Source organism: Sander vitreus, chromosome 5, assembly GCF_031162955.1.
Source record: "Sander vitreus isolate 19-12246 chromosome 5, sanVit1, whole genome shotgun sequence".
Classification (NCBI taxonomy): Eukaryota; Metazoa; Chordata; class Actinopteri; order Perciformes; family Percidae; genus Sander; species Sander vitreus.
In genome coordinates this window covers 5640873-5750201 of record NC_135859.1, presented here as the reverse complement: position 1 = coordinate 5750201, position 109329 = coordinate 5640873, and the positions used below count along the sequence as shown (strand labels likewise).

At 41.5% G+C, this 109329-nt stretch overlaps 2 protein-coding genes across 5 annotated transcripts; one reads left to right on the top strand and one right to left on the bottom strand.

Moving 5' to 3' along the window:
* The first annotated feature begins 47129 nt into the window (after window positions 1-47129).
* On the top strand, window positions 47130-86280 carry rimbp2b (RIMS binding protein 2b). 3 transcript variants are annotated; one of them, XM_078250176.1, is made up of 22 exons: window positions 47130-47234; window positions 51100-51150; window positions 51716-51736; window positions 54042-54246; window positions 55467-55615; window positions 56334-56413; window positions 57537-57646; window positions 57727-58599; window positions 61321-61493; window positions 62011-62676; window positions 63094-63243; window positions 63871-64032; window positions 69802-69910; window positions 70423-70548; window positions 71925-72106; window positions 72399-72567; window positions 72731-72793; window positions 73107-73210; window positions 77910-77936; window positions 78448-78519; window positions 81263-81406; window positions 84028-86280. In XM_078250176.1, exons 1-22 carry the CDS (start codon window positions 47133-47135, stop codon window positions 84220-84222), a joined length of 3933 nt encoding a protein of 1310 aa, XP_078106302.1. In that variant the 5' UTR covers window positions 47130-47132; the 3' UTR covers window positions 84223-86280. The 3 variants fall into 3 exon arrangements, with proteins under 3 accessions (XP_078106302.1, XP_078106303.1, XP_078106304.1); XM_078250177.1 differs by lacking the exons at window positions 77910-77936; window positions 84028-86280 and adding an exon at window positions 67909-68688 and having other exon boundaries at window positions 55467-55627; window positions 57727-58603; window positions 61295-61493; window positions 81263-81569; XM_078250178.1 differs by lacking the exons at window positions 51716-51736; window positions 70423-70548; window positions 72731-72793; window positions 77910-77936; window positions 84028-86280 and adding an exon at window positions 82311-83832 and having other exon boundaries at window positions 47133-47234; window positions 61342-61493; window positions 62011-62173; window positions 62320-62327; window positions 62398-62676.
* An 816-nt stretch (window positions 86281-87096) lies between these two features.
* piwil1 (piwi-like RNA-mediated gene silencing 1) lies at window positions 87097-108483 on the bottom strand. 2 transcript variants are annotated; one of them, XM_078249661.1, is made up of 21 exons: window positions 108402-108483; window positions 106326-106336; window positions 101528-101615; window positions 100971-101099; window positions 100653-100867; window positions 100020-100141; window positions 99686-99766; window positions 96983-97180; window positions 96749-96857; window positions 96387-96516; window positions 95983-96100; window positions 94950-95064; window positions 94670-94857; window positions 94023-94095; window positions 92123-92323; window positions 90596-90699; window positions 90359-90429; window positions 90096-90249; window positions 89728-89853; window positions 89485-89632; window positions 87097-87213 (listed from the first exon to the last, which is right to left on the bottom strand). In XM_078249661.1, the coding sequence occupies exons 1-21, from the start codon at window positions 108481-108483 to the stop codon at window positions 87097-87099; spliced, it is 2580 nt and encodes an 859-aa protein (XP_078105787.1). The 2 variants fall into 2 exon arrangements, with proteins under 2 accessions (XP_078105787.1, XP_078105786.1); XM_078249660.1 differs by lacking the exon at window positions 106326-106336 and adding an exon at window positions 106376-106399 and having other exon boundaries at window positions 108406-108483.
* Between the last annotated feature and the right edge of the window lie 846 nt (window positions 108484-109329).

Sequence of the window (109329 nt, the reverse complement as noted above, 5' to 3'; positions counted from 1 at the left end):
GTATTCCCCCCCTCCCCCCCCCCCACCACAGCTGAGAAATGAAGTTTTGCCCCTCCAGCTCCCAGGTGTGCAGCGTTTGGACAGCTTTCGTCTTCTAAAGGACAACAGTGGAGCTCTAAGACTCAACCCTGAGACGCAGAGCCACCAAAGGCAAAAGCAGAAGTTACTGGTGAGTTCTCTGTGTGAAAGAAGAGATAAAGGCTTGTTGATGCTGGACTGGGCATGGTCCATTAGGTGCAGTTGAAGACTGCTGTGGAGGCATTTGCTTTGAGCAATTGTCTGGCTTTCATGTTCCTCTCTCTGCTTTGGATAGTGAACTTGTGAACCATGAGTTATTTATCCGCCAGTTGTCTCCAGTTTAATTTTGAAATGAGCTGTGCTCGCTTCTGCCTATGTTCATTTAGAGTCATCATTGGGATTAATTGGGGTCAAAGTGTGTCTGTATTTCATGACCGCTGACCACGTCAGGTAAAAGTCAGGAGACAGTGCCTCTTAACTTAAAGGCCTGTGTATGAGGTGACATCCCTGTCTGAGGAGGAGACCAAGCCTACAGGAAGTGTCGGCAGACTGGCCCATTGGCTAACTTAGCATCATTTTAAGTTCCAAAAATGTAGACATGAAATCATCCATATTTTCCTCATGAATAATTAGCCTAAGAGGTCATTTTATTTTTCGCAGGAGTTGCTCATGGAGCCTCAGAGATACTTTTGTTGTGTACTGAACTTAAAGGGTAACTACCGTTTTTTTTGTTCAACCTGGACCCCATTTCCCCATACATTTGTGTCTAATAGACTGACGTGACCAAAAATCTTTGAAATTGGTCCAGTGTTGAGCGAGATCGCAGTGACTCCGAAACAACTGACTCTCAGAACGCCTTTTTCTCGACTCGTGTTCCACTCTCCACACCGCTGTCTTCAGACAAGAAGTCACCTCATGAGCTCGATAATGTCGTCAGACACTTTTAGTAACAATCTGAGCCTGTCAGTAGCAACAAAAAAAATCACTTTTAGTGGACAAAAATTGAGGCTGCACAATTGCCCCATTAGGTTACATTGCAGCTCGGTTTGCGCCGGCTCGTCACTGTGATCTTGCTCAACACTGGACCAATTTCAAAGATTTTTGGTCACATCAGTCTATTAGACACAAATGCATGGGGAAATGGGGTCCAGGTTGAAAAAAAAAACGGTAGTTACCCTTTAACGACACACACAGCCCAAATGACCAGACAATTAGCCTACTGCATCGAGTGGCAGCGTTAAAATATTTTTTCTAAAAGTAGATAGCAAAATAGCACATTTTACACCGCTAAGAGTATATCAGTTCAAGCTGTTAAATAGGCTACCTAGCTGTGTATGGCTTATGGGGGCTGCATATGTGTGTGTGTGTCCTTGCTGCTATAGAGATGGAGAGTGATGACGCATTAATGGCCCATCAGCGCAAACAAAAGGATATAGACTTGGCGTTGGGTTTGGCCGTAATAGTACCCCTAAAGTGTGAATCTGTCCCTGCTGCTCATCTGAATCAGTTCTGAGTTAATAATGTATTGTTTTTCAGAAATATATTCAAATGAAGGATTGTCCTTTTTGTTTTGAATGATGAATGATCGGTCAACACAGTGTATGTTGATGCTACTACAGAGCACTGAAGAAACCCATCTACTGGGGTCAACTGCTAAGATCATGTCTAAAGGGGCGCTATGCAGTTTTGGCAATTTCTTCGCTGTTTTCTCGCTTTTTGCTCGCAGGTTTCTCTATAGAGCTCCCCCTACAGTTTCGGAATAGTGCCTAAAGCAATTCGTTACATCGCGAGACCCGATATCACGCGATACTTCCTGACGCTGAGGCTAAGGCCCCTTTAAATGTCCAAAATATGGCGTATTGTTCTTTAACAATCTGGTTTAAGTACTTGTACCTGTTCAGTGTCATTTCCTGTGAAGCGAGGAAACCCAGTAGCCATGTTGTTGAAAATGCCGTGGACAGTAAACGGCAGGTTTCCAGGCTTCCGCCAGGCTGCGATCTCACAGCGGAGGCTGCTTGTAATTCCCCCGGCTTCCCCTGACGTCTGTGGTTCAGTATGAATGAGCTGCATCGATTAGACCTCAGTGTGGTGCCTGTGTAAAGGGGATGAGTCGTGTGTGCGTGTATGTGTGTTTGTGTGTATGTGTATGTGTGTGTGTGTGTGTGTGTGTGTGTGTGTGTGTGTGTGTGTGTGGGGCTGCTGGCTGTCTCTCCTGTGTCTTCTCAGCACTTACCAGACTGTTGTTTTCACAGAGGGCGACGTTATGGGGGACATCTTTTGGCTGAACCATAAACTGAAGCTTTGTTTTTAGCAGCTTTTTCTTGTGTGTGTTAATGAGAGAGAGATACATTCTATTGGCAGTAATGGTGGTATAAGAAAATAACAAAGGTGTTGGCTGTGTCATCTTTCTCTTTTTATGTTCCCTGGTCTTGGTTTGGATACGTTTGGATGCAGACTTACAGGAACACAGGATATTCTCACACGCCTTTCACGGCCCTCAAACCTTCTTGTCTCACACAGAGAGCATGGCCTTCTTGTTACTGTAAAGTCCGCCAGCTGGAGTCTATAGGGGTGCGAGGTTAGCACTACTGGCTGTGATTGTTTACATAATGTCAAGTTCAGTCAAGCGCAGCAGCATTTTCAAAGTAAAGTCAAAGTAAAAAAGTAAAACGTAAAAACATGTATTCATCCGTCAAACTCTCCGAATTCGGTGTAAAGCACATTTTGCCTGCCTTTTGACAATTAACAGACAGAGGGTTTAATGTGAATTATGGAGTTTATGGTATTGCTTGGCAGTTGTTGCCTTCATTCAGTCCTAAATCTTCTGCTAATTATAACATCCTTGAGCAAGGTCTGGTCACACAAAGGCTCTTCCCTCCTACCTGTGGCAGTTGCTGGGAAACGAGTGCTTTTGAAGTCAACTTGCATCCTATAGTGTCATTAAGCTGGTGTTTTTGCACCGCTCAGTCAACAGAGAAATGGACTGGGAGGAACGAGGGTACTGGTGAGGGGGTAGGTGGGTTGGAGGTGGTGTTGCTAGTTCCCTGAAGTGGAAAAACAGCCAATAATGGATTCTGAAAGATTGGCGTAGCATCAGTAATTATCAATACCGAATGGTCCTACGTAAGACTGAGTGAAGTGGTAATGAAAAACTGACAGAGCATGAGGCACTTCTTCAGCAAGCTCCATTAGCCTGCAGCTCTGTTATCTTAGGATGGAGATGCAATCAACAAACTGCAGATGCACTCTGGTAAAGGTGTCTTCCTCATGTACACAGCTGTCTGCAGCCGTTATATCTTCCCGTCTTATGCCGTCTTCCTGCCCCCTCTGTCTTCAGTGACTTTCCTGCCTATAAATTATGCACCTACAGTTTGGAAAAATGATGTCACAGGAATATAAAATGTTTCAGTCACATTCAGAGATAACACACAGTGCCTAATATTTTAAGTATTATCCTGCTAATGTTGTGCTGATCTGGATCTGTTGCCAAATCAGTGCATACAAATCAACAGAACAGAAATCTTCAACCAATCAACTAGCTAGTTTTGTACGCTTTTGTAGAAAGTGAGAAGATGTAGGATTTTTCTTGCAGCTCTTCTCCAGAATGCAAAAACATCAAAACATAAACACAGCCCAGTTTCACCTCCCAATTATTTTCCTCCAAAGCCACTTGATTTAAAAAAAAAAAAGCAATAGTATGTAACTTTGGCTGTACAGTGGCAATTGAGGCCAAAAGTGACACTTGTCTAATAAAGGCAAACTTTGTAGAGAAGAGTAGAAAGACTAGAACACACACAGAGAAGAGTCATTACGTGAGTGAAATGACCTAGCATCGTCTGTCAATACAGCAGTATCGTCAAAACCTGTGAGTGGAATGACTTGAGCAAAGGTGCCTTTTATTGCTCATGAATTCAACTTTTCATTTGCAAGAAGAACTGTTCATTCTCCTTACGCTCTCCTTACAAACTGCATGCCAGCTGCAGCACCCAATGGTTGGCACTGTGGCCTCACAGCAAGAAGGTTCTGGGTTCAAATCCAGGTCGTTCCGGGCCTTTCTGTGTGGAGGTTTTATGTTTGCGTGGGTTTCCTCCGGGCACTCCGGTTCCCCCCACCATCAAAAAACATGTACTAGGTTCTCCAGTCAGTGCCCTTGATCAAGGCACAAAACAGACTGCAAGTGATGCAAAATAATGTTATCCGCTACCTGTTAAATGCACCCCCGGACTCATATTGGTAGAGAGGCTTTTAAAAGGGAATGGTTGCTGCCAGTACATGTTAGAGTGGAGCAGTTAAAGTTGAATCATATGTATAAATGGCTCTGCTCCCAAATATCTACATTCCCATATAAAAATGGTTCATACACAGCATAATCACAATACTAGGGCCAGTGTCCGTTCTTGTAAAGTGCCCAGAGTCAACAGTGCAGCTAGATGTTCTTTTTTTTATACAGGTATAACATTGTGGAATAATCTGCCACTTTCCCTCAAAAGTGTAAATAACAGGTTAAGGCTTTTTTATGGAATAGAGTAGCCAATATCTTTTAATTAGAGTAGACTGATTATTTAATATGATTTATGATTCTCTGATTTTAGAATGTTATTGTCTTTTACCTGAAATAGGTCTTCGTTATGTGTTGCATGTTTTAACACCAAGGACCATGTTGGAAATAAGTGTTTACACTTTAACATGCTATCCTTTGGATCATGTTGTTTGTCAAATCCAAAAAATAAATCAAATCAAATCAAATCAGATCTGGAGTTGGTCCCTGGGCGCTGTAAATGGCTGCCCACTGCTCCCTTGAGGGATGGGTTAAATGCAGAGAATGAATTCCACTACATGTATGTGTATGTGACAATAAAGTACCTTTACCTTACCTTTACAAAGTTACATACTATTGCTTTATGAAAAACAGGAATTGCAGTGGATGTGGGATGTTTCTCTACCTGATAAGTCTGTCCTGCATGTTTTCATCCTGCTCTGCTGCAGGGGTAAACTTGTGAGGTAAATTGGCAAGCTCTCCAGGGTGTCAAAAAATGAAAGAGGCACATCTGTCAAAGACTGGTTAAAGCAAATTTTTCAGCATTGAGCATATGATAGATGTGAGTTGCATGAACAAATGTGCTGTTTAAAGTGGAGAAGATTTACTGATTTACTGCCCGGTGAAGTAATTAGATGTGTGATATTTTGGCAAAGAGTTAGGCAATGCGATTCTCTTAGTACCTTTGCAAAAGACTACTTCTGTCTTCATAACTATCGGTTCTCTTCCTGCGCTCTGATTGGCCCACCTGCATGTTGGAATGCTGAGGATGTGACCCCAATGAGATTCTCATTGTCACAGCTGACTTATTAGGGATGTGAACAGTTTCTCCTTGGTTAACTCCTGCCCTCATAACTATTCATCACCGGAAGAAGGCCTACAGTCAAGCCTACAGCTTCACTTGGGCTGCGCTCAGTTTGATGGTCAAGTGAATCATCAGGCCAAAGCACATTCATAAATATGCATCATGCAGATTGGAAAAATCACTTCGCAGTATGGATATCATAGATTGTGGGTAGCCATCATGTTCTTCTAAACAAACAACAAAAAATATTCCCTGGTGTCCACTTGATGTGTCATGTTCTCTCGCCTACACAGCCATCAATGCCAGATTTATTATTTATTCATATTTTTTTCATATTCAGAAAACATAACCAGCACACAGAAAGGGCCGATCTCCTTCCTGCTTTGAGACGACAGCGCAAACTGCTTTTGTGCCACCTAATGCGGATTTCTTCGTCACAACTCTCACGAACACAAAGGCTGAAATGTGTACACGGTTGGACAGGATGTTACATGAGACGAGCAGGTGTAGATTTGTGGTTTTGTAATTCATTTTTTTTGTGAGCATTTTGTGGATGTATTGATGTGGCTGAGGGCCAACCTCATGTTTACATCACTTGTAATGAAATTAGAGCTGTGTGGCGCCCACACTACAGGCCTCCACTGATCCTCTAATTCAATTACCCCCCTTATTAACGCTCAGATGCTGCTGGCTGACCCAGGACCGCACACTGCTTTTGCTACATATCATTCACTCAGCAGCCCTTCCTGCTCCTCCAGTGGACTGACTAGTTATCAGTCATTGTCTTACTGATGCTCAGAGAGCACCAAGGTTTTTCCTTGATACCAATGTGTTTCTTTATCACGACTGTAGTAGCAGCCCCAGCTCTGCCAAATACTGCTCAAGAGGGAATGGTTTACACACCTAACATTGTGCAGCATGTGTGATAATCTACAGTAAGATTGGTGTATGTGTGGTTTTTCCACTTTGCCATGTTTCTGTCACATATATTCTTGCTAGATCTGCAGTGATTTTTCATAAAAACACTGAGGTGTAGATAGTTTTAAGTTCAATATTCAGACATTCAGCAAAATGTATTTTCAGTACTCGTAGTAGTACCAATACTACCATAAATACTAGTCTTCACCAGATGTGTTGGGCAGTGTAAGACAAAACTTGACTGATGTTGCACAGGTGCCATTTTCTTTACTTACTAACTATAGAAGTAGAATGAGAGTAGAATGGACAGATCAGAGCGGCGGCCATTATTATGTGTTTTATTGCAAAGAACTGTGACCCTAGCAGGCTAACTTCTGCATAAACGTTCCTATAAAAACCGCGTTGCGGAAAGTCGCGTACTCCCTTAAGTGAGATTTTGTGACAAATGAGCAGTGGCGTAGGACAAAGCATGTAGAGGCGTCTTTTCTGCACTATGTCCATGCCTTGCTGCTGGAACGGAATTGGGGACTGCTGGATTTATTTGCTTTATACTTCTATTGTTAAGTCATCAAGAAAACGGAATTCTCAAACTGGTGAGGGTGACACACAATACGGCCCCGCTGACGTGTGTTGTCAACATAACAACTAACAACAGTTGCCACTTTTTCTTGAACTAATCAAATGACCATGCAAACAGTTCAATGTTTGTTTTACTCTCATTCTAATTTCTGTGCTTCAAACTAACTTTATTTCCATCTGGACCTCGTCTCATTGCCTGCACAATTTTCTTTTCTTTTTTTTTTTAATTATGCAATACGTTACGGGTTATTATGGCCTGTTTTCTTGTCAACACCTTAGAACAATTTAACATTCAATCAGGCCTCCTTCTCCATTACATACACAATCAAGCTGCAGTTGTTGAAGAAAGTGTATGCAATATGGCCCAGTGCAATTCTGATTTGTATTTTTGTGTGTTTCACTATTCTTTTCCTCCGGGACTATAAACAGTAACAAAGCTTTTATTCAGTTTAGACTAGACTAGGTTTCAAATATGAATTGTGCTTCATTATTTTTTGATTAATTTAGGTATATAAATGGTTAAATACTGTATGTTACATGAGAACAATTTAACACCAAAATGAAGTAATCTAAATGATTTCTAACTTTTGGTGTAGGCCCTGTCCACTTCCTTTATCAAAGTGAATACAGATAGGAATATAAACATTTTTGTGACATAAACAGATATTGATAATAACTTTGCATCCCACCCTAGAAGAAACCAATAACTACCCAACTTGTTAAACAGTGGATGTTTTTTTTTTTTTTACTTTACAAATGGCTTAAAAATAATTTAAAATTGTGATTAATGCATTTAATAATGTAATACCTGTACCAACACTAATCAGTGCACAGAGAAAATGTATTATCATTCATAAGCAAGTAAACATGGTTGTCACTCCTGTCCTATTTCCAAACTGTAAGACTGTGTTGCTATTGGAACAAGGCCCATTGCGTCTTTCCTGTAACAGGTCTGCAAGGAGCTGGAGGAGTGTATGGCATGATTGTACACACAGCGGTGTCTGCTGCCAGCATGCACACAGGGAGAAGGGCCAACACACACACACACACACACACACACACACACACACACACACACACACACACACACATATATATATATATATATATATATATATATATATATATACACACAGCACTGTATGTAGTTGATGGTTGGGCCTTTACCTTACCAGATAACAAGGTACACTTATCTCAGCCTTATCAGAGATAGCAGAAAGAGAGTCCTTTCCAGTCTTCTCCAGGGTCAGGTGTTTCCGAGCCTGCTGACACCAGCCACCTTCATATACAGTCTAGCTTGTCATTATGACCATGGGCTTTAACATCACACTGCTCTCTCTATATTCATTCAACACTGCTGTGCTACCATGTATCCCCATTGGTGAAAAACATGCAAGTTTGAGATAACATGCCGGTACAGTAATGTTAAATAAAACCTGTAACACATATACTGTATGTAGTCCTGATAGTATATCTTATTACGCTGAACTAAAAGGGACTACATTAAAAATAGCAATAGAAACATTGCTTCATATCACAGATTAAAATGCTGGGGAAGTGTCTGAAGTTAAGCCGGTTAATGGGTTTATCACAGGTTTGCAGCATCCCCTGTCTTTTGACTGCTTGAGTGCATGCACAATACAATGAGTCTAACTCATCTCATTCCCATATTGAGGATTTCAAAGCTAAATCTCTGCCAAGTTTCTCAATCTCTAGCCACTGCATTGAGCTTATTAAAATTTCAATCTGCTACAGGCTCTCTTTCTCGCAGGATGAATGTGCCCTTTTAATAATGTAACCGGTTTTAACAAGATCGTAAAATGTTCATCTAACTTTCATAAACCCTGTTAGCAAAGTGACAAATTCATGTGATGGCAGGAATCACTTTGGCAGTCCCTCAGTTTTAGAAATGAGAACACAGATTTTTTTCTTTTTTTTCCGCTGCAGCTCCATGGAGGCTGGCAAATTGTGCCTAAGTTTACAGCTGCCTGCAGGGAAGGCTGAGCTTGTTGCTGTGTCACCCCTGTGGCTCTGAAATAGAGTTAAGTCATGATGGGGGAGATTTAGATTGGCCTTCTGGTAACTGATAGTGCTCTACTGAACACTCCCCTTCTCCTCTGCCTCATCTATAATGTACATGAGTTACACAGGGCTAAACCTTGAGAAAGCAGCCTTTTCAGAGCCAGCTAGAGCATCTGCCATGTGATGGCATTTAAAATCCATTCATGGCTGCTGAGCTCTCTCTGTTTTTACACCCTTTAATGCAGTATGTGTTTCACTGACATTAGTTGAACTGGGGCAGGGTCAGGGTGGCGTCAATGCAAAAGCTGCTGGTTGATTTAGGTGTGTGTGTGTGTGTGTGTGTGTGTGTGTGTGTGCGTGTGCGTGCGTGTGTGCGTGCGTGCGTGCTTGCGTGCGCGTGCTTGCGTGCTTCGCCCTCTCAGGCGTTGTTGGAATAATGTGACCTTCATAGCCAGATTAAAATATGTAGCAGGCGTGCATTGATTTTGGGACTGGTCACTGGTATTTATGGACTCAGCCAGTGCATAAATATTGATACTCGCTCTCCTAAAGAAAGATCTGACTTTGTGCATCTATGCGTGTTTGTGCACTTGTATGTCAATTGAGATAAAAGATATATATATATATATATATATATATATATATATATATATATATATATATATATATATATATATATACTAACAGTACCTGCTCATGTGTTTTGGTAACCTAGATCTGCTTGTGACCCAGCAGCAGCTTAATAAGGTCATTCCTATTATGTGGTGGCTAATTACAATGCCTGTCATTGAAGTCCCCAAGCTGCACTGTCAAGTAAAAGAGCAGTTTAAAGGCACAGTTCATGCCTTAACTTTAACCCAGAATCATGTTTGTCTATTCATCTAGATTTATTTTGGCACTGAGCATTTTGGCAGACATTCCCATGAGTCTTAGCTGGACCCTAGTGCGTAGTAACGGATGTTAGCATGCTAACACGGGAACATTATAACTACTAAACATCAGCATCTTAGCACTGTCATTAATAGCATGTCAATGTTAGCATGACATTTTTAAGTACAGCCTCATATAGCCCCATTTGTGACTTCAGTGATCCGCGTGTTGCTCCGCGACTCGGTAACATAGACCTCTCACACATCTTAGTGGGAAAATACAAATAAAAACCTTTTTTTTTGCAACCTGTTATCTGGCAGTAATTTGCTTATTTAAAAGTAGGGATCTCACAGGTCTTTATTCTGACAACATCTTTGTCCAGGACGCTATACCAATGTTTAAATCCAGTATTTTCACAGAATGTGCTCAGCTTTTCGGCAACAGCACTAGACATGAGGCCCCACTGAGTCCCCTTTGACCCAAAGGGCCCTATCTTGCATCTTGCAGCGCAAAGCCCGACGCAATGTCTTTGCTAGTTTAAGACCGACGCAGTTGTCAGTTTCCCGTCCAGCGCCCGCGTCGTTTAAATAGCAAATGCACCTGCGCCCATCTTCGCACCCACGGGCGTGCTGGACCATCTTGAGGCAGCGGGAAGTGATCGCACCATTGACCAACAAAAACCTGGTCTAAAGTCAATAGCGCAGCATTTCATTGTTATTTTAACAGCAAATTAGTAAAATGCGCCTAGGCTTATGCACAGCGTGCACACTATGCTTGTTACACACACACACACACACACACACACACACAGACACACACACAGGGAAGCGCAGCAGCACACAAACATGCAAAAGATTACAAATGAAAATATTACGGTGCAAATGCGTAATATAATAATAGCAATGCGTCAAGGTACAAACGCGCCTGGCTTTTAAAGGGAATGGGAGATGACACTGAGTGGTTTATTTCATGTTACGCCCAAAACACACCTATGAATTAATGAAGACACTAAATACAACCCTTTTGAACCCGGCGCACGGACCCTTTTTTCTGCCGTCAAACTAGCGAAAGTGGACACGCCCTAAACGCACCTGCGCCATGCGCTTCACGCCGTGCGCTTAAATTGTTAAAATAGGGCCCAAAGTGTTTTTATTCATCTATTTCTTGCCTTTATAAGACAGTAACAATGCAAGCAAAAATCTTGGGGATAGAGAGAGAGAGAGAGAGAGGTATGATATACAACAAGAATCCCCAGCCAGAATCAAACCGGGAACGTTGTGTTTACACGCCCCTATCCATCCATTTATAGCTGCGGTAGGTAGTTTATTTTGGGGGTCATTGCCCAAAAAGTTAATGATAACCTTTCAGCATATTGTAATTCATGTGGTCTAAGAGAAAACTAGACTTCTGCACCTCCTCGGCTCTGTTTTCAGGCTTTAGATAATACAGCTGTGACGGGAGACTTTGGCCAATCACAGGTCATTTCAGAGAGAAAGCCTGTTGGCTGTTCTCCATCCGGTAAAAGATCTGCTGCAGCTAATGCAAGGCTAAACTATTAAATAAGAGACTTTATTGTCGTCCACCTATATATAGTACATAGAGGAACAAAATGGTGTAAAATAGTAGTCCAGTTTATTGTCCAGGGAGCGAACATTTGCTGTGAAAACAGTCAGGAGAGCTGGTCTGCTGGAGCCTTTAGCCTAGCATGATAACCGGCATCTCCTCGTTCTGATGGCAGCATTAGCCTGCAACAAGGACCAGAGGCCGAAGCCGCGGCACCTCCTACAGCTGCCATCCGAACGAGAGCACGCTGGAGGTGGTGTGTGAGGAAACGTAAACCAACCGGTAGTTTAGCCTTCTGCTAGTCTAGTCCTAGACGTTTCACTTCTGTGATTGCTCTGTTGCCGCCGGGAATTCCACTGGATGTCACTCTTTTCGGCCGGATGTCCGTTACCTTACGTTTTCTTTGTATTGTAATTTTAAACTCCAGTGGATTTCTGAGGACTATGGTTACCTGCTCCTCAGATCTCTGCAGGGTAAATCCAGACAGCTAGCTAGACTATCTGTCCAGTCTGAGTTTTCTGTCGCACGACTAAAACAACCTTTGAACATCAACAACACATGTTCCACCAAAACAAGCTCCTTCCCGGGGCTCTTTTGCAGAGGCACCGTGGCCCTGTCCGGCGCTTAGCCAATTGCCATTGGGATGAAATGAATGATTAGTACTCGTATAGGTTACTGTATGAAGCCGGTGCATGCATATGCCCGTGCTCGTCTGATGGGAGGGGCTGGACAGAGAGGGGAGAGGAAGAGAGCTCCAAGAGGAGGAGGTCTCACTCTACTAAAAATTCTGCCGTTTTTTTTTTTTTTTTTTTGCAAAATACGTACTGCAGCTTTAATTTTGGTGTAATATACTGAGCTTTAGGTTGTAACTTCATACAGTGCACTCAGTGGCAATTGTTTTGTGCTCAGTGCTCTTAATACTATTTGTCTTTTATTTCATAAATATTCACATTTGTAGAATACATTAACCGGCTTTATTTAGAAATCTTTGTGTATTTGTAAATCATCAGGAGGTGGGTGATTGTGCTCAGTCTAGTGCCCCTTAATTAGATTGGCGCCTGGGTGGAATTAAAGGCCAACGATGGCTGCCAGCGTTTCTCATACAGACAGAGGAGCTGACTGATAAACCGGCCACTCACAGTGTCAGAAGAGTCGCGATGAGCTGTGTCTGTGTCTGGAGTGTTGTTATTGTATCCCTCTATAACCCTCTCTTGCTTCCTTGAATTGCTCCTTTGTCTCAGTTGGGAATGCTTGTTCATCAGAGCGTTTTGTTCAGTTTGGTTTTTTCCCGTAAGCTTGTTGACTATTAGGTTCAGACTATGCCTCTTGCTGCATTTGAAATGCTGTCCTCTGTGAGATTTTGTTCTTAGTAGTTGCTTTGGGATGAGTGTGCGGGGCAAGCGGTCCTGACAGGCCGACTTGGGATGACTCACACTGCTGACATGACTTTTTGTCCAATGAGTTCACCAGAAAAAGGTTGTTTTCTGGGTCATTTGCTTCGATTGCATCGCTCTCCCTCTCCTTTTTTCAGTTGATGTCTTAGGTATCACACAGCTTACCAGTGAAACGAAAGCCAGCTTGAGAAAGTCCTGTACATAGGCAGATTATAGCAAAGAATCGTCAACCTTCAATATAAACATCCACTATATTTTGTATATTTCATCGGCATCCACAAAAGATCTTCCACTCCCAGAGCTGCATCTAAATGTACTCTACAAACTTAAAGTGTAGTCTGACAGAGATCTCATGGAGCAAAATATGGCACCAAGCCACTTACCAGGGACTGAATATTGAACTTGCCCTCCCTTAGAGGGTCAGAGAATGACCAGAAAACGGCTGCGAGTTGAAAAATACCTGTTTACATTGTCAAAAGAAGCATTTTGTTTTACCACTGCTGAATAAATAGGTTGTCCTTTACCACATGTAGCTGTTATGCTGGCCTTGAGTTCATATTCATTTACTGTGTCAAACACAGATTATTCGTTAGAGTCTGTGATGGTGTATTGTTGGGTGACTGGAGCTATTGCAGAATGCAGTAATTTGATCAGCAGGCTTGGATTACAGCATGGACTTCAGCTGAACTTCAGGATCAGGTTGCAGACTTCTGCTGCGGTTTGAGAATTCTGAGAAAGAGAGAGAGAGAGGTGCGTCTATTTCACCATCTCCGCTATGGTCCGGACTCCGGACAGACTTGTGAAGACTGGAGGAGACAGAAGAAACCTACCATTTGTTACCTGCTTGTCTGGATATGAGGGAACTAGTCTTTAAGGCTTGTACCGTCTCTGTGTGGGAGAAGGTAAGGCCAGGCCAGTGAGAGCGCTTTGGAAAAACTAACCTTTTTACAGTGTGGGTAAGAAAATTCAGAAGGGACGGGGAAAGTTCAGCCAAGTGGATTTAATTGTGTCTGTTTTGATGTTTTCACAATGGGACAAGTCGCCAGTCTCTGTCAGTGTCAGACACTTTTCTGTCGCTCTTTCATAAAAGGAACCGCTGGAATCCTAAAAATGTTGAGGAAAATGTTGACTTTAACAAGTCATTAGTCTCATATAGAAAATCAAATATCACAATATTTTGGACCAAATACCTCGATATCGATACCGCAACGATATTGTAGTGTTGACTATTGGTGCTTTCACAAAATATTTACACAATGAGATTTTTGATAAATAATCATCAGTAATGTGGATATAATGTCTAATTGGGTAAAGGCAAATAATAGAACAGTTACAACTGTCTGGTAAGTTCAGAGAATGACATCACTTTACTGAAATGCAGCCTTTAAAACCAGGAAAAGACGACACTTATGCCATATTACGATATTACGATATCCAAAATCTAAGACGATATCTAGTCTCATATCACGATATCGATATAATATCGATATATTGCCCACCTCTAGCTGCTACCATTTATTTTTATTATTGATTCATCTGATAATGTTTTTATTCATCGTTTATTCTTTTAGTCTTTAACGTCAGGCAGTTTAAAAATATCCATTACAAGTTCCTGTCTTAAAATGTCTTTTTTTTTTGTCTGACCAACAGTCCAATCTCCAAAAATATTCTGTTTATAATATAAAACCGAGAAAAACCAGCAAATCCTCTTATTGGAGCTGTTGGAATCGAGAATATTTGAAGTTTTTGCTCAATAATTGACTTAAGGGATAAAACGATTATCAAAATTCTTGCTGATTATTTTCTGTCGATCAACTAATCAATGCATCCACAGTTTCTGCTCTAAAGACAAATTCATTTGAATTTGTTCTGGAGACTATTTTACATTTACCCTACACTCTGTACTGCTTCATACCTTGTGAACTACCTTGTGGTGTGTGCAGGCCTGTCTTCATTACAGTAACATGACCATGATGGAAAGTCACTCATTATTCAAACATTAAGCTTAGGCTTTGGCCCAACCCAACAGTGTCTGATGCTCTGTACCTTCAACAAGCTAAAGTGGAGCTGCTGTGCTGACCTGTTGTTGCATAACACCAAGATAGCATTTTACATTTACCTGCTGGGAGTGCTTTACCTGCCGTTGTTTTTTTTAACCCTTTTTAAAGAGGCAGGGAGTTTGGTATTTCCTTGCTGCATTGCTGCCATAAGCACTGCCTTCGACTTAAAGAATGCCTCTCCCCTCTTTCTCTCTCTGCACTGATGATGACTCACACTCCAACACACCCTGCAGAAATCTCCTCTTATGCACCCAAGAGAGAGAGAGAGAGAGAGAGAGAGGGAAGTGTTCTTTTATATGGCTCTAACACACACAATACCTGTTCATGTGTCCTGATCGACCTGCTCTGTCTGTCTGCTTACAGAAATACCTGTACTCATCAGTATTCCCTTTGGTTCCCTGCAAGTTGGGAATGCAGCTGGTGTTTTTTGCACTGCTAGACCCTAAGTGCATTTTGCATTTATTCAGGCCAACCGATTCTCTTATGTGCAACCGAGGCGCTTCAGGAGTGCATTCATCAGATGCATTTAATGCCTACATAAAAGAGAAATCACAAAGAAAAGACCATGTTTAAGGTCATTATTTTAGCAGAGAGCATTAAGTGTCAAATCAAAGCGTTAGCAGACATTACATCCATAAAGAGTGAGGTGCAAAGGTGCCATTTATAGATTGTCCTCGTGATCCTCTCACTGTAGTCTGCCCTCCAGTGAACGAGCTAACATTGTGTGACATTTGCACTGATGCTCAAGTCCAGGCGGCACGTGCTGCACTGCCGTAGGTCCGCTGCCCTCAGGCTTCCGCTTCTCTGGAAATAGAAAAAGAGCAAAGAGACCGAGCGTGATTAATGGCCATATATGTGCAGCAGAAAACACAACAGGCCTGTCTTCCGCCATTTCCTAACACACGGCCCCACAGGCTGAGAATTGCATAACAGATCTGCAAACTTGCTCATGCTGATTCTTAATTGCTTTGGTTCGTTTATTGTGTGCGATTGTGGCTGCATGGCCTAGTGCGACGCACGCATGTCAGGTGTGATCACAGTCTCTGGGAGATGTGTGAGCTGTTTCGCATTCAAAGTGGTTCAAAACGGGTCGCTCTCCTCTTATTTACCATGCCCCCCTAGTTGAGCTCTAAGGACTGTCTTTGGAAGAAATGGTTTATCTCTCCCCTCTCGTGCCAGTCTGGCACTCTGTTTTTTTCTATTAAGAATGTGCTATTTTTAGTGTTTTGTGTCAAAACACGACTGTCTCATCCTGTGTATATATGGGCTCACTGAAATAACTTCCCTTCCCCAGAAGGCTTGAGTGGTCTCTTCAGCTACATGTGCTGAAGCCCTGTTTGCTGTGTTTCACACTGCATGCAGACCCATTATGCAACCCTGCCTGTGCATCAGCCGTGGGGCCACCGGGCCAGAATGGTAGCCAGCTACCAATCACTCTCCCTCTCATCTTCCCTTTCTCTCCTGTTTTCATCTCTTTCTCTGTCTGTCTGTTTTACCCTGAGTCCCCCCCGCCCCTTTCTTAGTTCATGGTTTTTAAGGTAAAAGAGAATGCATGGTGCACTGATTTGTTTGAATTCCAAATTACAGCCGTCTGTGTTTTTGGGAGTCGGTAAAAGCTCTGGATTGCCGCTGGCATGCAGCGCATGGTTCTCTCTCAGTGTACTGGAGTGTGAAGGCAGGTCAGTGAGGGCCAGCGGAAGAAGAGAGGATGATCTGTCCTTTGTTGTCAGCGGGCTTCCTGTGTGCTCTGCCTCATCTTAATGCAAAGTGGACGGCTGTATTTTCACGTATCTGACCTGTGAATGGACATAGCCTGAGATACTCGCATTGCTCTCGGGCAGGTTCAACAGAGCCTTGAATGTGCCTTGAATTCCTAATATGCCATCTACTGATAATGATACAGTGTAACATGCATCATAAAAAAAACATATTGAAGCTTGAATTTACTGTCACAGCGGCAGATTTCATTGTATGTCTGCGTGAGATGAGATGTGATGTGAACAGACGAGTTGTTTTTAAAAATCTGTGTATTCCCAGTAGCTCTCCAAGTTTCTATGATCATAAGGGTACTGGCAAGTTGGTGTAGATTATACTGTACGAATACCGCAAAAGCAAACACAGTATTTCGTATTTAAAGGGACAATGACAATGTAAATATACTCTATTACAAGTAAAAGTGCTCAGAAGTGAAAGTACAAAAGTGTTAAGGCTGATTTATGGTTGTATGTAGGTTCTACGCAGAGCCTACACCGTAGCCTACATAAGTTGCCTACGCCGTAGCCGACACAAGTTGCCTACGCTGCTGTGAGGATTTATACCCGTGTGCTGGGGGCTCTGTGTCTTCTAGCGTATCTTTTTAAGAGAACAGTAGAGCCGGTATATGTGTATGCATGGGGAGAGTGTGGTAGAGCAAGTGAGAGAGTGACGGGGATCAGCTTCAGAGCGAGTACCGACTCCGGCGGCAGGGACGGAGAAAAAAAGTGTCTCCCCTGTGCTTTCGGACCGCAATTCCGTCCTGTAGCAGGAAAAGTTAACCCTCTCCTTGATTTCATGTTGTTCACCGAGCAGGAAAACCCAGAAATGAGTAGGGGGAAATGCAACACTACCAAGCCCAGCCAAGCGAACCAATTGTTGCGGTCTGTGTCACCGCCGACGCAACATGGCATCATGACTTTGCGTAAACATACACGCCACTTTCCTAAAGCCAAATGGCGTGTTATCTGTACGCATTTTGAGCTATCCACGTTTATGTCTACACTGTATACAGTGGATGTAAACATACACACCACGTGGCGTCTCCACTACCGTGTTATCGCGGTAAGGTTGGGTTTAGGGAAAGAACATTGGGAAAGGCTTTAGTAACACTAAAAAAATACGACAAAAATACGACAAAAACACGACGGTGACCAACGTCACACACTTAGGGAAACAATAAACAGTTGGGTTTAGGAAAAGAACATTGGGGAAGGCATTATTAAAAAAAAACAAAAAAAAACGGTTGACAAACGCCACACGCGGGACGCGAACCATGCCCTCCTGGGTGAAAGTCCTGTGGACCCCAACCAACCTCACTTCACGGACCTCCGTCCTTTCATACTACTCGCTACGGTGATAATTCACATGTAATGTAGGTCAATGGAGGCCAAACGGCGTTGATTAACACGCTAAAAAACGATTATGCGTCTTTATAACATGCAAAAACGGCATACGAATTGGCGTGTCATACACACGCCACTTTGTGAGATCAGTCTGGCCGACGTGTAGTTACATTTCTGGGGAGTTGCACATCAGGCTATGGCATAGGGTGCGCCGTAGGGTCCGTATCTACACGTACATACGTACTTACCTACGGCGTAGATTCAACGCAGAACCATAAATCAAGCTTTAGCAGTAGAACATTGTGTCAACAGTACCTATTATGATGAATAGTCCACAAATTAGTTTTTTGTGGATACAAATTAGTATTTCGTGGCCACAATATACTAATACAAAAAAAGTAAACTATGTTCTGTGTAATTTTCTGCCGTTTTCAGCAACACACATCTTAATAACCATGGAATTCGAAGAGAGAAATTACTGGCAAATTATGTTCCACAAATTAAAAGCACATCATGTTCCATTCAAGTCCACTCAGTGTGTTGGGAGTATGTCTGCTTTGAAATCACACACTGTGGCTGAACCTCAGATATCAACATTTAGCTGAGACTCTATTAAGGTGGTAAATGAGCCTCAGACAGATATTTGAAGTAGTTCAGAGTTTTAATTGAATGAGCTGGGATATCAGAGAGGTAATGTCACGCTCTCTTTCTCTCTCACACACACACACACACACACACACACACACACACATACACACACACACACACACACACACACACACACACTGTTGCTTTATTTTCAGAGCATGAAAAACCCTTTGAAAAACATGGAGACATTCTGTATGTGCAGTGCTGTCTGTACCATTCACGACTGCAAAGAAACACCTTTGATGTAGCATTGTATTCTGTGTGGAGAAATGAGAATCTCAGCATAGTTAAGTTCTGCATCAACTTGTATGTAGATGTAAAACATTTTACAAAACAGCATCTCTTCAGTTTCAAATACAAACTTTTGCTTTGCCAGCACAGATGCCATGGTAACTGCTGAGAGCAGCGCAACATTTGCTTAAGCGATCTCAGTGGAAAGATAATCAGTGTATCCTGTGTTACACAAAGGGTCCAATATGGCTTATTTTGCAATGTATATTCACTGCTTGTACTGGACTGTGCTTTGATAAAAGCAACCATCTACATACATTGTTTTTTTTTGTTTTGGCTGTGGAAACTTGTACATGCTTGTTGTGTGTTCAGACTTTTAAAACATACTAGCTGTGTTACTGTGTGAGGTGCTTATTACAGTTATTAGTAGTGAGATCCAGTGAGCATAATGTGCTTAGATCAGTACTAATGGTGGCTCTGTTCCCTCCAAACCAGCATCACCCAGCCTCTGATGAGTGGAGGCAGCCGAAATTTATGGTGCTACAGTAGTTTCCTTTCTGAGAACCACACACACTGGTACACACACACACACACACACACACACACATATTTACAGTGCTTAGTCAGGTCCACTTTGTCAGAAGCATGGAATTATGTTGGCCATTCATACAGTTCTAAAATGACCTGAGAGATGTGTTTGGTCTTCTGCTGTTTGTTGAATACAGAAAGGAATCAGAACTTCTGTAATCAGCTTTACTGCTTGTAAAAATTCAGTGCAGTGAATTAGATCTGGAAAAAAAGTCTGTTGGGACTGTTGTTACAGCAGTAAGACATTAGTCTAGCCTCTCTCTGTCTCCCATACACTCGTCTGTTTTGGAGCCTTCTGAGTCAATTTTTCCAAAGAAAGAAGCGAAATTGGAGTTCTTTTTTGTCCTTCTGAATACTCAAATTAGAGTCCATAGTGATAAAAATGGAGAGTCTATTGATTGACAGGTTGAAGTGTTGTTTTTCTGCTGTTTATCCTCTCCCCTATGTGCAGGAATCAAAGTCCTGACAGCCCCTCTCTGATCCCTGGATGAGGACCAGCGAGCATATTGACAATCAAGCCTTGTGCAGCAGCAGCCGTTTACTCCAGGCTGTTGTTTATATGCTAATGCTGGACTCTGTCACTCCCACACGACCGACTCACTTTCTGTTATGCTGTTGGCGGTACACAGCAGGCTTCATATTATTCTTAACTCCAATTCAGTTTGACAAAAAAATCTCACCTGTCATGATCTTTTGTCTGGAGCATCTGTGATATAGTCAGTTATCACGATACCTGCTAAATTCAGTTTGCCAGTAAAGGTCTGCTGATTACAAGATGTACCTCACTGTGGCTTCTGGTGAGCCACAGGCTTAAACCAAATTAGTTTCAGATTTGCAGTCCTCATTTACCCTGGAGTTACAGGGTCTGCTGTAAAAATAAGTCATTTGTTTTAAATTGTGCCTCAGCAGGGACGCATCCTCATTTGTTGTAAGCTGCTATGTCTGTGTGACCACAGTGTCTGTGAGTGTACCTGAAAGTTAACGTGTACATTTTCTGATATACTATTTACTAAATTCCTGGACTGTTTTTGTTGCTGTAAAATATAAAATAACTTGAAATGTTATAGAGGGTACTTGATATTAAAATATATTTTTTTTGCGGTCATTGGTAAATGAATGGCAATGTTGATCTGTCAGTCAGTCCACCACTTTGGTCAAGACTGAAATATCTCAACAACTATTTGTATTTATATCTACATTTTTGTCATGATTCTTAGACAATGAATCGTAATGACTTCTCCTCTGACTTTTCCAACTTCTGGATGGTTTACCATGAAACTTGGTACAGACATTCATGTCCCCTCAAGATGAATTGAAACAACTTTGGTGATCCCATAACTTTCTTTTCTATCAAGAAATGGACGTACATTTTGGCTGTCGCCATCTTCTTTTTTTGCAGCCGGAACTGACCATATATGGACGAGAGGGTGGAGCTAAGTTATCAGCTAATGCTAGCTAACTAGCTAGCTAGCTTGGTTAGCAAGGTGCATCCCATAATTCACGTTAACTCTGATATCAATTGGGATGCTAATTTGGGGTAACTAAAAACAGGATTAAAACAAAATGTACTTCATGGGAAAAAATGAAAAGCCGACTCATTAGGAAACAAAAATCATATCCTATGTACTCTCTCAGTCTGTACAGGACATAGTGGATCCGTTCCAGTTTGCATACAGGCAACAGCGCAGCACGGAGGATGCTGTTGGCGCTCTCATGCATCTGGTCTCAAAACACCTGGACGCTCCGAAAATAAAGCCTTATGCCAGGGTACTGTTCATCGACTTCTCCTCTGCATTCAATACAATAAAACCGGACATATTGTTATCCAAAATGGCTCAAATGGGTACGAACCCATATCTCATTCACTGGTACTGTACCTTCCTTAATAACAGGCAACAGCTGGTCAGGGTCAATAACACCTATTACCCCATGGTCACAACCAGCTGTGGTGCCCCACAAGGATGTGTTAGCTCTCCTCTGCTCTTCACACTCTATACCAATGACTGTGTTACCTCTGCACCCAACCACCATATCATGAAATTTTCCGATGATACTGCACTGGTAGCTCTGATGAAGGAGGGGGAGGGGGCTGATCTCTATGTGGAAACAGTGAATAATCTGACAAAGTGGTGTGATTTAAATGCCCTCATCCTCAATACACAGAAAACTGAGGAGATTATCTTCGGCACCTCTCATGACTGCCACATTACACCAATAACCATTCACAATCAAACCATAAAACAAAATTCATCCTTCAAATACCTTGGAGTGCACGTGGACAGTGACCTTTCCTGGACCCATCATGTAGACTATATCTGCAGCAAAGTACAGCAGAGAATCTACTTTTTAAGGAGACTTAGGTCATTCGGAGCGAGCAGCGAAATCCTGTTTCTTTTCTTTGTGTCAACAATTCAAAGCATCCTGCAGTATGGAGGCGCAGTGCGGTTTGGGGGCCTCTCTGTTCATCTGAAGGCCAGGATTCTACCTCTCCTGAGGATTTGTTCCAAATTGGTGGAACGTTCAGTGGAGAACGCGTTCACTGAAAGCCACGTATTGCACACCGTCAGACTGGCTGACAAAATCTCCCAGGACTCTTCCCATGTGTTGCATGGGGAGTACCAACTACCCTCCGGGAAGCGCTATAGGGTCCCAGACTGCAGAAAGAACAAATATAAACACTCATTTGTTCCTCTGTCAATATCTCTGCTGAATCAACACAGGAGGGCAAAGAAGTGATAGTTCCCCCCTATTTTTACTTTTATCTATTTTTACTTTTATCTATATGTTTATGGCTATTTAAGACCACTCTTGCAGGGCAGGGCCCCCCTCATATTAATTAAGTATCTATGTATGTTTTATTGATGCCTCTATGTTTTTTAGCTCTTGTTTTTAGGTTGTTGTGTTGTGATTGTTGGAGCTGGTATTGCAAGACAAATTTCCGTGTACACGGACAATAAAATGCTATCTATCTATCTATCTATCTATTAGAGTGTCTTTTAGTACAACCAAACACTGAACAAGACAGTGGCGACCGAAATGTTATAATTAACTTTTAGGAACAGAAAACACATTGTAAGGGTCACAGTCCTAAGATGAAAGCACGAAAACAATGCTCAAAAACAAGTTTGCAGCAATTTGAATGTACACAGTGCCATAGATACAGATTGCTAAGCCTGTATCTGATGTATGTGATTGAGATCGCCATGGAAGCGACTAGTCAATCACAAGGTAGCCACCCCCTAAAGCATACCCTGCTTTATCGTCTATTTTAAACATGTTAAACATCATACCTGCTAAACATCCGCGTGTTGGCATTGTCATTGTTAGCATGTGGCTAGTGTTACAATTTAGCACAGCCTCACAGAACCACTAGCATGGGCGTACTCACAGTTGAACCGTGCCAGAGCACAATTATTGTCCCCCCCTCCCCGCTCCCCCGCTAGCCTGCTCTCACAATGCAATAAACCATTTAGGGCCAGAGCACGTTTACGTCATTACATTGCGGGACTCGCCGACTACAATTCCCGTTCATCTGTAAGGGAAGAACCATAATAATAGAACTGAATCGAAATGGTCTATCCATTGCTGACATTATTTAGTTTCTCCGTTTGACCACTTGTATGATTTGGCACTTGGACGCTGTAGGCAGCAAGTCCTTGCTAAGGTAATGACCAGTAATTGAGTGTCCTGTAAATTGGCAGTGATAGTCAGAGATTGTCCCCCAGATGGGAGGCAAAGGCGTCTGTTTCTGCGGCGATCGTGCCAGACTCCTGTGGGGTAAGAGCCTCACTCTTTATCTCCTCCTGGGCACCACCTGTCTCCCATTACTGGACACAGGATCTCTTCACCCACACCCCTAATGTGAAAATTCCTCACATCAGAGTCACTCTGGTTTTGCTGAGGCCAAAAGCCAAGTCTAACACCTCATAATGATCAATTCACGGACAGGCAGCCTTTCTAACTCGCACGTTTACAAGAAGGTGATCCTCTACACCAGATCGCGTACGACCTTCCTCTCCATTTTCCTTTTTCTCTGGCATTAAAGACCCATTAATGGACACTTCTGTAGGGCCAGGCTGACAACAGCTCTTGGCAAGGATTGAAGATTGGGCTAAGGGAGGAATGTTTAAGTCTGGTGCTGAGGTTCAGTTTCGAAAAAACAAGGATCTGCTCAGTCTCCGCCTGAATTAAATGGAAACAATCCAGGGGCAAAAAATGCCAGCTCTTGACTGTTTACAGCAGAACTGTGCAAACTGTATTCTGCCAACTTTAAGTTTGTTCCCCTTTGACAAAGGATATAAAAGTTAAGGTGCACTCATTATATTGGTTTTGCAATCTGGAGAGCAAACTAATTGGTCACCAGCTGTTGAAATGCAGTTAATGAATGTAAAAGGCAGTGGAGAGCTGTTCCAGTAGCATCCAGTACAGCTCCTCCCTGCAGGATGGAGCAACATATGTCTTTGGCTCTGGCTGAGGATCAAAGCGGGAGACGGGGCACCTCAGCTGGCGACAGACCCTTCACCTTCATCAGCCTGAGCTCTCACTGTGTGGGGCAGGAAGATGGCTAAATTAGCAGCGTCCAGTGTAGAATTAGCGTTTACTAAGAGCGTATCATTAAATTCAGTTAAATTAAGCTTAAAACTGAGGCAATGAAAAGGGATCTACCATCAGACCTCGTGCTGGTTAGTGCAGACTGTGTATCAAAGTCTGCTGCACTAATGCAATGAATCACAAAATAACAACAGCATCAACACAGAGGTGTTATTGCTGTCTGATACAGTAGAGCACAAGTGGTAATCCAGTTATTTGAAGAGGGTGTCCTGTCTGTGCTCCCGTGACTCCTCAATCATTTTAGAAATTACAGGTGTAGATGAAATTATTGGACATAATTCTCACGGCTAAAACAGCGCTAATTCGTGCCAAAGGCTGCACCCGTTTGAATTTGAAGGATCACTGTGTATACGTCATAATTATCCATCTTAGTTTACCTTGACATTTCATAGGTCAGTGATTTTGCATTACCAGAGACATCGGGATAACACTGGATCAGAACAAATAGGGCATCATGTAATATTTTGTGTTATAATCAGCTTATCTGGTTGGGGCCCAAGTGTGCAGACAAACGGCAGCCTGGTTCGATGTGAATTAATTTGATCATGGCAGGTTTGTGAGATTCTCTTTCTCTTTTGGCTTCTGACTGAGAGGGGCGCAGATGTGAGAGCACAACTCCCCGTAGACAAGGAGTGAGTGATTCTGGCAGTAGTAGACGGCATGAAGGGAAAGATGGCTGCTCCTTTTTAACCAATACATGGCTTTTTCTGATATGTCTGCTTGAGCTTGTAGTCCGTCTGTTTGTATCAAAACTGCCTATTAATTCAAACTGTTTAGGGCTGTTTAGTTTGTCCTACTCAAATGTCTTAACTTAACCTTTTGGATAATAACTGCAAAATCTAACCCGAACATATTGTAGAGCGATGTACTTTAGAAAGCTTTTAACATTGGAATTTATATTATTTTTGCACATATTTAAAATGTATATATAGTATATAGTAGTTGTTACCTCTAACAATAGTGTGTACCACACATACTAAAAGCTTATTTATTTCATAGACATTTTAATTGACAGCAAATCAAAATATTGTTTAGCATTACAGACAGTGGAAGGAAGGACATGGTTGTTTTCAGGCTCACAGTTACAGAAGAGTCCCTCCTGCCCAAGATCTAATTGAAAGTAATTTTGTCATTTAAATCAGCTAATTATATTGTGTTAATGGCAAGTTGTGCTCTCCGTGCCTGTATCTGTGGCCGACCGGCTGATAAAAAGAATAAACAGTGGCCTCTACTGCGCCCCACAAGTACCTTGATTTCCTGTGTGTACAGTTGCATCGTATTAGTGGCTCTTGATTCATGGTTCTTTCCTGTGTTTGCTCCCCTGCTCAGTTTCCAGTGTTGCCTCCTGAGGGTTGAACACTCTGTCTGGACCGCTCAGAGAACAGTCCATCATCTCAGTGGCTCATCTACCTGCATGGCTACTGGCCACTCTAAGCCAGCTGTGAAGCTCTGGTCTCAGTATTGTGTATTTATTTGCCTCAACTCTTCCAACCAAGTGATGATACAAATCTCTTGTAATGGCTTTCAGCATTATTTTAGTCATTTATTCAAGTCATTCTGTCATCTTTTGACAGTAAAATATTGCAGGAAACATGTTGACCTTCAATATGACAGTCTATACCAATGCTGAAAACAATGTGAATGCAAGCTGAGTCGAGTCCATGGTTACTACCTACGACATTTATTTCTGTAAAATGGGTTGTTTATATTTTGAAATATCAGCCCCAACAGGATATCACAGCGCTTATTGTGAATCTGGCCAAAAGTGATTGATTTTGCAGAGACTGTTCCGAAAAATTGGTGCACAGTTTGCTGCTTTTTTGTCTGAAACAAATTGCAAGGGGAAAAAAAATGTATGTTTTTAGTAGCACTTGTTTGGGAGTGATAATCAGTCTGGGAGTGAGCTCTGTCTGAGAAAGCACTTTGGGTTGAGCATTGGTTTTATTAATGTATTTGTTTTTTAGGAATAGACAGTAGTATACTAGTTGTATATGAGAAATGGCCATGATTGGGGGAAACAAATCTATTTTGGACAGAATTGTTAACCTGCAACTTCTTTCAAATATTCAGATGATTGGTTGAATTTGCCCCCTTGATCCCTTGATCAATAATTCCTAGAGAGACTGAAATATAGATGCTTGGATGCCCTCCTGGCATGTTTTGTTCCTGGTTTTAGAGTATTCAGCTCATGTGTGTATCTATGTGACTGAGCTAGCTGCAAACCCTTGACGCTCTATAGATCTCTGCATTAGTTTCAAGCACTGTGTTCTGCAATCTCTAATGAAAAGGAAGAACACAGGATTAACATCCCACCACCTCATCTTTGTGTTGTAGAGAGTCGATCCCCCAAGTTTACATTCAATATAGATCAAACAACTTCCTGCCCACCCCCCCCCCCCCTCACCCCCCCCACCACACACACACACACACACACACACACACACACACACACACACACACACACACACACACACATCTGTGTGGTTGATGTGTTGGTGAGATGGGTGTTCTCTAGACAGCACAGTCACAATAAAAGCCGCAGAGGTGATACATGTTTTACGAGAACTGTCTTTTGTTTTAAGGCGCTGCCAAGAGAAATGAAGGTTACCATGTGAATCGAATGGCAGTCTGCAGAAGCTTGGCCAGCAAATCCAGCTGGGGATGAGTAAGCCTCTGTGTCTGAGTGGGCAACAGCATTGCTTGGTTGCAGCAGTAATCATCAGATGTTCTCTGTGGACCTTTAGTCAGCGAAATGGTTTCAGCTGCCAAAACACGAAAATAAAACCTGTTTATTCTCTGATCATACATAGTTTCTCTCTATAATAGTGCATTATTGAATCCAGCCTTGTCATAGGGAAATGAATAGATATCGCAGCACTGCACAGCACCCTCCTTTATCTCTGTAGGAGTCTGTTGTGGCTGCATGAGTCATTGTTTAGTTTCCATTAAGGTAAAAGTCTCATCTGACATCTTTGTATTCAGGCAGTGGGATTATCAGATTTACAGTTCTCTCTCTGGAGCCTCTCACACACACTGAGCCTGCTCTTTCAAATTAGCCTCCTATTCCAACAACCACATTTACATTTTCTTATAGATCCCAGTTTATCCTTTTTGTTCCTCTCCTGTCACTCTCCTTTCACCCTTTTTCCTTTTTGTTATATAGGTCTGTGATAGTAGCAGATTAGCTCCCTTTGTTTTTCTGTCTATTGTTTTTCTTTTTTTCATTCATTATTATTCATTCTCTTCTCCCCTGTCATGACAACAGTATTCCTCTCTTTTCTCTCCTCCACACGTTTGTGCTCTTCAGTAGTAGTGTGTTGGACTCATAAGACATCAGCAGGCAGGTAGTGTAGCGTTCGGTGGCTCAGAGAGGTCAGCTTCATTTCTGATTCTGCAGCACGCCAATGCATGTGGAACCTGGTAGTGGGGAGATAGAGTGTGAAAGAAAAAAGAGAGAGAAAGTGGAATTCAGACTAGGCTACTCCTTTTGCCACTGCTGCATGATGTTTAATATGCCTGATAGAGGGCGCCTCGCCGAGGTCTATATACCCGGGACAAAATGCTGCAGAGCTGAGGAGCTTAGACGGTAAATCCTGCCTCCATCCCATTTTTCATTTCGCCCATTCTCCCCTCTTTTTCATTTGCATTCATATCCAGGCCTTGCTGCTTTTACATATCTCGCTCATGATCATATGTTCATTTACTATCACTCTTTTTTCCCCTCACTCTTTCTTCTTTCCTCTCTGCTCCATTGATCATTTATTTTGGTGTGTGTGTGTGTGTGTGTGTGTGTGTGTGTGTGTGGGAATGTACTTGACCTCAGGGATTTACAATAGTTTTTTTCTGTAAATGTGATTCAGCAGTCAGTCTGCATGTTGCTGTGTATGCACATGCATGCAAACACACACACACACACACACACACACACACACACACACACACACACACACACACACACATACACAGACACACACACACATACATACAGATACACAATTGCAGGCGAGTACAGTATTAGTGGAGTGCAAGCATCTGTGCCTGCACACACAGACTTAAGCTGTAGGGGTTATGTAACTTACTCTGCCATTTCAAATGATTTGATATCACAAGTGCTTGCTGTCCTGCACTAGATTACTGTGTGCCTGGGCCAGCAGTATGTGCAGTATAGTCATATACTCCATGTTGCTAAGTGGAACGGGTGCCTGTTGAGTAATAGAGGGGAATCCTCTTTTAATGACCCTGACAACACTAAACATTGGTATTCTTTCCCTCAGCCTCCTTAATGGCCTTTCATTTTGGCTGCAGCTTGGTTAGAGAAAAGTATAAAACACATAAAAACATGAACAAAGTGTCTCAGGACAATATATATATCTTGGGGAACACCACTGGCGTTTTGAGAGGCAACAAATTAGCTGTAAAGATTACAATATGTGCCACAGTTAGAGGTGATGTACTGTTTGTTTCTGAGCATAACTACTCCCGGTAAAAAGTCAAGTGCTTTATCTTTAGAGTGGCCATCATATATATTATAATGTAGCTCAGCTGAATTGTAGCACACTGTGTGCCTGCATATTTCTTAAGGATTAGCATTCAGTGCCATTATTAGATGTGAAGTTAACCAACAAGATTTTTCAAGAAGAGCAGAGGCTGTTTTAAAACTCATCCTGGAGGAAGTCTTACTCCTGTGCATGTCTGTCTATATTTGATATGTCCATCAGATATCTACTGTTTGCATAGAATCGAACCTCGGTAGAAAACGTTAGCAGTTTTTTTGCTCAGCCATAGGCAGGATTATTACCCATCATTACGCATCATACATATTCAGCACAACAAGGGCTGAGAGAGAAAGAGAGAGAGAGTAATGAGGTTACCCCTGCTCGCCAGAGATTATACACAGAGCTTTCCCAACTACAAAAGATCAGAAGACTGAACGCTGAGAATAGGATGGGGAAAGCCTTCCGTGTTAATTAGTCATTGCAGAAATGATACTGTAGTATGTGCACCTCATATATATGTATATTTTTTGGGCATTTTAGGCCTTTATTTGACAGGACAGCTGAAGACACGAAAGGGGAGAGAGAGGGGGAATGACATGCAGCAAAGGGCCGCAGGTCGGAGTCGAACCCGCGGCCGCTGCGTCGAGGAGTAAACCTCTATATATGGGTGCCTGCTCTACCAACTGAGCTATCTGGGCGCCCTGTGCACCTCATTTCATCAAGATGTTGCTGTGCATTGAACTCACAAGGGGGGGGGGGAGTCAGCAGCAACAGAAAACGTTGAAGTAAACCATATGTACAGTACACAGCACATGCTCCTGTTGTTGTCCCAGGGGAACTCTCCATGGTGCTGAACACCAAGACGGCTGTGTTCAGGGCTCACAGCTGAGGCTCGGCTGTTTTCAGTTGCTTTCTTTTGCAAAACATTGGCTTAAGTATAGCAAATGATAATTAGTAGTCAAGTCCGATTTTCAGGTATGTTTTGTGAGTTTATTTGTAAAAGGAAAAACGTGTGTGGAGGTAACTTGGAGAAAATAGCCACTTGTAGATGTACGTAATGGTTGTTAAGACTAGTCCAGGTAGGGACTTCATCTTCAAGACTAAGAATCTACAGTCGTTCTTGTGGCTTTGTGGGACCTGGGCGTGCCGTGCTTTGAGCTAACATGCTCACAATGACAATGCTAATGTTAATATGGCAATGTTTACCATGTTCACCATCTAAGTTACCATTTGCTAATTAGTACAAAACACAAATTACAGCTGAGTCACTTATTTTGCAGGCTTTGGTCATGAAACAAAGTATGACACAAATTATAATGTTGACGCGATGATGATGGATTATTTTGGTCAGAGGATGGTCTTATTTATTACAATAAATCGTGTTTGCTAAACAATAGAAAAAGTAAATGGAAGAGTGAAGTTTGGTCAGTGAAATGTTTAGGGCTTCAAGTAGTGGTTATGTTCATTATTGATTAATTGTCAATGCTTTTTTTCCTTTTATTCTATAGAATGTTAAGAAATAACAAAACAGGGGCAGCCTCTAGCTCACCCAGTAAGAGTGTGCGCCCCATGTTGGCCGAGTCCTGCAGCGGCGCGGGTTCAAATCCGACCTGCTGCCCTTTGCTGTGTGTCGTCCCGCATCTCTCTCTCCCTCTCATGTCTATCTTCTGTCACTTCATAATAAAGGGAAAAGCCCCCAAAAAATAATCTTAATAACAAAAAGAAATGTGCATTGCTAGTTCCCTGAGCCCAAGGTAACAGCTTCATTTTGTCCAACCAGTATTTGGAATTTTTGCGTGATGAATCATGATTAACACTCATCAAAATTGTGGTTGATTTATTTTATCTTTATTGGCTTATCAATTAATTAACAAATATTTTTTTTTAGATTCTGTAAGAAATAGTAGATTAATTAGACATTTGTTTTCCTACAGTACTTTTGTCCTTGACCTAAAACCAAACCATAACCTTTTTTTTTTGTTTTTTTAGATCTTTTACACTAACCTGAAACAAAGTTATCAAGATATTCATTTTAAAAGATGTTCTGCCATAAAGCAGAATGTGAAATTCATGCTGTAATACTGTAATACATAACAGACATGGAGGCAGTGTAGATCGCTGTAGATGCACCTCTCTTATGCATGCATTTGCATTAGTGCCACTGAGGCACGAATATCCAGCCTAAGGGGATGGTCTTTTTCATCTGTCTTCATCTGCTGTGCAGTAAACGCCTCTCCACTTAAACAGGAGCTCATTACTCACAATGGCAGCCATTTGAATCTTTTATCAGAGGGATTTTTAATTGAACATTGGCAAATGTGCTCCAAACAAATGGGCCTGAGCAAGCCTGAAAGCTGTGTGTTTGAGTGTCTGCAAGTGTGTGAGTGAAATATCCATTGTCTGTATTGAAGCTGTCTGGTTCTGATAACTCCACACATTACTGTAGATACTAGCCCACATGGGAGATGGCAAGCTGTCCGCAGGGGCTCTGTGTGATTCACTCAAAGGAAATCATTTAGAGTCAACGTGGTAGTGTATATTGTACATATGTGTACTTTTTTTGAACAGGTCCAATCTTTTTTACGCTTTTCATAGTATAGTTAACAATAACTGTATAGTTTTAGGTGTTAGGAATCCCATAGAAACTACAGTTACAAACTAGCCTGGAACCAGACGAATCTGCCATGCTCATGTTTCATTTGCTCTGGCAGATACGACTGGCCCCACTCCCGTTCAGGCAGATTTTCAGCCGAACAGAACCTGGACGGGCCAATCACAAGCGTTTATTTCATGTGGGGCAGGTTCACAACGATGACAAGCGTAATGCGTTGATACCTAGTTACTGGACGTACTGTAACTGGCATTCTCCGTCTAGCGCAACTCACCAGGCTCATAAACTGTATTACTCATTACTGTATTGCCTATTTTTCGCCTAAAATGTTTTCCGAAACACATTTTGGTGTACTGTTTATCTGTAATTTGAGAAATTTTGTGACCCGGCCACCATTTTCCTCCTGCTTCAGAACGCCCCCCTCCCCCAACTTGAATGTATCACTCAGTGCTACGTCGTTAAGTTGATTGGTTGTAGGTCTATCTAATTGCACCCTAAGGCAATTTGGTCTGCACCGTTGATAAATGCCTACTAGTTACAATCACCTGCAGTGGCTAATATCACTCCCAACTGAATAAGGAAATTAATCATCTCTCAAGTATGAATATTTATCTGAAACATCAGCAGTTTCACATTTCAGTAGAGATACTGCCCACAAACTGGAAGCTGTAACAGTGTCTTTTGCTGCTTTTGGTTGAACAGTTTTATTAAATGTTTGCCTGAGAAGTTGACCACATTCTTTTTACCTGTTTCATTCATTAACCCTAACTCTTACCGTAACGTTAAACAAATCCCAAACATAAAAGAAGTTTAAAGTTTAAAAAAAACATTGAACGTCATTTTAATTCTAAAACCAAAACTATAGATCCATCTGAACTCTTCATCCTAATTAGGTATTTGATCATGAAAACCTCACTTCAGAGGACATTTATTTATTTTCCAAATCTTACTGTCCATGTAAGGGTTTTGGTCCTCGAAAGGATGGAAATACTCGAGCGCACACTAACATACATACAGTTGAATAGGATCACTGTTGGACCAGCTTCAACAGATAAGGGGTCAAAGATTTAATCATACCAACTGTCACTTGCCTGGGGTGAAACATCACAAGGTTACTGATCTCGAAAGGGTCACAGCTTTTTCCTCTTCCTTCCGTTCGTCCTGCTCTCTGACCGTATCGTTCACTGTCTAATTGAATATTGTCGGCACTCGCAGGGTCATGCTGATGTCTTCCATTTGAATGGATTCCAATATATATATTCAAAGTCAAACCAAGCTGTGATTGTTTTCTGTGATGAAGTGCACATTCATGCATTCTCACATGCAGCATGTATTGTACGCTGTGGGCTTCTGGTGGCTCCTCTGGTGCTTATTTTAGTCTTGTTCAGGGACACGTGGTGCCATGCTACCAGAGAGAGAGAGAGAGAGAGAGAGAGAGAGAGAGTGTGTGTGTGTGTGTGTGTGTGTGTGTACTAGTAGCACACACTGACACAGATAAAATCTTGTTTAATTCTATACGCTAATCTTGGAACATCCAGCTGCACTTTCACTCCCATCCATAGCAAGGCTGTTTCCCATACACTGATGGAGAGCTCAGTCTGCTGATGAACACAGGATCTGGAGGGTGGTCACTTTCATGTATTTTGTACTGTAATAGCAGTGCAATAGTTGGCTATGCATTGCAAATGAATGCCCATAAAGAATGTGCATATTTTCTGGTTAAATATGTATACCCTTGACTAATGAATGCATCCCAGCTTGCCAGAAATGTAACTTTCTGATTAGAGTGGAGTGACAGAAAGATGTGGCATCTCCAGAGCAGTGCAGAACACCCAATCAGCTTGAAGAGGATATCCCATTTCTAGCTGTCTCCCTTGTGCTCCTACTGAGAAGCCAGTGGTGATGAATTCTCTGAAGAAAGCTGATAGACTAAACAAGTCATCCTCCGTAGAAACTGTGGCAGACTTGAGTCATGTTTTGGCTCTAATCACACTTTGTGAAGAAAGCTCAACTTCTTTTCATTGTAATTCTAGCTAACACAGCATTCAGCTGTCAGCCCAGTTAAACGGCTGCTTGATGGTTACAGAACAGGCATTCAAAAACCTCAGGAGGGAATATTAGGTGTCAGCTACAGTAGGCACTGGTTGAACCTTATATTAATAAAAAGTGACAGAATGCAATCTACAGTACATGTGCAAACATATTTAAATATTTTAGTTTCAGTTTGTTTATCCATATTCATTTACATGGGAGACAGAATGTACTTACAGTAGCACCTGTGCATAAACATGTATGTCTAAGTTTATACCTAATTAACATGGAATCAACCTCTTAAGAGTAGGCCTTTGGACATGTTACAGCAGAAAAAGCACAAGTGTAATTAATAGCATTAATTAAGACTGCCTTCCTTCCATTCAGACGTATCAGTGCCAGGGCTCTGCTAGTGCAAATGCTGGCTTACTGGGACCCTTAAATGGAACAGAGCCATTGTTAAGGTTATTAGTTACACCTGTGCTTTTCCTGCTATGACAAGTAAGTGACCTCTTCTGGAAAAAAAGGGGAATAGACTCAACAACTAACAAAGTGTATAAACTGGGGAAAAAGACAGAGTTGTAGCTTAATTTTTGGGGGATTTTAATCTTTTTCATCACATCATTCATCACAACAAATTATTAAATTGGCCCCCTTAGTTGAGTGGCTGCTTGATGGAAGCATAACAGGCATTAGTCTACTGTGTATGTCCAGGCATACCGTAATAAAACATACTGTTATATCTAATTCACATGGGAGACAGAATAGACTTTTTAATAGTCGCATGTAAACATGAACGCGAGTGTCTTTATAATCTATCTTTTCAATAAACTGTCTGTACACTTACAATGTTCTCAATGCTTTGGTTAACATTTAGGGACCCTCATTATGCTACCATTGAAGTTTGGTGATATTTTGAGCCTTTTTAGTGGTATAAGTAGTGATTTGTTTTTACTTTCCCTGTGCCCCGAATACTAGCGTTGTAAGTTAATCAGCGGTCCGCGCTAGCTTCTTTCAAGCTACAAACACATTCGATTAGCATGAAAACATGTCCCAGAGAGCGATCGAGTGGGTACACATCTGTTATTAACCCCTAGGTTCGTTCTGCACCGGAATTGTCCTTTAAGCACCTATGAACCTAAGTACAACCTCACAGAACGGCCTACAATATGACAAGCCAAATGAAGTTAAGTTAACAGATTTTGGTTTGATCCTTTTCAACAAATTATTCCTAGAGGACCACACTCTACATCCTCAACATTTGAACATCAGAATCATTCCAACCTCCTGTCGTCTGTTTTCCGACAACAAAAACATTCTGTAATATTTATTAGATAATCTCTGAAAATGTCCATGTCTCTCTGTTGCACGTACACATGCATATACGCATGATTGCACACACATACACTCACGCACCTAAATACAGCTGAATAATGAAATGCTCTTGCTCCCTTCCTTTTTTCCCTTCCTAGTTTCACTGAGTTCTCTCAGGAAGCTTCTGTTCCTGACAAACCATAGCAGCTGTCCTCTGATTTTTTTTTTTTCCTCCCCAGGAGACTGAGATCAGCACCAGAAGAAAGGAGTGTGAAGCACTTGAAGCGGAGGTGAAGAAAAAGAATCAAACATGTCAGACTTTGGTAAGTGCTCCAAAAATATACCCTGGCCTCTGAGCGATAGGAGGACGGACGCTAAAATTGATTTGTACCTGAGAGCCTTGCCTGCTATCATCACATACAAACGTCCCTTGAGAAAATGAGTGGTGGGTCTACTGTAATGATAGCTTAGTTCTCAGGCGGTGATGACTGAAATTGAAAAATGGGAGCGGTTAACTGCAAGTTGCAGGTTCTGTGGGTTTGGTTTTGTTCGCATGGGGAATACATTTGAGAATGAGAGATACTCTTTGCAGCAGTAAGTGTTTGCAGTGTGTGATCATACACAAACAGAAGAAAAACAGTGTATAGTGATATGATGTATTAAGGACACCGCTGTGTACATCAGTGGTATCCTCAGGCTGTGCATTTATTGGTTTCTTTCTTTTGTATACACATAAACTTATACAACCCTGCTGTTATTTAAGTATTGAGCAGTACACAGCACCCTGTGTAATTTTCCAGTAATGGTGACCACTGTAAAAAGTCAGAGATATATTACACAAGTCTTGCATTTTCATATGTTTGGTGCCTTTTGAAGGACATTTTCTCACAGTGCCCCAGAAATGTCATCCTTCCTGCTGGAGTGGCCTTGACTAAGGACAAAAGGCAAAGAGAAAGAAAAAAAAAAAAAAAAAGGTTGAGTGGAGAGAACCTGCTGAGAAGTTTGACATTTTAGCTATGCATTATTTAAATAAAGGATGTGTATTGGTCCCACGTTAGTCTTCTTTGCTCATGATTGCTCATCATATGCTCAGCATAGTCCAAATCAATGGGCTGCAATAATGCCCCATAAAAGATACATCAATGAAGAAGAAGAAGACTGGAAGCTGGTGTAAATGATGCATGGCCAAAGTATGAATAGCTGCAACAAGTTGAAATTAATCTATTTCATCATTTGCAGAGTTCATGATAGACTGAAGTGAAGTGCTGAAGACCAAATGTCTACTAGTGTCCCATAGCCATCAGGGTTTTGTGTTGGTTTGGGTGGTTAAACACTTTGGCTGTGTTGCCGTTTGTGTTAAGAGTATGGTTTGCCTGAAATGATGCAGACAGGTCACATACAACTGTGTGTATTCAACTTTTATTGTTCGGTGGTGCTGGGGAGTGGAGGATTTGCAGTTGGAGCCAGGCTAAATGCCATGTATGCTGAAGTAACCATTGGCTAGCAGTGGCAGTTATTACCCTGCTATGTTGTGTTTATTTTAGTAGGGAGTAGTACTGTACCTCAAATGAGAGGAGTCATCAGACTCTATCAGTCCCTCACAGCAGGAGGACATCACAGTTGTAAATCACAGCACAAATAAAGATTAAGTGGTTCTGGTCTGAGGGGTTTTACCATTGCAGTTAACCGAGCCCCACTAAGTAGAATAACTACACTCACTTTTTATTTTGTTATACCGAGATGGAGAGCCTTGCTCAGCTTCTGTTAAAGTTTATTCTGAGAGAGAATGACATCTTACTGCTGTGATGTTCCAGTAGTCTTTGTCAAAGTGGGTCCCCATGGGCTCTGCAGCAAAATGTTGAGTTTAATGTCAGTTAAATTCACTAGGATTTTAGAGAATGTGTAAGTGTAGACATTTGTTGGCCAACGGTTTGGGATTTGAAAAAACAATACAGGGAGTTGTATGACTGACATAAGAGCTGCTTCATGAGTTGGGATGTTTAGCACTACATACAACTGATACATGTTTGTAACCTGTAGAAGCAGAAATAGGCACAGAGTAGAGCAGATGGCCTGGAGTGATATTTTTCCTATGAAAGGCAGGAGCTGGAGAGATTCAGCAGTAATTTAAATGGCACGGTTTGGTCCGAGACTATTTGAATTAATTCCCCTCATGCCCCCAAGCCCTCTTCTTTAGATGAGCTGTCTTTGTGTGTGGCTCCCTGCCCCAAATAAACACTCCATTAGGACAGCAGCACTTCCCTCCTCGACCATTGTCTGCCTGCTGAGTCTGGGGGAAGCTACCCAAAGGACAAACTGTCCCCAAATAGCGTGTAGAAATGGCAGGCTGGTCTCCACAGACTGCAGCACAGCTCTTATCTCCCTCCGCACCGAGCTCCGGGAACAGAGACACAAACACAGACAAGGCCAATGAACACTGTTGTGAGGGGATGGCGAGTTGACAGTAATGTCACTCCCTGTTTGGTCTTAACTGGCTTACCTCTCTGTCTGTCCTCTGTTTTTCCTCCACGTACAGAATTAGGTGCAGCTTTTAGGGACTCAGTTGCAGCTCCTCTGCTAGTAGATTTTGAACAGTCTATTTACATTGACACTGACAGCATATACAGGAATATATACGTTCATTTTTCAAGTCTTTGAAATTCCAGATGCTATTAATGCCATGTCTCTTTTTAGTCGTATATATAATAACTGAGTGTGTGAGTGACAGCAAACACTGGCATAGCCATCTGGCACCTCAACCTTTCTGAGTATCGAGAATATAACTACAGACCACCAGAGGAGTAATGCCTCCGCTAGCATTTAAGGCCCGTTACCATGGCGACAGGCACCTGTGTTAGCGTTGCCCGAATATGTATCAGTGCTAATTGAAGATTAACAGTCCAAGGACTGGAATGTGAAATGTCTGCCTTTGTGGTCAGCTTAGCTTTCTTTATGAGCTGTTTGTAAGCACAAACACCTTCTGCCAAAGGCAGGATTGGCAGTTGTTATTGCTTGGACACATGGCATGCATTGTATGTGCAAAAGCAAAAGAACAGAAATCAATGTCAAGATTGATTCTTTTTGTTGTTGCATTTTACACAGTACAGTAAATTCAGAGCTTAAAGGGGATCTTCGGTATTTTTCAACCTGGATCCTATTTTTCCATGTTTTAGTGTCTAAGTGACTTATGGGGAAAACTATTTTTCAAATTGGTCCAGTATTGAGCAAGAGGGATGCACCGTGCAGCCGCAAAACGGGCTGCAATCTAATCCTACGGAGCAGTTATGGACAGTCAATGTACGTCCACTAAGGGGTACGTCCACTAAGGGGTACGTCCACTAAGGGCGTCTTCACACCTGTAGTTCATTTGCTCTGGTCCAAATCAGTTGATGAGTTTGTAAACTTGGAGCGTTTCCCCCTTGGTTCGGTTTCATTTCACACGGAGAAAAATCCAAGGTAAAAAAAAAACAAATGCATCCCTACAAACTAGGGGTGTGACGAGACACTCAGCTCACGAGACCAGACACGAGATTGGGTTCACGAGAACGAGACAATATGAGATTTTAACACTATTTTACAGAAAGCTTAAAGCTATAGTGCGGGGTTTCTGTCTCCCCCATGAGGAATTCTAAGTAATGACAACAAAACTGTTAGCGTGTCCACATGAAACAAGCCTTGCATTACCCCCCCCCCCCCTTTCTGATTAGTCACTTAGGCACAAAAACATGGTAAAATAGAGAATAGTTTGAAAAATACCAAAGGTCCCCTTTAAGGGCTTAAGGGCCCCTTTATAGAGAACAAAAGTATGCAGAGGACCTGAAAGGGCAGTATGTACTTTTACACTACACTGTGCAGCTAAGTCAGTACATTTCAACTGTACACTTGACATACACAATTCAATTTTTGGAATCTTGCTAGTCCCCAAATTTACTTATAAAAGGTTTATACCTTTATAATATTCCTATTTTAATGTCATCAGTGTAACAAACAGCCAGTAGTCAGGAGGGCAAGGTTCAGAGCAGATGGTCTGGATAAATAAATATAGTAAGAGTCAGGCTGAAAAGGTGTAGCTGATTATTAGTACAATAGTAATGGTGGCTGTCATCTATACTGACCAAGAGCAAATAATGCTGTTTACACAGAGTCTACAGAGCAGAGAGTAAGTGGGTGGAATGTTTGCTTTGCTCCTGTGTTAAATGGCAGAGTTGATTCGTCGGTCAGGCATGTTGAAATTAAACACACAGCTCTGGCACACCAGGTTGAGTCAGATCATGTCTGGACAGAACACACGACTGCCTCTGCACTGCTTTCAAACATAGGAGTGACTCAGGTACTCTGCCTCAGGCCTAATACTATTGTTACGTAGTGCATTATTCATGAAACTATATCCTGGCTTGTCAAGAATGAAGAGAACACATTTAAAAGACTTCCCTGTTTATCTCTACACAATATTATTATATATAAATACAATATTTTTGTGTTGTTTTGTCTGTTTGCTCACTACAGTATATTTCATTTTTGTAATATTGCAAATTGCAAATAGTATATTACAGTAATTAACATTTATGTTGTTTTTACATCGGTTACATTTGTTGTTTATGTCATGGAGATTTGAATTGGTTACATTTTGAATTGGTTACATAGAGATTTTGAATTGATTACATATATATATATATATATATATATATATATATATATATATAGTATACAGTATACTATTAGCCTGTTTCTAAAGCATTACAAAAATAATTAATCAAACAGAATTTATGCTGTGTAGTACATTTTATGTGTACATTGGTGTTAGTATTCAAAGCAAATCTCAAATGGCAAATCACACACCTCAGCAGAAAACCTCAGCTGAATAATGTTGGAGGCAGCTCAATATAGGCCACGATGTATTCTGCGTGGGATTCTCTTCCTCACTAGGCTCACACACTCTCTATAAAGAATGTGTCTTGTCAAGGGATTATGACGTATACTGAGCTCTTTAAAGCGTTAACACGTCAACAATACAGGACAAAGAAACAGCTGATTCTCTGTGTTCAAGACAATTTGGTTTGCATCACTACGTGTGTGCTGTGCTGTCGCTTCTAAATTCCAAAAAGGATTTTTAACTGAGCATGGCAGTCTACGTTGAAATGCTTAAATCAACAACAAGCTTTAATTTTTTCTGAAAAAGTATTTCAGTCCACTGTGTTAATCAGTGTGCATACAGTAAAATGTGAGCTCTCTGTTTTTTGTTTTCAGTAGCTGTGTTTGTCCTTCAGAATGAACACCTGGAGGCTTAGCCAGCCCACATTAGCTCCCAATTGAAGGATCAATGCATATGAATAGGAATGCGAATGCAATCTAGTGCTTGTACGGGAAGTATTAAAATTGACTGGACACAATTGATGCAGGTTGAAATGCCAATAATTTTTCGGGAACTGAAATGAAATTAATGGAAAAGCAGCAGATCTCAGATGTGACTTTGGTGCTGTCTTCAGGCTGTTGTTTACTTATCATTGCATGTCCTTGACAGTATTTCTCCTCAATGTTGTGCATATGTACAGTATATACACTGTAGTTGTGTCCACACAGTACATGTCCCTTATTATTAATATTGCTATTATTAGAAGTACTGAGTAGTAACAACAGTTAGTAGTAATAGTAGTGTAGCAGGAAAATGTAGTATGTGCATTATAGCTATACTGTATAATGATACATGATTTAAAACATGTTTGTGTGGTCTTTCACAATCCCCCAAAATAATCCATTCATTACAAATAAAACATTTCCTTCATTTTTACATGTAATTTGAGCACAGGCCAGTGTATATAACACTCCCGACAGTACAGTATAGTATATGCATTAGTAAGTTATATAATGTTGATAGGTTTCTCCAATTCACAGTGCTATTTATAGTCTTACATTATCATGAAAAACTAATAGCAATGTCCAAACATATACCAATTTAATGATGCATTATCTACTGTAGATACAGATGGATTCTTTTTGAAATTTGGTTATCTTACCTTATAATAATGTAAAAAAAAGGACAACTGCATATTAAGCTTACGTTATTACCGTACTTTTTGACCTCACTTGGTCTGGTGGCAGATACAGCCTAATATACTCTACATATACAGTACATACACCACCTGGTAGCAGTCTGCAATCAATCATCAACAAGTCTAAATGTACACCTGAGTTCATCACGAACAGTAGGCTTTCATCACAGCCGACATTTGGACTTGTCATAGTAGGAAAAGCACAGGTGATACTAATAACATTAACGATGGCTCTGCTGTATTCCCAGTGACAGTGTGACAGTGAGCCAGCATGCACGATACCAGGACCCTGAAACTGAAGCAGATAAATGTAATTCAGCCGTCATTTGTTTTATTATTTACGCCTGCGATTCTCCTACTGTGACGTGTCGAAAAATGTTTTTGGTGTACCTTTACCAGACAACGCTGATTTTTACAATGCTTGATGAACATCACTAAAGCAAATGACCCTTGCATACATGTTTGTTTTGTAATGGTTACTCCTGTCTCAGTTTGCTTTCTGAAACATCCTTCATAGGTAAAACATAAGGGGGAAAGGAGCAGGCTCGCCATCACTAGCTTTTAAGAAGAACTGTACACTGTACACACTTTTACAGTAAATGTATCATGCATGAGCCAGTAGGTTTCTCTGCTCCTGACAAGAACAACAATTGGCCTACATGCTGCTGTAGCCACAGTGAATTGCACATCTCAGAGAACTCTCCAGTTGGCACTATAAATTGCATCCACGGCACGCCTCATGACTGTTGATTGAATGTAATTAAGTTTTCTTTCTCTGCACTGAAGGTTTTTTTTTTTTTACCCTCAGCTGTGTGTGTGTGTGTGTGTGTGTGTGTGTGTGTGTGTGTGTGTGTGTGTGTGTGTGTGTGTGCGCGTGTGTGTGCTTAGGAGGATATCAGAATGCATGTTTAATTTACATCCACTCACAGAGAGCAGTGAAGAAGAACATTTTCTTGGTTTCTTTTTACATCTATTCCAGTATGTTTAAGACATTGACATAAAAGCTTGTATTGTTATGACACTATTATTATTGTTTCACTGTAGTGGCTAAAATGGCAGCTTCTCGAGCGGTCTCCTCAGATGAATAATGCATGGGCTATCGCTAACAACACGCTGGCTTTTGAGTGCTGTGCGCTGGTTTAATCATTGTGACTTTCTGGGGTTCTAAACACTGTTTTCTTTCTGCCTCTTTCGTCTAGGAGAATGAGCTTCAAGATTTCCTCCAGGAGAACAAACATTTGAACCTCCAGTTCTTCAACAATAGCCACAAGACATCTGAGTATGAGAAGGTAAGAGGCGAAAAGGCCTTGGTTTTGGCAATATACTGTATACATCTCAGTGCTGCTCCATTTACACTTGTAATGATTATAAGCTCATAACTGTCTTGTGAGCACACCTACAGTAAAACATGATTTTAGCTGGTCGGTCGGTCGGTCAACCACTTTTGTCCAGTCTGAAATAACAACTATTGGATGGATTAACATTCATTGTCACCAGAAGATGAATCCTGGTGACTTTGGAATTCCCTGAAATTTTCTGTAGTGCCACTATGAGGTTGACATTTTTGTTTTTTTTAGTGAAATATCTATATCTATCTATCTATTTACATATTTGTAGACAACTATTGGATGAGTGTTTGTACATTTTGGTACAGACATGCACAGTTCCCAGAAGATGAATCCTAATGATTTTGGAGATCCCCTGGCTCGTGCCGACAACTATTGAATGGATTGCATTGAAATGTGTTACAGACATTCATGTTCCCCTCAGGATGAATTGTAGTAGCTTTAGTGATCCCTTAACTTGTCATATAGCACCACCATCGGGTCACAATTTCATTTTGTTTTTCAATACTTTGGTTTGTGACCAAATATCTGCAAAACTAATGACACTCCCATCATCCTCAGCTGTACTTTGTGTTTTGTGCTTATTAGCAAATGCTAGCGTGCTAACTCTCTAACTAAGACGATGATCATTACACCTGGTAAACATCAGCATGTTAGCATTGTCATTTTAAGCATGTTAGCACGCTTACATTAGCATTTTGCACAAAGCAGAGCAGTGCCTAAGCACAGCCTCACAGAGCTGCTAAACGTGGCTGTAGACTCTCAGTCTTGTTTCTTCATAGGCCACAGCCTCTTTGGTCTTTACATTAACATTAACATTATTACATTAATCAGATGACTTTCTGGGTCACACTATAACTTAGCCAAAACTGCACCTACAGTAGGATGCTGGATAGATGGAGCCGTTTTTACAATTCTCAGCATATAAATGAAAGCAACAAACCTCCAATTCTATTAAAACACCATCACCTTCCTTTTAGCCCAAATACCTCAAAGGCCTTCAGAGCTGATAACACAAAGTTAAAGTAGATCGACAAAAAAAGGCACCAGGCCTCTCTCTGTGGACAGGAAGGCAATTTCCTGAAGGAGCTGATTGGCAGGTAGTTGCTGTTGGGTTGAAGAAGGGTGGGATGCTGGTTATTGATGTCTTATCAGGACTTGGGGGGCTCTTGGAGCAGCTATCCTGAACTGTTATCACACTGACGGATATGAGAGCAGCACTCTGCAGGGCAGTGCGGATATTAGCCCTCGCTTACACCCCCGTGTTCTGATCCCTATCGTGTCTGAATGAACTAGGAGGGGCTACGAACGGCAACTCCCTCTACCCATAATAGACTATTGACCTGCTTCTGCTGAATCCGATATAGTTCCGTTCGATCTGTCTACATTAGTCTGACAGTCGCTTCTATCCATGCGGATAGTTTTTGCTGTGTAGAGGCAGACTCACTGGTTTCTGTTTGTGTTTTGCTTTGCTGGTGTTTGTTGAAACGCCCTCCTCAAGGAATCATTAGTCATTCATGGCTGCTCTGAGGAAGGGGCCTTGCCACATTACGGCTACAGGAAAGTCATCTTGCTGCCGATAAGGGGCCTTTTAAAAAGCTGATTGAAAAATACTGCCTCTTAAGTAACAATACAACTGGCCTGTGGGAGACAGATTATGAAGAAAGTGTAGAAATAGTCAAATTTTTCATATATTGTTCATAATGGCAGTACAGACCTCATTGGTGTTGAATTGACGTACAGTGTTAATATAATGTGCACTTATTCAATTGAATCTTTAGTGCTTGGTTAACAATGAAGAGTGAATAATGTATTAATGTTTTGGTCTGCAGCCAGTGAATTATGTTTTTCTTGCATTATTATAATATTTAAAGGCTTTTATCACTGAAACCAGCCAGCTCCCACATTTGGCCCCATAACATTTCTGCCTGTTTTTAAATGCTACAAATGCTTCAGGTGGCATTAAAGCAAATTGTTTATGGCAGCATAGGGCCTCAAATCAACAGTGACAACCAGAAAAATAGAAACAGCTGTACAATTGAATTCAATCCAAAGCAACAGCTCTACCTTTTTGAAGCGTTTTTATGTTCAGTTTTTGTTCATATTGTACGAAAAAGGCACTGATTCAACTCTGTAGTCAGTTGGGAGGCTTTGTGGTGTTTTTGAATTGGGATCGCACTGAATGGCGTTCCTGACATTTCCTGACTTTTTGTCCACCGTAGAATAAAGGAAACAAGTGGAAAACCTTTAATTGAGCCACTGCTTCTTCAAGAGCTTGAATACCATTGTCACTGGTTAATCTAGCTGTATTATTCAGTTTAAAATAACACAGCTATTTAATAATAAATGACAGCTGCTTAACAAGTGGTTATTTTTGTAAGATGATGACTCTTTAACACTCTGTCCTCCATCTTTTGTTCCGTAGTGTGAATCAGGGGAAATTTGCTCATTAGCAAATGTGTCATTTTGCTACATTGGCATTTGCCTACCACCACCCTGTAGTGATTACACTGTTGTTATAGTCTGCAATGATGCATTTAATGTAAAGCTCTTGAAACAGGTTTTATCATTGCCAACATGGTATAGTTGGGTAATGGTGGACGGTATATGAGCCACCCATAAAGGTACCCTGTGGTATTTTTGACCACTTGTTACAATGACTTGATGGGTAGGCCCCGATCGTTTTTTGCATCTCAGGCATACGCACATACATACAGGTGACGCGGGGATTCCTGCTGATGGTTTCACAATATTGTGCTGACCGTCAGGTGGCAGTACTGTGCCAAATAAAGTGGTAATGCACCAGCCATATGCAGGGAAGAAGCAGAGTGCAAATTAACTAACATGGATGTAAACAGTTTTAATATATTATATTATACATACTCACAATGCGTTAGGTTGGGACTAATTTATATTAACATAATTTCTACCTGCATATAAATGCAGAATCTGTAGGCAACGGGGCAAGATTTGGGTATCGGAAGCATTCTGGTTCCCTTTTGTAGTCCGAGTAGTATTGACCAATCACATTTGAGAGGGCTTTGGTTGCATGCAGGTAAACCGTCTGTGTGGGGCACAAAAGAGGCAGAACACATTGGCCGAAAGGCCATCTGAGAACCAATCGATTAGCATCTGATCTGCATTTATATGGATATCTGTTTATAGAGGTTAGCCAAAATGTCGCCTGGACTTAAAACACCTACAAAACGTATTGACTCGGACTGTAAACAATTAAAGGGCGCACGGAACAGGAAGTCTTGGCACCTGAAATATTGGCCGTTGCTCCCAGAGGCTAAATCGTCATCAGACTGATAGCTGATGGTGATGAGTCTGACTGTAAACATACCTTGGCTATTTACAATTAAACTCCACAGGCTAATTTTAATTTCGCCATGCAGAAAAAAAACAACAGGCAGGACACCTGAACTTAAGCGGTACCAAAACAAATAATAGCTCATTATAAAGAAAAGGAGAGGCGTAACTAGACACAATTTTCATCCATTTATTAATTTAGGGTAACTTAATCGTAGGGTGAACACTATATCTGACCATTTTCTAACAAAGAGGTTGGAGACTAGGGGGCAGGAAAAAATATCCAGACCAGGAAACCATAAAGGGTAACCTCTTTTTTTAGGGGAGCAAGAGAATGACCACTCTCTTATCTGCAAAGAAAAACATGAACCTGCCAGTATTCTTAAAGAGGCTAAAAATCTGTTTAGCTCAGTGTGAAAACAAAATATGATGCAGTGATTTTTGCCTGGTTTTACCCCAAATAAAGAGATAAACTGTAGTACAGCTGCACTCTCAAACTCAGTCTCTTTTCTCCTTGCTTGTTCTGTCTGCACAGGTGAAGTCTGAGTATGCCCAGCTCAAAGAGACCCTTGGTGCTGTGACGCAGGAGAGAGATTTAGCCCTGTGGGAGAGGAACCAGCTCCAAGGCAAACTGGAGAACCTAGAGCAGGTGCTCAAGGTGAGGAAGCCTTGAGCGCTGTACTGTGTGCATCTCTAGTTCTAGTAGTCCGCCTATCCCGGGATCCTAATTCAGGTGTTTTTATGGAGCCTAACCCTTTGCCAGTACCCCTTCTCCTACCTGTGCTACACTGCCTCCATCTGGTTATCTTCCGCTATACTGTCTAATGTCCCTGACATGTCTGTTGCCTTCCAGTGTCGTGTTGGGAGGTCTGACCAGGAGCTGTGAAAGAGTAGAAGCTTGGAGCACACTGCCCCTCTTTCCTTTCCTATTCCACCCTTTCATGCAGTCCTACCCTCCCTGACTTGCCCCTTCCCATCTTCCCCGTCCCTTCTCCCCCTGCTAGATTTATAAGGTATCACTGTTATGTCCATCTGTTAGGGAGCAGTCCTATACAATCCCATTCTGAATGCTTTCTGTCCACCTGAGTGGCTGTGCTTATCTCCCCCTTTTATCCGTGGGCTGCTTACCAGACGTACGAATGGTCACCTGGCTATACGACCACAGCACTGTGGAATGTGATTTTTGCATGAGGCAGGACAAAGAGTTTGGCTTTATGATGACGGGAGGGGGAGGAAGAGGAGACGGAGAGACTGGGTCACCCTTCATGATGATAATGTCACCTACATGTTTGATGACATTACCTATCTTAGATTCTTACTGGCATGGAAAAGTCATTTGCTTCTTTCACCTGAAAGTGTTCACCTATAGTGGGAGCAGTGATGTGACTGGATGACACGGCATATTGTGTTATGAAGAGCCTAGCATTCAGTCTCTTGTATTGTATGGCTTCTTTTGTTGTTATGGATGACCACAGACAAGTGAGCACGCTACGGAGTTTGCTCACCCTTTTCATGTAACGTAAAACCCTGTATTGATCATGCAAAGACAACATCGCTGAGGACAGCTTTTCAAACAGTACCAGTAACCAGACTTCGAACAGGTATTGTGTTACCTAAAGGGGGCAGCAAACCTGACTGTGGATTGATGTTAGTTTCTTTTTTTGTTCACACAGCAAAGCATCTCTAGTCCTCATCCATAAGCACCTTCCGTGCACAATTTGATCTGATCTCTCCTGCAGATCATTTGACATAAACTGTTTTCACATGGCTTTTTTTAAGGGTTTAAAGGTCAGTACACTGTTAATTAACCAGCCTCTGTATGTGTAATGTGTGTGCACATGTTAACACCTGTGTTGTCTCTGAGTGTGGAGTAGAAGACTGGAGATGCATTTTGTGTTGGCTCAGTGCCGTTGGGTTTTAGTTCCACTAACAGCAGCCCTCTCTATGCTCCTTCCCCCCTTCCCCCCTCTCCTCACCCCTCCCAATCCTCACTCCTGGCTCTCCACCCCTGCACCCCCTGCGGACAGCATATGCGCGAGGCTGCAGAGCGGAGGCAGCAGCTAGAGTTGGAGCATGAGCAGGCCTTGGCTGTACTCAATGCCAAGCAGCAGGAGATTGAAGTTCTTCAGAAGGTAAGGGAGCTCAGGTTACTTAACACTCACAGCACCACAGGTTTGGGCTTTCTTGTTTGCTCAGCCTGGGCCCGCGTCATGATTCAAAAGAGCTTTTTGATGAGCACCGGTACAGTCTAACAAAGGTGGAAGTCTACTCAAGGACTGTAATATACAGAGCAGAGCAAAGGAAAGACTTCTCTATAGGCTGTAGCACTCACCTCTCTCAACATTTTCATCACTGGCACTACTAGAGCTCTCTCAGTGCATCCTCTTAACCCCATCCTTCAGCTGTCTTATCAAACATTTCAGGAGCACTGCTCTTTGTTTGTTACAAGCAAGCAAATCAAACATTGAAAACACAAAGTAAATATGACACTTTTTAGAGGCTTGCTTAAACATAAATGCTGGCCCAGGCCATTTGATGGTCGGGCTTCCTCCTCTGTGCACTGGAGTTGACCGTAATGCCAAAGCAAGCCCAGCAATGGCTGAGATTGCTGATAGTGTGAACGTGATAGGAATTGTCACCAATGCCTTCTCTCGAAACAGTGTGTATGTATGCCCAGTGTTGCTTTTGCTGCAGTGTTGCTCTAACTTCACAGTCAGCCTTTCACAGGCAGAGTTCTCAGCTTTTTTTCCCTCTCATTAACAGAAGCTCATTACTGCCTTATCTTCCTTCAGACACTGGCTGCTCTCTGCATTCTCCTAAATTAATTGCCTGCAAAGTAGATTTATGAAATTGTAAAGTCCACAGATGCTCTCATATTCATGTGGAACACAGTTTTTCTAAACAGATGTTTCTAGTTCCCATAAGAAAAATGGTGTGCATTATGCTATGTTTCTATACAGTTCAATGCTTCTATAATACCCAAACCTCATTCCTTTTGAATGCCCTAGCCTCCTTAATTTAAAATGTGTTCACAATTATGTTTGTTTGCACAGAGCCTCAGTCAAGGCCATTTTTCTTAGACGTAACTTAAACAGCCATTCAAACATACACCCTGGTAACATGTTCATCATGTAGGTAATCATTATATAAATAGAAATAGCCAGGGGCGCCTGGGTAGCTCACCTGGTAGAACGTGCGCCCATATACAGAGGTTTACTCCTTGACGCAGCGACCACGGGTTAGACTCCAACCTGTGGCCCTTTGCTGCATGTCATTCCCCCTCTCTCTCTCCCCTTTCGTGTCTTCAGCTGTCCTATAAATAAAGGCCGAAAATCCCCCAAAAATAATCTTAAAAAGAAATAATAGCCAGGATCACACCTGCTTTGCAATATATTGTAGTTGCATGTATCGGAGTGTGAGATATCTGCGATTACAATGTCGGTTTAGACAGATAAGGGTTCTCAAACTCCAATTACCTGAGGACCAGTGGCCAGGTGGCTCTTTCCTAGTGGGGGCACTTGAACACCCTGTATTCCTGGTGAATGGCAGATTTCTGCGTGTAGATGATGCAGGAAGCAGTTGCACTGAAAAAGAATTGTCCACTTTCTCTTTATCTCTTTCTGTTCCACATTCTCTTTAAACTGTCACATCACTTTCTTTCAGGTTTAGAAAGAGCCATTAGGTTGTCAGGTGTGCTGTAAACTTAAGTGCTGCAGGTTTTCCTACTTACAAAGCATGTAGAGGTCTGTAATTTTTATCATAGGTACACTGTAAGAGACGGAATCTAAAACAAAAATCCAGAAAATCACATTGTATGATTTTTAAATAATTAATTTGCATTTTATTGCATGACATAAGTATTTGATCACCTACCAACCAGTAAGAATTCCGGTTCTCATAGACCTGTTAGTTTTTCTTTAAGAAGCCCTCCTGTTCTCCACTTATTACCTGTATTAACTGCACCTGTTTGAACTCGTTACCTGTATAAAAGACACCTGTCCACACACTCAATCAAACAGACTCCAACCTCTCCACAATTGCCAAGACCAGAGAGCTGTGTAAGGACATCAGGGATAAAATTGTAGACCTGCACAAGGCTGGGATGGGCTACAGGACAATAGGCAAGCAGCTTGGTGAGAAGGCAACAACTGTTGGCGCAATTATTAGAAAATGGAAGAAGTTCAAGATGATGGTCAATATCCCTCGGTCTGGGGCTCCATGCAAGATCTCACCTCGTGGGGCATCAATGATCATGAGGAAGGTGAGGGATCAGCCCAGAACTACACGGCAGGACCTGGTCAATTACCTGAAGAGAGCTGGGACCACAGTCTCAAAGAAAACCATTAGTAACACACTACGCCGTCATGGATTAAAATCCTGCAGCGCACGCAAGGTCCCCCTGCTCAAGCCAGCGCATGTCCAGGCCCGTCTGAAGTTTGCCAATGACCATCTGGATGATGCAGAGGAGGAATGGGAGAAGGTCATGTGGTCTGATGAGACAAAAATAGAGCTTTTTGGTCTAAACTCCACTTGCCGTGTTTGGAGGAAGAAGAAGGATGAGTACAACCCCAAGAACACCATCCCAACCGTGAAGCATGGAGGTGGAAACATCATTCTTTGGGGATGCTTTTCTGCAAAGGGGACAGGACGACTGCACCGTATTGAGGGGAGGATGGATGGGGCCATGTATCGCGAGATCTTGGCCAACAACCTCCTTCCCTCAGTAAGAGCATTGAAGATGGGTCGTGGCTGGGTCTTCCAGCATGATAATGACCCGAAACACACAGCCAGGGCAACTAAGGAGTGGCTCCGTAAGCATCTCGAGGTCCTGGAGTGGCCTAGCCAGTCTCCAGACCTGAAACCAATGGAAAATCTTTGGAGGGAGCTGAAAGTCTATATTGCCCAGTGTGTGTGTAAACCTGGTCAAGAACTACAGGAAACATATGATCTCTGTAATTGCAAACAAAGGTTTCTGTACCAAATATTAAGTTCTGCTTTTCTGATGTATCAATTACTTATGTCATGCAATAAAATGCAAATTAATTACTTAAAAATCATACAATGTGATTTTCTGGATTTTTGTTTTAGATTCCATCACTCACAGTTGAAGAGTAACTATGATAAAAAATACAGACTTCTACATGTTTTGTAAGTGGGAAAACCTGCAAAATCGGCAGTGTATCAAATACTTGTTCTCCCCACTGTATACTGCACACCATGTTGACAGTTCGCCATTTTATGAGTCATTACTCAGAGCCAAGAAATACACTGGCACATAACCCCCCATAAAAGGACAAATTGGTTGTTTTTTTATACCACAGACAGGCATAAGAGAGGTATCACAATGTGAATAAGGGTTTGTCAACTATTTATTTAAAATTAAAATTAAGAGCCAGTTTTCGTTATAACTGGTGCTATAGCTGGAGGAGGAGCCTTGCTAGAAAATGTTCTATTTCGGGGAAAACGAAAATGAGAAAAAAAATCAAACATTCTTCTCTGCTTCGATGTGGCCCCCAGGCTGGTAGTTTAGTTTATATGCTCTCAGGCAAGTGGTCTTCACAGGTAAGTGTAGTAAACTGACAAATGTTTCCTTGATTATATTAACTTGTCTTGTGTGCACATAATTGTTTCATGTTGCATAACTTACTGTTTTGATAATTAAACAAGCTTTAAAAAAACCCATAAAATATAAAAGGTGAAAATGGTGCAAAAAAAGCCACAATATCTTGAGCTGGTTGTGGTTAAGTTAGAATTGTTCAAATCAAGGCACTGTTGGAAAGGGTACAATGTGACAATACACTACAGATAAGTTTCATCCTTCATCGTGGCCTCACATAGAGATGGTGGCTTTCTTTTCAATCATTTTCACCCTGAGCACCAATGAATGAAAAGCTCTTTCTATTTTGTTTGTAAAGGCCTTTCATTGGCGCTTTCAATTGAAACTTAACTGCAATATAAATGAAAGTGAACTGAAACGCTGCACCCTGTATTTCCCAGGCTCAGGTTGAGGCAAAAAAGGAACATGAAGGCGCTGTCCATCTGTTAGAGGTGAGCGTCTGGACTCGGGGGGGGTGGGGGGAATTGACTGTGTGTGCTTATGTGGTTGCTGCTGCTGCTGCAGGATAAGGGACTAGTCAGCCCTGGGGCAGACCTGTGTATACCTAGAGCCATTTCCTGCTCTTTGTGACCGCACTACCTGAATTTTTATGCTCTTAGCTTTTTTTTTTTTAGTTCTCATGTTTTAAGCTATGAATCCGGGGATAAATATAAAGATTTCTTTTCACAATATTTGACTGATATATTGACTTGTGAGGTACGCATTTAAACTTAACGTCACAGTTGTGTAAATAGCCTTTTTTTTCCAGAAAGGTGAATACATTGTAAAGAACAAAATGTCACAGACATTTAATTATAAAATCCATTTAAAAAAATGCCATTATCTCTTACTATTAGCATTGTAATAAGGTGGTGCGTCGTGTGGGTGTCAAAGCAGACCATAAGTTCAGGAGTGTTGTGCTTTCAAGATGCGTATGAGTGATCACATGTGTAATTGTGCTTTATTTCTTTCCTACATCTCTTTTTACTGAATGGGTGTTTGTTTATGCTTATACAGAACCACTTGGACAGCATGCAGGTATTTCAGAATTGTTTTTATTTATTTACTTGACACTTTTTACCTTTCCCAGTATAGTCAATAGGGGTATACAGTACCCCCTATGTTTACTTTGGCCCAGGAGGTATGGTGATGTAACACCACATTACAAACAAAATTATTCATCACTATCCAAGTTTTGTATTAATGATAAACACGATAAATATACAAGTGGTACGTAAAAGGTAAAAGGTAACATAAAGCATACATCAGTCCAGAACTAATCTGATGTGTGCTCTTTGCTCTTTGGTTTTCAGAAATATTCAGGGCTGCTTCTTTTCTTGGGCTTTACTACCCACTCAGCTCTGTTTCACATTTCCCATCAAAGACAGCTTTTTGAAAGTCTGGAACATGACTGACAGCATAAACTGGAGGTCTTTCTGACTTGATCATAAAGAAAAATTCAGCGACACTCGCTTAACAATTGATGAAAAGATTCAGAATATGGATCGACTTCAATTAAAGAGGAATGCCTGGGGCCTCAGTGACCGACCTCAGTCCCACATAATCAAAGCCCATCAACACATTGAGGTGTGCAAATTTAACTTCATAAGACCAAACACGTGTTAAAAAGTGTGTGTTTTAGATGTGAACAGATAAAAAGATCAGACTACAATAAATGAATGCAGAAAATCTATTTTATTGGTAAAATAAATTGCAATAAAAAGTCTGGAAGTCTTAATGCATTGCAGATATTTCAGCTTTTCAGTTTTTCATCTACATAATATTACTCATTACGTTTATATATTGATGTATACAGTAGATATTAGAGCTTTCTGAGTTTATAAGACTGTAATTGTTATCAAAGGATCACATTGCCAAACAGTGGTACATGTGATCCTTTTTTCGTTGTAGCATTGCATGTTATTCAGCATGTGTTTTACTAGCTGTACTTGCCATACAGCTGAGAACTGTATGATGCTATTAAAACTAATACCTCTTAATTTACTTATTCTATTTCACAAATGCAGGAATTCCTTTGGTGTCTGTGAGCTAACAGCATGTTATATCCAGCAAAAATCTGTGTGCATGAAATGGACAGAATAGCATAGAGTATTAGCAGGGGGCGTTGCTGTGTGTTGGGCAGTGCTAAACAAAATTCCATGGTAGCTTCAGTGTCCTCCAGAGCATCTGCGGTTCAGATTGTTGCAGTTTCAGGTTGAGAAGTGAGTTGAGAAATAGTGCTCTAGCACCTGGAATTTCTATTATACCTGCCCAAACAATTATGTTCATTTTACCAGTGTTAGTTTGTGCAATAAGTTTCCTGCTTACAGCTGGTGTTATTTTATATTATATTTATATTTATTTGTTTTTGTTACATATGAATCCTATGAAATGACCACTACCAACAATATTTTCGAACGTCCCCCAAGTCCATTAATCTCCAATGTACGTCTTTCCAAACAGATATTCTGTATTGTCACAAATACATATTTCCATAAAAAGAATTCCCCAGTTTGGCACTTCAGTCTTTCGGAAACATTCCTCAAACAGAAGTAAATAATGCATTTGCTGTGGACTATTTTCAGCTGCAGATTAATACACATTTGTTGCTTAGTTGAGTATTTACAGCAGCAGGATACTGTACAGTATGTGGCATTGACTTAAACCACAATGCCCATGTTCATCATAATGGAGGAACATGTTACCCAGTGCAACAGTGTGGCTCATTGGTGTGATTTTAATAGCTTTTGGACAACAATGACGCTCTACGGCACAGAAAATAATATATATCAGGCTTTGGCTACACAGATAATATTTGTTAGTAGGACTAAATTATTGTTGGTTTTGGTATTTTCAAGGGATTACTTGACAATAAGAAAAATTTAGAATATCATCAGCCTCCTCCTCTATGCCACTCTGCAGTTTGGGTATGCATACTGCCTAGACACAAGTTTTTTCATTTTCAGTATTATTAGCATTAACTGTAGTTGTGCATGCAATTTGTATACTGTCTTCAAGTCATTGTAACATGTTTTGTCTCTGCAATGGCCAATCCACATGTTATAAGTACTAAAGTAAATCTTATTCCATGTTCTATTTGTGTGTAGACAGTAGACGTATAGCATCGTATACGTACCTGCTGTACTGTGTGTACAGTACTCTAGTATTTCTGTGTGCGGAATGTTCCGTCCTGCATCCTGTGGTTTCCTTATTTTGTCTTCTGTTGTTTTCCTTTGTTTCCCATCCTTTCTTTCCCTGCCCCTGTCTGTCTGTCTGTCTGTCTGTCCTTCTGTCTGTCTCTCTCACTCCTCTCTTGATGACTCTCCTCCCTCAACACCATCAGGCCAAAGTCCGCGAGCTGGAGGAAAAATGTCGGTCTCAGAGTGAGCAGTTCAACCTCCTGTCAAAAGAGCTGGAGAAGTTCCGGCTCCAGGCTGGGAAGTTTGATATCCTCAGCACTGAACCCCTAACTCTATGTGAATCTCCTGGGTCACCCAACAAATCCCTCTCACAGCTCCTTAATGGACTGGCTGCCCCCATAGGAAAAGGTAGGATCTTATCCTTATCTCTTGTTTTTTTTTTTTACTCAGATATGTCTCATTGCTCATATATCAGTACATAAGTAATTTTAGCCAAGTAAATAGTAATATTTATTTATTGTCATATTTCCAAGGGGCTGACATCTCATTTGTGACTAAAGTTAATACATTATAAATGTATTAACTAAATATGTATTGATATTCATTTTATGGGATATTTACTTATATTTACAATAAATAATAAAAACCATATTCATTTTTGCTTGATGTAGCCCACTCTTACTAAAGTGCTGTGTAATTGAATAAATGCATCATTTCTGTCACGTGAGAGCTGCTGGCAGTAACTGCACACTGAACATATTGGAAGAGGAGTCAGTTCCTTCATAATGGAAAGAATTGCAGCTGAAATTAGAAGTCCAAGAGGCTTCTGACTTAATCCGCAGTAAACACAAACTGTTTATGAAATAATCAGTCACAGTGAGAAATAGCCTCTAGCTGGCAAAACTTGTTCTCTGTTTGTTTTTTACTTGTTTTTGTTAATTCCCAAATGCTTCACTAATTACAGTAGTATCCTTCAGCTCTTGCTATCAAGTTTAATTTATTAAATATCTTTACAATTTTTTACAAGAGAGTACAGTACTGTGAGATATCGACCTAAATGACACCTGCTCAAAAACATGTATTTAAATTGTAGTACCTTCAAAAGGAGAGTTAGTAGTTCATCATGTCTTAGTGCAGGTGAATGCCTAATATATGTACAACATACAATCAGCTGTAGGGCTGTCCACGACTAAAGACATTCTCAGTCGACTAACACTCATATGATTTAATCGACAGATCTGTAAAACTGACTTTCTCCACAAAGAATCTTGCAAAAGCACCACTTTCAATCTTTACCAGAGATGTGCTCATACGTTTTCTTGGAATTAAGTCATTCAGCATGAAAAATGAAAAGAAATTTTAGATGACTAACACCAAAATGACCAATTAGTTGACTAATATCGACTTAAAAGGGGCAGCCCTAATCAGCTGGTTATTAAGTATGGGTACTATTACTGGTATTTGTACTGTTTTTGTTTTTTGCATTACATTACCGTTACACAATGTTAAAATGTTGAGATACTGTTTATTTTTTCTGCATCGCTCTCTCTTTTGGTCACACGTTTGATATAAGTTCTGTTACATTGTGATGTGAAGATCTGGTGAGATAAGTTCTGTTTGTTCCACAGGCAATGAGGCTCCAACAAGCAGATCTTTGATATCTGAGTTCATTCGACCACTCCAGATCAGTGGAGACAAGCCTGAGCTCCTCTCTGTCAAGCCAACATTCCTCACTCGCGGCCGAGTCAGCAGCCCAGCACGGGCTTCCCACGCTGAGGTATCTGATAGTGTCCGTTTGTGGCCCATATGGCTTTTCCTTTATTGCACATTTCTCCATTTTCACTTTGCATGACATCTATAGAAAATAAATGTGTCTAACAAACTTCAAGCGAAAAATCCCCAACAACTTAGATTAGCTTTAGCCCTGTTTCCCTAAATGAAATCCTGTTGTTAGGTATGTGAACTTCCAGGAACAGCATATCTAGTCCTATACAGCATTAAGTGAGCTCAACTCAGTGTTAGATATGTTACCTCTCTTATGCCTTTGTTATCATTTAGTATAGACAGCAGTTTGTAACAATTTTGGGGAAAATGCTGCTTCATTTTAATCTAAGTAATGTGTTTGGGCTGAACAAGAGCAAATCCATGCAGCAGGCTTCCTGGTATTACTCATGCAGGCCGGCTATTTGGGATTGATCAAAACATTTTTTTGTTCACAGGAGGTGAAAAATTTAAACAAAAGAAATATGTATATTATGTGCTTTTTGTTTACTTTTTTGTAAGACTTTCTGCGAATTCCAGAGCACAGACACCAGGATTTACAGATCCAGCATACCTCAGTATCTCTGAACATCTTGGCAACTTGCTTTGTTGCGAAATCCTTTTGACTTACCAAGCTTGAATGCTTGTCACTCTGGTTTTCTGAATATGAGGTGAAAGGTGAAAACACAGCGAAGGAGAATTTGATGTTGTGTTATTTGTTCCGCGTTTTCTAGATGGACAAAGAGCTCAGCTCAACTACCAGGTCCAAACTGAGGTTTACGGGGAAGGTTCGTCTGTGTATTGCTCGGTACAGGTACGTACACACAACACGCAACTACTTATTCACCTACTACTACTTCACAGTGTATCTTGTTTCATTTGAAACACTGAACACAGACAACAAATACAACCTCCTCCTGGATTTTGTAATCAGGTCAGTGCAGGATGAGACTCTTTACTGTTTCCAACAAGTTCTTAAAAGTCCTTATAACTATCAAAATATTTTCAGTGGTTTCAGTGCATTTTCAGAGTAAGTGTTAAGAGGAGCTTTGTGCTAACATAACACAAACCCCCCCAACACGTTAACATCCTAAGAGAGGGTGATCATTAACAAGAGAAGGTGGCCAAATCCTTTACATACCTCTTTAGGGGTGGCAGTAGCTCAGTCGGGGAGGGAGGGTCACTGGTTCAAGTCCCCGTACGGACCGAAGTATGGAAGTGGACTGGTAGTTGGAGAGATGCCAGTTCATCTCCTGGGCACTGCCAAGGTGTTCTAGAGCAAGGCACTGAACCACCCCCCCAACTGCTCAGGGCGCCTGTTCAGCAGTCGCAGCCCACTCACTCTGACATCTCTCCGTTAGTGCATGAGTGTGTGTGTATTTTGTGTGTATTTCAGGCCTGTGTGTAGTGTGTACTAACAGAGTGTAAATTGTAATTTCAATCAATAAAGAGTATAAAATAAAAATGTCATTAAATTACAGTCAACTGAACTGGCTGCTCAGTGTGGACAAGTCATGGACACATCTTGCTAAGATTATTAGCTTTCTCTAACAGAGCTTTAGGCTGTGGTCTTAAAGATGATTCAGTGTTTCTATGTAAGGAAAATTACCTGTCAGCACAAAAAAATAATTGGAATCCTCAGAGCACAAATATGTGAAACAGGGCCTGAGCTTTCAACCCACACGGTCCTCAGCTCATATTTGTAAAAAAAAACAAAAAAAAAAACAACAACAAAACTGAATAAATAGATAAAAAATAGAAACAAACTTTGTTTCTCAAAGCAGCATTCAGCAGATACTTTACCCTTGACATACATATTAGAGAACTGTAGCAGTTGACATAAAATAACCCTGATGTAGAGTAATATGTAAAAAGAAATATGTGTAAAATATAAGACTTCTGCAGTTGAATTGTTCGTTCATGTTTTTCCACTGTAGTTACAATCCTTATGACGGGCCTAATGAGCATCCTGAGGCAGAGCTCCCCCTGGTGGCAGGGAAGTACCTCTACGTTTACGGGACGATGGATGAGGATGGCTTTTACGAAGGTCTGACCTGCCTTGATAGTGTTTCATATTTTATTTTAATATCTCCACAATACCAACTATCTACTATTTTGTTTTCTCAGGAGAGCTGCTAGATGGACAGCGGGGACTTGTCCCATCCAATTTTGTGGAATTTGTCCAAGATGCGGAGACACCCTCTGCCCAACATAGGGACACAGTGGCTAAAGAACCTGGCTACCTCAACCACAGTAGCCTGGGGCCTCAGAGACTGAAATTCGGCACAGGAACGGGAACGAGCATAAGCAGCCTGCTGTCGGACAGTAAACTAGACTGTCTAAGCACCAGCAGCTTGGGCATGGACCTCCTGGGCTCCTCCAGCAACGGGACAGGAACCTTGGATGTCAGCACTGACGAGGTCGGTGAAGACATTGTGCCTTATCCCCGCCGCATCAACCTGATTAAACAACTGGCCAAGAGTGTGATTATTGGCTGGGATCCTCCTGTGGTCCCACCGGGCTGGGGCTCCATCAGTGGCTACAATGTCTTGGTGGACAAGGAAGTGCGCATGAGTGTCCCCTACGGGGGCAGGACAAAGTCGCTTCTTGAAAAGCTCAATCTGGCCACCAACACCTACCGTATCTCAGTGCAGAGCATCACCGACCGGGGCCCGTCGGACGAGCTCCGGTGCACTCTGCTCGTGGGAAAGGACGTGGTGGTGGCACCTTACTACCTGCGGGTGGACAGCATCACGCAGGTCTCTGCTGAGCTCTCTTGGATGCCCAGCAACAGCAACTACAGTCACACCATCTTCCTCAATGGTGCAGAGTACGACATGGTCAAGGCGGGGGGCTATAAGTACAAGTTCCTCAACCTGAAGTCCATGACAGTTTACAAGGTGAAGGTTGTGGCGCAGCCGCATCAGGTGCCTTGGCAGCTTCCGATGGGTCAAAGGGACAAGAGGGAAATCTCTGTGGAGTTCTGCACTCAGCCTGCAGGTCAGCCTCCAAAACATTACTCACGTTAGCACTTTTACCTGACTTTTTTCTATGCAGTGTATTGTTGTATAGTTCAAGTCTAGACCTACTGGGATATTTTTAGCCGCGCTAGCATGTCTCTAGCTCTGTTGGTTGGTTGCTCGGTCCTCTGCTTTGGTCCAGTCTGAAATTGGTACAGATACCAGAGAATGTATCCTTATGACTCTAGGAGTCCCCTGACCTTTTCTTCTTTTTCTTTTCTTTCTCAACACAGATTTGTGGTTTATTGTGAATCATATGAACAACTAATGGATGGATTGCCGTGAAATTTGGTGCAGATATTCATAGCCCCATCAGGATAAATTCTAATAATTTGTGGTCTCGTGATGACTTTTAACCATCGTGAACATGATTAACATTATACCTGCTTAATCATCAGCATTTTAGCATGTTGACGTTGGCATTTAGCTCAAAGCAGTATAAACGTGTTGAGGTAAACTGTTTAGCAAATCATTGGTTATGTACACATCCAGTATTTTGCATGCATGTTTTTGGCCACCTGGCAAATGTTAGTCCAGCATTCCTTTTTAGCTCCTTTTGTCTCTTTAATAACTGAGAAAAATATCTGGCTCTTTAGCAGCAAAATCACCTCTATGTTTATGCACTATAGTGCTTGGAAGGTAGTGTACAGTGGGGTTTATCAGAGCTTTTTCATTGAAAAAAAGATGGCTGGAAACAATGTTGACGAGAGTGCTCGGACTGAACCAAAGTCTCAGTTTTGTTAGTTTTTTCCATCTGATAATTTACATCCAACACAGCAATCTATTTATTTCCTCTGCCACACGCTTCAAGCCCATTTACAAACATGATGAACATCTTAGCCATTTTCATTTTTCCCCAGCCACTTTTAGATTGCCTTCAAGGATTTGTGTGTGTACTGCTGCGAGAAGACACATGCATGGTAGAAAAGAAAAAAGAAAAAAGAAAAGTGCAATGAGAAAACATCATAGAAGCATTTGCTGAATGGAGCTTTAACACTGGAAACAGTGTCTCTCGAAGCCAAATTAGTGTAAATAGCGAGCGTAGATCTCTGGGACTTCTTCTCCCATGAGACACCCGGTGATGCATTGCGGTTGCCAGCACTTAACTTGGGTCTCAGAGCCTGACTGTGTAGCTACGGGAAATCTTTTAATGTGAGAATATAATAAAAGTGATTGTCTCCACAGCCAGCTACATTTATGACACATGTTTTAGGTGTGTGTGTGTGTGTGTGTGTGTGTGTGTGTGTGTGTGTGTGTGTGTGTGTGTGTAAATCTATAGGTAGCGTGTAGTTAGCCAATTGTTGGTTCAGACATGTCATAGTGTTGCTTTTTATATGAGTGCTCAGAGGACTGGGAATGTTATTATTTTTCAACTTGGAAAGGAGAGTGAAGTCAAGTAATGAGTAGAAAAAAGGCTGAAAGGGAGTGAATAAAGGGAGGACACAGAGGTAGTGAGGGAGAAAGAGAGGGGAGGACAGGGAGAGAGTGAGGCTGAAGTTTGATGTGACATTTTCTATTGGCATGCTGAGAGTTCATTAAATGATCTATCTATTGAACATGTTAATCAGAGGTGTCTGAAATAGTGTCAGTGTCTGTGGCAGAGTTACGGTTGTCAATAGGGTGGACAGTGTCTGGCGGCACTATTAGGCTTTCACACTCGGCATGTGTTCTTCAAACAAGCGACTTCGTTACTTGTTAGCGATACATACAACATTTTTTATATTTCTCACACGGAGCAGCCTCCAATTCCCTGCCTGGAAATCAGTGACCTGCTGTTTGTGTCCAGTATTAATGAAAGTGGCTCCACTGAAATATTTCAGTTCTCAGAGGAGCTTGTTGTTTATGACAGACGTAGTTTAAAAACGACAAGAAGAATTGAAATCTCCAAACAACCACTGCCGCTGTTCCAAGACTGTGTGTGTTGTCTGCCGACAGTCAGCGTAGAAATATGATTAAGGTTGCGTTGATGGAGATTCTCGGACACACAAACAGCTGCACGTTGCAGCTCTGAGATACTGCTGACTGCGTCTGCTCACTCTCTCTCACTGTGTGACTGCAGGGGAGCACTGCACAGATGGGTATGTTATTTAGTATGCAGGCAGCACTGACAGATTGTGGAAATAGCAAACTGTTTTTTTTTTTAATGCTCCATAAAATAATGTCAGCGAGAATCTGGCAACGGGATATTGCTGTACATACACTGATGGCTGCATGTTGGCGAACTTGGCTTTTTCAACCAACGCCTGCGCCGGATACGAATATGAATAAATCTCGGAATACACACCATGAACCTGAACAGAGATGAGCATAAATATAACAAAATAATACTACAAATTACAATATTTGAATATAAATGCTTCATTCAGCTGTTACTGGCTCAGTGTATCACAGCACATACCAGCTGTTCATTTCAGTAAAATTGAAAATGCTTTTAGAATAATTTGGTATTTAGTATACATTACGTTTTGAATACAATTCTTGGTAATACCACAAGTTTAGGCAGTCTACAGTACTTTAGATGTGAGGCATATAATACCGTTCACCTAGAATGAGAATAGCTTTATTTCACACCGCTGTGAAATGGTTATTGAATAGAACTGTGGAAAGTCCATAGTACCGAGGTCAGCACATTATGTTTTGATCAAATAGGCACAAATGGTTCAGCCACTGTTGAGCCATCTTTTTTTCTCTCCTTATCCAGTGTGTGTGTTGTGCTCCTCAGGGCCCCCTCTCCCTCCCCAGGAGGTGCAGGTCCAGTGTGGTAAGACGCCGGGGGTCCTGCAGGTCAGATGGAAGCCGCCGCCTCTGACGTCTTCAGGAACCTCCAACGGTGCCAGTGTAATTGGCTATGCCGTGTGCACAAAGGGACAAAAGGTACCAAATGTCAGAACAAGTGTTATAATACAATTCTTAGAAAAAGGTAGCCTTTGCCTTCCTCAACTGTGACTTGTATGAGTAGTGCTTTATTGCCATCTCCTGGAGAAATTATATAATGCTGAAATAACCAGCCCCGAGGGACAAGCATCGCAGGCTCCATGGTGTTGCGTCAGTATCACATCCCTTTTCCACAAGGAGCTGTTGTGTTTTGTGTGTGTGTGTGTGTGTGTGTGTGTGTGTGTGTGTGTGTGTGTGTGTGTGTGTGTGTGTGTGTGTGTGTGTGTGTGTAAATGTGTCTACTGTATCAACCATAGCAGTTTCCAGTTTAATTGTAAACCCAAATCAAAATGCTGGATAGAGAAAAAACATTTTCTTTCAAATATCAGCCAACAGATACAAGAGCTAGAAATGCATGCAGTTTGTATGATGGTTGGGTTACAGAGTAAATTCTTTTGTATGCTGTCGTTCTGAATTGCCCTTTGGTAAGGACTCTCTGGTTCCTTTGTGAATACAGATAGCAGAGGTATTATACCCCACAGCCGACTATACGACTGTGGAGTTAAACAGGATCCAGTGTCTGGAGGCCAGGGAACTCATTGTAAGGACGTTATCAACACAAGGAGAGTCCCAGGACTCGCCCGTGGCCGTCATCCCGCACAATCTCTTGGGCTCTCCACGCCTCTCCCACCGAACCATTGCACCTTCCCACACTATGGCGCTCCCGCAGTCCCATCCAGTACACTCACAAACCCATCCTCCTTATCCGTCGACGTACCCCCTGAATCATCCTCAGCCCCAGGTGCAGCCTCTGCCTCGAACCCAGCCCCACACGTTGCCCCACACACAGCCGCACTCGCAGCCCGTCTGCCAACCCCCTTCTCATTCCCAGCCTCATTTCCAGTGCCACCCCATGCCCAAGTCCAAACCGTTAGTAAGTGCCAGAGAGCCCGAAACCAAAGAGCATGAGGTGGGATTGCGGACAGCCCAGCCTTGGGAGCGATCCCCCTCTCCGCTGCCTCCCATGCGTGGACCCAACCTGGAGCCGCCACATTTCCAGCCACGGCGATCCCCCTCTCCTCAGAGGATCCTGCCACAGCCTCAGGGAGTCCCCATCCCCAACACCATCGCCAAGGCCATGGCCAGAGAAGCTGCCCAGAGAGTGTTTGCCGAGGGCAACCAGGTGTGTGGGGGATTTAATTATATAATTTATATTATAACAGTATTCATGTAAACATGATATAATCTAGTTCTAGAATAGAGCCTGGATGATTTCACTTGTTTCTGAAAATCAGCCTGCTTTAAAAACCATTAACACAACAAGTATTGGCTTCTTCTTTTTTACGTTTGATGTCTAAAGTTGCAAGCAAACTCCCGCACACCCGTCTAACTTGCAAAGATACATTTAATGTCAACGTTTGGGTACTAGATCTTCATCAGGCAAAAAGCCAATACCGAAACGTTGCCATTAAATTTATCTTTGCAAGTTACACAGTGTGCGGGAATTTGTTGCAACTTTTGACCTACTCATCCTGGTGTTCATAGATGTTCAAAGTATTTTCCTGTTCAATCTAAATGTCTAACATTTTTCTCTTATCAGGTTGAGAAAAGGAACATCTTTAGCGAGCGAGGTAACGCCTTGCATCCACTCAACTCTGACGAGGAGGAGGATGGCTACGACTCTCCTCATGCGAGGAGAAGAGGAGCCTCGGTGGATGAATTCCTCAGAGGCTCAGAGTTGGGCAGACAGGTACTTTACAGACTATCAGTGAATGCGTATCACTTGTTTCTGGGAAGAATGTGGAATCGGTACCTATATGTAGGCAAAATCAAGTTGAATGAAATCACATCCCATCATATCAAAATGAAGCCCCTTGTAATGATGTCTGCATCTGTGTTGCATCAAAATTATATTTTTTAGAATCTTGTATACATCATTTCTGTTCAAATAAATACTTTTAAGGGAAGGAGGAAAAGTCGTTACCAAGTGTTAACTAATCCAGTTTACTTTGGCAACACATTTGCATCATTTTAGCTATACGAGAGTTTTTACCAACGCACACAACACTTTGTGAACACTGCATACTGGCTTTCTGCATGTTGGCCAGCCAATTTGGAGTTTATAGCTGCTTCTGCACTTGTATTGAGTTGTCCGAGTCTTTAGGTGCCATCATTTGGTGCTAATCAGACAGTGCTGTGGTATTCTGAGTCTCTGTAGAGTGTAGACACTTTCCTTTCATCTCTTTGGTAATGGTGAGTATTGCCACATAATCCAGCACCCTAGATGTCACCAATATATAAAGATAAGAATTTAAAACCTGTTGATCTCTACCCAATATGCTCCCTTTCAATGTTCTCTCTCTTTGTTTTCCCTTAGCACCATCATCCCCACTACAGCCACAGTGAGGAGTACCACACGGAGAGTAGCCGGGGTTCGGACCTGTCCGACATAATGGAGGAAGATGAGGAAGATCTTTACTCTGAGATGCAACTGGAGGAGGGCCGTAGGCGCAGTATCAACTCTCACAACACTCTTAAGGTACATACTGCACACCTTTCAGTCTGTAGTGGCCAGGGGGAGGACAGAGGACGGTGGGGAAGACAGGGGTTTATGGAGGGAGGGAGAGAGGGTCTTGCCACCTGTAGAGGTACCTGTTCTCTCTCCGGGGCTCTACAACCAGGCCCGTCGTGGCTTTGCCTGGCTGAGCTCCCCTGCCTTGTGTTAGCTGAGTCAGCCTCCCTACCCCAGCCTGCTCCAACCCCCCTGCCCCTCCAGCACTGCTGTAGTCAATCAAGGCTGATCTCATGGGAATGGCTGTGTATACATTACTGTACCGCATGCTAAAGGGGGGGAAGGCTGTAAACAAAAAGCGCAATGTTTTGTTATGGTTTGCATTGCATTTTGATGCTTTTTATACCGCACCAAAGGAGTGTTACAAGTGTTAAAGTCGAATGTGATATTGAAGTGCACATTTTAATATACTGTACTGTATCAAAGGATCATCAAGTGCATATGGGAATCTCATTTAAGTGAGTACTTAAATGGAAATATTCACGTTTGTTTATGTCTGTCATGTCCTAAGGTTTAATTTTTCTATTGTGGATGTAAATGTTAACATTGTCGGTACATGATCCTGTCTTCATTTGGTCTGTCAGTGGGGGTGTGGGCATGTGTGGATGAAAAGGCAATCTGCCATCATGATAAAAAAAAAAAAAAGCATCACGTTATGAGAGTGAGGGGTAAACATTAGTTGCTGATTGGTCCTCTGTATTAAAGTAGACTTGCTACCAGAAGTCAATACAAAGTCATTTGGTTAGGTTATCCCTGTTTTTGTCCAGTTCAATGTGTACAGTGATGTGTTCATGAGGGGTAGTCATTAGTGTATTAACTCTTTTAATACACCAATGCTGCATCTCCTTTTTGTCATCGCCATCTATTTGTAAATCACTGTTGCACATTAAACATCCCCTCCCTCCCCCCCCCCCCTTTATATTTCTGTAAACACATTATTATTTTAAAATATTTGCAGTAATGATCTAATCATTTTATATAGATACCATTAAGGTAATAGTTGAAGATGAATTGTCAAATTTGCCTCTGTTGTTTTCTGTGAGCACATTGACGGACGTTCTGAACATATGTTTCACTACAGTTGATATTGTTGCTACAGAAGTGTCCTTATACAGTATGTGTAAGCTGATTCTTCCACTTTCTCAGCTTCATGTTGTATTTTTATTTTTTCCATTTCATCCACATTGATGTTTTCATTCATCCCTCACCTGTGGCACTTACTACGCCTGTCACTCACTTTTTGTTTTTTGTTTGGATATTTCTAATTTCTCACAAGTGAAATTCACTTTTTCTACATTTAAAAGAGAATTCTGGTCGATTTCACACAAATTTGGAGTGCTGTCAGTAGCGAGAAAAACGAAAACAATCGGTGCTGCCTACACGTGTTATCCCCTTGCTAGAGTTAGCACACAACAGGCTTAAACAGGGCAAGTTTTAAACGTGTTTATAGCATCTAAACATGTTCGAAATGTCATTACAAGTACCCATGTGCAGTGATTCCTTCTGAGGGAACACAGCGAATCTGACTGCAGTAGATGTGACAGAAAAGCATCAAAGTGTTAATCCATACCTCTTGAGTAGTACTCACAATACTAGTCGATTGTCAAACTTATACAATCCAATATTCCAAAATGTATTTTTTCCACAAAAAAACGTGTTGTCCTTAGTAATGACTATGTAGCAACAGGCTGTAACCTGACACCACAGCTGAGCCAGTAGAGCAGAGTGGCCGGCTGCAGCAGGTCAAAAGTTCAAGAGCCCACTGTTGCTTAGTTACCTATGCGCATGTGCGACTGCACTTGAACTCTTAAAGGGGTGGTTAAAAATTTTGGACATAAGACCTTATTTCCAAGTAAGCCAGTGTGTTATTTATCAGTGGAGACAGTTTTCAACACTTTTCATCCAGTCCTTCCAGTTGCAGAGTTCGCTGGTGCTAGGCTAGCGCAAGTCAACAGTATCTGCTAGCCTGCCACTAAAAACAGTCTTATCCACTCCACAGTACACCAAAGGCAAATAAATTATAACGCCAGACTATCGATGTCAATGTCTGTGTTGATAGAATAATGTTAGAAATAAAACTACCCTTGCATCTCAATGATCGCATTACATTTTGAGGGACTAGTTTCTCAGCAACGGCGGAATTTTACTTTGTTAGTAGTACTGCACCGAAAAGTAAACAGAGAAGCGCACTACAGTTGGGACACCTAGTAGTTGTAGCCTTGTACATTGGTATTGAAGCATTGGATTGGAAACTAAGGCAACATGGTGATTCAGTGTGCATTTACAAATTGTAAAAATAAACGCTACAGATGGGCACCACAAAGTTTCCACAAATTTCCATTGCGAGATCCAGAAAGGAACCAACTGTGGCTTCTTGCTGCTGCTAGCTTGCACATCGAGATACCGGTCGAGACTCTACTCAAGTTGTGAATTTGTAGTGATCATTTTAGACCAGACGACTTTGAAAAACCCCGCAATCTAAAGGACCACAAGTCACTGACAACGAATATGGTTCCATCCGTATTTCCAGATGCACCAACAGCTACTGATGAACAGGTAATAACCTTTGGTAGGCTACTCTAGCTAGCTAATAAAGCTAGCCCCTTTCATAACATTAGCCTAGCTGCTACTGATCGATTGAAACTGACAACGTTAGTGGAGATAACGTTATAGTTCAATGCATTGTGAAGAGTGACAATAGTGTGATTGTCAAGTAATATCACTCCGCCGCTGCTGTAGCTACCAACTACAGGGAACAAAGTATAACTATTGCAATGCGATGCAAGGGTAGTTTTATTTCTAAGATTATTCTATCAACAGACATATACATTGATAGTCTGCCATTATAATTTATTTGCCTTTGGTATACTGTGAAGTCGGTAAGACTGTTTTTAGTGGCAGGCTAGCAGATACTGTTGACTTGCGCTTGCCTAGCACCAGCGAACTCTGCAACTGGAAGGACTGGATGAAAAGTGTTGAAAACTGTCTCCGCTTATAAATAACACACTGGCTAACTTGGAAATGAGGTCTTATGTCCAAAATTCTGAACCACCCCTTTAAACTGCAGCTCTGCTGGCTCCACTGTGGTGTCAGGTTACAGCCTGTTGCTACATAGTCATTACTAAGGACATAACAATGGAAAATCGTTTTTTGTGAAAGAAATACGTTTTGGAATATTGGATTGTATGAGTTCGACAATCGACTAGTGTGGACTTCACCGGAAAACAGGAAATAAACAGTAATATAAACAGGTATGGATTAACACAACTTTGATGCCTTTCTGTCACATCTACTGCAGTCAGATTCGCTGTGTTCCCTCGGAAGGAATCACTACACATGGGTAGACATTTGTAATGACATTTCGAACATGTTTAGATGCTAAAAACAAGTTTAAAACTTGCCCTGTTTAAGCCTGTTGGGTGCTAACTCTAGCAGGGGGATAACACGGTGTAGGCAGCACCGATTGTTTTCATTTTTCTTGCTACTGACAGCACTCCAAATTTCCAAACAACAGAGCTACGTGTTGAAATTGACTGGAATTCTCCTTTAACCTCCGTGCCCACGCTCAGTTTGAGATTCCTGTTCAGAGCATGCCATTTTCTCCTCACGGAATGAGACTGCATGTCTTACTACATTGCCACAAATAACTAATTCTGTCTTTATTTTGTCTTTCCCCCCCATTTGTTCTATTCACATACTGTGTTGTTTCCTGCCTGTTCTAAAACCTCCGAAAAAAACATTTCAACCCTCCTCACAAAAAAAAATCTAAACTGAACCTTTTGAATTGAACTGACTAACTGAACTGTGAAATTGTGGAACTTTGCCTCCTGGTCATAACTAAAGGCATATTACAAGCGTCAGGACTTAGCCGAGGAAAGAGACTGCTGGGACCTCCAGAGGGAGGTGGTGAAGCAGAAGTCGCTTCGCAGCAAGCGTCTCCACAGCATCCCCGAGGTGGCCGAGGAAGACTCGGACTGCGTGGACAGCATGGGCCAGCGACTGTGTTTCGAAGAGGGCGGCCGGCCGGGAACGCCGCACACTCAGCGGAGGACGTACCCCCAGGACACCCACATGCACAACCGTCACACCCCTGGCAAGAACTCCCGCTACCTGCAGCGTCAGCGCTCCTCCCCTCGCTTCACTGACAGCCGCTACTGCTACAACGCAGACGACCGCAGCTTGGTACGACCCAACCGCCAGAGTACCAAGAGTCCTGACAGTGGTTTAGACTGTGGCAGTGAGGAAGAAGGCTCTCTAGGCCGGGGTTATCGAGGGTACTATACTCACGGTAGCCCCATGCGGGGGCCCGTGCAGGTCATTCACTGTGAAGGCCCGGTAGAAAGGCGGGCGCTGGCTATGGGCCGTAAAAGAACTCTGACCCGCCAGTGCAGCATAGAGGAGGAGTTCTCTGACATCCCAGGGACTGCAGCCAAGTCGGTACACACAGGTGACTTTAGGAACAGGGAGCACTTTGGGCCTGGTCGGGAGGCCGGTCAGCGAAACTACCCCAGGGAAGGGGCCCTGAGCGAGGGCAGGCTCAACGAGCTGGACTGGGTCTATTACAGCCCCCACAGGGAGGCTAGGGCCCAGTCTTTGTCCAGGCTCAACCGGGACCAGCTGCTGGTGTGTGATTCAGACTTTCTGCTGTACTTTCCATCAGCAAGCTGCAGCCATTCTGTGTTCTTAATGTTGTCTCTTTTTCTTTATGATTACCCCCGTTTTCTTTCTTTCATTTGGCATTTTGTTTTTCATTTTATGACAAGTTATCACATGGTTCATGGTTGGTCTGATTTGATGTTTTATTTTGTGTGAGTTACTTTGCTTGTACTCAGAATGTCCGGTGGATTATAAAGTAAAGCTTTCAATTACCTAAAGGCCATTTAGCTAAGTTTTGACTTCTCATGTCTTTGAGAGGAAAGGTTCCACTTAAAGGAAAGTCTCATGTGCAGTGCATGGGGACATGCTGCTCCCGTCTTTTCTTCCTCTGCCTTCTGTCTGCCGCCTTCATTTGTTGCTCTCCATGTCTCGCCCTCTTGAGCTGCAGCCGTATCGCTCCACCTTGTGCTTGGAGCTTTATTTCAGCATCTCCCATCTCTCATTGCTTCACACATAAAATAAGGCCAGATCACGACTTCTGCAGTGATTCATTTAGCCTCCAACCCATACGCATCATCTCTTGTTGTCTCTTTCACTTGTTTCAGCAAAAAGTGATCTTGTTCATCATCATTTTTCATAACTCAAATGTTTTGATTCTTGTAATACAAAGCCCCAGGCTGAAGCTATAATGGCTTTGCTCGTCTAACTACATCTTTATCCATTCCTCGATCACACTCACCCTCCACTCTTTCTCTCTATTCCTTTCTCATAATTTCTGTCTTTTGTGCTGCCATTTGCTTTCTTTTCTCATCAAGGAGCTGACATGCACAGAACAAAACAAACCAAACAAATGGTCTTTAGCTAAACATGTGACCCTTCCTTACCCCCAGTCCATGTTGTTGTGTTGGGGGTTGATTTGATTTACTTGTTTTGATGGTTTGTTGGTTCCTTATTGTTTTTATGGATTTAGTTTTTACTATCATTTTGCCTCCCTAAGGACAAATGGAAGTCACATCATTTGCTCTTATGGGTTTTATGTTGTTTTAACAGGACTGTGGGGTTCTTTTAAATGTTTACTTATCTTCACAAAGCAGGTGGTTTCTTGTTCTAACGGCTCGCCTTTTGTTTTTTACTCTAAAGATCATTGGGAACTCAGCATCACATGGAAGCGCTGATCGCCTGGAGCACTCAGGGAGGAGGCCGGTTCACATCGGCAACCCCCCTCAGCAACGGCCCATCCCATCCATTGGTTAGTGAGGTCACCACACGAGGAGACGCGTCACCCCCCACCTGCAGGGCCACTGATGTTTGTGCTATTTATACCATGTGTTTCCCTTTCCCATGTGAGCCGAGCTGTACATCTCTCCCATAGAGCTTAAACAACCATGTAGACCTTTATTCTGTGGGGTGTTTGCACACCCTGTAGCTGTCCATCCTCACGAGCTGGATTCGCCAAATGTTCACATGCAGTTTTGCAGGAAAGTTATCCCAGATACACTCCCTATGCCTGTGTTTACTGTGGGTTGACATGTTTACATGTCCGCCCAATTTGACCTGCTCGCAACAGTGCAAGCATTGCTGTTTTACACCCAGTGACTCCAGAGTGAAACCTGTTGCCTTGTACACCCCCCACCCCCCACCCCACCTCAGGGCAACCTCATCATCCTACTGTCTCAGCATGAGTGAATGGGCCATGGGGTAGAGCAGAGTGTGTGTGCGGGGGATCTCTGACCGTAACGTTGTGATTGGTGTCTTCTGTAGAGATCACCATGGACAGTAACAGTGAGGGGAGTGAGGGGAACCTCTCACCCGTCAAGGAGGATGTTTACTATGGCAGTGTAGCTCGGCGCAGGATATGGCGATCTATGTCCTCAGAGGATCAATATGGTATGTGGTGCAGCTGACAATGACAATTCACCCTTGACAAGGCCAGAAAAAGGCCAAGAGTCATTCTTGAACACATGCAGTGATATATGGTGGTCTTTGTTCTGTGCTGGACAGTTAACTGCTTTGTTTAATTTAGCTTAGCTTAGCTGAATAAAGCTGACGGGGGAAGACAAGACAGGCCACTTTTCCCGTTTTTTGGAGAATGAAAATCCCTTCCCTGTATGTACTCCTACACCTTCAATCCCAAGAAAACCAGACTCACTCCTCCTCTTCCCATTCACCCTCCATATCCAGGCGACTCTCCCACCACCCGACTGCAACTTAGCCCGCCCTCCTCTTCCTTAGCTTCTTCACCACCTCCTCTTTTCCTTCTCCTCCCGCCTTCTTGAGCAAGTAGCCCATTTGCTTTAATTTTGCATGAGCCGTTTACAACACAGTGAGAAGGAAAGACTGCCTTGATGGTATAACTCGGTTGTGCATTCATCAACTCTGCTGCCATCAAAGTCAAACACGTTTTACACCATTGAAGCACATTTTACATCTTTAAAGTCTTGCTTAGTTAGTATTGGTTGCAATATATCCCTGAGTCATCATTCAGACTTACAATCTGCCATTGAAACATGTAATACGGTGATCCATGAGAAGCATGGGGAACTGATATCAGATTCATCCCTTCCCCCTCACTGATATCGGCGTTGCCAGGAACTGCTGGGGCATTTGTTGTGCTATCTCCCTTGGTAACGTGCCTCCTTTGCCCTTTTTTTCCGCTGCACATTGTTTCCAGATGTGGCCTTAAAGCATGACCGCACACCTGCATTTGATGTAGGAATGTTCTCCTGCTCATGTCTGATCCCGGGAAAGCAAGCATGTTGAAAATCAGCCTCTGTGAGATAAGGCAGTGAAACAGCAATGAACAAAAGTAGCAGTGTTACTTGTGTCATCCTGGTGTCATTCAGTTTCCCCTTGCACCCCAAAACAACAACTTGACATGTGCTTCCTGTCTGTGCTGTGTTGTACTGTGCTATCACTGTGCTATGATGTTTAGAGACTGTCACGCCAGCAAGCAGAGATGTGTGAACGAAGAACCCCGATGTGCTACAATTGCACCGAGCCTTTTTTCTTTTCTTTTTTTAAAGCATCCTTTTGCTTTTAGTGCATGAACACAACAGGAATATCGTTTCCAAAGTGGAAACAAAAAATTCAAACTAAAAGCATAATTATCGCATCCAATCTCTGGCTCTTTTTTCACACATGCATCTCATCGCCCTCTCCCCTGTCAGCTCTAACAAAGAGACATCTTCTGCTCTCATTGCCTCTACAGCCAGCGTGGCTGTATAAGGCTGGTAGTAGCAGCAGAGGCCTCCTCTATGTTTCAGACGGCTATGGCGGGCGCAGGCACGGGCGGGGACGGCGCTCCCCGGAGTACTATGAGGAGTCTGAGCCGGAGGAGATGACTCGTGTGTTCGTGGCTCTGTTCGACTATGACCCCATGTCCATGTCTCCCAACCCCGACGCTGCTGATGAGGAGCTGCCATTCAAGGAGGGCCAGATCATCAAGGTGGTGGCTTGATTCTTAGACAGATGTTCAGATGTATGTATCATAGCATATCATAACATAGCTAAAAACATTTTTTATTATTAATTAATTAGAGATGGTTATATTCCATTTTTTGCTTTCCGATACCTGAACTTGCGTATGGGCCGATACCGAGTACTGATCCGATAACAGCTGTATACTACTATCCCTGCATGGATGTGATATTATTTCTATCTTTGTTGTTCGGTCTGGCTCGGGTTAAAATTTTAGGCAGTACCGGAGGCTTTTCCCTGACTCTTTGTCGTTGCTTCAGGTCTTTGGGAATAAAGACACAGATGGCTTCTACAGGGCGGAGGTCCGAGACCGCGTGGGTCTGATCCCCTGTAACATGGTCTCTGAGATCCAAACAGAGGATGACGACATGATGGACCAGCTCCTCAAACAGGGCTTCCTGCCACTCAACACTCCTGTGGAGAAGTTAGGTGAGACGTCATTTTCCTTCAGGACCAAATCACCTTCTTTTTTTTAATGTTGCACCTATACATACCCTCTGTATGTATCTGACCAACTCAATGCTTTACTAATACTTTTTCCTTTTCTATGCTCTTCCCACTTAATTATGTTTTTTTCTGCTTTCCTGTAAAGTGAACTGTGACCGTTTCAAAGATGGCCGCTCAATAAATCGCAGGTCCAGAAAGTCCAAGAGAGGTCTGTGTCCAGTGAGATGCTCTTCTGCTTTCTGCTTCATCTTTACTGCTTTTTTCCCCCCACTTCTCACCATACTTATTCATCTGTGAACTGCTTTTAGCTCATGTCCACTATATTTGCTGTCACTAAGCTTTCCTTAACTATGAACATTGGAGTAGTTTACCTTGCAAGCCAGATGATCAGATTGAAAAGTTTGTTGGACTTGCACGGCTATCATGTGTCGTCACTGGTCATCACATCTTTCCGTAAGGTTTTTAAAATATTCCCAGTGAGTAATCTTATTGTTGTCTATTGTTAATTTTCCTATTCACAGAGAGGAACAGGCGGAGTGGCCGCCAACATCCAATGTCCACACGGAGGATGGTGGCTCTGTACGACTATGACCCCCGAGAGAGCTCCCCTAACGTTGATGTAGAGGTACTGTCCTCCTGTGGCTCCAGCTATGCTCTTTGTCTTGACCATTCTCTGTCATCACCATCATGTTAAAAAATGCATAAAAGCACAAAATATGTTGAGATGCACACGCACAAAGATGATGACTTTTAATGTTTTGTTTAATCAATTTGGATTTTAAAGGAATAGTTTGACATTTTGGGAAATAGGATTATTCACTCTGTTGCTGAGTGAGATGAGAAGTTTCCCTCTGCTGTGTGTCCGCCTGCTGAATATGAAGCTACAGCCAGAGGATGCTTAGCTTAGCTTAGCTTAGCACAAAGACTGGAAGCAGGGGGATACAGGTAGTCTGGCTCTGTCAAAACTTAATAAAGCTGCCTACCAGCATCTCCAAAGCCCACTAATCAGAATCAGAATTAGTTTTATTGGCCAAGTATACTTACATACACAAGGAATTTGACTTTGGTAGTAACTCTCTATACATTCAACAGATAGACATGTAGTAGTAAACATTCAGTAGACAAATAGAATATAGACACATACGGTATAATAGAGACAGCAATATATATATATAGGCATATATCAACATAATATACAAAAATACAAATATACAAATAAGGGACTGTTCGTTATTTATTTCAGGGGCCACCGGAGGAGTTCTGGAATCTTTCGTCAAAATAGACTTGACCCTCCCTTCGCCAGCAATAAATTCTCTATGACCCTCCAAAATGATTAGGAAAAGAGGGATGACGCTCCCCAAAATTTTATTGATACCTCCTGTACTAGTTTGCGCTTGGTAAAGACGTACAGAAGCCCATTGTTTTTACAGCTATGACATACATGAGTTAACCTCTGCATTCTCATTTTGCTATTCTGATATTTTGCATTCTCATCACACTCCTCTGTGATGGTGTGGTGGCCATTTCAGTAGATTTACTCACTAACATTGTTGGGGAAACAAGGCCTCTCCACTTCGCCGTTTAAACAAAGTGGAATAAACGTAGTCCAAATCTACACAAAACGCACAATCAAGCTGACATCAAATGTACATACATGGCATTTAGGAAACCTTTATTGCAACGTTGGCACAGCAAGATGTCCAGACTAGTGCAACAGTAATTTTCGTTTTTTTGCGTCCTGCTGCTCCCATCGTCAGTCAGGTAATATTTTTTTTTTTTTTACTAAAGCAAAAATCTGATGTATTACCTACCACCATTTAGTTGTTTTCTGTTATTTAAAATATTTAGAATATTTGGTCATGCCAAACGTAATTATTCCACTAATTTTTTAAACAATGCAATTACCCGTTTCAGCCACCAGGAGCCCATCTGGTAGCGGGGCCGAGACTGAGAGCTACATGGAAAAATGTGCACCAAACAAGCCACTTTGAAATGTTGCTCTTTTCATGAATACAAAAGTTGGGTCCTAAATCAATTTAAAAACAATGACAGACAGACTGCCTTTCTGCAAGATCCTTTAAAAGAATAAAAAGAGACCAACTCCTTCAACTGTAGTTCATTCTGAAGCTGATTCCATGCAGATGGTGCTGCAAAATTAAAAGCCTTTTTACCACAGTCAGTGTGGGCTTTAGGGACTGACAATAAAAACAGATCCTGTGAACGCAAGTGATATGTCCCTGCAAACCTCGGGAGGATGTAAGCGTTCAGATAAGGAGGAAGTAGTCCTAATACTGCTTTATAAATAAAAAGATGCCAGTGCATCCAACGCCTGATTGAGAGGGAGAACCACTTGACCCGAGAGTACAGCAAACAATGATGAGTATGAGATTTTAAGTTTGTGATTAATCTTAAGGCTCCATGAAACACCGTGTCCAAAGCATGAAGACACTGGGAGGTTGAATACATATATAAAATGTCACCATAGATCCAAAACAGACAAGAAAGTTGCATTTACAAGTTGTTTTTTTGCTTCAAAGGATAAACAGGACTTGATTTTAAAGAAAAAACCTAACTTCAACTTCCCACGCCCTTTCTGCATTTAAAGCTTTCAGGGGTGTCATATAACATATTTTGCTCTGGGCCTGGATTTGGGTGGACATTTCCAGAAATTAATAGCAGCAGTATAAGCAAAAGTCTCTGTTTAGGCAGTTTACAATGTTGGTGGTTGTGGATGACTGCCAAATTTAAAAGGGCTGCTCCTTGAGACCCCAGATGGTTTTGCAGAGCCATAAGACAGCTTAGACGTTGCACTTCTAATGTGCCAGAAGTGAAGAGCAAAGACTGGGATTGATTGACCACAGCCAGCTGATGGCTTGTTTCGCTCCTGAACAACCCGGAAATGAGAGCAACGCATTTCCATGGCAACAAGGGGAAATTCCAATAGAGACATACAGCGCTATCAAATACAGCACAGCAAAAGATATCCGCGGCTTTAAATCCATTTTAATTCAAGGATTTTAGACAATATCCCTTAAAAAACTCAAAGTCCTCTTTTTCGAGTAGAGTAAATCCACCACTAGCTCCACCCCCTCCGCAGCGTCCTCCCGTGACGTAATGCCGTGAAGCTGGGAGTGAAGCTAAATAAAATAATTTCCACGGATAAATAATGCGTTCCAAAGTTGCATCCAACCCAGATAGGGTGAAAACAGCAATGCTTATTCCAAGATGATACTATCCCAAGACCACGACTGGAGTCAGATTTCCACTTCTTCCACCGCGAAGCTACCCGTCTTCACAGCAGTACAAAGACAGATGGGAGTTTATATAAAAGTTTTTTGCTCTGCGCCAATCCAGGAAAGGGATCATACAACGCAGATAAAGTGAGTAGAAAAGTAAATCCCGATATGCACACAGCTACGGCATTCATAACAATGTTTATCAAAAGCACTGCACGCTTGCGTTGAGCTGAAAGCATCCAAAAAATTTAATCAGTTAATCCAATAAGCCCCGGAATCATCACAGGGGTTCAATATGAATTAAAATTGAGTATTTAATTCATAAAAGTGATGCCAATGTTTATAAACTCACTGACTCAAACAATCTCTCAGAGCGACAAACAGGCGTGCTGCCACTTGCGTGATGGCAGTGGGAAAGATGCTGTTCTTATGTCTGGTTGTTTTTGTGCGCAGGGATCTGTAGCACCTGCCAGAGGGGAGGAGGTTAAAGAGAGTGTGTGCAGGATGTGTGGGGTCTTTGGTGATGTTCTCTGCCCGCTTCCTGGTCCTACCAGTGTACAAGTCCTGGAGGGAAGGCAGGGGGGCACCAATGATTTTTTTCAGCAGTCCGAATTGTGTGTTGTAATCTGCGTTTGTCCTGTTTTGTGGCTGCCTCAAACCAAACGGTGATGGATGTGCAGAGGATGGATTCAATGGCAGCAGTGTAGAAGATGGCCAACAGCTCTTGTGGTAGGCCATGTTTCAGCAGGAAGTACATCCTCTGCTGAGCCTTTTTAAGGATGGCGTTGATGTTGGACTCTCACTTCAGATCCTGGGAAATGATAGAGCCCAGAAACTTGAATGAGTCCACATTTGACACTGGGCTGTTGGATATTGTGGGGGGGGGGGCAGCACTGTGGGGTGCTTCATAAAGGCCACCACCATCACCACAGTGTTGGTGTTTAGCTCTAGGTTGTGTTGACCTAGAGCTAACATATTCTACCGCGTTTGTTTAATCCGTACAAAAACCAAAGTGAAAAAAAAGTTTTAAGGGGGTTACAAACAGAGCCATGCTAGCTCTTTACAGCTACTTCCAGCCTCATGCTAAGATTAGTCTTCAGTCTTTTGTTTGTATTTCTTTAAACAAATCCCAATCGTCTTGGGCGGCGCTAAGCTCTGGACGCAGCGGTGGCGCCGCAAAATGGTCTCAGGAAGGAACTTGTTTCGGTGGAACATTTGCACCCCGCAAAAGAAAACGCCACATACAATATTAAATGAATTTAACTGTTCACACAATACATTAATGTGAGCTATTTAAATTTGCTGGATACATGGTTAAACATAATTTGCTCTTACCGGTGTATCGCCATGTGTACTTCTTCAATAGCAATCCCCACCAATCGGTCCCAAAACCTCCCAGTTAGAGAGTAAATGCCTTAAACATATTCTTTCTAAATCTTTACAATCATTCCCCGAAAGAACCAAGCAGACGTGCCTTGTTGCACGATCCAAATTTTCTTCAAAACTTGCCATTTTCAGCGTGGAGCTCGCTAGCTTGAAGTTTGTTGTTGTTTCCCGAAGAGAATGGAGTTTGAGAACGGCAACCCACAGAGAGCGGACGGTGAGGAATTATCCTGGAAATGTACTTCCATTGATCCAGACTACCTGGCAACTACACAGTGACGACAAGACTTGCCCCCGGCCAAGAAATAGTCCGGCACATGACCCCCGCTTTTTCACACTTCAGTTTTTGTACAGATCAAACGAGATATAACGTGTTTGTTAGTGAGCTTTAGAAATGCTGGTAGGCAGATTTAATTACCTTCAGACAGAACCAGGCTATCTGTTTCTCCCTGCTAACCATCTCCCAGCAGTAGCTTCACATGAGTGGTATCAATCCTCTTATCTAACTCGTGGCAAGATGATGTCAAACTATTCCTTTAAGTGCGCTTCAGGGCAATATGTACACAGGTGAGGGTAGAATGCGGAGTTACAGTTAGCATTGTGTAAGCTAGAGGATTGAATTACTTTCCCGTGCTGTTTTCTTTGCCCCACCCCCACCCCCGTTCACTTACTCTCACCCTTCTATTGGCACTGCCACCGACACAGTATGAGGGCAACAGACTGAATGAGGAGGTGAGTGAGGGTGAGGAGGGTACGGTACTGTCTGCTCTGTGTGTGTGTTTCCTCCCCCGTTTGTTGGAGTGCAAACGAGGAGGCGGGCTTCAGATGACTGTCCCCGGCGGTCATGAATACAGCCCATCATGCATTGCCTGAGCCAGCATCTCCCCTCCTCGGTTTGGTCTTTTGTGTCGACCTGTCTCCTACATACTGTACATGCGCTATGTTTTGGTTTGTGTGTTCTCGAGAATCCCGTAGGACAGATGTGCCTAGTCTTGTTGCAATCCTGTCTTCAAAGTTCCAACATTTGATGCATTTGCAGTTGCAACAGTCTGTCCGCCGAGACTGAATTGACACTTGTGTTAAAGATGCATCACATTGATTTGGAGAAGGAAGCACAGCATTTCAAACTCATCAAACCCCAGTACATTTGATGTTTTGGAAAGTCTTGTGCACACTTATACTGCTGTAAACAACAAGAAAAAGTAGACCAAGCCAAATGTATCTCATCTCTCTTCTTTCACAGGCTGAACTGACTTTCTGTGCCGGTGACGTCATCACAGTTTTTGGTGAAATAGATGAAGATGGCTTTTACTATGTAAGTGTAAAACATTTCTACTTCCATGTCTGTTGAGCATCCGTTTCTGTTTTTTTTTCTTCTTCCCTATTTAGAGCACAACACATCCTTACAGGTGTACTACAGTTTTACATAAAAACACTCATAGAGATGTGAAGTGGGAGGATTCATTTTGGCATCCAAGGTCCCGGAAGTAAAATCATTTTTTCATTTTCTGCGTTGACAAAACTGTAGTTCAAGCACTTCCAGGTCTTGTGTATGCATGACATTCTCCCTGTGAAATCTTCAGTCCAAAAGATGAGCAAAGGCTTCAGAAAGAATATGGTTCATTGATAAAGAGACAAAGACATACAAGCTTGTGTACTGTACATTTAAACTTATCCTGTGTCATATATTTTGTTGAGTTGTGTACTGACATTGTCCCAAATATTTCCAACAATGTTGAAACCCAGAAAAATCTGTAGTTTTAATCAAGCCTGTTGATGGCGCTGCATCCCCTTTGTGTGCGCGCCAGCGCTGTTTGTCTGCCAGAAGCTATCATCAATTGACTTTTCATCAAGTTTTAAGCCACATTTGTATAATACACTTCTTAGATCTTAGATCTTTTTTTTTAACTAGATATTTTAACCGGATGAGGCATTTTGGTCATTGGACATCTGGATCTTAAGTTATCAGAGAAACAAGCAAACGTTAGCGGCAGCTCAGCTCCAGCTTATTTTGCCCATAAACAATTATAATACGTTTTATTTATTAAGCTCCTTTCATACAGAGAGTGTAGCTCAAAGTGATTCACGACAGCGTGAGAGTGTAGAGTCTTGCATCTCTTATAGCCTCGTACCATAGTTTTGGGGCATAGTTAAAAAAAAAAAAAGGCTGAGCTGCCGATTTCTTTATTTGTGTGATAGTTTGCATTTTTTTTTTTTTAAACGGCAGGAGACGATATAAGAGGCCGTGAAGGATAATAAAATGAAAAGAATAAGTAATGTAGGCCGGTCCCCCAAACCATTAAAAGCCTCATAAACAAGTAAAAGAACCTTAGAATCAATCCTAAAAGACACTGGGAGCCAGTTCAGGTTAGCTATAACTGGGGTAATATGCCTTCTCTTTATTGTTCTAGTTAAAAGCCTGGCAGCAGAGTTCTGGAATAGTTGTAGTTTAACAATGTTCCTGTATGTGACTCACGGTTGGAGCACTTTGATAAAAAGCCAAACGGACATGCTTGTGCAGATGAATACTCCTCGCGTCGGCAGTTCCTCCCATCTCTCAACTCTATTGCAGCTTTCATTTGAAACTTCTATGCACCTCCTCAAAGTAATACTACTAGTAATAATAATACCTTTATTTACAAAGTGCTTTACATTCATTTAAAAAGCAACAACAACAACAGAAATGGCAGATAATAAACAAACAAAATCAATAAAAAGCAAGTCGTAAAGTAGTGAGTTTTGAAAAGAGACTTAAATGAAGACAACGTGTGGGCTTCCCTGATCTTCTCCGGTAGGTTCTTCCACAGTTGCGGGGCCCGGCCCGAGCAGAAAAGGCCCGATCACCTTTAGTTTTTAGTTTGGACCAGGGAGTGACCAGGAGTGACCTACCACAGGATCTCAGGTTATGTTTAGGCTCGTACGGGCTAAGAAGTTCAGCTATATATTTTGGAGCTATCCCCGTACAAGCCTTAAAAGTGATCATTAAAGGTGCTCTTAAGTGATGTGACGCGTTTTTTAGGCTACAACATTTTTCGTCACATACAGCAAAAATCTCCTCACTATCCGCTAGCTGCCTGTCCCCTGAACACACTGTAAAAAAACGCGGTCTCTGTAGACAGCCCAGGCTCCACAAACGCCAACAAAAACAAACTGCGCCAACCTGCACCACTAAACATAAACAGTGTTCCAGCCAATAACCGACAAGAAGGAGCTGGTTGAGCCATCACTGCAGCAGCGTTAGCATGTAGACTACTTCCACAATGCGCGTTCATGACTCAACCAACTCCTCCTTGTCGGTTATTGGCTGGAACACTGTTTGTTATGGTTCGTTGAGCAGTTTGGCGCAGTTTGTTTTTGTTGGCGTTTGTGGAGCCTGGGCTGTCTACAGAGACCGCGTTTTTTTTACAGTGTATTCAGGGGACAGGCAGCTAGCGGATAGTGAGGAGATGTTTGCTGTATGTGACGAAAAATGTTGTAGCCTAAAAAACGCATCACATCACTTAGAGCACCTTTAAGATTCTAAAATTCACTCTAAAACGGACTGGGAGCCAATGGAGTGATTTTAAAATCGGTGTTATGTGGCCGGGTTAGCTCAGTTGGTAGAACAGGTGCATATATATATATATATATATATATATATATATATATATATATATATATATATATATATATATATATATATATATATGTTTACTCCTCGACGCAGCGGCCGCAGGTTCGACTCTGACCTGCGGCCCTTTGCTGTATGTCATTCCCCCCCCACCTCTCCTCTTTCATGTCTTCATCTGTCCTGTGAAAATAAAGGCCTAAAAATGCCCCCAAAAATTATGTTAAAGCAACACTAGAGAACTGTTCCCGCTTCGGTCCCCCTACAGGTTGGAAGCGGAATTGTCCATTACATTACATTGTCCAGTTCATTCGAACTACAGATCCGCTACCCGATCTGGTACACTTATACACATAATGTAATGTAATGGACAGTTCCGCTTCCAACCTGTAGGGGGACCGAAGCGGGAAAAGTTACCACAGCGGTCTCACTGTGCTTGTGTCCTCCTCAGGGCGAGCTCAATGGACACAAGGGACTTGTTCCTTCCAACTTTCTAGAAGAAGTGCCTGATGATGTAGAGGTTTTTCTCACTGACTCACCATCTCGATACCCCCAGGACACTCGGGTGTCGGCTGCACGGATAAAGACCAAAAGGGTACATGCTCCTTCGCAGTACTAGCCCTCTGTCATCCATTTACTATTTTCAGTTCCCTGTATCTCCTTTAGTACTGTGTCTGTGCGTGCGTGCGTGCGTGTGTCTCATTGAAGTACAATGGGATTTCTGACTTTGGAGCATTACACTGTAAATAAATAGATGTCTAAGAAATCTATGAAAAAAAAAAAAAAAACTTTAAGACTAATACTTGACAGAGGTACTTTTATTTTTCATGTTTACTGCTGTGAAGGAGGGGGGGGGGGGTGGACGTTCTGCATTGTATAATACATGGATCGACTGTATTCATAAAGCATTCTCAATGAGAGTAAAATGGAGGAGGGGAACACTCCTGTGACTTTTTACTTGTTCTGTCATGTCTTGAAAAACAGCAGTTAACCCTTTTTGCACATGCATATTCAGCATTCTGACAGATGCTTTATGAATATATTCTGTGTTTGATCTCGAATCATTTCTAATAGAGTAAAAATAGTTTTGTTGTACTGAAAGATGAACTATGTAGTCTGTAGCTTAGCATGTTCTATAGTCCAGATGCATGCATTCTTGAACATTTTATATGAAGATAAGTCTAGTGTAGTCCAACTTTTGTATCTGCTCCTGAACGCCTTGTTTTGTATATTGCTTTCTTGTAAAGTAGCACGCAAAGGTCACTTAGCCTATGTTGCCATCAGAGAATAATTTCAGAAGTAATTATTTACTAACTGTAAATATGTGATGTTATTTTTGTGTTTAACAAATAATGCAAATTGTTGAAATATCAATAGGTGTCATCAGATATTTCTTTCCTTGTGTTCTAATTTGCCATTGTCATAGTGCAAACTGTTGAAATGCCATCACCATATATATATTTGTTTTATTTCTTTTCCTCACCCGCTTGGCAAAACAGAAGAAGAGTGTTCATTTCACACCTTAAAGGCTCTGTTTCCGTCACGTAAGTGAGCAACTGAGGATACCAAGATTACGCTCCCCTCGTCTAATGCAGATGACATGGGTACCCTTAGCTTCTGGTATGCAAACATGGATACTTTATATGACATTCCTTTTAGGTAGTTTTAGGATTCCTCTTTGTTTCACCAAAACACTCAGTACTGTTTGTCAGTAGGAGATAGTAACCCTAGCCAATGCATTAGACAAGAAGTATGGTATCTTCAGTTGTTTCTCTGAGTGTTGTACATGACAATGTCCGTCTCCTGCAATAAGTCTCCTGCTGTAACTCATGGTAAGCTAAAAGGCCATTGTACAATTACCTACAGTTATCAAAAAACGTTCAGTTAAAGTTAACGCTACCAACATTTAGACTACTTTCAGTGCAGCATGGCACGCTGCATCTCAGAAAGTAATCCAGAAAACCTACCAATTCTATGCAAAATCCAAAGAAAAGCATACAAATCTTTCATTTGCTTTAGCCGTTCTAATATAATTTGGCTTTTTGCTCTAGCCAAATTCGGGATTCTTTTTCTTGTAATCAAGGAATAATGTTAAACGAGAAAGAAATTGCATTGTGGTTTTCAAATCAGTACTGATTTTGTGAACCAAGATGAGCTATCAATTAAATTGCCAACTAACTATTAGTTATTTATTTAAAGTGGGACTATGGAACTTTTGCTATACAGCGGCTTCAAATGACAACTATGGGATAGCACTGAATTGCTACACTACTTGTTAGCATTTAGCTAAAACGTTATTGCAACAGTAGCACATGTGAAGAAGAGTGATGAAGTCAGAAAATCTGACACCATAATGTCCGCTATACAGCAATATTTACCTAAAGTCAGCCACCATTAGCTCCAGGTCACACCAGACCGAGGAAGGCTGTAGCAGCGAAGCCCCGGAGTGTACGGAGGATTGAATTTGAGCAATGGTGCGTTTTGTTTCTGAAGAATTCAACTTTTTTCATTTGCAAGTGGCAGAACGGTTTTTTTTGTTCTCTCAAAAGTTCCACAGTCTCACTTTAAACTCAGTATAATCAAATGCTAAATGAAGCAGAATGATTTTGATATGTTCTGGTGTTGAAACACATATTGTATACATAAATATAGGCTCATATAAATGGAATCTTTGACCATCTGTCTTCCCAAAGTGCAACTTAAAGGAGCCTTTTAGCTCATGATTACAGAAAAGGAATAGTGACCAGTAGTTTCTCTGTAACCCAGTTGTATCAGTAAATATCTATATATATATTTAAGGGGAAGGAAAGTGAATGTGATATAAATGTCCCACACTCCCAAAATGCAAATGTATCTGTTTATGTGAGAGGAACTGCTCAGCCCTTGATGTTCATTGTTGGGAAATGTTGTCACCTTACAGTGATGTGGAAGTTAGTCAATGTCATGCTTAAATTCTGTGTTGTTGTAGACTATTCCTAGCAGCTTCATAAAAAACAAACACTGTTTCTACATGACAGAGGAAAGGAGAAGCGGGAGGGAGGGAGGGAGTGTGTACAGCATATATATCAGTGAGTGCACAGGACAACATCCAGGGAGATAGACTTCAGAGCTATGGTGGCCCAGCTGAGACAGAAAGGACTTAGGAGTAGGGACTGAGGTGTGAGAGACGGCTGGCTTTTTAACACCCTCAACTGTCCCTTACGGGTCTCCCATTAGGTTCCACTGGAAAAATCGGGTCCGCCCAGAAGAGCAGGCTCTCCCACAGTGCGTCCACACATCCCCGGCTCTGGCCCTGCCACCGTGGGGCCCGGCCGTCTCATCAGGGCCCCACCGGACATGTACTCCAAAAAGAAAAAGGGACTGCTCTCCAAAGGGAAGACACTATTGCAAAGACTCGGCGCTGTAAAATAATTTCTTGACATACTTGGCAAGTGTCAACCACTTCCTTGTAGTGTTAAAAGGAAGAAAAAAAAAAATCTAAATATAACAGTGGACAGGTGGCATTTGTGAGCTTAGCAAATGCTTTATTCTTGTACATCTGTTGTCTACTAGAACATTTGTATTTTGTTAACAGTATCATCTACATATTTTCAGTAACATTTCATATTATGATCCCGAGACCTCGTGGTGTGAGCCGATGTAGTATCGAGCATCTTACCTCCAAGTCTCTGACTGATGTTTTGCTGTAGACAGAGACAAGGCCCAGGGCATTCTCCTTGTTGAACCTGATCAAGTCTGATGGCACTTAAAACACTACATTAGGAGTGTGACCAATGTCTCTGTGTACAGAATGTCATTCAAACACTGAGGGATCATCAAATAAACCTTGGGAGTCCATTTTGAATCTGAAGAAAAAGATAGGGCCTGATAAAGACCTCGACCTGAGCTTATTTCAAACAGCCAGCCACAAACTGTACGAGAGGTTTGCATGCTTTACTTCAGCACATTCCCTCCTGGCCCCTTGAGAGTGCATGCAATGTGACGGCTCAGTACGGAACCTGGAGCATGCAGTACTTTAATACGACGTGGCTGACTGGCTGCGCAGTATACTGTAGTGTAACACATGAGCAGCATTAACTCCTACTCATCTGCCCTATCTTAATTGTGAGAGACAAGTCCCACCCCCAACATGTCAGACATCTTAAAAAAAAAAAAGCACATACTGTACCTACTACAGGGTCTCTGCATTAAAATCAGCCTGAATGGAAGTAGATCCAACCTCTGTGTATTTGCCTTATAATCGCACAATGGTTAGTACTTTGCCCAGTAGAGCGTGCAGTTCCATGCCTACTATTCATTTATGTGGGTAAAATCTGTTTGCAGATGTTAATCCTGACTTGTGATGTGCAGGGTACTGTATTGCGTTACTGTCGTGATTTCAATAGGACAAGAGCTTACACATTACAGTCCAAGACTCCAGGTGTTGACAATGTCCATAGTCTATGGTAACGCCCAATAAATTATTTTTAATCTTAGAAAACAATGAAAAAAGTCTAAATGTTCTCTGCATACTAATTGTTAAGGCTACTAAGTAATGAAGGGACTTTTCTTCTTTTAAGTTCACTGTTTTTTGATGCCACACTGATGCACATCTGATTTAAAACTATATTACATAAACAGATTAAAAACCGTTAATCTGTGTGATATGTGTTGCATATGATTCATAACATGCAACACTTTTGGGCTTCACTAGAAGACTAAAAGGTATGACTGTTTTCACAGTAGTTAAGATTGAGACACAAGGCTACCTCTACGCTGCCTCCTCTGCCCTTCTAACCCAAAATCTATTAGATCTGAAAAATGTTTATTCAAGCCAATCAGTCATTTATGCCTGTTCAGCGTGTCCCGAGTTAGGTTGGTGCAGGATACAAGTACTGTATATGAATATATATATATATATCTACACCTTAATGTAGAGTAGTGAATGTATGATGAATTGAAAGCCAATGTATTGTCAAAGCTGCCCAAAAGGATTGTGCAGATGTCCCGTCTTTGTGCGTGAAATTAAACAGTCCACCTTTATTTCCTCACACCATTGTTTTCCATTTCATCATGTATTCGAAAAGCTAGCCTATTTTTTCTAAACAAGAGTTGAACTGAAACTGCCAAAAAAAGAATGTATGCAAAACATTCTGTAATACTTTCTGTACAATTCTCGGCCGAACAGCCATGTTAACCTACAGTACAGTAAACTGATGTACATCTTTTCCTATTTCTGGACCATGTTTTCAGACATCGCTTCTATTCATTTTGAGTGACTGTTGCTCTTTTTGTACTTTGTCCATTTGTAAAATTGTTTTTAAATGTTTATACTTGATTTTCAAACTGCCTTTTTTGTACATTTAACTTTATAATCAAACAGTGCAAGCTTTCCCCATGGTGTCTTGAAGACCATATTGTTTAAAAGTCTGCAATTGTGTGCTAGCTTTATGATAAGAATTATCAGCCTATATTGATGGTTACAACTTATTGTGTGGGTGTGCATGTGCAATCTTTTCTAAAAAAAAAAACAAAAAAAAAAAAAACAAATCCAAAATAAATTTGATATTTTGTAATTTTTGCATGTGTGATTGAACTCAACGAAATGGCATGCCACACAAATGTTTATTAGAACCATTTAACAGCAATAACAGTACCTAGGTGTAGACCCATATGAACCTTATTACAAACAGAAATGTGACACTTCAGCACCCTTTTACTCCCCACTGTGGAGGACAGTCGTCGCAACAAATCACCAGAAGCCTCGCTTGTATAATTAACAGGTAAAAAAGATTTTAGATTCACCTATAAAAAGAAATTGGCTGTGCTCATTTTTTTTCCTTACTCAAAAAGACAAAAGCCTACATAAAACTGATATTGGTAATGAAGATATAAGCGAATACAATAACGACATGTAGTCTGAAATATTTCTCATTTCAGGGCAGGCTTGAGTTAACTCAATTAAAGTTACTTGTGACATTTTACTCTGAACAATGTCATCTACTTAACAAACCTCAAAGTGTATTTCCAACAGACGGGGTGCATCATTCATCATGTTAGCATATGTGCTAGCTTTAGACCTGGGGAATTTTGGATTATTATACTTCAATGTGTAAAACAAAGCACTTGAACTGCGTAACTTGATACACATGGCATTCTGAGGCTAGCAATGAAACAAACTCTTAGCACTCTTTGGCAAAACTAACTTGCATTATTTAAACTGAAGAGAACTTATGTAAGAAACGTTTACATATGTTTTTTCACAAGGTGACTTAAGAGTCACAGCCGAACAAATTGCTTGTCTTTTTATAAGTAGAAGAGGAGGTCGTCCAGTTTCACACCGGGCTCCCTGTGGATGCTTTGACCCACAAGAAAGGCCAACTTGTGGGCGTACTGGCAGGGAGCGGGCACGCGGATGATCCCCTATAGCACAAATGAAGAAAATGGAGCATTTCAATTCTAAAAGCACTCTTTGACCTTTACCACGGTACCCCCAGGATTTTTCAACTTAAACTTAAGACTTTGACCTTTTTAATACCACCTAGGATGAACTGTTATGGCAAATTCACAGCCATATAATGAAAAATCTGTGTGGATTTTTAGGCCCGAGAAAATAATTCTTTACCTGAATTTACCTTTTATAACACTCCACAATAGCTTTGTACTCTAATGACATAAGATCAATATTTGTTACATGAAGAGCTCGAAAGAAAGAAAGAAAATGTTCCGATACCAGTAATGGTACCAGCTCCGATACTGCCTAAAACGCTGGTATCGGTATGTACTGGAGTTCATGCACCGATCCGATACCACGTAATAAAGCCCTAAAGAAAAAATACGTTAAAGTAGTTTATTTATGTTCTTTTTCCGTTATAACTGACTGTCAAACTGCGGAATAAAAGAAAGTTCTGTGGCATTCATGTTTTACAAAGAGTTTAACCTGAGTCAGACTGACAACAAAGATAGAAATCATATCCCATCCATACAGGGATAGTAGTATACAGTTCTTAAAATATATGACACACTAGTATCGGTACTCGGTATCGGCCGATATGCAAGTTCAGGTATCCACAACTCTCACTCCGTTGCTGTTGTAACTGATCAGGAACCTGCAGGCGGGTCTAAAGCTCCACCGTTTCGTTAGCGCTGAACTGACTCAGCGATCCGCTTGTCGTGCTAAGCTCAGCCCCATTGCCCTCCGCCTCGTCTGCCACCTTGTCCCCATCTCTGGCCAGATCTTCTGACACTTGCCCATTCTAACCGACGAGCTAACGTTAGCTCGTTACTAACACGGTGCGAGACGTTTTGGTTTCTTTCCTGACAACCAATTGATTCACGCCTGAACTTGCTCACCATGTCCATGGATTTATAATAAAACATGTTGCGGCGTTATTATACAGTGGCACTCAAGTTTATGAACCCATGCTAAAAGTTGACTAAAAAGAGGAATAAAAAAGAAGAAAAAAAATTCACCTTTTGGAAATTGATCTTAATGCCTTAAAAAAAAAAAAAAAAAAACTAACCTTTAAGGACACCAATTTTCTTTGTGAATGAATAATGTATCATGAATAAATAAATGTTCTTCCTTAACATACAGGAGGCATAAGTAAGTACACCCCTATATTAAATTCCCATAGAGGCAGGCAGATGTTTATTATTAAAGACCAGTTATTTCATGGATCCAGGATACTATGCATCCTGATAAAGTTCCCTTGGCCTTTGGAATTAAAATAGCCCCCCCCCCACATCCCCTTCACCATACCTAGAGATTGACATGGGGTACTTTCCATAAAATCATCTCTCAATGCAAAGCAAACCAGCTATTAGGCTAACTGAAATAAAACCATGGTAATCTCTAGGTATGGTGAAGGGGATGTGATGATGTGGGGGGGGGGGGGCTATTTTAATTCCAAAGGCCAAGGGAACTTTATCAGGATGCATAGTATCCTGGATCCATGAAATAACTGGTCTTTAATAATAAACATCTGCCTGTCTCTATGGGAATTTAACATAGGGGTGTACTTACTTATGCCTCCTGTATTTTAAGGAAGAACATTATTTATTTACGATACATTATTCATTCACAAAGAAAATTGGTGTCCTTAAAAGGTTGGATTTTTCCTCCTTTTTAATTAAGGCATTAAGATCAATTTCCAAAAGATGATTTTTTTATTCCTCTTTTTAGACAACTTTAGCATGGGTTCATAAGTTTATGAGTGCCACTGTACATTCATGTGTTGCGCACACTCCGCGGTCAAGAGGGTAAAGAAAAACACCGACATAAACAGTACCTGTACTGCTGTATAACATCCAAGTCACACCAAATGTAGTAAATTGTAAAGCCACAAAGCATTCATTTATGACGTTCCTTTATTTAATCCTATGAAAAAGGACAAGACCTTTGTAAATTAAATGTAAGACTTTTAAGGCCTTATTTTTTATATAAAATTTAGGAATAATACTTTTAAGACCCCGCAGGTACCCCGTTTACTATTTTATTATCAGACTAAACGATGTTGGCTCCGATTAGTTGTTTTATGCACAACTATAAAAATGCCCACTCCTGTACTGAATTTTCAGTGCAATTGTAGTTAAGTAAACATTATTCAAAATGTTTCCAGACCTTTGGAGAAAGAGTACAGCCATGCAGGAGAAAACAAGCATATTAACACACTGATTTCAAAGCCAGCCTACCTGCCAGTTGAAGTACATGTGACACAGCTTGTAGGTAAGCCGCTGCATATGATCAGGCTTCAGTCCACTGGTGTCGTACACAACGTTGTAGTGGGTTGGGGAGACGCTTCCACTACGGACAGCCTGGCTCACTATGTAGAAGTCATACCTGGCAAACAAAGCTTGCAACAGTTAACTTTTACTACTAGAAATAAATGAAAAACATGCAGGAACAGATTTAAAAAAACAAACAAAAAAACTTACCACTCTGGACGGGTGACCTCAGAGTCAACGATGGTACCTGGAGGAGGGTTGGTCACCTTTCCATTGATGTGAGCGAAAAACCTGCTGCTGATGCGCTTCTTCACCACTACCACACTCAGCTTGGGCCTATGATGAGCAGGTGGAGAGGCTCCATCAAAAATTGGCAATTTACAGTATGAGGCTTGCACACTTGTTTGGTGTGTGAACTCCCCCGCTCAATTGATATGAAAGAAGTACAGAGGCCTACATCCAACCCAGAGCTCTTGGCATTACTTGTTTCAGCCCATGCTGTTCTCAATGTCATTCACAAAGCTACTATGTTGTCAGCACATAAGAGATTTGACCAACTTTGGACAAGAAAAACTCACACGTAGTCATGGCCCATGGACTTGATGGAGTCCATGATCTGTGAAACCTCATAGTTGACCACGCTGTGCAGCTGGCCGTCTCCCACTCCATCTCGGTACACAATGATGCGCGAAGGCAGGCAGTTGTTGAACTTCAGATAGGCCTTCAGTGCAGCTGGAAAACAAATACAAAGTGATGACTGTTACGCCAAGATTATTGATAGCAAATTAACATACATATTACAATAAAATAGACGTTTGTAGAATTATTGAAAGCAAGTTACCACTCAAGGCCATCTTCAGTCCGTCCATAATTTCCTGGCCTTTGTGCTGCAGAACACACTTTGAGAACCACCTTGACAAAGAATTTAGAAATGTCATGCAACTTATGGTTGTACTATGGCACAAAAGACGGGGAGGTCACTAAAAAACTGGTAAGCAGACCTGTGCAAAGGTCAAGCACAGCCTAATTCAGACTGTAGACCAAGGTACAGTATGGGAAGAAACTGGCAGAAACTAACCTGCTCATTCCTTGGTTGAGGCTGGCCACTAGAGCTCCAATGGACCTTTTCCCAGCAAGGGTGTCGTGGTAGCAGTCAATGCCCACAATCATTAGTTGTTTGAGCTGCACATAGAAGTGGGACAAGTTATCAGTACAGTGTTCCAGCTCTTTCCGAACCAGCATTTCTCATTACTTCTCACTTGTTAATCTTTGAACAGACTCAAAAACTCTGAAACTAATGAATAGGCCATCTCGCCATCATCTTTAGCCTTGGACACGGACACATTTTTTTAACTAACCTAGACCTGTGGAGAAACCTAAATGAGCAACACATGGGTACAGCTATAAGTAAGCAAATGTCACATTTGTACATCTCAAATATGGGACATAAGCAAACAAAGCCCCCAAAACAAGATGGAGTGAAGATTGCAAACGGACCCCAAAATGGATTCATCCACTTGGGAAATCCCGTTTAGGGTCCGTTTTAATGTGACACCATGATATTAGTGGAACATTACACTGTACCAGTTTCATTCTCTTAGTTTAATCCACTTAAGAACTTTTGTTTCTCTAAAACACACCTTTTTTAAAAACAAACAAAAAAACGACAATTCCGGTGCAGAACGAACCTAGGGGTTAATAACAGATGTGTACCCACTCAAGCGCTCTCTGGAACATGTTTTCATGCTAATCGAATGTGTTTGTAGCTTGAAACAAGCTAGCGCGGACCGCTGATTAACTTACAATGCTAGTATTCGGGGCACAGGGAAAGTAAAAACAAATCGCTATTTATACCATGAAGGAATAAATATGACCGATTCTGCTCAGGCTCAAAAGGCCAGCGTTTTATGACTCCACTTGGTCACTTCTTAAGCTACCTCTGTGTTCGTTGACTGGTAGACCAGAAAGTAATACTCAGGATTGGCTCAGTTAAATAAAAAAATTAAAAAAAAGCAAACAGAATACAACTTACACATCATGACAAACAGTTACCCATGCATAAGGACCAGACCCCCTTTAAGACATGTTCTTTCTCGTCCTAACGCCAACAGTCTGTCCGGGAATCTGGTCCCGTCCTATTCTCTGCCCTCTTTATTCTCTCCAGGTTCCTCCTTCCGCTACGGTGTCAGTGCCACTAATCAGTTGGTCATAGCTCAGACATTCTGTCCCCCGTGAAGATAGCAAAATATGCGCAAGCCCACAATATATTTCTACAACCACTAAAAAGGCTCAAAATATCACCACAGTTCAACGGTAGCATAATGAGGGTCCCTAAATGTTAACCAAAGCATTGAGAACATTGTAAGTGTACAGACAGTTTATTAAAAAGATAGATTATAAAGACAGTCGCGTTCTCGTATACAGGCGGCCGCCGTCTTGGGAGCTACGGTCTTTCTAAACTTTTTTTTACGAACACATTCGATTAGCATGAAAACATGACCCAGAGAGCGATCAAGTGGGTACACATCCGTTATTAACCCCTAGGTTCGTTCTTTAACTTTTTATTTCTTTAATGTCTAAACTAAATAGTGTTCACGCCACTTACAGGGATTTCCACACTCCACAGCTCTCCTCCCATCTTACAAGCCATCTGCAGAGCAATCTTGGTAGCCACAGTCATGAGTGTCTGAGGTTTGCTGATGGTACGGGAAACCACACACTGGCTGGGAACGGGGCAGTCCACACAGAGGTACTTCTTGACGCTATCGTACTTGTCCTTCCTGTTGCTGGGGAGGACCACCACCACCTGACAGAAACGACTGGAAGGTCTCGCACTGCTTTGTTGACACGAAACACCCATGTCTCAAAAGCATTAAAGTTCATTCCATTATATATATATATATATATATATATATATCCCGAGAAAATAATTCTTTACCATCGTTACCTGAATTTATATAACAATTTGTTGTAACACTCCACAATAGCTTTGTTAGGTGTGTTTGTACTCTAATGACATAAGATCAATATTTGTTACATGAAGAGCTCCTATGCTATGAAACTATCTAGTTTGAAAAAAAATGGAAGTATGAAATTATTCAATGATAGTCGGAAAATATATAGTCGAATATATTGAATTAAGTTTGAATATATCGAATTAAACTTAATATTGAATGAGAGATTATCAACACCCTGGTAATTGCACGTACAGATCAAAATAATACTTGTAGCCATATTCAATAATATTCTACTTATGAAGAAATGTTTTCACGGTTTCATTGTGGAAGACTGAATGTAGTAAACCTCACAGGTTAGGCAGTTCCCGCTATCAGGCAAACGTTAATACAGAAATAAACACACCTCACAAGTGCCCCCCACAACAGCCTGTATCTACAATCTTTGCCCTTGCAAATGACAAACTTCATTCCATATATTCTCAGTGTCATTCTACATATATACACTCAGACTCTACATTTTATGTATTATCTCTACTAGGGCTGTTCGAACAAATTCCGAAAGTCGAATATAATTTGAATATTTAAAAAAAAAATTATTCAAATGTGATTTATAAATGTTGGCTAACATTAGCTAATCTCCCTCTTCTTGCCTTTGCCTACCCGCATGTGAAAACGAAATGCTTTTGTCCCGTCACGTCTGATGAACAATAAGTTGGCAGGAGTGAGAAACAAGGCATTGTGAGGTCTTAAAATCACAGAGCTACCGCTACCTAGCGAGTAACATTAGTACAGGGGGAGTGACAGGCTGCGGCTGGAAATCGGAAGGACTGGGAGCTTCATGTAGACAGCTAAAGTTTGTTAGTTGCCCTAGATCTGTCAGAGAGCTTCAACTTCATATATTACCTTTCAATATCTGTATTCTCAGTAATATGACAATCTGCAAGAAACCGGTTGCTTATAAATCACTAAAATAGTAGTGTCAGCACCGTTAGGCTTAGTTATCAATGCCGTAGCCTGGTCACACAGCAGTGTGTGACCAAGCTGGTGACCAGCATGAGGAGGCGGTGCCAGGCTGTTGTGGCTGTGTATGGTTCTTTCACATGCTACTGAGGCTCCGGTTTGTGAAATGAATAAATTGTTCAATTGCCAATATGTCTTGTTTCTTCAAACTTCAATCATCACCAAACAAGTCAATGGCAGAATAAGCTGTTTGGCATTGGCAGGGAAGATTTGGCAAATTTTTCATGGGCACAACCCACATACTGCATGCATGTTCCTTACAAATGGGGCACCATTTGAAAGGGAACTAAACAGGCTTTCCAACAGTATAAGATTTATTGCCAAAAAGCATTGTTACCACAGAGAAGTAGTCTACCAGACAATTTTCCTTACTTTTTGTGCTAAGTTTATATATAAAATTGGAATGGCATAGAGAATGATTGGCAGCTCTAATCTCTGCATTATATATTATAAATATTATGGAATGCCAATTACAGAAAATATTGACATTATACAATACACTTTACATAGATTCATTCAGTCACTAACCATCTGTGTTTGGGGTCCAACATTTTGCTGCAGGGCTCTGACAAGAGACTCCTGATGATCCTCATACTCGATCCTGAATAAAACAACAGCTTGCAATAATTAAATGACATAACCACCCAATCAGGGCTGGGCAATTTGACAGAAAAACAACCATAATTGCTTAGTTAGGTAACAATAAACTGACTAAGGTTGCCAGTTAGTTACCTACGCCTAGCTTAAACTAATGCAGTCTAAAACAGTCCTGCAATGAATCCTACCCTCATGAAGGTTAGAATGCATTTCTATTGTTGTTCAGCCCATTTATATCAGCGAGGGTAGAATAAATAAACACTTCTCTGGTTATATTAAAATACAATTCAACAAACTGAAGCATCCAAAATTATCCTAAAGTTGAAGTTTCAATAACTAAACATTACCTTTATGTATTAGACTGCATTTGTTTTAGCTGGGTGTATTAGATAAACTGGCAACTCTGCATTTAATTGTATTTTACACTCAGAAATACATAACTGTCACAAATTACTTTGGCTGAGGCTGGAAAAAAAAAAACTTAAAATTCAAGGATTTCAGGTACCCATCTAAGCATCACAAATAATTTTTTAAGGCCGCAGTTAAACTGTTTTTTGTAACATTGTTCTTATACTCACATAACAGCTCTCTGCATGCGGAAACCGAGTGGACCCGAGACTCTGTTGAGGGTCTGCAGGAGGGACTGGGCTTCGTTGCCGTTACGACGGGTGTATAGCATGAGCCAGCTTTCCAGTGGAGGAGAGCTGATCAGAGGCATCCCACGCATCTCTTTGGACCAGTCAGCTGCCCTGGGGTTGTAGTCATACTGGGTGACATAAATTATGTTAATCTGTCAATTAAATCCTATAAATAAATCAATTTAATTAAAAAGAACAAATATAACCAAAAATGTTCTACCGATTTTGGTCCCTGGAAAATCCTTTCCGCTGGGAGGACTCTGCCAGTCAGATGCAGGAGCTGCTTATCAAAGTTGAGTCCCCACTTATCCAACTCCGCCTGTGCATCAGTATTCCTATGAAATAATGTTTAGGATTTAAACCAAAGCCTGGGATTTTAATGCCTGAAGATGTTGACAGAAAAACTTGGTATTTTAACTTCTGTGCATATGAACAGACCAATTACACAAGCTGCTGAGATGAGGACAACTTCTAGGGGAAGATACATATTTAGATATATTACAGTGTCTAAACAGAGAGAAGATAGTTGTGACCAGGCCCCCAGGAAGTGCGCCGGGCTTTGAAGCCAATTCCACATAGCGACCAAACAGTGGAATTACAACTTCTGTGTCCATCATGTGATGCCCAGGGCACAAAAAGACTTTCCGTAGCAAAAAAGAAGGTCATCTGTAGATCAGTGGATACATTTTTTCCAAGCGTTACAAATGCCACAAAATGACTTGTTTCAGTATCCGAATTTGATCCATCTGGTCCGATAAAATTTGAAAAGTCTAGAACGAATACATTATTTTATCCCAATTCAAGTTAGCGGAGTGCTAAACCGGAAGTAGTTGGCTCAGCCGGCGACGGTCTCTAGCATGCCAGCGCCAGTCATATGGGTAATTTTATACACAGAAGTTCAACTTCTCTGGCCTCATGCGCCACTGAGCAACTCTTAAAACACTATCTAGGTTTGATTATATATCCATGGTTGTGACAGGTTCAATGTTAACCTTTCACAATTTGTAGCTGTGATGTTTACAGCTTCTCTGTCAAGTAGGAGCTAATAAGGAATAATTAGAATTTCCAATGCCTTAAAAATCACATCTACACTACCATGTGTTGATTAGACCTGGTCAGCAGGCTGGCGATGAACTGCTACAATGTTTGTCTAGTTTGTGCAGCTTTTAGTTAAGGTACATGAATGCTTGCAGTATTTCTGACAAACATTTGGGCACAAGTACAAAGATAAAACACCAAGGATTATCACCTACGTGTGTATATTAGAAACAAATCTGTTGAGGCGAACCTCCCTCTGCTCTGGTTCCAACTTGGTGTGGGTGCTCAAGTCCTTCATGATGTTGTAGTCAGCTCGCATCTTGTCAGTCAAGCCTGTCAAAGAATTTAAAAAAATTTAAATTGTTTGACAATTTCACTGATTATAGTTTAACATGGATGACATCCAAACAGACAAACTGCTGTTGCCAAAACCCACATAAGAACTTCAGAGTCTGTCTACACTTTTATGCTGTAGTCTTATGATCAGAAAACTATTCCATCATCATTCTTCCACTTCAGTACTTATGCCCTCCTTATAAATATAAACGATACCATTGCTATAGGTGAAGCAATAGCAATATATGTTGCAAGTAAAGTCACAGGAGAATAAGATGGTAACCTGTAAGGTAGCACAGCTCTGGGATGAGCATGGCAGGGCCAGGAGGAGGACCTCCAGAAGGACCCAACGCCTTCTTCACATGGCTGACCAGCAGCACCTGGTTCCCATCAGTGATGTCCAGGTTATATTGCTTAAAACAGAAAATAGTAAAAAAGAGAAAACGGCTACTATTAAGATACATTACTGACTATATTTAGCCTGCAAAAACCTTCCATATGCTGTACTTCAAACTGAGTACATGCCAATATGAGTCAATGCAACATTTATTATATTTGTGTGTCCGTCAGTGTGATTGGTAGAAGCAGGAACGTTGATATCCATTGTTTTAGGAAAACCAATACTGTTGAGTGCATGACACCTACAGTCTTGTAGTAGTTCTTAAAGGAAATGTCTTTGTCTCCCCTCGTGAATGTGTTGTTGGGAGTGTGATCCCAAGCAATATCATCAATCCTGTAGGTCTTGTTGTTGTACCTAAAAAAGGGGAAGTAAGAGGATAAATAATAGTTGATAAACAACACTTCTGGGCATGTATTATAAAGTTGCAAGACTTCTGCATATTAATCCAAGAATGTGTGCGTGTGAAATGTTGATCCTACTTGGTGAGGACTATGAGTCCAACAAGCTCCTTGGCGCAGATCTCAGGGAAGCGTTGATTTCCACACTTTTGCCTCAGGTTGGCCATAAAGTCAAGGACTGTCTCACTACGCAACACCTTGTGGCTTATGTCAGTACACAGCATAATGGATGACTCGTACCGCAAAATGGTTGTGGTGTAGCCGGGCCAGATGGTCAGCCTAGTATAGACAGGATCTTTTCTTTAGTTTCTATCATTGAAGATTGACTGAACTTGCTTTTAGCCTGGACCACCACGATAACTCTTCAAAATAAAAACCTTACAGATAGACCTTCAAATCGTATTTTCTAATAGTTAAAATGCTGACAGCTAAACAGTTTTAAGTGTGACTGTATTTCATTGTAGAGGATTCCAACTCCAGGACGAAACAGTCTGCAGCTGCCGTTGTCGGAAAAACACAGATGGCGAGTTTACTTGAAACTGGTAGCCTAACCCCCAATTTCCACCAACTGCGGAATGTCTGCGGATCTGCTCCGGAACGGTGGCGGAGTCAAAAGGTTTCCATTAAAGTCAGTGTGTGTATTTTCACTGACTGTGGAACGGCTGCGTTCTGACTCCGTCCCAGCGATCCACAGCCCTCCGGAGCAGATACGCAGAGCTTCTATTTTTGCCGGACGCCGGAGAGCTCCGCAGCAATTCAGCACAGGAAGTCGAGCACAGAAGCAAAATAAAACATTAGGTTAATTTTCAAAATGAAATACACCGTGCTCACGCCGAATCATATTTCCCTGCACTACACCTTGAAAACATTATAATGGGCAGAGACAGGCCTGAAGTCGGGATGGACACAAACTGTTGTTGGTTTTGTGGTTCCGTTTATAGAAATTACATCCTGTTATATCGCATGATCATACATCAATTCGCGAGGTCTCGGGGGTCCTAGTGACTTCAGCTGTCAGTAGGGTTGGGTACCGAACCCGGTACTTTTACTGGTACCGACCGAATCACGTCAGTACTACCGAGTATTGGTTCACGTAAAATCAAAACGGTGCCAAATTTCAGTACCTGAGAGTAAGCGTAAGCTTATCTGTCCTCTCTGCATGTTGACAGAGAGCAGAGGTCCGACACGCACGCAGAGGTGCAGACGGAGCAAACTACGTCGGCTCTGCAGTTTTGTTGAAGTCACAGTGAGTCACGGTAATGCCGATAAAATGATTTCAAGTGTGGTTACAGTTTTTCAAAACTTCACGCAGACACCTTTCACTGCGATATGGTATTAATGGTGAGCCGAAAGCGGTTGCAGTGCTGTTGACATTACACTTCCTCTGAGACGAGCAGGCACAACGGTGGTTTCTGTGGCCTGGGGACTGACTGACAGGCTGAGGTTGCAAGGCAACTTTATTTCTACAGCACCTTTCAGCAACAAGGCAATTCAAAGTACGAGTTTGGGAGGCGAGAGGGAGGGGTTTTATTTGTTTTTGTTTAATTTCTGTCAGTGTAAAATATTCTAAAATAAATAATGTTCTAAGTAAATAGGTTTGGAATTATTTTTACAACTGAAATATTTTTTTTGTAAGTGGGTCAAAGACGGTACGCAGCGGAGCCGATCCAGACGTTCCGCAGTTGGTGGAAATTGGGGGTAAGCCTCGTGGTGCATTCAAAGTTATTTTAAAATACCGTTTTCCCATCTGGCGGTTGTTTGTCGTTTAACAGCAATTTACTGGTGAAATAAGTTATTGTTATTACATTATTATTAAATCATTTAATTTTGACCATATAGTCCTAGCAATAAACAAGCTGCTTATTTAATGTCGCCGACTGTCGTTTTAAGTGCTCTTTATTTTTAAGTATCGGTTCAGGCACCGGTATCGGGAAAAAACCCAAACGATACCCAACCCTAGCTAAGAGAGCTTGTGGAACATAGCAAACTCAGGCCGTTAACATAGGGTGAACAAAACGACACTGATGCTATTCGCTCCAGGAGGGAGCCGCCCAAAAAATCCTGGACACAGAAATGGTGAAAAACAGTTTAATGGTCTTAACTCCACAATTCAGTACAACAGTTTATGGTCTTTTCAAAGTATTTTTTTCCCAAGTTAGTGACAATTCAAAGTATTTTCTAACATGCATTTAGCATGTAACTTTAGACAAGAAATCAATGATTTTGCTTTAGTTTCTAGTGAACTCTAGACTACTGTTTGTGTCAAGCTGTGGATTTTTGGATATCTGCGGCCATTGAATGCTAATGCATTTATTATTAGTGAGTCAATATGCATGGCTACCTTGTAATGTTTTATCTTTCAGAATCATATACAATGTTTGTATTGTTTAAAAGTGCAGTGGATTAATCAACTGTCTCAGGATTTTTTTTGAACATTTTTCTTTTCACATTATTATTTATAAGTCTTGGGGGTAGTGCATTCTAACAGATGCACACACTACGATTATAACAGAGCAGCCAGCCTGTAATTATTGAGCCTTAGGCATGCTATACACAAACAACTTTTATTAAGACCAAGTTGAAAAAGAGTGACTGTGTCCATACTGGGATGTGAATAACTAATGCAGTGTATTTAAAAGATTGGTGTAATTAAGTGAGAACAATGTAATGTCATTTAAAATGCTGTGTTTACTTGTGCTGATGTATATCCCTGCCATTAGTTTTAATTAAGAGACAAAAGCTTACTTTGAAAAATATACACTATTGTGAGGCAAATGAAAATACCTGTGCTGTGGGATGTTCAGTGGATCTTTGGGGTTGTAGTAGTTGCGTCCTATCTGCTGCATGTCGAGAATTCTCAAGATCCTGAAGAAATTAAATAAACACCATTAATCAGATGATCCAAAATGATGCGGTGATTTATATTGGTATCTAAGCTATTGTAATCAGATGTAATGATTTACTTCCGATATTGAAAATGCAACACTAATAACTACAAGTACACTAATCACAGGCAAAGACAATTATTGGAGGAGGTTTCATTTAACTTGGGGCTGATACATTACATATTTCAGTTCTAACTGTGTTTTATAAAAGACCTAGAAACCAGAAGATTTACCTTCTGAATATGATGTTGTAAAACTGAATGCACACTGGAGATGTAGGTGGCAGTTCATTTGTCAGGGTGACAGTTATCTGAACCTTCTCTCCATTCCTCGTCTCGCTGTGGAGCACAGTTTCCTAAACACAAGGTTAGACATTGCAGTACAAGGAAGTAAACCAACGTTTGTCTGGAGGGAACATTTTATCATCATTTACCAATCAAACCTTCCATCCAAATAAAGTTACCATAGAACCTTCAAATTAAATTACAATAAATGTTTTTGCAAAGGCTGAGCAAAATAATCCAATCTTACACAAATTTTAAAAAGCTTTTTGCTTATGCTTAGGTTCTCAGCCCGACAATCTGTCACAATGTTAAGATTTGAAAGGTTTACAGGATCTCATTCTAGAGCAATGCTATTAGCTTTGCAAGTGACAGCATGGGGCAGTTAATTGGTCAGAGTACACTCTGGTCTAGTAGGGTCCAAGCAATTCTGGGGACTTGTGGACTCAATTACAAAACATAGCTAACAATCCAACAGCGTGATTAGGCATAATACTTTTTCTCACCTAAATTATTTATTCTTAACAGCTGTTAAAAACAGTTTTGTCATATAATACATGTTTAACGTCAGAAGCATCAGATTACCTTGTTGTGCAATCTGTGAGGCAAAAAAAGCAGCGCTCCATCAAAGCTCCGCGCTGAGCCAAGTACTTCCTCATGGTGAAAGAGGAGGGCAGATCTCAGGCGACGAGCCTCCATTGGTGGTTTGAAGTCCACATGGTACTGATACAGCACCCACTGAGGGCGGGACACGATGCGAAAGAAGTTTGCTGTCAACTGAATGGCAGCACCAGATGTTCCTGAGGAAGTACAAACAATTTTAAAAGAGTATTTTATAGTCCCTCTCCACCAATTATATGTACATTTGCATGTGTTAGTGTACGTTCATTTCAAATGACTTACCAGACTTTGAGTCCTTAACATGCTCCATAGCCTGCCTGGTGTTAACCCCTGCATCATGAAAATCCCGGCGGCGTCCACCTCTTTCTCCCAACTTCACCTGCTGAAATCCGCCTGAAATCTGTAGAATAGCTAAACAAAACAACTGAGACCGTCACGACCAGTTTGTGTACACTGCGATGCGAAACTCAAACTTAATGTCATACAATGTACAACAGGAATAGTTTGCACACTTTATAGTCCTGTACAAGAGTATGATATACAATGATATACATAGGAAATGTTTAATGGAGTATGTAACCCAGTGTAAGCCTATTTTCTAATGTTTATTTAAGCTCGTTTAAAAAATTTGATTTCCCTGCACTGCAGTCCTTGCATGGTTAACTTTGCTCTTGGTCTGGGGAAGGTGCAGACAATACGCTGAAAAAAACAGTGCACTCATAATTGCACCACTCTGAAAAGACTCAGTCAATCCAAGAAACCTACCCAGACTTTTAAAAGCAAGGAATATCCAAAATCATTTGACAAACATTTATCATGACTTTTGCGTTTGACTATACCTTCTGCAGAATAGGGTCCTGGAGCACCTTTCTGTCTCCCTCTACCAACCAGCTCTCCCTCTGCGGGTGGGGGAGCTGCTGGTGCAGGCTCACGAGCCTGGCTCTTTAAGAAAGACAATACATTTTGTCATGTGTATAATCAAGGACACTGTTCAAACTAAGCTGAATATACCAAATTTCAATTGTCCATTTACATTTTGCACAACAGTTGTGTGCCCTTCCTTGCTCAAGCCTCCTCCAAGCAGAATTAAGGCATTGCACATACTGTACACATACATTCTTTGCACATTATGCACTCAAACCCATTCAGCCTCCCCCCTTCTTATTCAACTGTTATTTTGTATGTATATATTTGCACCATTCACCATGGCAAATTCCACGCAAGTGTACTTATTGTGGCAATAAACCTTTTTCTGATTATTAAAATTACTAGATACTATTTACCCGGATTAAACCTGTTTATTCCAATAAAAGTTGCTCACTCAATAAAGAAAAGCATTTTTTTTTCCTCTTCTTGGTTTGTGTCCCACTACACATGCATTAGTCTCGTCCCAAAGCTGCGCTCGAAATTAAGGCTTTCCTGTTGCCCTGGGACAATAATTTTTATTTTCTTTGAGTTAGGCCAGCCGATACCGATTTCATTTTTTCTAGCCACTTTACAGCACAAATATTTATTTTCTATCTTTTCTTTAATAGAAAAGGTTACATTTTGCATAGAACATTTTTTAAATAGATAATTGATTGCTATAAAATAAAACTATATAAATTACTCCTGGTGTGGGAAATTAACACATCTAAAGTGCAATGTTACGGAAGAACCATTCCCTTCTTTTCACATCCAATATCCAACTAAACAAATGTGATATATTTAGCAAACTAAACTTCTGTATGTATGAAAACAGGGAAAACGGGTAATGGCAATAAAATAACAAAATTAACAAATATAGCCTTAATGCAAGATAAAGATATTTCTCGAAACACACACACGGGCCTGTTTGAACGTCAATAGTAACGTTACCTGAAAACAGCGTGTAGTTTTTTTTTTTTTTTTAGCAAGTTTGCTTTATGTGTCATTGTGCATAAATGTGAACACTACCGTTGCTGTCAGTCTCATCTGCCAATATTAGTCAGGGCTCTAGAGTGTGACCATTTTGGTCGCACATGCGACCAAAATTTGTAAGGGTGTGACTAAGATTTTTCCTAGGTCGCACCGGTGCACCCAACGTCCTCGCATCCGCTGCCTCTCCACGAACAAAGCAATGTCGTTTATATCGATATGGTTTAATGTGTTACATGACCCATTCCTTCTGTAAAGCCGTGCCTGTGTTTGGATCGCTCCTCTTACTCTCCGCGCAGCCCCGCCCCCATTCACTCACACACGGCTCCCCTGCAACACATGCAGGCAGACACAGCGCCGCCGGTCCAAACTGCTGACATTTGTCTACAGTTTTAATTGTTATTAACACAGCTGTATATTGTTAAGTATGAGAGGGAAACCTGTATTGGTACCAGTGTTTCACTGGTAACTGTTATTGCGGCCGCCACGGCGAAAAACACATTAAAAGTTATTAAATGCAACTAACTTCAGTTCGTTGAGTAATAGCGTGAGATGGCGCCTGCTGGACCTGGGCGAGAGATGTGACCCATGGCCAGAATATCATCGTTCATAAAAATGCAGCGCAGTGACGATACAGACATTTCATAGCCTACACAAGACGTGTGTAACGCCGCTGACCCGCCAAAGCGCATTCGACCCGTGCTGGACCCATTCATAATGACTCAGAAACTTAGAATTAAACAGCAGGGTTAGATCAACACTTAAGATTGATTTAGTGCAAAAGATAGGGCAAAGTAACTCTTTTCAGCTCTCTTGGTATGACAAAGTTTGCTGGCTGACTGGAAGTGCTGTGACAAAGAAAATGTACTGCTGGCCATGCCCATGCCTCTTGATGAAACCTCACGGATATTTTATATATATATAAAATAAATGGACAATTTTTATGATGTAGGCCGAAAATGAGCTTCCCCTCTTTGAAAGACCAGCAGCCACCACTGCCTGGGACACACAAACATTGTCTCGGGACAGTACAGGGTTCCCCCTCTTTAAAGTGCTCATATTATTTTGGGCTTTTTCCCCCCTTTCCTTTATTTGTGTTATACATCTTTTTGTGCATGTTATAGGTTTACAAAGTGAAAATGCCCAAAGTCCACCCCAAAGGGGCATGGCACACCCTCACACTGTGCAACTGACTAGCTAGCATTGCTTACCTAGGTACTGAGAATGTGCAACTCCCAACAAAGATGGAACAGAAGTGAGATGACTCACTCTGTAGCTAAAACAGAGAGCTCAACACACAGGGTGAAAAGAGGAGCTGCAGCAATGTGTAGTACAACAAAAATATGGCGTCTTTTGAAAATTAAACCACAAACCTATTCTGGTACAACCTCTAAATACAATTATGAACCTGAAAATGAGCATAATGAGCACTTTAAGAAATCATTTTCCAGGAGTTTTTCTTGAAAATAAAAGGACAGCACTTACTCACAAACTGTCATAATTTACCAGTAAGCCTAGTATTGACACAAACCAAGTACCATTAATGAAGCAGGGTTCATGAAGTATCTCAGGTTCATTACAGGCTTAATATTATAAGAACTTTAAACTAAGATAATTGACTATGTTCTACCTCTAACAATTTCAAATTGTAATAAAGCAGTACATCGCCACATAATGTACACCATAAGGTGTGCTTTGTTTTTGGAACTATGACTCATGATAGGCTATATGACCATCTACAGCATTTCCACTGGGCTTCTGAGAATTCCACTTATGGCTCCGGGGACTTGACGACAAAAAGATCACTCCTTTCCACAGATTTACTTACTTAAAGGAGAATCCCGGCCAATTTTTACGTTAATCTTGAAACGGCAGTGGTCGGGGCAAGTTTTAGAGTGCCTTTGTGCCTCTTAACAGACACAAAATGCAATTATGTCTGTGCCACATGAACAGGGCCCTTACGTGTCAACAAGATGCGTTTTCAACTCAGACATTGTTTAAATTCACCTACCCTGATCGCTGTCTCGATCCTGCCGGTAGCTAGCTTGCCCTGCTAGCCGTTAGCCGCTAGCTGTCGTCCGGTGAGTGTATTCAGACAGGCTTCTGTGATAATCATCCCAATAAAAATCCACGGAGCGGCGGTGGTGTGGCTATGTCCTCCAGAGGACAGTTCATGTCACGTCTTGAAGTGTATTCCCCCTTAAAATAAACAGTACTGCGGTAGTAGCTGTTAGCTGCCCTCCGGTGAGTGTGTACAGCCAGATAGCCGTTAGCTGCCGTCCGGTGAGTGTATTCAGCCAGTATTCTGTGATAATCATCCCAATAACAATCCACGGAGCGCCCGGTGGTCTGGTGGATGTCCTGCATAGGACAAATCATGCCTTCGCAGCGAAAGGTTTAGATTATTTCCCCCTCAAAATAGGTAATTGAGCACTGTAGTGGTTATGACCATATCAGTGACTATGTAACTACATGGAAACGGGATAAACGATGTCTGTGGCTTGCACAGTAATAGCGTTACTGAAGCTTAGCTGTAGCATCGCGCCGTCTCCTGGGAATTTAGTTGTAGCAGGAAAAGGTAAACAGTAGTGTGCAGATTGGAGCGTAGTGTGTGAAGAGTGGAGTTGTTTATAAGGGAAGAAACTTGGAGTAACGCAACTATGGAGAATATAGCAGATCTACAACACACGGAAGAGACTTTTGAGTTTGATGGTCGTCCTTATTTATTCGAACCCGAGTATACAGACGAAGAACTAGCCTCACAAGTAGAGATGATACCGGTATCGGCTCCGATACTGCCTAAATCGTTGGTATCGGGAAGTACTGGAGTTTATGCACCGATCCGATACCACGTAATAAAGCCCTAAAGAAAAAATACGTTAAAGTAGTTTGTTCTTTTTCCGTTATAACTGACTGTCAAACTGCAGAATAAAAGAATGTTCTGTGGCATTCATGTTTCACAAAGAGTTTAACCTGAGCCAGACCGACAACAAAGATAGAAATAATATCACATCCATACAGGGATAGTAGTATACAGTTCTCAAAACATAAAATATATGACACGCTGGTATTGGATCGGTACTCGTATCGGCCGATACGCAAGTTCAAGTATCGGAATCGGTAAGCAAAAAATGGTATCGGACCATCTCTACTCACAAGAGTTGGAAAGAACGAGACAGACAGAGGGGAAACAGGCAGATGAACTTGCTACTCCAAGCGCAAGCTAAAGCTAGCCTTCAGTAACTGGAGGACAGAGCCACACCACCGCCGCTCCGTGGATTATTATTGGGATGATTATCACAAAAGCCTGGCTGAATACACTCACCAGACGGCAGCTAGCGACTATCTGGCTGTGCACACTCACCGGAGGGCAGCTAGCAGCTACTACTGCAGTACTGTTTAATTTAGGGGGGGGAAATACACTTCAAGACGTGACATGAACTGTCCTCTGGAGGACATAGCCACACCACCGCCGCTCCGTGGATTTTTATTGGGATGATTATCACAGAAGCCTGTCTGAATACACTCACCGGACGGCAGCTAGCAGCTAACGGCTATCAGCTAGCAGGGCAAGCTAGCTACCTGCAGGATCGAAACAGGGACCAGGGTAGGTGAATTTAAACAATGAGTTGAAAACGTATCTTGTTGACACGTAAGGGCCCTGTTCATGTGGCACAGACATATTGATTGCATTTTGTGTCCGTTAAGAGGCACAAAGGCACTCAAACTTGCCCCGACCACTGCCGTTTCAGCTCAGGGGACGCTTGTAGTACGTAGCTTCTCCGTGTTACCTGCACTGATTCGGGTTGTTTTTTCTCTTATCGAAAGTACTCGTGTAGCTATAGCGATCAAGATTAACGTAAAAATTGGCCGGAATTCTCCTTTAAGAGCCGATATGAAAAGGGAGTGTTCAGGTTCACGTCTGGTAAACCCGCTTTAAAGTCTCATACCGTGCAGCTTATCCTACTAACAAGTCGAGTTTTAAACTAAATAAGCACCTAGGTGAGTGAGGGGCTAAAGTCCATTTTATTTTCCAGGACTTTTGGTCATTTTAATAAATTTCCAGGTGTTTCCATTGCTGGAAAACTAGCCTCTAAATTTCCAGGTTTTCCAAGAGACGCATTGGAACCCTGACAGTAGACCAACTTATCACAAATGAAATCAATACGTCATTGCATCATGGAATATATATATATATATATATATAAAAACATGATCAATCATAGAGACCCACAGATAGAAAAAAAAAAACTAAAAGTAAATGTTAAACTATGAAGCATTATGTTTAAAATAAAAACTTGTAATGTGTACTATGAGATATGTTCAAAGTTTGCTGTATACCAGGAACAGGTTTGCATTTTTGCGTTGCAGTTTGCAGTGATGCACTTATTAATTAAACTGAAAAACAGCAACTAAACCAATGACTAAAGGAATAATGAAAAACTGGTAAGTGCAAGGAACAACCAGCAGAACTTCAATTGCGGACAATGAGTCAATGAAGTGATGTGAGTTAACTTGCATAGTTTGTAATGAATAGTTCATAATAAAATGATATTACGTAAAAATAATTGGACATTGGTTGTTAAGTCTGGGACATTTTAAAGTATAATTCAGGAAAAAAAGTTGGGGAAAGTTAAGATTTTACATTTGAACAAGACACAAATTGCAATTCTAGTCAAAAGAAAAGTTTCAAAGTATCTAAATCCTAAGGTGTGGTAATGATTGCCATTTGATATAAAAAGGGCAGAAGCAAAAAAGCTTTGCTATAAAGAAGGCACTGTAACGTGTAACAGTGTTAAATAGAGGATTTTCACCGACGTCACGTTCTGGGCAGTAACCTGGATGCGCGGCCATATTGGAGGCACTCGGTGTAAACAACTGAATGGAGTAATTTAAGTCTAAACAACAGAAAAGCTCATCAAAACACGTCCAAGATGCAAAGGCATGGAAGGACTTGGACCACAAAAAAGGCGCGATATTTTGAGAAATTACAGTTTACTGGCGGTGCCGATCCCTACAAGTTGGCTCCCTCTTCTTGGATCCATGGCGACCCGGTGATTCTTCCTTCAGTTGCATATCCCGATATAGTCAACTACCTGGTTTTCTCGCTGAGCCCATACACAGCGGAAGACCTTAAATCCTACAAAAGTTTGGAGGCTTATAACCAGATGGTGCGTGGATGGGTGAGGGAGACGCAGTACCAAGTCATTAACGATCAATGTGTTGTGAAGGCCAAAGTAAGTAATGCAATAACGTCTTTAATCAACCTAACCTTAACTGTATGACATCATTGTGATACTCAAGGTGTAGCCAAGTGACTCAATAGTTGTTGTTTTTTTTTCATTTCAAAGACCGAACAAGACAGATTTTTCCCTCGTAGATCCTAGTTGAGTTTTGCCAACTACAAGCGCCTCCTTTCCTCTGATAACTTCTGGCAGTCTTCTCCCTGGTTTTTAATAACTTTTGGAAGTCGATAATATTCCAAATGTTTTTCTGACCTATTGGTACAACCTAAAACACGACAATAATTAACATTTTCCTTAACGCCGTTCGGGATCTACTTCAGTGCCTGTGCTTTGCTGTGATGCAGAGTACCTCCAACATGGCGACTTCGGGTCTGATGACGCGTGAAAACCCTCTATATCTCAAAACCGGTGCAAATAAAGCCAAAAACATCTAACTATATAGATAGGATTACGCAAGCATTTTCTTTACTTAAGTAATAGTGATATTTAATAAAAGGTGGAACTGAACATGGTCCTATATATCAATGAGACATTGTCATGTAAAATGACCCAGAGATCCCATTAACATCACAGACCGCTCTTACCGCTCCAGGTGCAGCCGTGTCTTGACCGCGTGCTCTGCCTCTTGATCTAGCTCGTGCCCGACCAGTCATTTTCGGACCGTCTTAAATGATGCTCTGTTTAAAAAGAACACTCCACCATTAATGCAAAATTAAGAGCAAATAAAAGAAACTTGTAGAAAAAACCGGTAAGTTAAACTATAGATGTTGAAAGCTAAAAATAAATCCTATTTACTTAGTGAATCATCAAACTTGTGCCATCAAAAGCCTTTGATACATATAATGAATCACAATGTAATTAATCATAATGTTACACAATTTCTAATGTTGCACAAACAAGATGGCGCCTGCTAATTAATGATACGTGAGGCCCACTGCTCAACCCTTAACGCATCCATGTGCTTAACCAGCTAACATAAAATCGAGGCTATGTTTTAGCTAATATTGCATGCTACCGTTACCGCCAAATAATTTTTTTTTTCTTCCCTTTTGCAAGATACTACACTAATGTATTACATTTCAAGTTAGTTAAATCATTAAGTTGCATTACTCCCATGTTAGTAGCTTGATTAGCAATTCAAGTTAGCTTCACGTTAGTTAACAGACATGCTGACTATACCTCGTTGGCTGGAAAAAAAACTAAACTTGGTTGAGAAATTAGATTCACACAAAACATTTTATGTCAATATCAACGTATGTTGTATACATTTTGATTCAGTTTTAGGTATACTTACTTTTGAAGAAAGCGTCCTTAGATCCCAAATCGATGAAAGAAAGTTTACCACAGGTGCATCCATCTACGAGTGCAATTTAGTTATAGGCCTCTTCACTGAGAAAATGAATGCGCTTGTACATTTTTATTTTACTTTCATCAAACACTTATTCAGTTTACGTACGGCATAAATATATAATACAAGTGCAGTTGCTCAGAATGCATTT

What these genes read in the sequence shown, in the direction of transcription:
- piwil1 (XM_078249660.1), bottom strand. Translation starts at nt 108,483, where the DNA reads ATGACTGGTCGGGCACGAGCTAGATCAAGAGGCAGAGCACGCGGTCAA. An exon ending in TTTGTTTCTAATATACACAC is followed by an intron (nt 95,065 to 95,982) that starts GTAGGTGATAAT and finishes ATTATTTCATAG; the next exon opens with GAATACTGATGCACAGGCGG. An exon ending in TCCATGGGCCATGACTACGT is followed by an intron (nt 89,854 to 90,095) that starts GTGAGTTTTTCT and finishes TGCTCATCATAG; the next exon opens with GCCCAAGCTGAGTGTGGTAG.
- rimbp2b (XM_078250177.1), top strand. Translation starts at nt 47,133, where the DNA reads ATGCGCGAGGCTGCAGAGCGGAGGCAGCAGCTAGAGTTGGAGCATGAG. An exon ending in AGATTGAAGTTCTTCAGAAG is followed by an intron (nt 47,235 to 51,099) that starts GTAAGGGAGCTC and finishes TGTATTTCCCAG; the next exon opens with GCTCAGGTTGAGGCAAAAAA. An exon ending in TGTGCACAAAGGGACAAAAG is followed by an intron (nt 61,494 to 62,010) that starts GTACCAAATGTC and finishes TTGTGAATACAG; the next exon opens with ATAGCAGAGGTATTATACCC.